Raw genomic sequence first — 103,220 nt, forward strand, 5'->3', positions numbered from 1 at the left:
CAGGGGAAAGTAAGATAGGTCTAGCTTGGAGTCATTAGCTGACCCTGCAAGAGTTCACTGACCATCCAGCTCAAGTTATTTCATTTTATGTAACTGTCCTTGTTAGGGAGGCAACAGTTAGACTGATTAGGTAGAGACAGTATCTCAGGCATCAGGCTAGCAGATATCTGTGTTCTCTGGGAATCTGACAAAGTTGAGTCTTACAAGAATGTGTACAAGAACTTACCGGCTCCACAGATTAGAGTACAACTCATGGATAGTAATAGATTCCAATTTGACATAGCATTGGAGTCTAAACATCAGATATATTTGTTGTTCTAGGTTAAAGGCCAGCTAAAGATTACCTAAAAGGGAAACCTACAGGAACTAGAGGGAAGACAGAAACATAAAAGGGACCAAAAGATGTTATCCTTCAGATTTCAATGTGTTCACATGTTGTATGCTGGCACTGTATCTCCTCGGCCGGGCTCAATAATCCATGCTGTGTTCATCAGTCTCTGAAACTTCTTCATCACACCTGAACCTGGCTCGCAATATTTCTTCAGCACCTTGTAATGGTGATTAGTTTTATGTAAAATCGTAGTAGTAGTAGGATAGCTGTCAGATAGTTAGAGTGGAGAAGGATTATTAGGAACACCTGTTCAATTTCTCATTAATGCAATTATCTAATCAACCAATCACATGGCAGTTGATTCAGTGCATTTAGGGGTGTGGTCTTGGTCAAGACAATCTCCTGAACTCCAAACTGAATGTCAGAATGGGAAAGAAAGGTGATTTAAGCAATTTTGAGCGTGGCATGGTTGTTGGTGCCAGACGGGCCGGTCTGAGTATTTCACAATCTGCTCAGTTACTGGGATTTTCACGCACAACCATTTCTAGGGTTTACAAAGAATGGTGTGAAAAGGGAAAAACATCCAGTATGCGGCAGTCCTGTGGGCGAAAATGCTTTGTTGATGCTAGAGGTCAGAGGAGAATGGGCCAACTGATTCAAGCTGATAGAAGAGCAACTTTGACTGAAATAACCACTCGTTACAACTGAGGTATGCAGCAAAGCATTTGTGAAGCCACAACACGCACAACCTTGAGGCAGATGGGCTACAACAGCAGAAGACCCCACCGGGTACCACTCATCTCCACTACAAATAGGAAAAAGAGGCTACAATTTGCAAGAGCTCACCAAAATTGGGATGTGGTGGAACGGGAGCTTCGTGCCCTGGATGTGCATCCCACAAATCTCCATCAACTGCAAGATGCTATCCTATCAATATGGGCCAACATTTCTAAAGAATGCTTTCAGCACCTTGTTGAATCAATGCAACGTAGAATTAAGGCAGTTCTGAAGGCGAAAGGGGGTCAAACACAGTATTAGTATGGTGTTCCTAATAATCCTTTAGGTGAGTGTAAATCATAGGTCATATGCTTAGTATCACAAAGGCCGAGTGCAACAGATGCAGTTAAAAAGGTTTATTATGATCAACAAAACAGGCTTATGTATGAGTACATGGTGAGAGTACAAACACAAGTGTAGTCCAAAAACACAGAGTAATCCAGTGCTCAGACAGAACACTCACAATCAACGATGACCCCACAAGGACTGAACACAACTGAGGGCAATATATACAGGGGCACACCACACACATAATCAGGCAGGGCAATTAAACACAAGTGAGACGCATTTGGAATCAAGATAGACAGGAAACAAAGCTAGACAAAAACACCAATCACCAAAATTACAAAATAAAACAGGAAGTAAAGCTGCAGACAATACACAAGGATATAAGTAACTAAATACAACAGAAAACAAGGAAGCAATCAATGCTCAGCTCTGTGTTCAGCCAACAAGAACACAGAGGTAATGGGTAAAACAAAAAGGACATTTAACAAAATAACAGAAAAACACCACACTCAAATCCAAGGTTGTGACACTTGTTACATTTCACCTCCTACATTATCATTGTTGACTGCTGTTTTTTTTGTTGTTGAATAAATTATAATACGACTTTATTGTCCACCTTGGTGGAAATTTGTCTTTGGCCCATGTGGCTGTTTAATGCAAAGACATCACATAAGAAGAACAGTGCCAGTGTGATTACTCAAAGAAATAATGTTATAATACACAAAATGACATTTGTTATAATTATAATACACCTTAAAAAGAAAAGATTAAACTGTATCATCCAGGCTGACTTAGAAATTAAACCCAACTGTTCAATTTTTCAGACTTGTCTGCTATCAGCCTGAGGAGTCCAGGGCTACACTGTCAGCTCAGCATGCTTCAAAAGAGCACCACGTGGTTGTCCACACCGTGTTTGTGGAGCCCTTCAACCCAATAATTGGGGCCCAGTACTTAGTTCTGGGTGAGGTAGAAAATGCTCAGGGTAAGGAAAGACTTTCTTTATTTGGAATTTCAAACAGCAGTTTCCTATTATTCTTGGATCCACTTATCAACGAGAAATTGACTGGCTATCTGAAAGTAGTATCACCAGATGTGAAATTGTATATGATATATATTATATGAATATGATTAGTATATAAATAGATTTTTATAAGCTGTCAAGTTGAAATAGAACTTAACTTACCTTTTTAATATCATTGTTTGTGTGCCTCAATTTCACCCACATTAATTAAATTAAATCTTGAATCACTGGACCCATTTAAGAAACATCCAGGACTCTTTGCCTCTGTCGCCTTCTTTTATCTGTATCTTCTCGTCTTACAGGGGTTGGCGTGATGGTCCGTGCCCGTGTGCTAAACTGTGTTGATGGTGTAAACATTGCTCTTCTACAGAAAGCCATCAATGAGCAAAGGAGCTTCTTTGGGGAGAGGGAGCGTACACCGAGTGATGCTGCACAACCTGCACATACAACGTGATCAGGGTCTTCATTCATCAAGTTTCCCAGGGTGCTCATTGAGTATCAGGACTACCAGTGCTGCCAAGGTTCACTGGAGTGCTGTTGTGTGAAAAGTGTAAAAGACATAGATGTACTGACTAAATGACTATCATGTCTACCTCTGATCATAACAGCTTTCGGCACTGTATCAGTCCTGGGGTTGCTATTTGATAATTACAGCCCCAAATGAATGGCTTGACATTAGGGTTGCATGTGTGTTCAACAAAGTATTACTAGCAGATGCTTTGGGCCATGACATGAATATGGTACATTTTGTTAGCCATGTTGAGCTGTCTGATAACAATAGGTTTTTCAATGCTGCAAATTTTAATAGTGGGAGTTTCCAGTCTTAACATCCTCGATGTAACTTTGTGGTCTGATATCTTTCAAATGCTTTAAAATCGTTACAATAGATGTGTCATGTATGGGTCACGTAATATAGATAAAAAAAAAAACCTGAATGGATATATTCCACTCACATTAAAATGGGGTTTCAAAATTCAAACACTCCTATCAAACACTTACTACTGATCAGACAGCTGAAAAGATATTTATTAGATACAATTTAGCAGCTAGGTGTAGCCTGGACTATTATATAGGCAAGGACTTGCACTGAAGCTCCACTAGCAGAATAAAAATCTTACTGGTTCCCAACCTTTTAGCTTGTGATCCTTCTTAATGTGAACTAAGGCTTAAATGATTAGTTTATTAATCTGTTAGTCCATTCACAAAGAACAATTTTGATAGTTGATTGCTGTCATGTTTCATACATAAATGCCATATATTTTTTTAATTCCTGCTGGGCCAATAGGAAGATTGGCTGCTTTTCTGTCTTTTCCTTAATGGCATGGTTTTGGACTCTTGGTTAGACAAATTCAACAATAGGAGGATGTCTGATTATTTGTAGTTTGGGAAATTGTTATGGCCATTATCTTCTGAAATTTCGTAGACCAATTATTAGATGACAATAAAAACCACTGCAGCCCATGTGTGTCTGCCCGATCTCTTACATTTTCATTTGAAAGACTGTTAGAGGCCTAAAGAGATGAAAGCATCCAGTATCTGAGAAGGAAAAAAAAAAACCCGATCCCGACCTCAGGTTGGGAACCACTTTATTAAAGGATTACTATGCCTTTGAAATTACATATAGTGTTTAATGACCAGCATGTTCATGTACGGAGAGCATACCTGCGGTCTACACGGAGAAATGGCCCGGGGTTTCAACGCGGCTGTCCCTCACCGGCTGTCCTTTCTCCTCCGGACTCCAGGAAGCGGGGGCTTCTCCCGATCCAACCCGGAGCTGTCATCGCTGTGGACCAGCTGCGCGCAACGGCGGAGGAGTACCTATGTTCCCTGGCGTCCTCGAGCAGCCAAGCGCGGCGTGGATCCAATGAATCTCCGGTCACTGGCTCGAGCCAAATCTTCGCGCACGGAGGATACTGTTCTTCAGTTGGCACTGATCAATGTTAGATCCTTGACTAACAAGACTTATGTTAAATGACCTCTTTTTGTCCCGGGAGCTTGACTGCATGCTTCTTTTGGAGACGTGGCTTCAACCCGGTGAGTGCTTCCCCTTCTCAGAGCTTCTTCCTCCGGCATGCTCTTTCTTTAGCTCTCCTCGAACCACAGGAAAAGGCGGAGGGCTAGCGACAGTTTTTAAAACCAGTCTTGACTGTAGAAAAACCACATGTGAACAATACAAGAGCTTTGAGCTGCAACTCTTCGAAATTAACCTTACTTAACGGTGTTATGCGCGCTCATTTACCGCCCTCCTAAATTTAACAAGGATTTTATTAAGGACTTTTCGGCGTTCGTGGCGGACATTGCTCTTAATTATGATCATTTTTTAATTGTTGGTGATTTTAATATTCACGTTTTTTGTGCTTCTTCTAAGCCTTTGGTCAAGGACTTTTTTAAACATTTTAGATTCTTTTAACCTTACTCAGTCTGTGAACTGCCCGACCCATAACAAGGGACATTTTTTGGACCTGGTCTTGTCCCATGGCCTAAATCTGTCCATAAAGGACATTTCTGATGCAGGTATTTCTGACCACATGCCTGTCTTGTTTTCTGTTTCTTTGCCGTTCCCTCAAAGCAAAGCGTGCATCCCCATGCGTCAGCGGCGCGCAATTAATCCATCTACCGCTTCCCTTTTAGCTGCAGCGTTCGACACCTCTCCTTTAATGTCCCTGGATGCCTCCTTTTCAAATTTGGACATTGATGAGCTGAGTTGGAGTTGACTCCACGTGCATAGAAATCCTTGACTCAATAGCACTGTTTATGCACAGGAGCTCAAACTCAAATGGAGAGCCATGGTACAATGACACTACTCGTGCTTTCAGAAGGAAATGTCGCCATGCTGAGAGTAAATGGAAAAAAGACAAACTTCATGTGTCTCTGGGGATTTTAAGAGACTGTTTGTCTAACTACCAGGACGCTGTCAAAGCTGCAAAGACTCAGTATATGTCAAACCTTGTGCAAAACAACTGTCACAAAGCTCATGTCCTTTTTAATGTTTTAAATAGGATAATCAATCCCCCTGAACATCCTGGCATTATTCCTAGTGCCCTTCTGTGTGACAGATTTTGTAAATTCTTCACTGATAAGATGTCCAGTATCCGGGCCTTAACCCTTTGTGTTGCGCCAGTTCCCAGTATTATACCTTTATGTTCAGCTGTTTTTGAAGATTTTTTGTCAATACCTTTGTCTGACTTGTCAAAGACGGTCCAAAATTTAAGACCCTCAGTCTCCTCATTAGACAGCCTTCCAGCCAAACTTTTTAAAGATGTTTTTGACTCTGTTGGGCCTTGTATTTTAAATTTGATAAAGATCCATCCATCGTCAACCGCTTATCCTGCATACAGGGGGGCTGGAGCCAATCCCAGCTTGCATCGGGCTAAAGACGGGGTACACCCTGGATAGGTCGCCAGTCCATCACAGTGCCACACATAGACGAACAACCACTCACGCTCACATTTAAGGACAATTTAGGGTCACCAATTAACCTAGTCCGCATGTCTTTGGATGGTGGGAGGAAGCCGGAGCACCCTGAGAGAACCCATGCAGACACAGGGAGAACATGCAAACTCCACACAGAAAGGCCTCCTGAAAAAGCACAATTTGGACCCCTCTGCTTTGTCCAACTACAGGCCAGTTTCTAAGCTTCCTTTTTTATCTAAAGTTCTAGAAAAAGTGGTATATGCCCAACTTCAATTGCACCTTAATTCAAACAACATCTTTGAAAAATTCCAGTCTGGTTTTAAATCTTGTCACAGTACAGAAACTGCTCTTTTAAAAGTTTTTAATGATCTTCTTTTAATTTCTGATTCTGGTAGCTCTGCTGTGCTAGTTCTTTTAGATTTGACTGCAGCGTTCGATACGGTTGACCACAAGCTTTTATTGTCCAGACTCGAGTCCTGTGCAGGCATTAAAGGCACAGCTCTGAAGTGGTTTCAGTCATATCTGACAGACAGGTCTTTTTCTGTAAATCTCGGGCCTTTTTACTCAAACAAAGCCCCGATTGACAGCAGGGTGCCTCAAGGCTCAATTTTAGGCCGAGTCTTGTTCTCGCTGTATATGCTGCCCCTGGGATCAATCTTCCAAAAATACATTTCCTTTCACTGCTTTGCAGATGACGTCCAAATTTACCTACCTTTGAATACCAAAACAAACTCAGTTGAAGCACTGAGAAAATGTCTACATGAAGTAAAAGACTGGATGTCACTGAATTTTTTTAACTTAAGTGACAAAAAAACTGAAGTTGTAATTTTTGGGGAGCCCGATGTCTTTGGTTTTAACAATGCTCTTGGCCCAATATCCTCAAACTGCTGCCCATTTGTAAAAAGTCTTGGTGTTTTTATTGACAGATCTTTTAAACTCGATAAACAGATTAGCTCAGTGGTAGAAACAAACTTCTTTCAGCTCAGACTTCTTGGGAAGGTCAAGCCTTACCTGCCCCCTAGCCAACTGGAAAAAGTAGTGCATGCCCTTATCACAAATCACCTGTACTATTGTAACTCATTGTACTATGACCTTGATCAGTCTTCAGGGACCATCGTATTTATCTGATATGCTTATTTTGCACACTCCAGTCAGAGCACTTAGGTCTACTGACCAGTTGCTTTTAGACTGTCCAAGGTCCAGACTGAAAACCAGAGGGGACAGAGCTTTTTCAGTAGCAGGTCCTAAGCTCTGGAACTCTCTTCCTCTCAACATTAGAGCAGCTACCTCTATTGAGAGCTTTAAATCACTTTTAAAAACACATGCTGAGCTGTGACATTTTATTGTTGTTATTGCTTTAAGTATAGTTTTTATCTGTTGTCTGTTTTTGGCATATTCTGTTTTAGAAGGGTTTTATTCGGCTATTTATTATGCTTTTTATCTTATGCTGTTCTCTGTATCTGTACAGCACTTTGGGACAGTAGTGACTGTTTGTAAACATGCTATATAAATAAACTTTGACCTTGACCTAAAGTAAGGTCTAAACTGGTATGACTTTCTTGAAAGTAAATGTTGAAAATGTGTTTTGTTTAAAAAGACTAAACAGCACTGAAAGGGAGTTCATGCTCTTTAACCATTATAATTTAAATTTATTGATATTTGTATCAAAGTATCAAACAAGATTGAGTTTAAAGTGTCAAGGATAACCCATGAGTAATACAGAATCAAATCAATCTTGGTAAATAGCATTGCACCATGTCCCAGTATCCCTTATAACACAATAATATCAAAGATAAACTATATTCTCTTTTTTTAAATTAAATCAAAAAAAATCTCATCAAACATGTTTGATAAACAAAGGCAACTCAGCAGCAACCATTTTGGCAAGACAGATAGTTTTGCAGTAGAAGACTTTTCCTGAGTCAAAATGTACATTGTAATTAATGTAAGCATTTCATATGGATTTACCATAATCTAATAGTACATTATAACCACATCACTCCACAGACATACAGACCGATAACTCCAAGTAGTTTGTAAACATATCTAGAATCTTGCATATTTAGAAGAGTTGTACACTGGAGTTTGACCAGCCTCTTTGGATGACGCAGGCAGCATTGGTAAGCCTGACATTGGGTCTTTCTTGCAGCGACCCAGAGCTTGTTTGTAGCTGATCTTCGCCTTTGTGATTGGGTCTACAATATCTTTGATGTAGGTCGACTCGGCCTGCAGCTCCCTCAGTATTGTGCTGTCAATCATTTTGGTCCCAATGGCATCCATGATGCTTACTCTACGGCCAGTGTTGGGATTGACCAGCCCTCCAGTCAGGTGCTGTGTCTCCATGTAGCGTAAGGCGGTGTCCTTTGGCATCCAGCCTTTCTGAGCAGCTTCTCCTACAGACAAACACTCTCTGGTCATGGGGTCTTCAACACCAGTGAAGGCCCTTTGTGCATTGAGTAGTCTCTGGATTTGACTGTCTTCAATGAGGCCTTTCATTGCTGCCTTGTGAACTGTGTATCTCTCTTTGCTGTTGATGTCAATGATGCCTCCTGTTGATGCCTGTGCTTCTAGCAGTTTTTGGGCAGTGGTTGGGTCGATCAGTTTACGCATGGTGGCGCTGCGTATTGTATAGCAGGTGTTGGTGTTTGTATCCATTATCCCAGCAACTGGGTAGATTTCTTTAGCAGTGGAGAGGTCTGGGGGGGCAGAATTCACTGTTGTGGTGGACTTTGGGATGATTGTGTTCAACTGGGGTAGCTTTTTATTGTCACCTGCAACCAGCAAGGCAAACTCTGATATGGGAATCTTGCCTTGTTTGTATTGTTGTAGGTTATACTCCGTCAGCCTGCCTGCCTTCAGGGCATCTTTGATGGAGTACTGCTTTCCACTCTTGCGATCCTGCAGTACAGATGTCTCCCCATCAGGTCCCAAGGAAGTAATCTCCTCCCAGTCACACTCCAGCTCCTGCAGGTGAATGTACTGTTGACGATCAATCATGCCCTGCAGGAAGGCATCATAAGGAGACATGTCTTTGCCTGTATCTGGATCCAGAATGGTGATTTTAGTGGAGACATTGGTCTCTTTGGTCCTTGTCTCTGCCTGCTCCTCTTTCTGCAGGGTCATCAGAAGCTCCCGGATGGTGCTGTCTCGCAGATGGATCTTGTCTTTTTCATCCAGGATCTCCCTCTCCAGACGGTGCGTTTCAGACTCCATCTTAAGACTCCTGTCCCTGCTCAGCTGTGTTCTCTCACTCACTAGCCTGCTCTGCTGCTTGAAAGACAGGCTGATGTCGTGTCTCGTGGTCTCCAGCGTCCTGAGCTCCCTTGTGAGGTTGTCCCTCTCCCTCTGTAAGGCATCTCTGTTCGAAATCAGGGTAGTTTCCTCTCTCGAAGAGCCTGATGTGCTGATCAGAATGTTCATTTTCTCATTGAGACGTCTGATTTCATCTTCCAGGTCGCGTCTTGTAAATTTATACTGAGACACCTGTTCCCTCAGGTGATCCCTCTCTGCTTCGACAGCCTGGTCTTTCTCAACACGGACAACCTCTTTGTACACCGTCTTCTGACTAGACTTCTCCTTCTGCAGGATCTCAAGCTTTAGAGTGATGCTTTGGATGTCTCTCTGGAGACGCAGGATATTGCTGGTTTCCCGGTCCATGTCTGACCGAAGACTGTTGGTCAGCCTGTCCAGTTTTGGGTCTCTTTCGACCTTCAGTACCTCCTCAACAACAATACTTTCCTCAACAGGAGGTGGGGCATTTTCCAGCTGTATGATGCGCAGTCGGAGCTCTCTGAGTTCAGACTCGGCTTGATTCCTCTTTTGGCGCTCATCACTCTCTCTGAGGATCCTTTCTAGATCTTCTACCTTTGATCTTAGCTGCTGCAGCTCTAGCTCCAGCTGACGCCGAGCTGTTACTTGTTCATCCAGGTTCCTGCTGAGCCTCTCATGCTCAGCTAACTGCCTTGGGTCCTTCTGTAAACGCACAACTTCTTGCACAACCACTTTCTCCTCAGGCTTCTGTCTCTCCAACAGGATGTATTTGTTTTGCAGATCAAACACCATCTCTTCAATGCTGCGCCGCAGCTGTGCCTCCTCCCGCACATTTTTTCTCATGCGGTCAGCTTCCTTCTCCAACAGAGGATCAGGTTCATACTTGATGACTTCTCTGGTGACAAGTTTGGTCTCTACTTTGGACTTTTCGGCCTTCCATTCATCTCTCTCTTTCCTGAGAAGTAGTACCTGGTCCTGGATGGAGTTGTAAGTGGAGTGTAAATGGTTCACCTGATCATTGAGCCTCTGAATCTCTCTCTCATTTTCAGGGCTTCTTTCCTCCTTAATCACCTCTTGGAGAACTTCCTTCAGCTCCACTTTGGGCTTCTCAGAACGAAGGGCGCTCAGATTAGACGTGACCTGGGTGATCTCCTTCTCCAGATCAGAGCGCTGCTTGCTGGTGTCTTGTATGTCTTTCCTGAGACGCATTATCTCCATCTCTGTGCTTGGGTCTATCCGGAATATCTCATTGACAATTTCCTTCACCTCGACTTTTGGTCTCCAGTCTTGAACTTCTCGGTAGCGGCTCTGGAGCTCCATGAGTTCTTTGGACAAAGAGTTGTTTTCAATCCTCTCTTCATCCACGCTTACTCGAATCCTCTTAGATTCAGTGATGAGTTCAGGATCTTGTTCAATCTTTTTCACTTCCTTAGTGATGACCTTCGGCTGGATGTTAGGAATCAGTCTCTCAAGTGCATTAATCTGGCTTCTTGTCTGGAAGATTTCATCATTGATGAGCTTGGCCTTGTTGGTCTCATCAGAAATTTCTGTCTTAAATACTTTCACTGCTCTCAACATCTCCGGGTTCTGTTCCACTTTCACTACTTCCTTTTTAACCACCCTCTCTTTGATGGTTGGTCTCTTCTGCTGAAGAATTGTGACTTCTGTCTTCATCTGAATATGCTCCCCATCTCTCACTCGAATTTCATCTCTTATCCCTGCTATTTCGTCTCTTATTTTAGTGGCTTCTTTGTCCAGCTGAGGATCTCTCTCAAACTCTGTCACTTCTTTGGTCACCAGTTTGGGTGTAGCGGTTTTGAGGGTTTCCTCCAGAATGGTTATTTTCTTGCTAAACACCTCAACCTGACTCTGGGTGGTGCTACGTCTCAGGCTCTCTTCATGCAGTGTGTTCTGCAGAGCAGCCAAATCACTTTCCAGTTTGGGGTCACGGTAGTACTGCAGAACTTCTTTCTCCTCAACACGCTCCACTCCTCTACGACTCTTCAACGACATCATCCTTTCTTTAAAGGTTTTCAGGTTTGTCTCTACATGCATTCTCCTCTCCCTCTCTTCATCCAGTTCTTTGGACAGACTGTTTAGCTCAGAATAACTCCTTTGCTGGCTTTGACTCTGCACTTGTTGCTGTGCCACCATTTGGACTTTCTCTTCCTTCTGTAGCAAGAGAAGAAAATTAATTGTACAGCAATAAGTTGTCAAGTGATTTGTTTTGTGACTTAGCTAGTTAGTTTTATGTAGAACATTTTATAGTAAAGAGTTAATGCAAAGCATAGAAAACAGTTTTCTTACTTGTGAAATGAGATTCTTAGCCAAGCCCATCTGTTTTTGTTGTTGAGCGTTTTCAGCTGTTAATTTAGCATAACGGTTGACCAGATCCTTTTCCTGTAATAAACAAGAGACACAGCAAACCATCAGCCACCTTGATCTTTTAATAAATGTAACAGTATATTAAAACATATGAGTTTAAATGTTACCTGTTTCTGAAGAGCATCAGCCAGTGTAAGCACAGAAGATTTCTTTGCAACAGGGGCTCCAGCATTCTCAAGTGTACTGTTGTATTTGTCAACATTGACCTCGTATTCCTGTACAGATTTGAAGAATTAGGCTATACTTACTGGTTTGAGCATAAGGTAATTTATTCAGTTTATGAAGTATGCTTGCATTAAAAGATGCGGACTATTTGTAAATAATTTTTTGAATAGAAACCGTGATTTAAAACTTTTGTAAAATGATGTCATTTCTGATGGTAGCGATTTTTTCCTTTATTTAGTTTTGATACAATGCCTACAATCACCAATACATTCTCTTTATAATGTTCAATAGCATTGTATCATAATCCATTTGAGTCTTACATTCATTAGAATCTGCAGTTCTTGAGACAGGTCAGATGCTCTGCCTATGTCGTCTCCCTTCCTCTTCAGGTCCTCCATAACCCTCTATGGTGAAAAGTAAGTATATGTTAATCACTGTAAGTTATTAATACAATCTATCATTTAATAATAGCAGATACTTAAACATTTACATATTTATGTATAAATAAATCACTGACAGATGTAACGATTTATAGAGGAGTGGATAAAAAGAGACAAGCACCCTCCACTATTCTCCACCTGACACTTACTGTACTGTCAGGAGACAGTCTCACCTGTTGGGAGCTCTGCTTAGCAGCGATCTGAGACAGATCATCATCGAGGTTAATCTGGTTTGTTGGCAGGTTTTCCAGGTAGGAGTTCGTGGATTTGCGTATGCTCTGGAACTCCTGGTTCTTGGTTGCAGCTTTTTGTAAGATGTTTTCTCTGAGAGAATTCATCAATATGACAGAAAATGTAACAACTGACTTTGTAAAAGCTCTGCATTATGGTACCCTGAAGTTACATATTCAGGGTTATACATAATAAGTCCAATTTCACATAAAACAAAAATATGTATGCCTGTTCTTTCTTCTTCTTTTATATCCTTTTATTCATCTTGGACCCTCAGATTTATCCTGTGACACCCAGGTTGGAACCAGTCTTATAGTGGATTTCAAACTGAAGTCCGCTGTATGATTCTCACCTCTCATTCAGCTGGTTGGCCACGTTTGTGTAGCGGGCCTGCAGCTGCTTGACCTCTGTTTTCTGGCGCTGGATGTCAGGGCAGTACTCCTGGTAGCCCTGCTGCAGAGAGCTGCACATCTTTTCTGTGGTCTCCAGATCCTGACTCAGCTTCTTCATGTCGTCCTGAGCTGCTGCCACAGACTTACGCTTCAGCTGGATACAGCAAAGGATACTTGCATTTTACAAGCTGTCAAATCTAGGTTGAGTCCATGAGAAAGAGAATCACCTTGTATGAGGTAAGATGTTACAGAAACGTGGAAGTGCATATTTCCTCACCTGAATGTCCCCAGCGCGGGTTTGGATCGCGTTGGGCACATCAAGGATTGGTCCATCTTCACTCAGATTCTTCTCAAACCCGGAAACAAGGCCATCTACCTTCCTGATCTGCCGCTCCAGGTTGAGAGATGCATTCGCTCTGAAAAAAATAAAATAAATGTTCTGATAAGTGTACTGAGATTATTTAGTTAAGCAGCAGAGCTCAGCAAAGCACAACCAATGCACACCTGTACAACTATGACAGAAGGAGGAAGAGTTTTCCAAACCCTTCACCACTTCCCAGACAAAGCATACACTTACTTCTTGGAGTAGAGGTCAGCAAGCTCTGCAATGCTGTTGTGCTTGTTGTTGGCAGCACTCAGTTTGAGTGGCAGTGCAGAAGGAGTACTATTGGGATCTTTGGAGAGCAGGGGCTGCAGGTCAGACTGAGCTGCCAGCTTCTGCTGCTCCAGAGACTTCAGAGCCTTGGTAGTTTGCTGTAAGGGACAAATGTAGATACTTTAGATTATTGCATTAATATACTGTATCATCAAATATCAAATCATCTAGTGTTCAAGATGTAACCTCAAGCTAGAATTACATTCATGTCTGTCAAGACACATATGATATGTGTAGTGAATAATTGGATAAAAGGTATAACATTTTTTTGGCTGAATGGAAGCTATCAATATATTGGTGATACATATGTATGATTCCAGTGAATATACCTTGTTGAATTGATTAATGAAGGACTATTAGAGATGCATTAACTAAACTTGTTTACTATAGTGTATGTCGAGTGTAACTTGTCGAGTATAACTACATAACTTCTGGCATTTCTTCTAGCCTCTTGATGAGCTGTAGGTGAAACTCACTCACAGGATCACGACTCTAGACTCATGAGAAATTACATCGACCCACATAGATTTAACATTATGTATTTAAATATGAAATAAGTTCTTATGTGTCCACCAGGTCAATTTTTGTCCTTATTTTATAGCTTTTTGTACGCTTGGCCTCGTACTCCACAGGAGGCCACTTGCTCTCGCAATTTCCCCTGAAGGTGACAGGATTCAGGGTGTACTGTAAACAAACGTCGAATATGCTAAGAAACAGTCTAAATGAGACTGGCGTGAAAACACGCCAACAGGAGCAACCTTAGCTCCAATGAACTGAGATGAAATGAAACAACACAGTTGCCAGTGTTGATCTCTGTCTGGGACTTCATTCCTCTCACCTCCTGTTCCATTAGCCTTTTGGCCAGATCTCCGGCCGGGTCGCTGCGGCTCAGTGGTGCTCGCATGCGACTCATCATGCCCTCTTCAGCCTTGGTCAGTTCTTTGTCCAGCTTGTCCAGCTGCTGAGACAATGCTGCTGCTTTGGGGTCCAGTGGGGCAGAAGACACTGGGGCTACATGAGGAAACAGGGAAGTTTATTGATTGGCCTAATCTGATTATAACCTTAAGATAAAAAAGACAAACTATGTGTGCAACTGGTAAACAATTCAGTTTATAGAACTGATAATGCCACGTAATTATGTAAGGATTAATTTATAGAGACTGACCTGATTGTTGGGACCTAGAGATCTCTGATTTTTGATTCTTCAGAGAGCTCGCCAGAGCAGCTCTTCTCTTTTTGATGTCTGCAAGTTCACCACCCAACCTAATAAATGAAGGAGGAAGGTAGAAATAGGAACAGTATCACTGACATATTCTTGCATTGTTTGTTGCAGCTGCACAATAATAGAGCCTTGCATTACTTACAGGTCCACTTTGTCAATGGCCTCTGGATCAGGTGGTGCGATCTGGAAGCACACTCCTGGGAAAGTTTTTGTTTTCCCATCAGTGGAGATAACATCCCAGTTCTTTATGTCTGAGTTAGATTTCAGGGTGAACTTGTCCCCTCTTGAAAGAGAAGCCTAGATGATAATAAATAAAACACATGGACAATGAATAAGAAAGGCAGTTGACAGTCTTTGCCTTTTTTTTTTTTCTGTGAGTGCCTGATAAAAATGTATGGCTAAGAATTCCACCTTATCTGTCTCCCAGTCACACAGGGACTCCACTGTGATGGGTCTGTTGGGGTTGTTGCGTCGTAGCTTCAGAGGAGCAATGGTGGTGCTGCGTTTCCTCAGGTCTGCCAGCAGCTGTTCGCAGTTCTGTACTGACTTCTCCTCCGCCTGGAGGAAAACAGACACAGACAAGATACCTTAGAAATACTCATCTTGTGGTAGAACAACAAATCCTCATCTGACACATTATCTTAGTATGAAGACTAAATCAAAAGTACTTCAAACATTTATCTCTAATAATAGTTTAAAGGTTCAGTGTGTAGGTTTTAGTGGCATCTAGTGGTGAGGGTTGCAAATTGCAACCAGCAGCTCAAGGTGCATTCACATGCTCCTGGGATAGGCCCATTTCCTGAGTTGTGAAGTCATTCTTCCGACTTCAGTGTGTGTTCATGTGCTCTTAAGTCAGAATGTGGAATGAGCATGGACGCCACTACAAAGATGTGTTGGATTAGCATTATCAGAGCATTATCAGAGCATATAAACAACATGCAGACATCTAGTTCAATCTACATGGACAGTAAACTAACCGTTATAGCTATATTACAAATGACATGTTTGCAAAATATGTCAATGCAATATGTGATTTTAAACTAATCAAAGTACACTTTTTTTCATCCGCTCACCCCTCCCATTCCAAATGGGCAGGAGAAGCTTATTGACTATTACTACTAACATGCTTGTTCTTCTTCGTACGTATTCAACGTAGTGACGTAACATGTTCTGAAGAGCCATTTGTCCATTCGGGCTACTGTAGAAACATGGTGGTGCAACATGGCTAAGTCAATGTAAGGGGACACCACTGAAACATATTTATGTATCTTATATTGCATTTCTGTCAATAGATCCTTCTAAATATTACACACTGAACCTTTAATGGAATTTTATTTGCTGGGAATGTCCAAAACACTCAATGAAATAATGTAACTATTTCTGTTTCCCCCTGTATTTGAACTTTAGGAAACCTGATAGATAGTTATGTTAGAATGAACTGTGGGAGCTGGATTTCCTTTAATTATTAAACCCTTTTAAATTGAGGAGAAGTTGTGAGAAATTAGTAAAAGAAAGACTGTGGCATTATTTATCTGTGGGGGTGTACTATTTAGTGCATATTAATTGTGCTGTGTATATGAATCTTGCTCTATATTACAACTAAGAAACACCATGTCACTTCTTTTTATAACTATTTACAATAAGACAAGTAGGTGCTACAGTGTCATTCATTATTTCATATCGTCTCCTTTTGAATATTCGGGTCCTCCTTTCGGCCTCTCGTTACCCTCTTTTTCCTCTTCTTCTTCTGCAAGTTGTTTTTATTTGCATCGACTTGCAGCTCTTGATTCTGCCTCTGTAATATGTAATGTGTTGTAAGGACCATAACAAAAGCTCCACTGTACCTCAAGCTGCATCAGTGTCTCTGCGTTGCTCTTCTTGCTGATGGACTTGGGATCCAGGCCGTTGTTGAGTTTGGTCAGTGTCTCTGACAGTTGCTCAGTTTCCAATTGGTACTGAAAATCACACAAAAAATTATTATAACAGTTCACGCTACAGAGAGATGACAAAGAGACAAAATGTGCATATCTTCCCACACATATGTGACTCAAATGGTGGTGCATGATGCACCATATTTACCCTTTTGAATTCCTCCACATTGTCCAGGTGTGTCTCTTGACAAATGCAGAGATTGAGGAATTTCTGCCACTCGTTTCGTACGGTATCTTTCTGAGCCTGTAAATGTGATGTAATGTTATGAGTTAACCTAACATGGGTTTAAATGGCATTGAAATGAGTTTAACTAATGAAGACTTTTTTTGTTGAAAGAAGTGTATTCTGGTTAATGACAGGTACCTGTATTGTGGCACTGGCAGGGTGCTTCAGGTCAATGAGTTTGTCTCCATCGTCCTGGAGTCTGTTCACTTCGCTCTCGTGCGACAGCAGGCTGTTGTTCTTGAAGTTCTGATTGAGATCAAATCAAAATGGGGTTATTTATGTCGTTAACGCCATCTCATTATTTGGACTCATAAGTTGCCAGGAATTGTATCTTTCACTGTTTTAACAACTTGTCAGTCCCGACCTCATACTGCCTGCGGACGTCAGGTGGGTCCACCATGCGGTCACTCCAGTCCTGCCTTTTTATCTTGTCTTGTTCTTCTCCCAGGAAGGCCACTTCTTTGTTGCAACCATGCATGTATTCGTACAGACTGTTCAGGTAGTGGCGACGCCACTTGGAGTTGTCCTGCGGAGAGAATAAATGAAACTGATTCAAACCTGAAAGTACAAATAATTTATATCAAAGACATTTGAGAGCTTTAGGCTTTCTCAATTTTATGTTGTTGAAAAAGAACCAATAGCGTACCGGTTAGGGAGCAAAGGAGGAAAAGCTCACATTTTGTTTTTGATTTGGATATTTATGATTTATTTGCTAAGACACTATAACAAATAATCCGTTGTGATGCATGACCAGCAGAAAATAAAACTTGTGTCCTTAACTTTTAATGTGAAATAATTACTAATGACTATTAATAACAAATAAAAGTCAAAGAGTAAATATTAATGTTGAAATAAAGTGATGAGATATGTCTCAAAGATCTCCCATTGAATGTTCACTCAATGACTTTATAGGCTTTTCATCATAAAACTCAAAAATAAATGATGCTGTACTACATGTGATCAACTCAGCTCACCAGTAGATTGTTGTACTGTTTCTGCAGGTCTGTGTATTTCTCCTGAAAGACAAGAAAGCAACATGTTTTTCATTAAGATTAAAGAAGACAAGCAGGAAGTTAACAGGCTGAGTGCTCAAAGTGTCACTTGTATCTCAAGTTAAGATGCTCAGAGTATCCTGTGAATGTGTTTTCATTTAAACACGTTTGTTCACCTTGCTGCCGGCTGAGCTGATGCAGAGCTGCGACTTGTAGGTCTCAACTTCTTTGTGCAGAATGTTGTGAGCGGCAACCTGCTTCTCCAGGTCTGCCATGGTTGGGCCATAGTCCTCTGAGTTCACCTGTTTCTGAGAGCGCAAACACCGGAAGAACACAGTTAATGGTATGTAGAAACAAAATAACGTGAAAGGGTGAGTCTTACAGGTGTTTTAACTCGCTCAACTCTGGTTAATGTGTTTTTGCAGGGTAGTGAAAGCCTTTATGGACTGGAAACATGCACAAGCAGGATCATTGATGGTTTTGGTCTTTTCGTGGGATTTGTTGACAATAAAAAATATTAAAAAAACTGCCATCGTTATTCTTCTCAAAGAATGACACCAATCCACACAAAAAGTTTTTAAGCAGACTGACCAAAATGTTCAGAAAATGTTATTACACTTACTTGCTTCTCGTTGAAAAGAGGCCCCCAGTCGATTCTGGGCATCAGCGACACGTCATCAATCTGCTCGTAGATTTCTCTGTAGAAGGCACAGTCCTTCAACCAGCGCTCATGGAGTCGGAAGACGCTGGGGAGGAGATGCAAAGAACTTCGTATTTATTGAGAACCAAAGCGTGCAATACGTTTTGAAATAAACATACAATTAAATGCAGCCTAAATATTTAGTGTGAAGAATTTAATACTATGATCAGAGTTTTTCATCTGCTTCTTTTCACAATTCATTGAAAGTCATTATTATTTAATTCCAATTGTTTTCATGTCCAAATGTCCTTTTTCCAAAGTCTGTTTGCTTTTTCATGGCCCTGTTTGTCTTGATTGACAGACAAAGAAAAGTGGCCTTGTAAATAATTATTGGTTTTAATTGTATATACTTTGGGCCTCCATGAAAATTGGCATTCGCTTCAGGGTGGAGACTCGATGATGTATTGGCAATCACTCAAAGGATCACAAAAGATACTTTGTCTCGTTTAACTTATTGTGTTTATTATTCTAATGGTAAACCACCCTGTGTTTTCTGCAACAACTTACTCGCCCTCTATCTCTCTGGCCTGTGGGTGACTGAGCTTCTTGGTTTTGTCAACGTCCAGGAAAAGGTCCTTCAGGAGGCCCTCAGCCTCGCCCAGCTTGTCTGATATCTCATCCTTATGCTTGAAGGGCAGCTCATTCTTGTCATTTTCAGCATCCTGGTGGAAGTAGACGACAGTTAGGGGGATTTTCCTGTCAAGGTGATGTATCATTAGTGCATAAGTTTGTGTTTGTTTTTCAGTAGGTGCTTTTGTGTTCTCACCACAGCCAGCAGCTCCTCAGACCGGAGGATGTCCTTCTCAACCTGGTCGGCATTCTTTTGCATCTGAGCGACCAGCAAGGCCAGGCTGCTGGCGGGGCTCCTGCAGCATGAGGAGGAAGGTCATAGGTTAAGCCACAAGCACAGATCTGAACATGTAGCTCAGTTCAGTCTTCCCCTCTCATGCTCCGTGATCCCCCTCACAACCCCACGTCCTCTGTATCAGGACCGACACTCAGCAGTAGAGGTGGCGAAGTTTGTTTCATTCAGGGACTCTCAATGATGTACAGTTATCTCACTGATCATGATCTAATTATTGACTGCAAAACACTTTAAAAGACAAGCTAACTTTTAGGGAATCTTTACTTTTATGTTTTTCTTGTTGAAAAAAGACAAAGAAGAGTAGGGACATTTTAATTACACTTTCTCATACCATGAAGGATTCATTTTCAAGAACAGAAAATAAAATTGGTGTATATTTTTGGACAAGCTTCATATCAGTAGTTTTTTACATTAACCAAAGAGCCCAGACATGTTGTAAGCGTTTCTTTAAATGCTAATCATTCCACAGTGACTGACTGTGACTGTCACTCCCTCTGTCACTGTTTGTGTTGCTCTCCTGTCGATGCCACTCAGTGTTCGGCTGAGAAATGGTCAGACAGACAAAAGGAGGAGGAGATTCTACTGGCTGGCAATGAGAGAGGAACAACATCCATTAAACGTTTATTTGGAGTCAAAAAACAAAAGATTGTGGAGCTTGGGATTTGGATAAAGGAAACAAAGGATGATGTTGCAATCTATATCTATTTTTTGTGTAAGAGGCTTCGTGGTGACTAAATCTTCTGAGTTTGTCTGCGAGTTAGTGATAAATTATACATAAATTAAATTTTGTAAATTGTGGTGAACTTTGTAGTAAAATGGAAACTATACAGTCACCAGAGCTGTTTTCACCATCTTCTCATTCACAGGTAAAGTTTTCTTCCACCGCTGCAGAAAAGCATCTCATTAGAAGAGAAACTTGCACTTGAATTTCTTGCATGTAGCCTATTTGTACTTTGCGTGTCAAAACATCCAAAGTAGTGTGTATATAGATGAAAATCCAGTTTCTACACCATTTCCTCACACACTCATTCACCTGTAAAATTTCTGTTTAATACCAGGTGTGGAAAATTATTTTCTTTTGTAATACTAAGAAACATCCTCACAATTTGCAGCATTTACTCTGTAAAATCAGTCACTGCTGCATAATGGGAGACAGTTGTTCTTTTTGGGGGGTTTGTTCAAAAATCTGAACAACCTGCCCACTGACGCCATCCATCCATCCATCGCTTATCCTTCATACAGGGTCACGGGGGGCTGGAGCCAATCCCAGCGCGACATCGGGCGTAAGGCGAGGTACACTCTGGACAGGTCGCCTGTCCATCACAGGGCTACACATACAGTGGGAGGAAGCCGGAGCACCCGGAGAGAACCCAAGCAAACACGGGGAGAACATGCAAACTCCACACAGAAAGGCCTGGGTTTGAACCCATGACTTTCCTGCTGTGAGGGGACAGTGCTAACCACTGCACCACCGACATCATAAGAAATAATTTCACATGTTAAACTCTTGTTAAACTCACTGTCTTCTCGCTGAGAGTTTATGCTACAAGGCTGATTTACAACCTGAGAACCACCTCAGAGCTACAAAGTCATCTCCCCCCAGAGAGAAAACAAACGAATGACATTTAAGATAGATTTACAACAATGACCTGAATGCAGTTTCACACAGCTCTTTAATGATGGTAACGATGGAGCGACAGAGGAATGCAGAGAACTCGTTGCTCCTCCTGATCTGTACTGTGCTCCTCCTGATCTGGTTCTGCTGCCACTCTGACAATGGCCTCCCTATTCCTGCTCACTCAGCAGGAGAGACAGGTATCTGTCAGTTTGCATTAGTGCTGAGACAATAAGTTGATTAATCTGTTCATCAATGGATAGAATATGAATCAGTGACTGATTATTGATTCATTATTAAAGTTAAAATTTTGAAGTCAAAATTTAAGTAAAAATGTGAAATATTTGCTGGTTTCAGTGTCCGCAATGTGAGGATTAGATGCTTCTCTCTGTTTTCTATCATTTCTATTGACATAATATTTAATGAATTTAATAATACAGAAAATATGGAAGTTGTCAGACAAAACAAAAAACTTGAAAACTGTAATTGTGATCTGGATTTGCTGACAATTCATAGACTAGACGATCAATCGCTAAATCTAAAGATTCACCAATTATGAAAATAATCATTACTTGCAGCAAGTTTCTTATCAGCCAAATGAACTGAGCAATATGTCCTGTGTCACAACATAAAGTACAGTTGGGAACCAACGCCCACGAGAGAGACAGAAACCAGCAGCGCAGTATAGACTACCCTGCCCTCAAACTGTCCAGGGCAGGGGAAAGGTGAAACCACAGGCTGGTCATAACTATTCATTAGTTTGGCAGCCAGCTGTATCCCCAGATTCAGTTATGCTCCTGTCACAGATCATGTGTTTAAAAGCGGATTTAAAGTCATTAGTATGTCAATTAAATCACTTTAAGTCAAACATGTCCTGGTGACCACAAATACAACCTGTCCTCATCACTCCTCATTACTACGAGTTAAATCAATTCATCATCACCTCTTTACCTGCAGTAAGATCAGAAACCCGAGAGATTTCTTTTCATATTTAGCAAATTTGAGGCGGATACACTGACTGATCATTTGGCTCCGCACTGTGTTTAATGCATGAAAAAGGAGTGAACATTTCACATATTACACATCCAATAAAGCTTTTTCAGAACATTTAAAATCTTATGTTTCTTCTTAATCGAGTTGCAAGCAGCCTTCTACCTCCAGATGAAGTACTATTTTGGAACATGTTCTGTATTAGTGACACATATTTCCTCAACAGCAGCCGGGCCAGACGGGACACAGGACATCCTGGGTAAATCCCAGCTGTCGGATCATCTCCTGACACTGAAATTATCACGCAAAGGTTTTTCTTTCCAAACAGCAATGTTGTGCTAGCCATCAAAAGTCTAAATCTTGGCTCAGGTTTGAGGAAAACTGGCACATAAAGTCAACTTTTAGCAGGTTTAGGTGCCTGAGAAGCATGTTGGAAAGAACTGATGTTTTTCCTTTGTGTGACTTTGACTTCTTGTCAAAAACGCATTTCCACTAGTTCCACCTGTAGCCTCAAAGCACGCTTTCCTCACCTCATGTTTACAAAGTAAACCGGACCTCTTGGCCCTGTTAACAGGCTGGCAAACATCTCACAAAGCGTTCACCATCCCTGAGGACTAACTTTGACATAACTCAGTGAACAAATATCCTGAGCAAGCTTGCCTTAAACATTTTTTTCTACCCCAACCATCATGTAACTGGAGGTGAAAAACAACAGAGAAAAAGAGGACAACAGCACGCACATGAAACATGACACAGTTCTCGACTCGGGGAAGAACAGGAAGGGGGGGACATGGCCGAGATAGTGTCACCATACGCATACATTCATAAAGTCCTCGGGGAACCAAAAACTCACGTGCTGCTCTTGCTCGTGCCTTTGAGCGTACTATCCTTTTTCTTAAACATCCTGGAGGTCGTGGAGGGGAGGTCACGTAGAGATCCCACAAAAATCTCACTCTGTGCTCTCTACTCCTTCTTCGTCTCAGTCTTCCTCACCCTGTGGCTCCCACTCTGTCTCTCCTCTCCCTTTGGCTCCTCTCAAACACACTCAAACACACACACACACACACACTCACGTCAGCAGCTCCTCCCAGACAGGTTAACCGGTGTGTCACCGCCCAGTCATCCACCTTGTAGAGGAAGACCGGACCGACCTGTTCCCCGCATTCGCCTTTCCTTCCACCTTCGGCCTTGTCCTTCCTTTTCATTGGGGACGCAACACACTGTCAAATCTCTCACAGCGAGCGAGGGACCATTGAATTAAAGTGGATGCATAATTCATGGTTCTGGAGGGACAATGAATATCCTGCAGGGAGTTGTGATGCCAAATCTGCTTTGTTGCATGTCCACATCTCAGCTACTTTCCTGTCATGTCACTACTGTGATAAAGGCAGAAATTATTATTTAAAAAAGCGCTGCACAATTAAACAATTTAAAGACAGGTACATTATAATACCTGTCATTTCACTGTGTAGGGGACTGATTAGAAAACCAATTTTTACTTCCATCAAGGAGGTAAGCAATACACTGTATCTCCGAAATTAACCGATGAATTTGTATGATATTTCATACACAGTTAGAATGTGAGTAAAAAGCTGGTTTAATTTTTTAAAATCTTTTTATAAAAATACAACCAGACAATCATGCTTTCCTCCTATGAACTGCATCAAAGAAGAAGACTGTGAAGGATCCTCTCTCAAATTTTCTCAAATTATCACTTTTTACGTGTACAACTAAATTAAAAACAGGGGTGGTTTTGTTTCTGTAGATGAACACCCCTTGCAACGTACACCATTATATGAGCACACAGTCTCCCCAGAAAGAATGTCTGATGTTCTGCAAAATCCCAATCCTAATCCACCCAACACTTGTGTGTTACTTTTTCCCTATCCCATACTTATTTTAATATTGAATTACAACTTAGAGATTTTCAAGATTTAAAACTAGGAGGTTCCTTTTATTTTGACTTTCTCTGTTCACACCCGACACTGTGTCCAGATTAACTCTATGATTAACTCTATTATCTCTGTCTTAACCTGTAGACCAGAGAAGAAGTGATTTACATGAAACCTTTATATTAGAGGCACTTGTCATGACGTTAACGATTAAAGCAGGCTCCATATGTTGCAGAGTATCATAACATCTACAGACATGCGAGTTATTCAGGATCCGGGCGTCTCTCTGCAGCATATCAACAAAAGGGAATGATGGTGAGGAATGCAGCTGGGTAGCTTTCTTTGCAGCAGAGTAGGGAACAGCACAGAGAAAGCATGTTTTTGATCAGTCCAGTCATACAGTCTTAACTGTGTGGGTGCGTCCACCTGTTTGGATAAACAGATACTCTTTCTGTTGCTCAGAGATAGATGTGGTTTCATTCATAGCTCCTCAAAACGACACTGTTTTAATATTTTAACCTTCAATTTCTAAATTGATCAACCCCACTGTGAACAAGCAAATGTTGTGATGATGCATTTTCCATTTCAAGGTGAAATATTTTGGGCAAGACCTGGGAGAAGCTGCTTTGTATGGATCCTGTTTTAAGGCCAAAAATAACGTTAAAATGACTGACCAAAAAATCTCACCACAAGGTCAAAAACACATGAACTAACCCTTCCTTGGTAGAGGGAATTTGCCCAGTTAAATTTCCATTTTTCTGAGCACTTTATGAGAAAGTTGAGATCCAATCTCAATGATAAAAAAAATGTTATAGCTCCAGAACAGCTACCTAATGGACTTTGTGGTTAGATTACTTCATCAACTGCGGTTTCCAGAGCAAAAAATAAACCTTTAATCTTAATGTTCAAGCCAAACTGGTCAAAAAGTAAAGTGCTCAGAAAAATGGAAACTTGACAACTTGGCAAAGTTCTTACCATCCTGCCATACAATTGAAAGTTCCCAAACAGCTATGAAAATTACTTTGTGGTAAGATTGTTTGATTAAATATTGTTTCCAAGGTCAAGAATGACCTTTCATCTCATTCATCTCAACTTTAAAATGGTTTGGTGGTAATAAATTACCGACTACATATGCTTTCTTTTGTGGGGTCTTCCTCTTCTGGATCTAAAATATACTGGTTCAAATTCCTGGAGCAATGTGTCCAAATATCCAGGAATTAGGGAAAAAAAGAGGGAATGAGAAATGCTTCAATTATGTCAAAAGAAATCAGAACAACTTTATTCATCACAAGCCAATGGAAATTTACATTGGCTAAATGCTACCATCAGCATGCTAGCGTGCATGCACACCTGAGGCTGATGGGGAATTAGTTTAGGTATTTGGTCGTAAAGAGGTCAGTTATTACAATTCTTCCTCAGGGGAACATGAATTTCACGTTCATGGAAATCTGTCCAATAGTTGTCGAGACATTTTACTGAAAAAATAAAATGTTAACCTTTGGTGGCCATAGATTAGGACTTGTCCTCTCAGGACTATGAACATCTGTACAAAAGTTCATGGCAATCCTTCTGTTAGTTATTGTGATATTTGTCCGGACCAAAGTAGGCCGACTGACAGACCAAGATTGCTATCCATGGAGCCAAGCTGCTAACATGGCTCAGAAAGGATAGACAGAAAGAAAGAGAAAACAGGAGTGACTACACAGAAACGGCTGTAAATCAAGATCTAATGCTGCACTCTGGTCCCTCTGGGTGTTAAAGATCAGAGATATTACTGGAGGTCAAACCCTCCTGTGACTGAAAAGCCATCAGTAACACTTATTTTTTATTCCTTGCAGGGCAACATAGACATGGCAGGGCTTTTGTCTGCATGCCTGCCATTCCTGACAGTTGAACTGAGGAACCAACAAAAGGTGGAAACAGCAAGGGTGTGTCACTTTTCTTCACTAAACTACACACAGCAGACAAACAGCATGGTTGTCTGCTTCACATCTGATGTCTTACAAAGCTTTGATGCTGTTACTGTACCTTGGAACTTTTCTCTTCTCACTTGTACGGTGCAGTACCAAAACAAAGATATCTGCATGTATTAAATATGTATTTTTGTATCCTCCACATCTTTAATCTCTTTATCTGCAAAATAAAAGTGACATAATGCAAATAAACACATTTATAGAAATTTGAAAACAGCAAGCACAATTAGCCAAACTGTGTCTTATCTTTGGCTCCTTCCTGCAGATAAGCATTTATCTCCACCTCATCAAGGAACATTTGTCCACTTCACTTCAGTCCATCCAGGCAGAGCACAGGCCTGTGTGCTCCTGGAGTGACAAAGGAATGTGAGTAGAGGAGAGTGAGGGGACGCGGCAGATATGATTTCAGGCAGAAATGTGCAAGGGGGAATGAGCGGTCAATTCAGCCACCTGTTTACTGGTTTCCACTTATTTATTCACCATTCTCTATTTCAGTGCTGTTCATACTGTCATATTGTATATCCTGTATACCAATACACCTACCTCAGGTCATAGGTCTTATTTATTTTTTCCAGCATCCTTTGCACTATGCTCCATCACACTGTGTACATGTACATGCATGCATGTATGTGTACCTGTATATCATCTCCACCTTCAACATGTACATAATGAGAATAGTTTACTCTTGCATCCTTTGCACTCTGATCACTGCACTATTTGAATTATATATTTCAATATGTCTATATTGTTTTGTTCAGTGTGTATATTAGTGTTGTCTATTCTGTAGTTTGTCTGATTTTATTTTATTATTATGTTGTGGTATTATTGTACAAGTAAGCACATCATGAGCATTGTACAATCCTGAGTCAAATAACTTGTATGTGTACACATACCTGGCAATAAAAACTGAACTGATTAATTCAAATAAATATACATGTGACTAATGTTAAAATGTAGGGGAAAAGTTTGCAAGGCCAGATGTGTTTGAGGAACAAACACACCTATGTAATTATTTGTGAAAATGGGCATACACAAACGGAACCTAAACACATTCACACCCTGCTAAGGCATCCTACGCACCCCTGACACACCCAAAACAATACAATCACACACCTTTCGTTCGTTCAGAATTTTACCTTTTACTTACTTTAAAACACGAGGGGTTTGAGTTTATAGTAATTCTAAAGGTTACATAACAATAATACCCAATCACAGGAATCTTTGAATCAGTTTAAATTAATGTCACAGGATTTTCCACAGAAAAAGAAAACAGCGTTTGGTTCAAACATATTTAATTATAGGCCTGGAAATTAAATCAAATTATACATTCTCATTTCATTTTCTCTCTCTCTCTCTCTCTCTCTCTGTTGATTTTTCCAACTATTACTGATCAGGACTAATGGTTTTCCAGGCTAATCAAGGTAAAGTGCTGGGGCTATTCCAGCACATCCATCTTAATTCTTTAACATGAAATATTGAAGAGCAAATGAAAAAAAGACAAATTAAAAACAAAAAGACATGGATAAAAATTATTGAGCAAAACAGTTAAATATACGAGAAGGTGGGTGACACAGACATCAGGTATCACAGGCAAACCAGGTCCCTTAAGGATCAGAGGAAAGGAGCGGCTTTGGTGTGGACATTATGACTGGTAAACAGCAGCTGATAAAAGATTTTTTTTAGCATTACAGTTACACGTCACCGGTGATGAAAACATTTTAGTCCAGCTCATGATGGACAATCACGTGTGGTGGTATGATGAATGAAAGGTGCTAAAAACTCTTAAGTCCTTAGTGGCTACTGCTATCTGACTTTGATTTGAAAAATTAAACAAAATTGTTAATAAAAAACATTACAGGAATTAATTAGTCTCATTAGCTGCACTTGCAATTATTTCCCACCTCAGGATTGCGCTTCCATCTAGACGAGCTGACGCTGTTGGACTCGTCTCCATCGTGATGGTAAGTGTAGTGCCAAACTTCATATGCGGCAACATATGCAATATGACCTGTGTAGATTGCAGCTGACACAGACTTATGCACCTAAAACTTTCAAGCTGTATCTCGATTCTTAATTCAGCCTTCCTTCATTCGGTTACATCCCTGTTCACATAACTTGTACACATCACAAGCCACTTACAAAAGACGGGCAACAAAAAGGTTTAATGCAGTTTTATGCTGCGTTGCCTGCAAGGCCTTATGGGTGCAGTGGTGGCCTGATCGGTCAACATGTGAAGTTCTGAATTGGTGTCTTAATACACAGTCAATTGGAGGAACAACCAGAGCAAAGGTTACTGCAAGAAATGGGACAGAGCTTACATCTTTTTTTACGATGATTGATCGAACAGCTTCAGTTTGTTCGACTATAGGTGACAGGAAATTTGTGGTATCGGATGAGCACCACTTAGCTTTTTTAAGTCAAAGAAGTTGTCAAAACAAAACTGCACTTTGTAAATTTTATGTTTTAGAAACGATCCTGAAAACATTTGTCAAGGCGCTTATATAACACTAAAATAAAAATTACTAACTACTACTGGTGCTAAGTGGCTACTCTCACAGGATAGAGAGATTGACAACTTGGCTGTACTTAAGACCATAGCATTGTAACCTGCAAAACTTGAAAGACACCGCCAAAGCTCAAACCCATGCAAACGGGTGATTACTAAAAGGTGGCAGGTCGACTTGGGTCATATTGCTACTTGAAATGGATTCAATTGATTGACTCTTTATAGTCTTCCATGGAAGATTAGACTCCAACTGGCTTCCTCAGAACTGCAAACATATCCATCTTGCACTTAGGCACTAAAAACCAAAACAAAAAAGCAACTGAAATTATTCTAATTAACAACCGACCCAAGCCTGGTTTTTCGTGGTAAACCCGGGGCCTCGTGGCTACCCTGTGGAGACCAAAAGCCTGTGGACCGATTTAGCTGCCAAAGCCAAAGATGCCCTTGATATAGCCGGTAAGACCGCCCTTGCCCTTCTGCTCCACCTTGTCATCCAGCGGCGGGAAGGCCACATGGTTGAGAGCAAGGTCAAAGAACAGGGGTTTGCAGGGGATTGGCTGGAAGTCAGGAGGGAACTGGACCAGATTGGGCTGCTTTCCCACGAGGGCGGGGTCAAGGCGGAAGGTCTCCAGGCGGTTGCAGAGGGGCTACATGAGGAAGAAATTAAAAAAGTGAGCATTATTTAATCACAGATTACTGCATGTTTACAATAACTCCATCCAGTTTAAGAGTTGTTTTCTCTGTAAGCTGACTCACCGTGTTGTCTTTCACCTGCTGCTGAGAAGGAACTTCAGCGGTCTCGTCAGTGTCTGAAACACAAAACATTTGCTAAGGGTTGAACCCAGATCCAGGCAGAACAGAACAAAATGGGACTAAATGGGTTCTTGAGCTGGCTAGAAAGCAGTCAGTTCAAAAAGGGCTCTCACCTAAAATGGCAGCAGCTTGAAGAGAATATTTTTCAGCGTTGACCTCAGCAATGAGTTCCTGAACGTCAGGGAGATCCTGCAGAAACAGGACACACAACAGTGATGTACCGATGTTAGTAAACTGTCAAAAAGACGACTGACTGCAAAATCATTCAGGGCTACTCTTACTGATACTCTGAATCAGATGCTTTTCATTAATAAATAAAAATGTTTTTTAGAAAAAGAATAAATTCTGAACAGGAGTAGAACTGAATATTTTAAAAATAACTAAATGTTGTTTCAGACAGATGAATTTTAACTTCCCATAATGAAGAATACACGGAAGTCACTTTAATATTTGGCCAAACAAAAGTGAAATAAATTTTATTTATTTAATATTATCTGTGATAAATCCACATAGACTAATGAATTTTCCAATCTGTGATCCATTAGCAGCAAAGTATCTCAGTAGTTGCTGGGCCTTCATTATTCTTTAGTGTATGGATAATATTGCTGTGTAAAATTGAAAGCAAACAGAAAAAAATATTTTCTGCATTTCTAACAATGCACGCAAGATTCCCTTGGCAATGCATCGCATACTGTTTGCGCTACTGTAATTACACGGCTTAGTTAAGTGAAAAATCTACAGTTGCAGGAAAAAGTATGTGAATCCTTTGGAATTACCTGCGTTTATGCATAAATTGGTCGTAAAATGTTATCTGATTTTTATCTAAGTCACAACAATAGACAAACACAGTCGGCTTACAACTAATACTACACAAACAATTATATGTTTTAATGTTTTTATTGAACACACCGAGTAAGTATGTTAACCTCAAGGCTACTGACTTCTCCAAAAACTAACTGGTCAGAAGTCCAATCAATGAGACAAGATTAGAGGTGTTGGTTAGATATATAAAAAAAAGCATCAATCTTAATTTTGCTATTCCCATGAAGCATTGCCTGATGTGAACCATGCCTCGAACAAAAGAGCTTCCAGAAGACCTAGGATTAAGCATTGTTGACTTGCATGAAGCTGGAAAGGGTTACAAAAGTATCTCTAAAAGCCTTGATGTCCATCAGTCCACAGTAAGAAAAACGTCTATAAAATCGAAAAAGTTAAGCACTGTTGCTACTCTCCCTATGAGTGGCTGTCCTGCAAAGATGACTGCACCAGCACAGAGCAGAATACTCAATGGAGGTTGATGAGGCAAAACCTCACCCCAACTGTGAGGTATGGTGGAGGGTAATCATGGTTTGGGGCTTCTTTGCTGCTTGGAAGCTTCTTTAGTGTAGTTAAGTCCTGGAAGGGTTGCAATCATTGATGGAAAAATGAATTCCAAAATTTATCAAGACATTTTGCAGGAGATTGTAAGGCCATCTGTCCATTAATTGAAGCTCCACAGAAGATGGGTGATGCAACAGGATGACGACACAAACACAGAAGTAAATGAACAGAATGGCTTCAGAAGAAGAAAATACACCTTCTGGAGTGGCAATAAAATAAAATTCTATAAAACATAATTGTGTGGTATTAGTTTAAGCAGACTGTCTATTGTTGTGACTTAGAAGAAAATCAAGTCACTTTTTATGACCAATTTATGCAGAAATGCAGGTAATTCTAAGGGTTCACATAGTTTTTCCTGCGACTGTATATTGCTCAGAATTAGTGCTTTTTAAACCTAATTTGATTTAAACCCCAAAACTCTGCACATAAGCTCCTCTGGAGCAGGTTAGGTGCGCACCATGGCGATCTAGCCAGATTAACAGAAAGCCACCTTTGTGAAATTAAAATATCTGGCTTTAGGCTCAAACATACTTCGCTAGGTCATTAATCTTCCTTTGTAGTACAGCCCCCTCTGGTCAGATGCTGCAGTGTGATATTACCCCAAAACGAGAGTACAGAGAACTGGTAACGTCGGACCTTATCCACACCATGGCCTTAAATAATTTAGCCCCAGGGTCCATTTAATACCGGGTTTAGGTACCCCTCCCTACTCTATGGAGTGCATTTCCTTTTTGTTGCTCAACATGTGTGTAAGGAGACCTTTTCATGATGGATTGTACATTAAATCTTTGTGTTACTGAGAGATTCCAGCCCCAAGTAGTCAATTTATTAATTAATTTTTTTGTTGTGACCAACCTTGAGAATGTTGTTGAGGCTCTTGGCCTTAGACTGGACCTCCTTGGCGTATTTCAGCACCCTCTCATACAGCACCAGCGCCTCACTCCACTTCTTCACCAGCACATAAGACTGGGCTATGAAGAAACACCTGAGGAGCACAGAGGGAAAGATAAGCGTGTGCGTTTATGTATAAAAAAATAAATGTATTCATGAAACTGTTTTTATTATTAGAAATAAGACATGAAGACACTGTTTTCAGATAAGTCTAAAGTCAGCAACTGAAAGAGCGAATACACTTGATGTCATGCTATCAATATGGCAGTGTTGAACATTGGCAAATATATCCAGAAGACACTTTTTGAATTTACAACACTGTATTTAAAAAGGTTGGCTGGCATCAAATTCAAAATGGGAATATAAGTCTCAAACAACAATTGCATTTCTCAGTTTCAACTTTTTCTAAGTTGGATTTTTGAGTAGGAGGTGCAGGTAAAGCATTTAAACCAAAGACGTCTGACCTGTAGGCCTTGTAGACCAACGTCTTGAGGGACACCTCCTTCTGGAAAGTGTGGTCGTCCTCCAGACCCTGCAGGGTGGAGAGCTCAGCCAGACTCTAAAGAACAGAGGGAGGATAGGGAGGTGATGGGAGAGACAGATGGCGAACTGCACTGTGAGAAGGAAGTGACAGTCCAATAAGGCCAAGAACACATCCCTTCACTTATGACAACACATAACAAACATCACACAGCTTCAGTGAGTAAAAACTAAGAACTGATTTAATTGATTACACCAACTGAAATACATGCTGCTATTATGGACAATTCTTTATAGGAAAATAAAGCAGTGACCTTTGCTTTATCATGATTTGAGCTTAGAAAACATTTCCATCAACAACCCCTCCACACATACGGAACCTTACGATTAAAAAGATATATTTGATGTTAAAACATTTACCTGCAGGATGATGTCGTAGAGGCGGATAAGGTCCTGTGGACGGGGTCCCCTCTTGTTCTCGTCGGCTTCGGGTTCCTTCAGTTTAGCCTGCAGAGTGTCGGCCATGCTCTCATTCCTCTTCACCAGTGTGCACAGCTTGATGTAGGTCAGGTAACTGGGGGAGGAACAGCACATTTTTTTCACAATGTAAAATTTCAGCTTCTAACTGTGGGGATTTGTGGCTTTTCTTTGTAAAATATGATACTTGGTCGGAACAAACAACAAGGAATCTGAAGAGGCCACCTCGGCTCTGGGAAATCAATTTTTCTGATAACTTACAGACAAAACAAGAAAATAATTGACGGGAAAAAAATCAATAATGAAAACACTCATTAGTTGCAGCCACAGATAATGACAGTCTAATCTGACACATAAAGAGAAAGATATGTTACGTCTGATTCAGGCATTTACAAGCACAAGTAACTGTCTTGACTGTTTCTTTTACCTGTGCAGGAACTGCATGTTTGACACCTTGCCATTGTCGCCATCAGAGCTCCTGTCTCGTTGCTTCTACAAAGACAAGCAATATTTAACAGAAATGTTTTCACATTCCTGTTTTAACGTCACACACACTCTTAGTAAGAAAGCTGTAACTTCAAGTGATGACAGACCCAATACCAAACATCTAGGTCATAAATAACTAGGTTTACTGCCCTGCTGCTGTATGTCTGTCAAGTTGTAGTTTACATCCATGTTTATCCAGACTCATAATTAGGGATGTGTATCGCTACTCAATACCTTTATGATATCAACAGAAACAGCCCAGTATCGAGTAGAATCGAAACGTCTCCAGTCAAAACAAGACTTCATTTGATATTTTGTAGCCAGATTGCGACAAAAATAAATAAATAAAATGTATGGTTTTTCTTACAGCCAAACACGCAAGCTACACACCGAAAGAAAGAAGATCACGCCTTTTTTCCCCCTCTTCTACGCCAGCACCATAGACTGTATTAAAAAAAATAAAAAATAAAAACAAAAGCCTGCATGCACCGTGTCCATGCGTTCGTCACTGTTGCAAGTTTACCACCACGAGCTTGTCTTTCCGTTGGTTTCTTTTTCTGGTATCATTCAACACTTCTCTGTACATTTTTTGCTATTTACATCACTTGTCACTGATCGATCGCTGCGTTCCATTACAGCGCTTTTGTGGCACAGCAGCGATCAGCTGATTTACTCAGGGAGCCTCCGGCTGCAGCTGCTTCAGGTGTTGTTGGTTTGATCGGCTGGACGTGCTCCGTTTTCCTCTGTTTGCTTCTTTAGTGTAGTTAAGTGACTTGTTTAAACAGACTCCTTACTCGTTTTATACTTTATAATTTTTGGAGGTTTACGACTCACCCATAAAGGAAAAAGCACTCGGAGATCTTTCACTTCAGTTTATTGATCGAAAGTTAAAATAATTTTCTGTTGTTTACTTTCAACACGTATCAAAAAATACTTTAAATTCTTCTTATTTGGTCACTAAACTATTTCACTCCTCTCTCATTCAAATATAAAAAAAAATCGCAAGCTGTAGTCTTATACCTGTGAGGATGAATCAATTAGGTTGAGGAGCGATCTCATACAATTTCCAATTTTATGTAACAGTTATTTGAAACAATAAAAAAATAAAACAGATAACCTTGCTTGTCCATAACATCAATAAAAATAATAATAGGCAACCAATCAACTACTATGGCTTCCACAGGTGCCATTTTATGCAAGGTATCAAATGAAGTACTCTATTGGTATCGGATGACTTTAAGGGTACTGGTTTTAGTACTGGTGTTGTAAATTTTAAACGATACCCAACCCTACTCATAATACATGCAGCAAATAAAACACTATACTGATGATGAATGATTCCAGTGAATATATACTGTTGAACTGATTAATGAAGGATTATCATAGGTGCATTGGCTAAACAGGTAGACATGTACTTCATTACTTAAGATACATTCTTATAGAGTATAGTTACACCAAATGTGGTGCTTCTGTTTTCTCCTGGTATTTTCAGAAGCAAAGCCTCTCTATGAGCTGTAGGCGATACTCACTCACAATTAGCTATGCACTCTGACACATTGTTTGCAGTGAAGCGATTCCGATGAAACTTGAAATTCTGATGAAGCTCAAAAATCAGAACCTATTTTCACAAAGACCTTTGAATCCAATGTGTCACCTTTTCAGTGTTCGAAAAGCTGTGTAATATGATCATCAGTTCTTAAGTTATGGCTATAAATGTGGTTTGTGACCAAATTCTAATCAGTTCATCCTTGAGTCCAAGTGGATGTTTGTGCCACATTTGAAGAAATTCTCTCAAGGCATTCCTGAGGTACTGCATTCTACTGTGCGACGGACAACACAAAAAGCTTCCGGCCTTGGCAAAACTCACTTTGTTCTCCTTCACCGACATGTGTGAACTTTTTAAAACCAGTCATATCTTACCGCCTCACTCTTGAGTTCCTCTCTGACAGCCTGGATGGTGTCTCTGCACTCGGCCAGCAGGGTTTCATACAGATGCTCTTTGGTCTCCTCGTTTGATGCCTGCACAATAAAAAACACTAATTAAGATCTACAGAGGGACACAGTGACTATTTCGAACTGCAACATTTACCAGTAGCACTGAGCTTTTAACTTGAAACATCAGTCTGCGTTAGCCACTAACCATGAATGTCACTGTTAACACTTAATAGTAAAAGGACGATATTGCCTGTACACTAAAAAGTATCCATTATGAAGCACATGCAGGAAGTAATGGTGTAGTATCAGCAGTAAAAGTTGGTTTATGCACCAGCAGTAGATACAGCAAACAAACTAAGCAGAACAGAAAACTGTAGGTCTGTATCATCACGGATACTAATCCACATGTGGTCTAATAAAATGTATGGTAAAATTAGTGCCCTATTTTTCATCTACTTGGAATTATAGCACAGATATAAAACGATAATAGGGGAAGAAAGCTTAAAGGAAGAAAACTTAATCTTGAAACTATGTCAAAGGGCTTGACAAAGAGGAATTTGGAAGGGGAAGACTTGAGTTGAGAGCTCGTTGTAAACTTGGAAAACCTGAGCTGTAGCCTGTACAAATTTGGTTTGTACACCCCTATTGTGAACTATCTTTAAAAAGAACATAAAACTACAAAGAAAACAAAATGTAGAAACACTGGCTTCCACATCCAAACTCAGACACATACAGTCCACCAAATTAAAAGCTACAGTTGCACTTACAAAGCTCAATCATGCGAACACAAAAATGTAATAACTTTGTTACAAAGAGTAACAGTTTGAGAATAGACGTGACTGTGACAAACTGGGGGCGAGGTGAAGGTATGTGGCACAGCAAGATGCGGATGCATTCCTGCACACAACTCATCAGCAATCTGACACTGTGGAGTTTCACGGTCCAAATCTTTGTGAATGACAGGATTGTTCTCCACCTCACCTATCCGTCATCGACACACTCATCCAATAGGTATGCGTTACTACAATATACTCTATAATAATAATAATATATAGGTCTACGGGACACATTATGTTCATATTTAAAGAAAGAGGCCGTGCTTGATTACTATAAGCGGCAAAGTGTAAGCGATTAACAGCAGAAGAAACGTTGATACAGTGTGTTTTGTTTTACACTCCTTTGAGGACGTCACATCTTCACCTTTAAAAAAGGGGGGAAAAAACCCTTAATAAGCGACACAGTGGAGAAATGTTAGTAACTACTGAGAATAAACAGCTCACACACCCACAAGACTGATGTTATTTTGTGACACACGTGTGCCAACACTGTGGCAACGCCTAGCACGACTGGCTCAACCTGTCGAGCATCTTTCTGTTGTTCAAAGGGAGGGCTGCACCGATAAACTGATTAGAGGAGGAATCAGTTCTTCTACTAGCACTATGAATGGATGCCCCAATACAGTGTTTCCTGTCCCCAGAGGCCAAGAGCTGAGAACAGGTGTACTGTAACACACAGGAAATATTAAGGTGTTGGTGCGACATACTCCGACTCTCTGAGTACTCACTGAAAGGTGTTTAGATATGATAATACTCATCTGTCCACAGTGCCCTGCAGGGTGTAGTCCTGTGTTCATGTGTGGGCTGAAATGCACAGAATGCAGTTGTACGATGACAGAGGCTGCATGCCAGATACCAGAGTGGCTGTGACAGGTGTGTCTGCAGGGTGTGCTAAGCCTTCTGGCTTTCTTGGGCATCAAAAAGCAGGAGGAATGAGATGTGGTGGCTGTGCAGGGACATGCAACACTGTAAAGAGGACAGTGCAACCTACCGGAAGTTTAAAGAACTGCATAGACTTTCGTAAGGAAGATTTGCTTTTCTCAAACTTAGGCCATATGGCCATTTTGACTGTTTTCATCTGATTCACTCTTGCAGAGTGTAAGTGACACCTAATGTCAGAAAGGTACACACACACACACACACACGTAGAGTAGCTAAGGACATGGGGTAGCACATGGAGCTGTGATGAACTGAGGAACAAGTGCCTTAATCACTCGAATATACTTCAAAGTGGACACGTACAAGGACCGCTGCGTACACATCAGATGCAAACTACTTCTGTTTATACTATATTCTGGTGTCAGCTTGGCGGACTCGTTCCACGCGCAGTGGATCAGTTGGTACCCTGTTTGAGTAGTGAACTTGTCCACACAGTCACAAAAAAGAGGAGGCACACGCAGAGCCTAGGCGTACACCCTCTGATGACCCCCCCCCCCCAGTTACACAGACGCTAGCGGCCCCAGACAGGAAATGTGACCAGAGGGGTGAGAGCGAGTGACATGCAACAACTGAACCGGGGCGGTTGCGATTACACGGATGTTCAGGCACAGAGGGGAAGCGTACAGGTCCTCTTTATACTAAACTGGGTGTCTGTATTGACGGACGTGTTCACACGTGTGGTCTGCACAGTCACGTGTTTTGGGCAGCATGTGGAGAGAAAGACCACTAGGCAACAGGGACACCAAGCGCTGGCTCTTAACGCTTTTAAGAGCAGCTAACAACAACGGCGGTGAAGTTTGTTTTTATCTGTTACAGAGCAGAAACTGACAAAATATTGACCTGAGCGATCGCGGCCTCATTGTCTGCCAAACCCAACAGGAAGATGCGGGCCTTGTCGATCTTGACGGGCACAGTCCGTCCTCGCCACTCTACCTCACTCATGGTGGCTGCCTGCTTCGTTCTTGCCTGAGTGATCAGGGCCTAAGGAGAAAAAAAAATTGTTAATTTCCTGATGAGCAAAGACATTTTCGGATTTCATTTTAGGATGCAAGCATATAAACGAATGTCTAACTCCTATATGTTCACCTCAAGTTTCTCAGCCATCATGCCTCCACCTCCACCAGTCAGTCTCATCTGCATCAAGTCATTAATGGCGTTCTGGTCGCCTGCAATCACATTTGGGAGGTGGGGGGTGGGGGTGCAGTTTGAGAACAATATGTCAGGATGCCTACACGGGTCTAAGATGGCTGTCAATTATGTTGAAGGGAACGGTTTTCCCTCACGTGTATGTGTGCGTGCTACTCACCAATGTTGTAAGCACAGTAGCGGATGTTTGGTGATATCTCGTCCACACGCTGGCGATACAGAACTGCTAGCTCTTCAGTGAACGCACTGGCCAGCTTCTCATAGATGGTCCTTACAGGACAAAAATCGTTTAATATTTCCCAACGTTTATAAAAATGCTTCCACTTATTGTGCCAATGTATTAAGAAACTGCAGTGATGTTAAAACTCACTTGCACTTGTTGAAGGCCTCCATGGCAAGCTTCCACTCCTGCAGTTCGAACTCCACCATACCAGTCAGGTATGCAGTGTAGGCCTGAAATAAAAACACATTGATTAAAAGCTGTTGTTAAAAGAAGAATAAATCATATTTGTGTTCCTCGTGACACAACTTTAAATAATAAATTCTGTATCAACAATGTGAGTTATTTTGGTTGACATGTGGTAACAAGCAACCATCAACAAATGGTACAGAGTTGAGGGACAATGTGAGTAAGGTTCAGAACAAATTTTGGACATTTGAGGTTGCAATCTCATTGTACATGATACCCCTTAAGTGCAATTTATACTTCTGAGTCAAATCGACAGCGTAGGCTACGGGGCTACGCAGAGGCTACGGTCAGTCAGTCGCCTGACGTGCACCTCCTCAAAAATGTAACTACACGTCGAGTCGACGTGGACCGTAAGCTCTGTGATTGGTCGGCTGGGTAGCCTCGCAATGCCTCCAAGCCGACCGGAAGTATCCCGCGCATTGAAGTAACATTTACTAGCGTCCAAAACGGCGGCTGTAACACAGTGAATCAATATATTTGACCGTCGCAACCCAAGCTATCAGAATGTGATCCATTCGGTCAGTAACATTGGAAAAGGCTACACCAGCCGCACGTATACATTTTACCCCCATTTATGTTAGCGGAGGGCTAAACCGGAAGTTAGCCTGCTCGGCCGGCAAAGGTCAACACAGTGGACGCTGTAGCGCTACTGCCGACTAGCGTTTGGGGGTGTAATTGCAGAATGACGGACACACCTATGCACAAGTATAAAGGCACGGCTACGTGCGTAGTCTACGGCGTAGGTATGCACATAGACCCTACGCAGGAGTATAAATGGGCCTTTATTCTCTACACCCGCATTGCGGCACTAAAAGCAGGCTGAAGGTCACTCTGGTCTGCGTACCTGCGCCTCAAGTTTGGTCTTGGCGTCGACACGGGGGCTCTCGCACAGCTTCTCCAGCTTCTCGCTATGCTTGGCAGCCTTGCGGAGTCGTGCCAGCAGGTGGAAGCGCTTACGTGGCTCTGTATTGGCCTCCTGCTTCAGCTGCATGGCGTAGCTCCATGCACGCTCTGCCTCCATCAAAACCAGCAACAGATACCTGAAGAGGGGGAGGTCATTGCATCAGTTGTTTGGTTGCATATTTTCACTATTTTTAGAGGACACATTTAATAATTTAATTCCTATCCAAAGTCGACACAGTCAGGAATTATCTTTGAAGATCTGTTTTTGATTGTGTGGTTTAGCAGTGACGTGACCAAAACCATTTGCAGTCTCATGTCTGACGTAGAGAACACCACACCTCAAACTCCTCTTTGATGTGTTTATTATTCTGAATCAAACACAGCGTTTGTGTGATCAACTGGTATTTGCTGCATATATAGGTCTTCTGTAACATTGGCCAGTTCACTGCACATTAATGTCCGGCTCAGACGATCCGTTTCTCACCTGCTGTCTGAAAGCATTTCGACAGTTATTTTCTTCCCAATGAACTTGTGTCGGTTGCCCATCCTGAAGCCAAGAGTCTTGCGCAGGCGACGCAGTCTGCGGGAGCAGTAGCCCCTAATCACAGTTACACAGAGATAGTTACATTGCAGCAAATGAGTAACGCTTAGATGTACATTTTCATCTTGGTTTCTCTCTGACAACCACACAGTCAAGTCATTTCCAGCATAACACCACACATGTAAAAAAATAAATACTCGTCATAAGTTGTCTAAGGAACATCTGTTATCCTCCTTTTAGTTTTGTTATTTGAGCCACTTTTGAGATCAGTGAAGTAGTGACAATGATGTGTGTAAAACATACTGGGAGGCCATTTTTTCTCTCATGTATGTCAATGGGGTGAACAAAACTGAGGCTTATAAGTCTCTTTAGGGTAAAATTTATGGCAAATGTGTTGTATTTGATTGCATTACATTGTTCAAGTGTGCCTACTAAAGTATTTCACCCTCCAAAGCTCAAAGCGTTATTTGTACACCAGCTCAGTCTCATGTGAACCATATGGCATCAGACGTTTCCATGCCTACAGCTTCTTCTCAATGTATAAAACAATTTGGTGTCCAAAATAAATAATCAGAAATCAGTATCTGAAATACTTTGATACCCGAGCGGAAATTCTGTAAGTACTGTAATAGTACATTACAGTAAATACTTTAGGAATGTGGAAATAAACGTCACATTTATAAGTTCAATGTCAATTTCCACAAATAGGTTACAGTTACTCCTCATGGACACCTAGAAACACAGTCCAACATCACTCATCTCTGCAGCTATGGTGCAGTTTTACAGGACACAGCTCACCTGTATCTCTGGTAGTCTCCGTGCCTGAGGCCATGCTGCTGCTGGGACTCCTTTATTATTTGCAAAACTGCGACTCAGTGTTAAGGGACAAACGTATTTACACCATCACAAACATGGTAGTCCAGGAAAATATTTGTCATTCATATAATTCAAGCATGAATACGTCAGTCACGTTAGCAGTGGATGCAACTTTACTGACCCAGAAGGTCTGAACTGTAGAGCTGGGAAAATAGCTGCAAAACAAGATGTCTACATCAACACATATTTACTGACAGTCTTAGTTGATTTAACTTCCTTAGACTTGAAAACATAGTGTGTGACAAGCCATTAAATCTTTTCACGGTAACGAGTGACAGCCTGCTAGAGTATGACACGTAGCCTAATAACGCTAACGTTATCCTTTAACCGAGCTGAGCTAGCAGGCTAACGGTAGCTTCTGAGCCTGACACAGATTCACTGGGTCAAAGACAAAACCGCTACTACACATTTTAATGCTGTGAAGGATACTTTCCAGTCCGAGTCCTCCATCCGGTGAATTTTCTTTATTTTCGTCCATGACAGAAACTTTAGCTTCGTTTTGCTTGTCTGCGGCCATCTGTAAATGCTAACAGCTAAGCGACACACATGCTCAGTCCGAAGTACAGTTAGGGACCAATGACGGCGCAGGGAGAGGCTACATGCAATCCTCGCGAGATTTAGCTCATAGGTTCTCGTTTCCACTGAACTGTGCAGGAAAATCTCTCATACAATTCCCGCTGAGAAATACATTACTTGTAATTAACTGCGATCGACTGAACAAAACCCACAAAAAGCTTTATATTACAGTCCACTATAAATCAATAATAAGCCCATATGCAGGATTATATATTCCGAATATTACTATGGGAACCATGTCTGGTCTATTGCAACTACAAATGCATATTTTACCTGATTTCCCTCCAATACAAAATCCCTGTTGTATACAGTTAAGATATATATGTGAAATATGATGGAAATGGCCTAATGGAGGTAAACTCATTTTCTCACATGTTTTTCCATAGTCAAGAATATTTTTTATTTATTATTTATATTTTACTTATTCACACATGTCATTAGTAGTCAACTAATCTATGACAACTTACATGGAGCACAAGGCTCACCGTGACTAAAACAATGGAGACTGTATATTTTAATAGAACCTGAGACAGAAATCATTTACTAAACATTTATCCCAATCCTCCTCCAATGTAAATACCACCAGGTTAAATCACAAGCACTAAAAACACGTTATCCACCTCTTTGCTTTGGAAGTACTGAGAGGAGGCTATAGGATGAGCGAGAGTCTTTAAGTGCACATAAACCTTATGCACATCTGCTTCCCAAATATTGACAAGTACTTTCTTAGCCTTTAAGACGACACATAAAAGATCCAATTATTAATAATGTCACATTCAGCCAAAAGTCATTCAGGAAAAGATCAATTTCCATGAAATGCTCTGTTCAAGAAATTTTCCTTAAAAGGAAGTCCATGACTTGTAGATGTATAGTAGTTTTGTATCTGGAAGGGATGCAAAACTGAGACAGCACAACAGGCAGACTGTCCTTTTTAGTTCCCCAACCAAAAAGTCCATTCAGATGTTGTCTGCAGCAGAAACGTATCTGGAGAGAAAGTTCTTGATCTCAGAGATGTGCATTGTCTCATTGATGGTGGTGTCTCTGCTGCGGACTTGAAGGAGGCCGCTCTCCAGCGTCTTCTCACTGATCACCACAGTGAAAAGCACTCCCATTTCATCATACCTACAATTCATCGACACAGACACACATCAGTCCACAGCATGAGAAACACTACTAATGTGCGCCCAATGAGCAATTCTGCTTCCCAATACAAAGACATATCACAGAATTGCGCTTTACTTTTCATTCATTGATGTTTGCGCAGTTTCGAGATATCCAGGCCAAGCAGAGATCTTAGACTCCATGAACTCCTGCAGCAGCCCTTCACAAACCTACAAAATATTTATATACTCATTAATCTACTGTGACGAATGCCTACACAAGTTAAATACTGTAGTGCTGATCCTATCACAGTCACATGAAAGATCCTTTCTACACAGCACTTGACTTTAGATGTGTATTCATACAGATTTAATAGGGGGGGGATTAATCATTGATGTGTACTGTTAATACATGTCTTTCTTACCTGCTTCAGCTCCATGGTGGCTCCTCTGCCAATGTCTAAAGCCACTTTGACTGGAGCCAACACTGGATGTAACTTCAGAACCTGAAATCAACGATGAACCAGAAAATAAAAATCAAGTCATAACCCTCCTGATGACAGTTTGTTCTTTACTTTACAGCTGTGGGTCATCACCTTTCTCTGCTGCAGCTTCTGCTTGCCGTTGTCTTTGTTGAGCTGCTGAAGCGAGTTGGACAGAAAGGCCATCATACCACGGTCCATGTTCCCAATCACAGAAACAACGTGAGGAACTGCCTTATGGCCATCTTGACACTGAAGCATGTTTAGAAAGACAATTAACACTGAAGAAAGGCAACAATAGTAGTGAATAGCTGCTTATGTTTCTCATCATATATCTCATCCTGCACAACAGCAGAGCCATGGATGTGGCAAAACTAAATGGGATGCAGCCATTATTTATGTTCACTTCTGACCAGATTTTATTTATTCACATTTAACACATGCAGTTTCTCTTAAAGTGTCATCATGATGCTGTCAAGCAAGATTTTTTATTACCACTGCAATGCTTCTATACCCTCTGTGAGATTTTTCAGCAATGGCAGTTTCACAAAGAAGAAACTGGAAGCAGACAGAAAGCACACATCCGAAAACAGCCACATTAAGACACTACATAAAAGCAGCAGGCTGACCTGTATTTTGGAATGGACTCCGTGTGTTTGTAGCAGCTCGGCGTCTCCTCTGCTCCACAGCGTCTCCAGGGGCTCCTGTCCCCACGGGAAGCTGTAGATGATCCTCACTCCACGAGACGCCGCCTCCTCGAGTTCCTCCTCTGGAACGTCACTACTGCTGAAGTTGGATGGAGACAGGGCGAACTGGAAAGACATGGGTTCACTTGATTTCATGTAACTGAAGTTATCTTAATGTAGTAATAGTTTAAAGATACACTCTTTGACTTTGTCATTGCACCAAACACCCAAATCACCTCCCACCTCAGATGTTGATTTTTGAAACTTAAGTCTTAAATTTCAAAACATCAGCCGCTTTCTGGTGGGAAATGTGGTGTTGGGTGGCCTTGAAGGAAGTTCAGGGAGTGTAGCTTTAAGTAACAAAAATACGCCTCTTCAACTATGCCAGTTCACCTAAAGCAGTAGCTAAAAATATGTACAAGGAAACTCTTTGCTGAGGTGTTATTACTGCAGCAACAAAAACATGTTGTGAGGGAGACACTGTCTCAAATACTCACTTTCCTCCACCACTTTAGTCTCTGTCGTGTCCAGTGATCCAGCCACTGGGAGGAGGTCCGAGGAGAGCAGAACCACACCAGAGATGTCTGGGTGACCTCGGCCGGGCTGGCAGAAAATAACCTTTACATTATAATTACAGCAGCACCACACATACTTGTTTTAGATGTTAACTGTAGTTGTAGTATAGTATAGTACTACGCTGTTGTGAAATACAGCCACTCTTTTTACCCCTCAGAAAAAGTGGGATACTTTGCCCTCTAGTGGTCAAATAATGAACAGTGTGCAGAAACAAAAATGCAACAATTATTGAAATCAATAATTATATGATAGCAAGGGCTTGTTTGGTTGACTGTAGGCTATGTGCTGCTGTCAAATCTCTAAAGTGAAATGTTTACCAAGTGCAATAAGAAACATAAATTTAAACACTCTTCAGTTTGAGCCGTCTACTCTGCCCTGCATTGTACCTGGATTATTTTACAAGGCACTGTTTTTGGAAATAGCTAGAATAACTAAAACAATGAGTCTAATCTATCGATACTCATTACACATTCATATTAATATTGATTGAGATGTACATATTGCTAGCGTTGCAACAGTGTGTGTAAAACATTTAACAAATTTATTAAAGATACCGAATTTTTCCTAACAAGGACATAAGTTACTCTGATTACATCAACACACTCGTCTTCATATAACATACAAGTGGTATTAACATAAACTCACAAAACATTATTATATAAAAGTATAAAGGAACAGAAAATCCGTAGTGCAAAAATGAACTTCTTCACATCTGTATCTATACCCCCACCGACAGACAGCAGATGAAGCCTCACCAACCAGAGCCATCTGAGTGCTGGAAACACAGACCCATCTCAGCCAGGCCGAAGGGCAGTTTCCTGTTCACCAGCTCCAACAAGGGGACAAACTGCTCCAAGGCACCTGAGAACAACCCAGACTTCATTGCTGTTGTTTTTGTAATCAAGTAATTTTGCCCTCCAACACAGATGGGTGGAAAACATATGATTTACATTTTAATTTAATGGTTTTGTTGTTGAGGATAGACGTTGTGTTTCCAAGAGTGATGCGCTATGCTTTTGTCCCTTTACAGAATTTGACTGGTGCAATATTAGCTTCTAATGACTGGTTTAGGTACTGATATCATCTGAACTAATATTTATTTTTTCCACCACAGGATGGGGAGGACTTTCACGCCTTCCTCTGAGGATGGGTACAAATCCTAACCATAACGACCATGACTGTAAATCTAAACCTAATATTTGAATGGTTGACTTGTACTGGGCTCAACCAAGGCCAAGAAAGTCCTTTTAAACTACCAGTTATCACTCCAGTATTCTGCAGAGCTGAAAAGGATTTGCGCAGTGTCATTTCACTGAAGCACTGCTATGGTTTGCTGGGCCAAGGATGGTCTATCTTGCCATCACCTTGCTATAAATAATCAGTACACAGCATATACTAATATAATTATTACTTGCCAAATCATACCAATAATAACTATCAAACTGTGAGTCTGTCTGGAATATGTTAGCTCTCTACCTTGAAGGAAGTTTCCTCTCACTGATGGGGACTTCTGAAGGAGTGTCTGCACCTTCTGGATGAGCTGCTCCTTGCTCAGTTCTTGCCATTCAAGAATTTGTTTTAAATTTTCAGACTCAACAATCCTCAAGTGTCCCCATCCATCTGCTGCTGCGCCCCTGCTGCTGCTCAGAGTGTTTATCCCAAACACCTGAGCCGTACACCTGGTCACAGAGTGCCACCACTGCTCCAGCAGGTTTCTTCTCAGCTCCATGCCCAGAGGTCCATAACTGCAGCTCACCCCCCGCTGAAACAGCTCTACGTTAGTCTGACCAGGTGAAATATAGTATCTGTCCACACAGAGCTGCAGCAGAGCCCTGACCTGATCCAAATCCTGACTCGGTGATGCACTGCAGCGTCCTTTGGTGCGTTGCAGGGCCAGCGTTGGACTGTACTCTGAGGTTTTCAGTATGGACAGAGGCCTTGATTGGACGGTTCTGACACAGTAAGATAACATGATGAATGACGCCTCACAGAAGAAGTGGTCCAAATGTCGGTAAATCCAAAGATTGTCTATTTAAATGATGAATCGTCATGTGTTAAACAGATCTGACCTCATTTTAACAGTTGAAAAACCTTACATGCAAATGTAAAATACATTATTTAAGTTAAAAGATAAGATAGGCCTTTATCTAGCAAGTAACAGAGCAAAAAAGTGAGTTAACGTTAAGTGTTTCAAAAATACAGGTTCAGTGAGAGGTGACTGATAGCATCCTTTAGCTAGCTGACCGCAATAACTACATATCGCACACGCGCTCACCTGACACGTGTTCATTTACGTTACTGTTTTCGCACAATTAACGTTCAATAACCGCTGGACGAAAACAGTTTCAGGTTCGCTGCATCTACGCGTGATTGCCTAAATGATCCGGAACTGATAGCTTCACATCCGGGTTTAAAAAAAGAAGGCGTGACTTTACGTCACCGCTGGTGACTTTTTTTTTTTTTTATATATACAGTCTATGCTTTTTATATTCTTTGGGTGCCACACGTGAAAGGCTCTACTGCTCTAGTGCACTGCTGGTGAACCAATCCATACCAATGGAGAGGGGCGACTTTTTCCATAATGCTTTTTAGAAATACAGGCAGAACTATACTTATATTATATATACTTTCTTCAGTCTCCCTCCTCAGTGTGGCTGAATCACAAGTTGGAAAAATGTATTTCTCTCAACATCCTCGAAATAAGAACATTTGTGCCTTGTTTCAGAAAGAAACATGTTAAATCATATTGGAACCGATTAGTAAATAACATTGACTGGAAAAAAGTTTGAATGATTCCTCAAAAATACCTGATTGTAAACAAGGTGAAGGAAGTGTCATTTAGAATAATTAAGATATTTCCCTGTTAATCACTACATGGTTAAATTTAAGAGACATCAATACAAACTGTTCGGTGAAGACCACTCAGAAACTGTTTTGCACCTCTTTTGGCATTGTTTACACACCAGAAAATTGTGCCAAAACTTCAGCAGATTCATCATTGACCATATTTAGAGATTTTGCACATGCTTTTTCTCCATGAGGCTGTGCATAATGTCAAATAGCTTTCGGGCTAATTCTTGTATATTTACATTGCAAGCTAGGATGTCCATTAATATGCACTAAATAAAAATAAAACTGAATTCTAATTCCAACAACAAAAAGGTTGCAAAAACTTCCTCTTTTAATATATATATATTTTGTATACTGTTATGTATACCTCTCTATGTCCCATGCAAAAGAAAGTTCTTACTGCACTTAGTGGAGTGGTTTACTTAATTCTTTGTTGGCTTTTAAAAGTAGTCATATTTAAAGATATCAACTCAGCCTACAAAATATCCAATGGGTATTTTTAAATTGTGAACTCCTGAAAATGCTAGAAGACATACAGGATATGACCTCTGTGGGAACTACAGCCCTAACCAAAACTTAACGAGCAACAGAAAGTTCAGTTGGGCTGAATAAGGTAGTGGCTCCAAAAATGTGGCACAGGGACCTCAAGGAGTTGCAAACATCCATGATGCATGTGCAGTTTTAATTTACGTGCATAATTTTTTCCCCATGGAAATCAGCTCGATATTAGTATATCAATGTCAAGTGAGTCTTCCTTCTTTCTTTTCATCGTGTCTTCAAACATACTCACTTTGTAACCTCTACGTGAAAAACGTGTTCAGGCCTGTGGTTTATAATCAGCATTCCTGATATTGTAAGACACACATGTGGTTCAGGATCTATGTCCAGTTTTAATAATTCATCCAACTCAAATAATACAACACCAAAGTCCCATTTTCTTATTTTTTTTTTTTATTTGAAAGGGTCACACGCACCCTTTCTATTATGATCTTCGTAACATCACTTTAAACATACCACAAACTGAAAACACTGCATTACCTAGTAAAAATAAATTACTGAGGAATGTAACAAAAAACAGTCAAGGAAAAGTGCAGCGATCATAGTTGCACTATAGGAGACATGTCTATGACTCCATTTAATGCTCTGGGTTTACTGAATAATTCCAACCCTGCTGTAAGCAAAACAAATGTTAAACAGTACAAAGGATAATAATAATAAAAATAATAATAATAATCATACTGCAAGATTTCAAGACTAAACCAAAAATCATGTTGGTTCCATATATTGTGCGTATATCATATCTACTGTGGGAAGGGTGGTGGCATGGGGTAGGGCACCATTGGTGGTGGGGGTGGTGGCTGTTGGGCCTGTGGTGGGGGCGGCTGGGAGTTGAATGGGAATGGCGGGTGGTTCATGCCATTCTGAGCGGCCCTCTGCATGGCCCCAAACTGAGGGGGGCCCTGAAAGCTTTGGTTACCAAAGGCACCCACCTGGTTTGCCGGAGCACCAAAATTACCCTGTCCATTGCTGTTGTTGTAATTGTTGCTGCCATAGCTACCACTAGAGTTGCCACTGTTGCCTCCATAGCTGCCACCATTTTGGGCCTTATTGCCACCAAAGGCACTCTTCGGCCCATTTCCAAACCCCCTGTCACTGTCCCTGTCCCTGTAACTACTCCCACCAAAGCTGCTCCTCCCACCCCCAGAATACCTATCCCGACGGTCATCCTTGTAGCCGCCTCTTCCACCTCTTCCACGACCTGGATGAGATAATGACAAGAGAGGGACGAAAGAGGAGAGTGGAGTGGGTTCAGACTATCAATACAAGGAACCTACAACATGGTAGCAAAACAAACAAAAAAAAAAAAAAAAAAGCCCTTCTCAGACATGGAATGCGCCACATTGTTGGCTTCCTCGATCTGTTAAAGTGATACAGATGTGATTTTTAAAAAATGATTTTGGCTCTGAAGCCTTAACAACCAACCTGAGTGCTATGGATGCTGGCCCCTGCTTTTACCAACAAATCTCCAAATAAATATCCTCATCAGGTTCATAATTCATTAGATAACTCTGCTGCCCGTTTTAAATTTTCCAAATATTGAATGAGAAGTTGTTAAGTTTGGAATCTCCTTTCATTCTTCCTCTATGCAGTTGGCATAATTGAGAATGAAAAGTAAGTGGTAGGAGTGCTGCCTTGATCATTATTGTGACTAAAGTAGAGTTTCTTTCTTTTACTAGGCACTGCGAGGGACCCCAAAAAACATTAAACACATAAAAAACATCTTTGACGAGTCTGAGTCTCCTCAACAGCTTAAAAAAGTGACTCAATCCGCGTGTCCTGGTTTACTTATCAATGTGCATGAGAGATAATAAGTGATAGATTTATCATAGTGCTTATAAGAACGTAGGCGGACAAAGATATGGTGTTAATCTGACATCATGCTATTTAGTCTGCTGCTGTGTTGAAAGTGATGAGGACTGGAGCTTTTCAATGTATTGAGATGCGAGACCAACGTGTTGAATTGCGGTCACATTTACGCTACAAGGTGCATGTCTGAAAGGGGCTTTTAAGACAATGACAAAGATTACACTATTCTGTCCAAACCATCTAAGATACAAGTTTCTAACAAGAGATGTAGAATATGAATCACTGAAATAAAACAGACAAATAATTAAAATTAACTCATGAAGCCGAGCCTCAGAATGAATTCTCATATCTACTAAAAGATCATAATCAAACACTTTACACATACACTGCATCTTCCTTGAAAATCCTTATTATTGCAAACAAGTTCACATTTTACCTCCTCTGTCCTCTGCCATCTGGATCAGCTTGGGGTTAATGGCCTGGTTGGCCTCGCGGAGCACAGAGATCAGGTCACTGGCTTGTTTCATGTTGTTGGGGGTGAAGAAGGTGTAGGCCGTGCCCGTTTTTTGACTTCGGGCTGTGCGTCCAATGCGGTGGATATAATCCTCGGAGGAGTTAGGGTAGTCATAATTGATGACAAATTTCACATCCTCCACATCTGTGAAAGTGTTGCAGTGTGGCAAAACAAAACATGGGGGCCACACAGGATTTTGCACACCACAACAGCCAGATCAAAGGGAAAAGTTAGCAACTCTGAAGGCTGGGGAAGAAAATGGTCATTAGGGCTGTGGAGAAAATGTGTTAAAAAACAACACAAGATTGTGTACATATCTACTCCATGGGAATACTACTGTGGGAAGAGAGAAACGATGCACCCTCCATTTGCTTACCATAATAAAAAAAAAAAGGACATTCACTCTCCCTTTTGTTAACCAAGGGAGAAAAGGAAATGGATTTAAGTCTTACCATAAAGGAGTATGCATTCACTAGTCCTTTCCCAATGCAGCGAAATCCCCCACAAATTGTCAAGTGACATCCAGGAGCTTCTACGCAGTTGGGCCACGATATGCACTGGGGCCTCCTCATGAGCCAATATAGGACCATTCAGTGGTACATTTTTGCAGGTCCATTTTTCCCAGTACACTCTCAAAAGAAGCTTGATATTAAAGGGCCACACTGCATGTCTTGCCAAGACAAAATAGATCAAGTACTAATTTGAACAGGGGCCCCGTTCAAAAAAAATGAAAAAGGCCCAAGCCTTGATCCCTGTGGGACCCCTCTCCGAGCACAGAATGATTCCCCCCCCCACTCCCTTCATCAGTCTCATCAAGGCAAGATCTTCCAAGAAGCCAGTGTTCACTTGAGAAAATGTCTCTCGTTGGCAGGTCTCGACATGACTATAAAACGCAGGCGAGGGAGGAACTTTGGTTTGAGCTGTCTCACTCTCTTTCTCCTCTCACTAGATGTTCCCACTACCCCCTAAACACATGTGCCAGGTCTCATCAATTTTCAGAGACAAAAGATTTCAAATTACTCTCTCCATTTCAGGAAATCCAGCACTTTGACGGGAAAAGAAAACAAAAGCTTAGACAGGCTCACAAGCACCCATGCCATGTGATACAAGCTCCGAAAGGTAACAAATGTTCCAAATCTCAAACAAGTGACTTGCAATACAGCGCTCTCTAACACAACAGCATGCAAGGCAAAAGTCACAACATCAAGCATATCTTTTTTTTTTTTTTTTTTTAACGTTTGAGTTGGAAACAGCTGGATGGCATTTGTCAGGTGAAATCCATGGACAGAGAACAGATGTGTGTGTATTTCAACCACATATCAGAGACAAAGGCTTAGCCACACAGCCTTTTGAAGATCACTGGCACACAAGAGCTTCACCTCTCTAGGCCCACTGGGTGGCAAGCCAGTGGAGCACTTCCAATATGTCATCCTTCTCCCTCTCGAGGCCTGGGACTGTCATGCCTAGCGCCTGCCACAAAGACTCCACCTTAAGGTGAGAAAAACTCAGAAAATGCATAGAAAAGTTAAAGAAAGCAAAACCACTTTCTTTAAAGTAAGTGTAACACTGATAAGAAAGTGATGATACTCAATGGCATACTGACCTAAGCCACGGGAGGCCACATCTGTAGCGATGAGGATTGGAGCTTTGCCATATCTGAACTCTGAAGGGAGAGAGGCAGTATTTAATTCAATTACAGGGCAGGCTGTGACACGGATTTTTGTTTACCAGTAACTTGCAATGTTATTTAGTAAATCTCACCATTAAGGACCCAGTCCCTCTCCTGCTGGCTCTTGTCTCCATGAATTCCCATTGCTGGCCACCTGGGACAGACAGAGTGAACATTAAACACTGATGCAACAAGTAGTTATCATCTGGCATAGGCTAAATATTAACTTTTCAGATGAACAGAATAATTAAAATAAGGAAGAAAGAAGAGGAGATCCATACCCATCTCTTCTCATCCTCCTGGTGAGCTCGTCACAACGCCTTTTGGTCTCCACAAAAATAATGGTCTTGTTCTCCTTTTCGCTCATTATCTCCTCCAGCAAGCGGATCAGTCTGACAGAAAAGAGACAAAACTTAAAATTTAGTCTGTCACTACAACAGACATTATGTTTCTACTGACTCTACCCTGACATAAGTGCAGTAATAGACTGGTTTAAGATAATCCAATGACTGACTGATGCAAATGAAGAGTCTACTCACTTGTCCTCCTTCTCCATGTCATTGCAAACATCAACTATCTGCAGGATGTTGTGGTTGGCACTGAGCTGTAGCGCACCGATATTGATCTGGACGTAGTCCTTCAGGAAGTCCTCAGCCAGCTGGCGAACTTCCTTAGGCCAGGTCGCACTCCACATCAGGGTCTGACGGTCTGGCTGTTAAAGACAAAAAGGAGGAGTTCAACATGATTTTGCAGCTTCAAAGTAAATTTAACACTCAGATTTAAAGTTGAATCTCTAGTAGCAGCTATTGGTTGAAGTTTGCATTTTGTATCTTGCCAGCCAAGCTTTTATGTCATTTGTGTGCTGAGCAAAATGTTATAAACAAAAGCAGCTGGGTAGTAATCATGTTGTGGTGTGACAGTTTATTTTATAAATAATGTCACCCATCAGTTGTGAAAGAAAACTTAACTAACCCGAATTTGTTCCACTATCTTGCGGATCTGAGGTTCAAATCCCATGTCCAGCATGCGGTCAGCTTCATCCAGCACCAGATAAGTGCAACGACGCAAATTAGTCTTACCACACTCCAGGAAGTCAATGAGACGACCTGGGGTAGCAATGCAAATCTCAACACCTTAAAAAAACACACAAAAAAAACCCACAACAACATACATTTAAAATCAATCAAACCTTAATCATAAAACACATGCCTAACAGCAAAGAAGTTGATTATGTTCAATAATATTAACATAGTGAGAGTAACAAAGTAAGCATACCCCTCTCAAGGTCCCTGATTTGAGGTCCTTTGGGCGCCCCACCGTAGATGCAGGTGCTCTTGAGACGGGAGGCCCTGCCATATTCAGCAGCCACTTGTTGCACCTGCTGAGCCAGCTCACGGGTTGGTGCCAGCACTAAGCACTAAAGAAAGATTGATACAGTACAGATTTAACAAATTGTATTGATTTGCTTATTGAACATCAAATAAACATGATAAACAATAATAAACACATTTTGACTGTTCCTTTAGGTCTGGAGAATAGGATTTGTAGGCTGGGGCGTCTCTGTAGCACCACAATGCTTCATTTAAAAAAAACAAACAAACAAACAAAAAAAAAATTAAATAAAAAAAAAAAAGAAATTTAACTCCTGCAGTTTGGATAGTGCACTTGGCCACATTGCAATTTTGATACTGTTTTGATTAATTGTTTAACACTAATCCCTGCAGACCAGTGGCCTGTACTACGAAGGGAGTTCAGCCTACTCAGAGTTAACTCGGGGTTATCAGTCAAACTCAGGGTTGACAAACTCTGAGCGCCTTTCACTGGAGTTAAACAGTACTACGATGGTGGATTAGATGTTTGTTAGTTGAGTCCGTGTTAACTTAATTGTTGAGTTGGTGTGTATTTGCATAAAAGGGGCGTGTTCGGCTGTGCAGGCAAAGTTTTTTCACCACAGCGCATGCTCCGTATTTCTCCAGAGGAATGCACATTGATAGTGTCAAGAAATTATGAATATGAAGACAAGTTAACAGCTAAATCTAATATTGTGGCGGCCGACAAAGCCAGGGCGGCTTGTTGGCATCGCATTGACTAAATTTCTAGCCCAATTATAAAAAAAAACAAAACAAACACACAGTGTTCTCATTATAGTTCAAATCTCTTATGTATTTTATGGGCTCTTCTTTAATGTGTAATATGATTAAGATGTAAAGTACGACTGCACATAAGGTCCATTGTATTAGAAAAAAAAAAACAAATTAATTATTGTCTCTGATTATTAAGATTAATCTACAAGTAAAAAAACTTGAATATTCTCTCACATTATGGTCACACATTTATGAGAGAAACTTCACTTTGCAAGGCTGCAACATCGCGCGCACACACACACACGTCTGCCGTGTATTATGCACGCACTGGAAAGTTATATTAAACTTTGCAATCAGATTTAGCAGTGAGGAAATACTCCTGAGTTTAGCTCACAATCACTATCATGCACCTTAGAGACTTTGCCTTGGATTGGGCGTATTCAAAAGAAAAGACCGGAGTGATTTTTGATTTTTTACGACATTAATTTCAGGGAATTTACAATTTTTCTTATTGTAAATTTCACACTTTAATCTAGGAGGATTCAATTATAGCCCAGAGATGGGCTACATCTAAGAAACTATCCCGTCAATTAATTAAGATTTCTCTCTAAAATCACAGAGGCTGCAGGGCTCGCTGTCTGAACGTAATGCTGTTGTGTTCAGAACTTCATTGCAACCGCAGTGGAACAAATCAGGATGAAATGGTGTGTAATAATATCCTACTTCTTATCATTAACACTAAGTACAGATGTGGTGTGTAGTCCACTTGCAGGATCACCTCGAGTTAACCATGAACAAAACCTGCTCGGAGCAGTTTAGAGATGCAGCGTAAACTGCCATAGAAACAGACCTCGGTTAACACCTATCAACCTTTCATAGTACGGGTTAATCAGGAAGTTACACCTGGCATCACGAAGTTACTGCTGAAGTTACCTGGATAAGCCAGTTATCTCGCTTTGTAGTACAGGCCACAGCACCACGACTGCCCCAAAACGGGCTCAGTATAGGATAGGATTTAGTTGTGCCATGGCAGGCGAAGCAGTAATTGTAAACAATTAATCTGCCACCTAAAAGCTGATAGCATAATATTATGGTACTGCTTGGAGAGCTTTGTCATCAAAGAGTAAATTATTCAAGCAACCATGTTAAAAACAAAAGATGTACAAACTTAACACACAAAAAGATAGTAGCCTTGCTGGTTTCTTAATTGTTTGGCACACCAAGTACAGCAAAAAGTGCATATTCAGTCATATGCGAAGCAACACATCGATCAGTATGATTGGAAGACTAAGCATCTTCTGGGTAATGTTAACATATTATTATTATTATTATTATTATTATTATTGTGATGGCTTAAAAATAATTTCCTGTTCTTCAAAAATATAACAAAAATTGCCAATATCTTTTTGAGCTAACAAAGACAGAATCACACATCTAATACAATGAAATTTTAGGTGTACTTACTATAGGTCCATCTCCATGCTCCAAGAATGGCTGATGTTGGATGTGCACAATTGCAGGCAGAAGGTACTAAAAAAAACAAACCAAACATACCACATTATAAAAAAATCCTGATTTATTAAGGACACACACACGGTCCAAAAGACATGCAATGAAAAACTTAACAGACAAACACTAAAGTAGACAAAGGAAAAAAAAACATACATAGTCCACAATATTAACATTGTTTCAAGTTATTGTTTTAACATCTTATCTTAAATGGCTATTTTTATATTTAATTAATTTTTTTCAATCTTGAGCCAATCACTCTGGGCAACAGTATAATGAACCAACTAAGCGGTTAAGATTACTTCTGTAATAAGTAAGTAAAGTAAGTAAATTGTTATAACGAATCTGAATAACTGAATGAACAATATAGAATAAATAAATTGGCTAAATGTACAGCACATTGCCAGAATTGCGATGCACCACGTTTACAGTATCTAGCTGGCTCTTCTTCTCAATTAGGTAGCAACAGATATATCTAATAAGGCTGCTGAGCAGAAAGGGTCTGAATCAGAATTGCAGAATATTTCACTTACTGCAAGGGTTTTCCCAGACCCAGTTTGAGCGATGCCAACCATGTCTTTGCCACTAAGGGCAACGGGCCACCCCTGAGCCTGAATTGGAGTTGGTTCAGTCCAGTTCAGTTTGCCAATAACATCCATGACATAGCCTGAAGTAGAAAGATATGCATGTTAAATTGCTTAATGTAAAAGCTTCTGATAATGACGCAGTATGCTGAAATAATTAACATATTTCAGCAAAGAGGCAAAGGACTGTTCAGGATTATTTGTGTGGTGGAGTATGAATTTCTACTCACTTGGAAATGCAGCTTCATGGAATTTTGCAATAGGTTTGGGGCAATCTCTGCCTTTGACCGTAACTTCTTTGCTTCTTCGGTACTGTTCAACCTCTTGCTGTAATTAAATTAGAAGAAGAGGAAATTTTAAAATAAAAATAAACCATTGTCATTACACATATATACACAAACGCCTGCATGAAACAGCAGGAAAACACATTAAATCTGTAAGTGGGAATGTTTGTTTTGGGTGTTAGACCTTTTCCCTTTTGTTTTACTTAACTGTAATTTTGTGTTAATGTGAAAATTAAAACGTAGAAAAGCGCAGCTCTTACAAGTGGTCTGCGAGTGGCATCTGGATGTTCCTGGTAGAAGTTCTTTTGAAACTTTGGAAGCTCGTCGAGGTTCCAGTGCTTCTTACGCAGCCTCTCTCCGGGGTTGCCAAACTTTCCTGGAGGAGGTCCGCCCCTATTGCCGCCTCCGCCACCACCAAAACGAGGGGGTCCTCCACCATACCTTAAATAAAAGAGAGGGACACATAACAGAAAGTACGGCCAGAAAAGGGGCACCCATAAAAAAGTCAATGAAGTAGTTCTGATTAGTACTACTCAGCCAGTAGAGGAAACTGTTAAGTTTAACAAATACCCCTGATGACACATGATGATATCATCTTGGCCATCTCAGGTTGGACTTGGTGGGGTTTGAAAAACTATTACTTGTATAATATGAAGTCTAAGGTTCTGCGTTTTTGTCTCTTGACTTGTACTAGGTAAAAGTGAGAATATCTCAGCCACTGCATACTGATTTTGACTTTTCCTTTGTACAGTCTGTCAGTTGTCAGCCCCCAACTTTATTGACATGAAGTACTAAATCACTCGTCATCCTATGCACTCCACTATAAATAAATAACATGGAACTGTATGTAATTTTTGTGTGTATCAGTACTTGTAACTGTATATGTATTGTTTTATTTTACTCTTTTTAATTTAAATATATGTTAAACATTCAATGTGTGTAGCATGAAGGAGCTACAACTTGCATTTTGCAACCCTGTGTTGTAAAATAACAAACAAGTGAACCATGTCCCCTTAACACTGCCTTGCAAACTTTTCTGGACTAAAATCCTCTCTTTCCTGTTTTATATTTGAAAGCACAATATAAATAAACTACACAAAAGGAACAGTGGCTTTACATTTGTAAACAGCAGTAAAAATTCTTAAATCAACATTTGTGAAGGAAGACACAATCTTCCACACAGAGAAAGTTTATAACCTAGAGGCAAAACGTGGAAATGAATTTGTGGACTTATTTGCTTTACAAACACTGAGCATATCTGGCGTTTTTCCACAACAACTCACACAGTCAATAGTTTTCTACAAATTGTTAGTTAACAACCCAAAACAAACACTTAGACCGAGTCAAATTTAAATGTCTAGCACTTGGAAATTGCCGTACTAATACATAGATACTGACCTGTCATGTTGCAAAGTAACGTTAACATTAAACTGTCAGAGTTAGAGAGTGTCTAGGTCACAATACTAATGGAAAATGAGTCATTTAAAAGAAATTGGGTCACTGCGACACAAATCCTCGTCTCAGATGTGCATCCACAACAGGAGACACCACTGCGTCACATGATCAGATAACAAGTGCAAACTGCTCAGCCAGCAGAGCCGTCGTTAGCTGCCATTTTACCTCTATTCGGCAGGGGAACGGAAAAAAATACAAACATGTCAACGCAGGGCCGCTAGAGCGTGTAATAACACGACTTTTCACAATTTAATAGAGACATGTAGCTAGATACCAACAAGTGGCGACATAAACTAACGTTACAAGTGTCTTGTTTTGAGAATCCAGCCATGACAGCTCTGCCGTTAGCAACCGTATGCTAAGCCGTTCGTCTTGGCTAACGTCAAGAAACCCGGACACTCGACTTACCCTCTATCTCTGCCACGATCTCTGTCTGAAAATCCAGGCATTGTGTAGCAGACTACTGCGGTGAAAGAGGACTTCGTGTAAATCCGGTCTGCCGGTCAACAAAACTGAAGATCAATCCAAGTCAGCACAGTGAAAACAAAAAGAAAATGCCGGCAGTCAGAAGTCTGTTTGCAGAGACGGAAATGAGGTTAGACGACGCGGATAACGTTGTATCAATGCGCACCCCGGTGGCACTATTTAATCTCCGCACATATGGTAATTCTGACAGCCAGTTAAAAGCCTCATGTGTGTTTAATGTGTACACATTTCAAACGTTTCACGTTTCAAGTTGTATAAAGATAATAATGATACACAATATGGACAGGTCAAGAAAGAGTTAAAACAAATAAAAGGGAAATTAGGCTTTTGTATTAAATCCTGAGAATAATACATAACAGATTAAGATGATTTTTTTTTACAATAGTTTTATTAAATTTTTTTTTCTTTAAATCATATTCAATTTACTTGCACTTACAGAAAGGGATTCTAAAATGTATAACTTCCAGTCAACTCTTTTCTGTCTGCTCACTTGTTTCTCTGTCAGTTAAAGAAAAGTGATATGGATGAGACTGACAGATTTTTAAGATATTATATATTTTTTAATATCCCATACTTTGGCCCTGTAATTGGTTGCCAGATTCTTCTAGAACACCAAAAAAAAAAAAAAAAAAAATTAAACAAATTATGATCACCACTGTGAAATCCTGCAAAAGTGGTTCAACAGAAACTCAGTTTAAATGGCCATAACTCTGTGACCATGTGAATTTAAACTGTTTAGAATTCTGTCTTGCACAAATTGTATTAATAAATTATATATTACTGTATATACTATATATAGCTAGTATTAGCTACTTTCCAAAAATCATGGGGAGAGGAGCATCTGCTGAAACTGTTTTTTGTTTTGTGGTTGCCGCAAAACCATATTCTGACAAAAGCTGTGCACTAACATTCATTGAGCCTTTTCACAAACTTTCACTGACAACCCACTGCTTCAACAAACACAATGTACAATTAACATAGAAATATAATACTATTGCTGAGATGAGGGAACAAAACATCACTTCGAAATAAGTCCAGTTGGGCAAGCAGTCACAAGATCAGGTAGTAACCAGGGTACACAATATTCTGTTGTATTCGGTAAATTCTTCTGGCACAAAATGTTTAAACTTCCCAATGATCTCCATCTTCAACTTGTGGCTTTTATATCACAACACAGTCTTCATTTGGTTGATGTAAAACATGTGTGACACTCTTGAACCCACACAGACAGAAAAAAGTGCATTTCATTTCACACAACTAAAATGACAAAAACATTTAACAAAAAGATTAAATAAAACATGCAAGCAGTTTGAGATCCTCCAAAAATAAAATCCATTTATTTTACAAAGCAGGCCATTAATCTAGTCGTCTTTTGTAAATGGTACTGTTCTTGTGTAATAGCAAAAAACACCATGACTAAAATGAGGACACATAGCCAGAGGGAACATATTTATACAGTAAGCTATGCAGAATTTGATAAAACATGTGCAATGCGTGAAACATTACCTCCTGTGCACCTGATGGAGAAAATGTAAAAATAAGTTGAATCACCGTTCCATACACAGTGACAGAGGAATGAAAATGTTCAGTCAGGACATCTTCCATCAGAGAAGCTGATATTTACTCTGTAATTAGTTATGTTTGGCGGTATGGCTCTGTTCTGGGATCTCCCTGCCCTTCTACGTGCCTACATGGAAAGCCATGGGGCAGAGAGAGCAGCAGCAAAGACTGCCTGGAGTACAGACCAGAGCAGGATCAATAATAACAGAAACTGATTAATCAGACACAGCCTGGAAGGAGGCGCTGGAGTGGTGGCGGGTTACAAGCTGCTTGCAGAGGAAGCAACTAGAGTAGGCAGGCTAAAGCATCTGAAATAAGGCGCCTTGTACGGAATTTGCTGATGAATGCTAAGAGGGGAATCTGCTGAGCTGTCAGCTGCTTTGAGATGGGCTGCCATCAGCTAATGTGCTATGATTGTAGGTGAAGCTTGACTTTGTTGCCTGCCTGAACTAACACTGTGCTCAATGAATGGTTATTTTTAAAAGGATTTAGGTATAACCCAAGATCCTTAAGAATCCCCTATTTTGATCTTTTGTGTACTTTATAATACATGAATTTATGTCTACGATGTACATGCATTTTATAAAAGTTACTTTTCTGCTTGTGTTGCTGTGATTTAAACATATGTTCTTTTTAACTCTGTTCAGCACTTTGAGATGCATTTGTTGAATGACTTGTCCTTTATAAATAAAGTTTGATTGATCTGAAAGCGTCAGTCAGTGCATGCTTGTTTACTGTCCAATGTCATCAAAAGTCCTTCATTCAGGATGCCTGCTCTGACGTGATACAGTCCAGCAAAAGAAATCCTTCGAAAAATATCCTCGAATAATGTTTCCAACACGTACTGCTCCGTGGTCAGCGGTGTCCTGTCCACCCATTCCCAGATCTTTATCAGGGACATTCAGATCGGACCTGGTCTTTACATTTCCCATGCTTCAGATCTGTGTTTCAAAGGGAGAGACAGCCCTTTTACAAAGCAGAAATTCTTGCTAGGTACTACAGTATTTTACAATTGCTTTGGCTCACTTTTCATAAGAGTTTCCCAAACTGCTAAATTGTTACCTTTAAAAACAAAAATACATACTTACAAACAAAAACAACACTGAACTACAATAACTGAATAAGTGAAACATTTGTTTCTCTTTATTTCAACAACTTTATCTTGGTGAGCAGCATTGCAACATTATTGCGAATCACTTCACACTGCAGTACATGTCAGGTGTGCAGCAGTAGTGGAAAGAGTCTGCACTTTGTTTTAGACAGAAACAGCTGTGTTTTGTTTCTGTTTGGAGATACACATGTGCACACAGAGTGAACGTGTCTTCCTGGCTCATTGTCTCACATTATTTCAGAAACAACAGAGGCAAATGCAGTCTATTGTGACAGATCCTTGACACACAGGTGGAACTACACGTTAGCAGTGTGACCACCAGAGAGCAATGAGCACACCTCGCCCTACTTCCTGCTTCGACCAGTATCACAGACATCCATTTAGGATTAACAATGATACAAATAGTTTGCATCCTGCTGTTGGAAATGTTTTCTGTGTTGTTATATTAAACATTGTGCTTTGCATCTTAAGGCCACCACATATCACAATGTATAATAAAATAAAATAATAACAGAAACATAGAGGATCTTGTGTGATAATTGATTGTAGACACAGCATCTCATCAATGAATAAAGATGATACAATAGAAGTGGTAATATTTCACTTACCACAACACTCATTGAATTCACTGTAACTGGCTTTTAACTGGTCGATGATTTTGCTGAGATTGGCGATTTCTGCCAATAATTGGGTTTTCTCTGTACTCCAAGTGGCTTCGTCTTTTTTCACTATTGCAGCAAGAGGAACAACAAAACAGCAACTAAATATTCCCATGTAATATCAGAATATTACAATCTTTATGTAATCAACTATTTTCTTTACACCAAACTGAATTAGGAAAAACTCACTTTGGACCTCGAGACAAATGAGGACCAGGATCCCAGCCAGGAGGAGAACACACAACACTCGCAGAAACATTAAAGAAGTTCTGACATGATTCCTCCGCCCACTGACCACAGACACTTAAATAAATAATCAACATCAGGCTCAGAACTTTTAGGATACTGACATCTATGAAAATACACTAAATGCATGAAATACTATGTATAGCTGTAGATAACTCTAAGTGTCTATTCAAAAAACACAAGGACATTAAATGTAAACACGTGTTCAGAGGCAACAAAATAACACTACCAAACCACACAGAAAAATCCACAAACTGAAGCTTGGTGCTGGTCATGTCCATACCTGTGTGCTGAGCCCCTGTAGGTGCTGGTATATTTGGTGACATGCCCTCCACCCAGGGGTTGTCATACACTCTCAGGCTTTCTGCACTCACATAGATGTCCACTACACTCTCCTTGTCATACTCCCTTGTCATGATGATGCCAGGCTTAGCGTACAGGTCATCCGACGACATTTCAGACATCAAAGACCCAACTTAAGAATTGCTTTCACTGCTGTACTCCCAGTATAACAAAGTTTGTTTTTAATCCTGATATAATAGTTGTGTCTTTCTTCTGAAAGAGGCTGGACCTCCATGTTGGCATATAAAAAAAGGGAAGAGCTGAAAAAATAGGAAGTCATAAATACTTATTGTTTGGGCTTCTGCTTGTTCCTTTTAAATTTGCATGATAGCTACTTTTTGATATTTGATTTGCAGTCAACTACAAAAAATTATCACGATTGAGTGACCACTTATTGTTAACTGAAAATGCAACTGTAGGGAAGCTGAAACAAAGGACATGATAAATATAGATTTAAAACAACACCGTTTAGATAAATTAAATGAACAGTGCTTTACAAACCTCTTCCTCTTCCACAGAGAAAACTATATTTGAAGGTTTCTCTTCAAAAGTCATGTTTGGTGGATTTATTGGCATACTTTGTAGTACATTTCCTCTCATATATTACTCCAACATTAAAGCCCTGCACATCCATAGTCCATATATACAAGTGTTTTCACTTGTATATCACTCTTGATGCCTCAGTTTAACCGTAGCTTCTGAAGATACAGCAAAGGAGTTTAAGTGATCAGGTGACTTTGACCCAGACAACACAGGTTTGTCCTAAATCTTAAACTGCAGCAATAAAAAGCACCTATGACTTTGGTATTGATGCATATGAGCTAGCAATTAAAAAGACGCACTGTGATATGCAGCTGAAATAATCATTTCCTCAACAGTGGATAAAACTGGATTCAACTGATAATAATTCACTTTTTAATATGGATAATGAATACATTAAACTTTTCTCTTTAACTCAAAATTTGAACTCTTCATGCATAATTTTACACCAGAAGTGTAGTAAATTTTGTTGTGGTTCCTTACGTGGGCTTTTTAAATCCCTGGGACTTATAGATTTGGCTCAGCGCCCTTAAAAAGGACAAGAGTGACAGCCAAGTCCTCCATTGGAAGCCATTATAAATTTGTGTCAAAATTTCTGGAGCAGAGCAGAACGTACCAGTTTTTTAACTCGCAGAAGAGCTCACTTTTTTTTACTTTATCCACACAAAAAACATATCACATTGTTCACAAATGCCTTCTGCTGCTGCTGGTCGGGTAAATTTGCCAATACAACCTATAGTTTTGCCACAGTGGAGGTTTGTTTGACAGAAAGTCTCTATCTGTCTCTATTGTGTCTATTTTTCTATCTGTCTCTATTGAAGAGATGGTTACCTTGGTGACGTAAGTTAGTTGATTAAAGATCACAGGACTGGGTCCTCTGTTCTGAAGTTAAGCTATTTTCTGAACACCTGTTTGTGTCCTCTTCACTGAACACACACACACCCACACACACACACACACACACACACACACATTAAAGGAGACTTATTAGGCTTCTTATATTTTCTGTCTTATCTATAATGTTACAATGTCAGATGTTTATGTTAAACGTGGCCAAAGCTCTACTCTTGGCTCTTACTGATGTCATACAGAGCTCGTTTTCCATATATGGTAATAGGCCTGCAGCCTCAATAACAACTGGCAGCTCCTATGCTTAGTTTGTCTCTACCGCTGAGCGGCATAATCATCCTGCTTCAGGATCTTGGCCAATCAGAACACAGTGGGCTTTTTTTTTTGGGGGGGGGATTAGCAAGTTTAGCAATCCAGTTTAGCATCAGCCTTCAACAGCCAGCCTTCAACAGCCAGCATTCACACCGCAATTTCTCCAGAAAGAAATACAATGGTTGTTACAAAATAAAGGAAACAACCCATTTTATTACTCACCCAAAAATTTGTATTTTACAGCCTTCTGACCCAAATCAAGATTCTGTATTTTAATGAAAGAAAATGTGTAAAACAAAGCGTCTGATTTGTTATTTGCAGCCACATATTTGATTGGAAATGAGCAAGCTAATGCGTCTCAGCTACATACATTCACAATACTAAAGTAAATATCAAATTGATTGATATACCTTTCATCAGGGTGAATTTTTCAAAATTATAAATGATGTATATCAGCATTTTTATCGGTTAGTCAATCTTGATAGTGGTAATGTTGTATGTAATAAATCACTCAGTCATACAATTAGAATAAGGTCTTAAGAGAAAAATGCATTTATTTTGTGGTTTGTTTTTTATTACATCACAAACACAACAAATCATTAATTAATATAATATCAATCAAGTACAGAAGTTTATTTATGCATAGAGAAGGAGGAGAATGTGCAGTATGTTATTGGTATTTTGCACGGGTGAAAGCAAAACAGATATGGAAATGGAAAGAGTGTACCATAATTATTTTATTTTATATTTTTTTTAAAAAAAAGCGTTGTCTCACAGATAAAGAATAATGATTTGGTGCAACTTAAATCATTCCAGTTTTTTAAATCTTGTTGTATGGAAATCTCAGCACAGTTTTCACTTGTTTTTTCTCCTTTATTATCCGGCTGTCCAGTTCTCCAGTACCTGGGGATGAACAACAAGTTTAACCATTGCTAAAAATTAGACATCAAAACTGTTGAACATTGAATGGAAACAACCACAGAAAGCTCAGGTGTCTGCACAATATGCTCAATATCACACAGTTTCACTGTGGGCAGAACTTGCATACACATCAATTCTTCGTTGTCAGTATATAAAACACAGATCTAATATCTTCATCATCTGTGTTCTTTAATCTTTGAATTCAGACTTTGTCTCCTGAGCCGTTGTTGGGAACTGTGGGCTTTATTGTAAATTGATCAATTAATTAAGAAGGCGCATTTTGAATATAACACAGAGACAGTCAATAAATCAGATTTTACAAAATGTCTTACGTTTCGGTGACTCTTGTTCCATTTACCCATTTCCAATCTCCTTCGGTCTCTTCATCAGTCAGACCAATCCAGGTCTCCAGGCCAAATGAGCTCATAAATCTCTACATTTCAAAGAGACATTTGTGGCAGTTATAGTCAGTTATATCTCACTTTTTCTTTTCTGTCCTTTCAAAGAGATTAGGTACACCAAAAGAGCCCCCCCAACCCTTCGGACATGTCACAGGAAAAAAACACAGGTGTAAATAATGAAATGAATGATGGCTGCTTCAGTTTTAGGGTCCTAGTATTGATCATGCTGGCTCACTGTCACACTTTCTCGGCTTATTTGCTCACTTGTTTCCTACAATAACCCAACAGGAATTCCGCCATTTTGGGGTTAGTAGGTGCAATTGTAGGCCATTTTTCCGCCATTTATAGGCTCTGTATTTTAACAATCTCCTCCTTGAGAATTATTTGGATTGACTTTCACAGAAAACACTGATGAAAATGCATGCTAACTGTGAGTTTTTTGAGGGCAGTGTCCATGGCGCTGAATTTTGATGTTTTGCCATGAAACAGGAAATTGTTGTAACTAGAGTGTACATGGAGATGTTCATGCTGTGGTCCACACTTGACATACTGGTACTGGTAACTGCACCACGGATACGGCACATCACAAAGTCGGCCTCGTTCATTACTGCTTGCTGTTTTCATTTTCCTCTTCCATGTTTTCAATTTTTTTCAACCATGTTTAAAATCACAGGAACTGAACATATGTTTCTTAATCCATTATTGAAAAAATAGGTTTACTTTACTCCTGTGTTTGAAAACATGTCTGAAGATATTAAAATAGTAGGCTACTCAGTCAACAACAATTGGTTCAAGAGATAGAAAAAAAAATTGTCCACTCACCTGTTCCTCAATACTGGATATGATCACCAGTTCTGCATTAACATTTTTACAGATCTTTCTGCTGTCATTCCAGTTTTTCGTTTCGGTGGAAATTAGATAACAACTATTTCCAAACTTTTCCCAGTTGTTAGGACAGCATGGAGTCTCTGTTTAATGACACAAAATGGCATATATCCCCATGACAACATAAAAGACACAACACAATCCAGAACATCAAGCAGAAATACCACTTGTAGCCTATATGCTGTAGGCTACTCGATGTTGCAGACCAGCGCGTCTTTCCAAATTAGTTAAAAAAACTCTCAATATCTAAACAGCAGCTTAAAAGAAAAACCTGGGAAATATGCTGATTGACTTTAATTCTGAGAGTTAGATGATAGGTTGTGCAAAAGTCCAAGAGTAAAAATGTCAGCCGTTTTAGGGAAGCTATGGTTGCCTAGCAACTGCTCCCAGTCAAGAAATAGTGCATTACATAACACCTCAATTTACAATTTGATTTTTGTACAAATCAAACAAACGCTATTGTATTTAAATTAGTGAGCTTAAGCGTTACTCAGAGACGGGCTAGCTGTTTCCCCAGTTCTGGGCTTTCCAGTTTCCAGTGATAAGCTATCCAGCACAGCTATATATTTACTGTACATCCATGAGAGTGGCATCGATCCTCTCACCTCATTCTTAATTCTAAAAAGTGAATAAGTGTAATTTCCAAAATGTCTATTCTTTTAATTAAACATCAGATTTCATCCTGTCACTCACCAAGCTTTGTTTGTAATTCAGCTCTCTCTTTGGTGAGGTTGGTGTTAATGGCCTGCAGAAGCTTTTTCTCATTCTCTAACTGGCTTATATTTTGGGTCAGGAAGTGATTAAGACTTTCCATTTCACTGTAACGCCGCTGTAGTTTGTGTCTTTCGCTTGTCAGGTTGGCATTGTCCATCCACAGTTGATTTCTCTCCATGTTCCAGTTGCTTTTGTCTTGAATCACTGCCACATAATCAAACATGAAAGCTCAAAGGTCACTTGTATCACATACTGTATATAATCTCTATGAATTTGGAAGACTTACATTGGACCATCAGGACAATCACTGCAATCTGGAGGAGAAGACACAGCAGCAGCAGAAACACTGCAACAGCTCTGAAAAGATTCCTTTGTCCTGAACTTACATTGACTGAAGTGGCTGAGGACACAAATAAACACTGCTGATTTAATAGAGTTAATAAAAATAAAAGTTCTGCTTCATTAAAAGTATGCTACATTCTATTAACATTTGCATTTGACTTAAAGCAGTCTGTGATTGTACATTCACAGTTTTGATGTAACAAATATGAATATGATGACAATGTCTGATTTTTTAAAATTGTAATTCATACGAAAACAAAAAGCCTCTATGTAAAATGTAATGTAATGTTTTCCCCAACATATATAAGTAATCTTAAATACAGTATCCCGTCTATGTAGGACATATAGGACATATGAGACAGGCAGATAGACGCAGACAGACAGACTTTTCTGTTGGTTCCCGGTAGTGTTGTCCTGTGATTCCAGCGGCGTACTGCCCTCTGCCCAGTTGTTGTGATTAATCCTCACATTACTGCTGTTATCATAGAGTTCTGTGTTTCTGTCTTCCTTCTCACCTGTCTGAAATCTAACTTTTCTGATGAGGTCTGGCTTGGTATAGAGATCCTCAGCCATACTGCTTTCTTACTTTACCTAATTGTTCTCTGTCCTCTGTTTTGCTTGGATCACAGTATGTTGGCATTTATATCAGCAAACTGCAGCCCTAGGGAATAGGGAAGTAATTAGAGGTCACTTTGCATCAGGTTTAAATAAAAAGGGAAGAAAATAGAGGAGGAAGAAAATAACTGAAGTAAACTTGGAAGAGAAGATGCCCTGTCATAAATCATCGTAATTTAAAGCCCCATAGTTTCACCAGATTTACACTTATATTTACTCTAACTACTACTTATATTGTGGTAGTACATTTCTTAGTCAGTATCCATCTATCTATGAGTAATGCATCATTATCTATACTGTGAAGGTTGTTTCCTTTTCTGTTTTATTTGTGCAGTACTGTTACAACAGAAACTGCATGTGGTCATTCAATTTACACAGGACAATGATAAACTTGACACAAAAACTTGAAGTACCTGTCTTTTTTCTTTCTTTCTTGCTATTCTACCACCACTACATGTATTTCTGTATTAATTTATTCATTCTGAGCAATGACAGCTGAAGTATAAGATTTCAGAGATTTTGCCACTCTAAACAAAATGGAAAGCACAATCATGCAGCTGCAGCGAATAAAATAATTAATCCCACAGTTTCCTGTTGAATAGAGAATCACATGTGAACAATGTGCTGTGCTCTGTTTTACAATGGTTGTTAGTTTATTGTTTGATAGTACCTGAAAATTATAAAGTAAGACTATTGATGGCTGCCAACTTCCTCACACCTAAACGACAAAATGGGTAGATTTTCAAGTATCCCAAAAAGACCATTGTCCATTGGAAAGTGTGAACAAGACCTCTGTGGATCTGCTGGTTCTGAAAGTAAAATGGTGATGGGCTGGATGGCTGGGATGTTGTTCTTTATGTGCTAAAGAACCACTTTCTCAAAGCACTTCAGAATAGAGGTGAGAGCCACAGGGCAGTAGTTGTTCAGACTAGACACTGCAGACTTTTTAGACTTTTGGAACCTGCTGTATATTTATGTGTGCACACGTTTGAGCAGTAATGAGTTTACAGAACTAACCAAAATGGAAAGCACCTCCATACACATGCAACAAAAGGCTGGAAAGGTCATCTCATCAGCTCAGTTTCCTTTTAAGTACAGTCACATGTGTGAATGTACTGCTGTCTTCCTGCCACTGTCTATTTAGGACAGTCCAGAACTAGTAGTCTATCATTTCAGAAGCACACTCTCCAGACTTAGGACCAAACTGAACTGTCAGTACAGCTGAACATCATGGATCAACTGGATATCTATGCTAATGTAGAGAGACCATCAGGAAATCCTGGCAAAAAGAAGAGTTTGGAAATTTTTTCAGAAAGTATTTATTCAAATAAAGACAACATCCACACTCAGCCAAACAGAACTGGACCTGCAATCTCAGGTAATGAACACATACAAACAGGTTAACATGTGTACACACTATAATAGCATGTTGACTGCAGGTACATGAAAATATGTAAATAATCTTTATACTTCAGCACACACAAACAATAGACTATTTTCTAAAATAACTTTTCTACAGAAAAACAAAGACTTAAATGGCTTGTGTGGGTAAAGAAGGTAGAGTGCAAAGACGTTAAGGGATAATTTCTGTATTTAAATTTAATTAATAAAAATTTTAATTATTAATTATTATTTTAATTTACATGAAAATATTTTCATGTAAATTGGTGTCAAATTAAATGACTTGTAGGTACAAAACATGTTTGGCCATGAAACAGGCTTCAACTTGCAGCTGCGAACCAACTGCACTGGCTGCAATATATTCCATCAGGTTAATTGTGTCTGTCAAAATTAAGTCCACAAAACGTGCTTCTTTTTGCCGTTGACAGGCTTAGACTGTTATGTGAGGAGTCTGACATCATAGAAAGAATCCATATGAGTGATTCCTGATGACACCCTTTGTTTAGTTTTTAACAAGAAACTAGTCTCAATTCTCACTCCTGGGAGAGGCAAGTTGCTGCAGGAAGATGCCGTGTGGAAACGAACGAGCAAAGTTTGTTGTGTACATAGAGGAACTGCTACCAAGACTTTTTGCCCTAATGTTACTCCAACACAACAGACTCCTCTCTCCAACTCTGACGCACGTTTCCACCGTTGTCTTCCTGCAATTCGCCTCTCACGAGATTTCAGCAGATTTTTTGTTGGGTTTGTTTCTGCTGTGCAACTTTATTGTTTCTATTGTACATTGCTGTGTTTGTATGAACAAGGATCTGGAGCTTTGAACACCGACTTTTAGAAACATAACGTAACACTTCTTTTTTGTTGGACATTATTCAGTTGGCTTTTGAGGACATTTGACTTTACTGTTGGTGACTGCACATAACTCTTAATGAGAAATTAAATACAAAAAAGTTGTGTTAAGCAAGTTTTATACTTTCCGTGTCATCAGAGGGGTTACTTATGCGTCAAATCGATGGTATAGCCTCTGTGTAGGGTTAAAATTGCACTTAACCCCCTACCCTACGCCGTAACCTACGGCAAAGCCTGACATGCACCTCCTCAAAAATGTAACTACACGTCGAAGCAATGCGGACCGTAAGCACTGTGATTGGTCGGCTGGGAAGCCTCGCAATGCCTCAGAGCCGACAGGAAGTGTCCCGCACTTTGAAGTAACTTTTACTAGCGGCCAAAACAGCGGCTGTAACACGGTGGATCAATACATTTGACTGTCACAACCTGAGCGGAATGACTCGTTTCACTATCAGAATGTGATCCAGTCGGTCGATAAAAGATAAAAAGGCTATACCAGCCGCACATTTACAATTTTCCCCTCATTCACGTTAGCGGAGGGCTAAACCGGAAGTTAGCCTGCTCTGCGTTTGGGGGTGTAATTGCAGAATGACGGACACACCGACGCACAAGTATAAATGCATACGTGCGTAGGCTACGGCGTAGCTACACACGTAGACCGTACGCAGGAGTATAAATCAAGCTTTATGCGTAGGCTCTGAGTGGACATCCGCGTGCCTCCCATTGTTTGTAATCCTGCCGACTTGTTCCACTACGCTACAAGGGCAACAAACAAAGTACTGCGCATGTGTGGAACAGGTCCACCAAGCTGCCTCCAGAAAGTAGTATAAATAACCGTAGTCCATGTCCACGAATATGCGAAGTACGGCTAGGGTCTGTGTTACAAAAAAATCGTCATCAGAGGGTGTACGCGCAGGATCTGTGCAGATATCCGCATGCCTCCCGATTTTTCCGCTGACATAAGGTAGTATAAACAGAAGTAGTCCTCATCCGTGGTGTCCGCAGATGTTTAATAATGATCGTGGTTACAAGAATGGGAGGATTTTCTGGCCTTAACACAGCACAATACGGAAAACTCTGTTTAGTGAGCACCTAATAAGGAGGACTACATTATCTCTGTTAAAGTTTTAGCTCTGCATGTTAAATCACCAAACGAATCACTATATGAAACCATGTACTGCACGTTATTGAGGCAATTAAGTAGGGCTAGTTCACAGTGGTGGCTCCTGCAAAATCTCTCAGGGGGTCAATTGTTGCGATGATGGCTAAGGTGACCAATTCAATGGTCCAAGTCTGCTATAAGACAAGGATTGTTCCTTAGGCTACATACTGAAGTTCATTGTCAATATCTACAATGAATGAACTGTTCTCAGTTAAGATCAACAGATCTTTAGACCTTTGGATGTACTGTAAAGGCAACTACTGTACTTTAGCATTAATGAAAAAAAGGATGACTCACAATCATCTGATTTATCTGTGACAAACCTTTTATTTAGGAACAACAAATCAAGAATAAAGCGCAGTATTTACACATAAACAACAAGGCATGTAAGGGGAAATATAAAAGGTATATTCTATTGTTTTTGGTTTATTTTCTGTATTGCTTTCCTACTTATAATAATAATAATAATAATAATATTTATTTGTAGAGCACTTTTCAAAAACAAATTACAAAGTGCTTTAAAATAAAAGGGATAAAATAAAGTAAAATAAAATCGGGAAAGGTTCTCCTATAAAAGTATGTTTTAAGAAGGGACTTAAAAGAGTTCACTGACTCAGCCGACCTGATTTCCTCGGCAAGGCTGTTCCAGAGCCTCGGGGCCCTGACAGCAAACGCGCTGTCCCCTTTAGTTTTCTGTCGAGACTCTGGAACAGACAACAGACCTCTGTCCGAGGATCTCAAGGTACGTGCTGGTGTGTATGGGACTAAAAGGTCAGAAATTTAACAAGGTGAGAGGCCATGAAGAGCTTTAAAAGTGATCAATATAATTCAAAACTCAATTCTAAAACATACTGGGAGCCAATGTAATGAAGCTAAAAGAGGGGTGATGTGGTCATATTTCTTTGTTCTGGACGGTCTAAATAAAAGATATATAAAAAATGTAACGTAAAAGTGTGGATTAAAACTGAATAAGAGTCAGGTTTAAGATGGAGCTTCCGACAGCTAGCTACTTCTCCTTCTTCTTTTTACCCTCCTCTGACAAGATGCCAGTGATGGCCACATCATGCTACCTCCTCTTTCTTCTTCGGTTTCTGGCAATAAAAGAAAAAAACAACACATCAAATAATTGTTGCAGGTTAAGTGCAAATAACTTTAAATTGACTCACCAACACATATAAAACATGGCTTAATAACAATCACATTTAACATAATCATAAAATTTGGCTTAATAATAACTATCAAGATTATTAGCTTAGCCTATGGCATTTTACTGAGCATAAATTAGCCTAGTGGCTAGCGGACTTTTCCTCTCCTCATAGCTTAACAAATTACATGTATTATTTAAAATGTCTTACTCCCTGCTGTTAAAGTCGCTGCATCTCCCGACACCACGGTTGAATTTTCAGCCTGAACGTTCGTTTTGTACAGAAACTGGTTGTAGTGAGAGCAACAAGCTGGAGGACTGCCGAGTCCTTTTCAGGTAGCAGAAGTGTAGCTCTGCTGCTGGGCTCATGACGTAAACACGTTAGTGTGAGCCATCCCAGAACCCATATAGATTGCATTGCAACGGCCGCAGATTGAAAAAACTGCCTTTACATGATATGAGAGAGATCTGGGCGATATTCAGAGCCTAACTGTCTGTCAAAAACAGTCACAGCTAACTACTAGTGTGGTAGAAAGTGGTAGAAAAATATCCCCTGCCTTTGCCGCCATGGCGGTGTGTCCCAGTTGCCCTAATGAACAAGCGCCCCTGCTAGTTCGTCAAGGTTTTCAGACAGTAACGTTAAACAGGATGGTGTATCGGTCAGGACACAGGAATGAAGACGAGGAGATTTAATTTCTTCCTTTAACTGTATTGAGCTCCAGCAGTACTCATCAGAACATTCCAATATCCAGCAAAAAACCATTGCTATGCCCCTTTAAACATAAATCTACAATTACATAAATGAGGATATTACTCTTTGGAAATATAAGGAGCCTCACATATCTAACTAACCAGTTTACATCATAGACTGCATTAAAAGGGGTTTACATAAGGAGGAATGGCGACACCCTCTGGCTAGCCGAGGCTACTACAGAACATAGACTGTATATAAAAATGGATGCAGCGTCCGTGGCGTCACCCATTGGTTTCTGAAGAGCTGTTATGAAGCTCAAAATTAGTGGAGCTCTCCGGCGCCATCTTGGCAGCGCGTCACAGCGCGTCACTCCCAGATAACCAAAAATGGGCAAAGAGGCGGGTCGTAGGTGGAGCTGAGATGACTTTTTGCTGAAACCACTCCCGCCTGGCTCGACGTGACCGAGTTAGCTCATGCTAAGGAGCTAATGCTACATGCTACTCTGCGGTGCTGTACGGTGGAGGTTGGAACCTGCGGCTGTGTTGATACCAGTTTACCGACATTACCAGCTACAGTCAAGGTAAGACCGGAGAATATTAAAATAACTCACATATCTGTTATTGACATTATACTTCACAAGGTTTTAAATGCTTTTTAATATATAATTGTGGTAACGTTATTTTGCAACACTAAAGTTGGATTTTGTTGAGACCAACGTTAACAGTTAACTATGAATCAGTTATTAATTATCTTAAGTTTACTTAACGTTAATGTTACAACTCAAACGAACAATTTCAAGCAAATCAATTGACATACCGTTGGTTACGAGCGGTTACGAGTCGTTTATTTGGACGTCACCTCAGTATGTTACTTGTAATAAACGTAATAAGCTAGTGGTAGAGTCCTCAGTTACATGATGAAAGCTATATATCTTGTAAAACGTTAGCCATGGCTGCTATCACGTTAATTAATTCCCCACACCGCTATTTTGAGTAACGTTGCTGCTGTCGGCAGGGCTGTGTGGGATTATTATCTGGAATAGGACATTTGTGAGAGAAAGGTACTTTTTATATTTAAGGGGATATTTTTCTACCACTTTCTACCACACTATTAGTTAGCTGTGACTGTTTTTGACAGACAGTTTGGCTTCCATCAAGATTCTTGTTGAGGTTCTGATGCCTCCACATCTGCTACTCAAGGCGTAAACTTTGAGTCTAAAATAATGTTGCTAGTCTTGGCTACTGGACATTTGACAGCTGATATAAAATTGTCTTAAAAGGACAACATAAAAACGTTTAAAGAGTCTCCTTTGTTCCATTTTCTCTCACGTATGTGACATAATAGTGCTGTCAACATTAAAACACTGAGGCATCTTTTAGAGGACCATCTCAAAAAATTAGAATACTGAGGAAAAGTTCATTGTGAGCATCAGAACCAGACTGAGAGAGTTAATTAGCTGATTAGAGAGCTCTTCTCCAGTGATTTCTGTATAATTTGTAATACAGAAATGTATTTTTATTCTAAAATGTTTATACATTTTGAGATAGTGGAGTTTTTATTTCCAATGAGCTGTAAAACATAATCATCAAGATGAAAGCAAAAAGGATTTGAAATGCTTCACTTTGTGTAATGAATCTAAAATATATGAAAGATTCACTTTTTGAATTAAATTACGTTAGAAAATTAACTTCACCACACTATTCTATTTATTAAAGAATCACCTGAAGAATTTATTACACATTTTCCTCCCAGAGCCACACTGTGGATCAGATGTCCCACCTGGTGCCAGAGAGCTGCAGCGACCTGGAGTCCTCATTGTGCTGATGGGGTGGACTGACGTGGAAAGGCCTTCTCTCCGGTTCTCTCTTTCTGTTTACTTTGACTTTTAAATACTGTCCATATTTGTACCATAGATCCATTTAAAAAAAGATATGGTTTATGGTTCACTTGTAATAAATTCTATATATATTAGCACTCCCTGTCTTTACTACTTACTGAAAAGCTAATCGTATACCACAGATAAAACATGAAACATTAAAGCTGAACTCTTGCTAAAGAACACCAGTCTAGTATAAGTTAAAAAGTGAAAATACTCCCAACATGTTTCACATGAAATGTTGATAAGTAATTATGCAGTGTATTTCTGTGTGTGCAGGAGTATTTTTACTTTCTACCTTATACTTTAAGATAGATAAGGAGACTTACACCCGGTACCCATAGACTGTTTAACAGAGCCTGAAGTTCCTGTAGAGCAGAGGTCACTAATAGGCGGACCGCGGTCCGGATCCGGACCCAGCCGCCGTCCTCTCCGGACCGCCGACCTACAGCCCATTTATTATTGAGACTTACTACCTCGTGACGGAGCGTTTCTATTTTAACCCGCACAGCTTTTCTAGCATTTACTGTACTGGTTTAGAGGACCAGGAAACTCACAGACCAATCGCATGTGCTCCAATCGTCTCATGTGACGCTGCTCAGCCAATCAAATCTGTGCATACCGATGCTTGCGAGTCCAGTCCGCGAGATTCACCAGAGACGTTTTGGAAACACACCCGAATTGAGGAGACGAAAGATAAAAGAGATTTCACATGACTTTTAATCAAGAAGGTACAGATTTTTACATGTACATTCCTCCCACGGGCAGTTCAAAACCAGAATATCTCATAGATCTCCAATATGCTAGCTGGAGCTCACGTTTCTCACTGAACAACAGAAAGTAGGAAAGTGGTAGCTCTGTAAGAGGAAATGAAAGAGAAGGGGAGGCATTACAGCTGTTCATTTGTTATGATGTGTTGAGTGTTTATTATAAAATTGGTTAAGACTACACTTCATCACTTCAAGCTACACTTTTTATTACATGTTTTCTAAAAATTAGGCACTTTAATTTAGTTTACTTAAATTTAGAATTTATTATTTGAATAGTTATTATTTATTATTCTTCCAGTTTGATGTGAAAACTGACTGAAATATTATTTGATTTGACAGTCCGTTGTTGACTAAAAACATGTGTTGATACAACTATAGGTTATAGTACTGAATGATAACGCAAGTTCGTCGTTTTTATGTTCCGGACCTTTGCTTCAGGAAATTTTCTCTAACTAGACCTCTTTGAAATCTAATTGAATACCCCTGCTGTAGAGCCTTGTTTGTGGCTCTGATATAAGTCTAGTTTAAACACAGAATAATGTGGGCACATCCAAACCATCCTGTGGATAAGTGCTAAAACAAAGAATGATCTGCACAGAGTAATTGTGAATCCCACTAGGTGTTCTTTTATTGTGACCTTGCAAACTCTGAGGTCTCAGAGCTGACCGAATGCACATGTAGTAAATAGGTGAGTCTATACAATGTAAACTACACAAGACGTTCTCAGGTCGCAATAAATGACACCTCCTACAGGGCTTCAAAACTATTCAGTGTGCAGATAATTCTTTGTTTTTCACTACAGAGTAACTTCTCAGTCAATGTCACATTTGTCTCTTAAAGAAATGTCAAAATAAAACAGTATACAACATCAACCTTTCATTTTTTACTTGCTACTAACAAATATGCAAAATGTTAGCCTATAAATAACATCTTAATATTTTCATTTACAGCTGTTAACTATAATATATTAAGTTTAGATCACACTATTTAAAATTAAAATATGAAACTGATGATGAATGAAGAATGATTTTATTATGTATAATTAGTTTGATACACTTAATAACAAAGTATTCCTAATACAAAAGCAATAGTTGAATAAATTAGACTCTTGTCTTGCATTCATGAAAACATCAATATTAAAAGGTTACAAATTTAAAAGTAGTTTTGTATGACTTGAAATGTGTTGAGTTATTATAATGATAGAATCTGTTGATAAGAACCCAGTGTCATAATTTCACATCAGTAGTGTTCAGGTGTTGTGAGTAAAAAGAAAAGCAGGAGCTGTAGAGATAGAAGCTGGAGCTGTTCTCTCCTGAAGAGCTGGACACAGCTAATCACATCTGGAGGGTTCTGCAATCAGCTCCTCTGGCAAAGACAACAATGGGTAGACAGTTGAGCAGCTTCTTCCAAAGTTCCATAAAGCTATGGAACTCTGAAATCGCCTCAGCATGATAACCTCTCTGGCATGTGACAGTAATTGGGGGTGGCAATGTGAAATACACCGTTTCCTCATATGTGCAATATACAAGTTTCTGCTGGACACTGTGCAACAATAACTACTGAAGTCCAATCTTATTTTATATTTCTTATTGACCTCTACTACCTTTTTAGGCAAATTCTAACCCACCAAACAAACTCAGAGGCGGCTCTCACACACCTAAATTCACGCCTTAACTAAATCATTGCCCTAGTTACAGCCCAACCCAGCTGTCTGCAGGCATAACGCGACAAAAAAGGTGGATGAAAATCTCTGCAGGTAGCCTACAACAGCTGTTCGGCCGAATTATGCATCCACATCTTAAGCTTATCAGAAACGTCGCTGATCAAACGCAGTTATCACCTCAGATTTTTTTCTGAATCTCAAGAATGTGTAATAACTTATTGATGACTCTAAACTGCATTTAATATGTACTTAGAATCAATCATCCCCACTGATTAACCCCACAAAGAATAGTATAACGTTATCGTTTTTAAACAGTAACGTTACACTTGGAGGTGCACGGCTCTTCTCGGGAGAGACAGCTAGCTCAAATAGTGGCATCAGTGCTCATCGGTGTGACAGTTTCAGGCAGAACTCCGCAGCCACTCCTCCCTCGGCTCTCTGCCTTTAAACCCTTTGTGTCCATCGGGATCAGGTGCAGCCACTTATAATAGTATCTGACTAGTATCTAACTGATTAATGATTCCGTTACAGGACGTAGCTAAATCTCACATCGTTAGTAAAAGTTACCGTTGACATAACGTCAGCTAACTGAGAGCTGAGCCTTTACTCACTTCACACAGACGCCTTTTCTTCAAAGCATCACAAACTAAGGTTAATCTAATAATGTTACATTTTGGCTTCTCTCTTCTTGCTGACTTGTCTTTGACTCATTAAAAGCTGCGGTTAGAACACACTAACTTACTTACTTACACTAACTTAGCAGCTTGGGGCTGCTCGTATCTGGCTAATTAGCGTAACGAGCTAACGTTAAGCTAACAAGCTATATGCCGACAGCGATACCTGTTAAATGTTAACACATAAATAAAATACAGGAATTTGACTCACCAAGTAGAACACGGATTTCCTGGAGGTTCTCTCTCCAATGAACTGTACAGCCTGCCATTATTCGTCCGGTATCTGCATGAAGAAATGTCCAAAAGGCTCCGACAGGCTGAGCCTCATGGCTCAGTGTAGATGAGTGAGGCTAACAGACGGCGGACCGAGCGCCCAAGTTTTACGTGGGTCAAGGATTTTAGTCATCCGACATGGATTTTAAGCTAGATGACCGTAAAAACACCATCAACGCTACTGACCACAACAAAGCTCCGGCGGCTATGCTAGACGACATAACTCTGCCCCATGAGGACTGCAAACTCCTTAGGAAAGCGAAAAAAAGATTGCTGACCTTATGGAAGACATCCGACGATTTTCAGAGGAACTCAAACAGAAAGATTCCCTGCTGACTGGCTTTATGGATGTGGCTTCAGTACAAGCCAAACAGATTGTGTCCCTTAGCACAACCGCTAACATCCAGGACACCGTGTAATGGGACCCCTCTCGCCTTCCCAGGCTTTCCTCCTGCTTGACTCCGAAGCATCGGTCAACCTGGTCTGAAGTGGTGGTCCGTGGCTGTAAGAGAAGCTTGGATGGGGCTGCCTCTCCTCCGCACATCAGCCTCTCCAACTGCTATGCAACCCTGTCTGACGACACTCCGGTCCATCCAGAGGATGCACCTGCAGCTTCGAGTCTCCCTGATACGGATCTCTTTCCGCGGACAGTGCCTGCCGACACTGTTGCATCTCCTTCACCAGCTACATCTCCTGCACTGGCGGCAAACGGTAATCAACTGGGCCGCCGGTCTGCCACTGGGCCTGATCGGCAGCCATCATCCCGGTCAAAAACCTCCGCTTCCCGACGTAGGATCCTGAAGGAGGCTGTGCTCAGACGCTCCGGAGGCCGTCTCTACCCTGCACCGTCGGGTAGCCCTTCTCTCAGGTATGTTACTGCTACTCCAACACAACACTCGGCAGCTCACACACTCCATCCTCAGTCCGCACGCAGTGTTGAAGCAGATTCTGCTCAGTCCTGCTCTGGAACCCCACAACCGGCATCTCATTCGTCCTCTTTTCTCCCCAACCACACTAATAATTGGTGACTCCATAACCAGAAACATCCGTTTCTTCAACGCTACCACTCACTGCTTCCCCGGTGCCACCACGGCTGACATTTTAAAAAAACTCCAGGACCTAATGCCATCGCTCCCGTCCTCCATCACAAGAGTGATAGTCCATGTGGGAACAAATGACACAGCTCTTCAGCAGTCTGGACTGACAAAATCAGATTTTAACCATCTTTTTAACTTTTTTAAGCAGTGTGGAAAGTCCGTTTTTTTCTTTGTCCCATTCCCACTGTTGGTCGCGGTGCTGGCCGCTTCAGTAGACTCCTTGGCCTCCACGATTGGCTCCAGTCCGCCTGCAAGGCTCACCGTGTGTCTTATGTGGATAATTTTAATATTTTCTGGCAAAGAATGTCTCTTTTTAAGACAGACGGACTTCACCCAAATAAACGGGGCTCAGAAATGTTAGCTGCTCACATACAGCATGTGGTGCGGTCCAGACATGACTTACGCGAATGACTAATCGTTCATGCAGCACACCTGGACACACCACCGGTCACTGAACAGATCTCTGCCTCACTGCCACAAACAACTGTCTCCACCTGCTGGCATGTAAAGATGTCTGCTCCCAGCACTGTTCCAAAGACTTATATTCCTGTCATCATCACGCATAGACCAGTAAACCGAAATGTGCACATCCCACACAGAAATAATAGTAATCTCTTAAGGATTAGGACAACTGCACCAACTCCAGCACCCAGAACAAACTCATTTAAAATGGCTCTCTTCAATGTGAGATCTCTATCAAGTAAGACTTTTATCTTAAATGATTTTATCTTGTCTGCAAATCTAGATTTTATGTTTTTAACTGAATCCTGTTTGCAGATGAATGACTATAGCCAGCTAGCTGAAATATGTCCGCCTCAATATGATTGTTTTAGTCAACCGAGGGTCAGTGGTCGTGGTGGTGGGCTAGTGAGCATGTATAGGAAATACTTAAAATGTCATCAAGTACGCTGTGATGAATTTAACTCCTTTGAAGTTCTCACTCTTAAAGTTGGAGGGCTGCAACCTATCATATTTGTCGCCCCCCAAAACTGCCTGGAGGATTTTTATCAGAACTTCCTGAATTTTTATCTACTCTGGTTTTAAATTATGACAGAATTGTTCTTTGTGGCGATTTTAATATTCATGTTGATGACCCCACCAATGTTAATGCAACTGACTTTTTAAATATGGCCACTTCTTTTAACTTCAAACAACATGTCAAAGGGCAAACACATAACCATGGTCATACACTGGACTTGGTTTTTACCCTGGGTGTCAGCATTTCCTCTGTGGAATTAGTGGTCATGACCATATCTGACCACAGATGTATTGTTTTTAGCTGCGATTCGCCTGTTACTCATGCCGCCTCACCAAGCTCCGTGTGTTCTCGTATTTTTAATTAACAAAGTGTTTAAAGTTTTGCGCATTCTTTCAGAGCCAAAGCCAACACCTGTCTGATTCCAACACCAACAATCTGGTCGATCACTTCAATCATATCTGCTTGTCACTAAATATTACTGCTCCTCTAAAGGTTAGGCCTACATCTAAAGCTATTAAGCAACCCTGGATAAATGACAGCATTCGCAGCCTAAAAAGGGAATGCAGGAAAGCAGAGCGCAGATGGAAAAAATCCAGTCTCCAAGTCCATTACCTCAGTCTGGAGGATTTATTAATTAACTACAATAACATGGTTAAGGATGCGAGAACACACTATGTTTCTGAAGTCATTACTACACATAAACACAATCCCAGGTTTCTGTTTAAGACTGTGGATCAGCTGGTAAACCCAACCCCTCCTTGTGCCTCAGCTGGAAGTAATGATGACTGAATTGTTTTTATCTTATTTTACCAATAAGGTGGTGTTAATCAGAGCCTCTATTACCCCCGCGGCCTCTTACTCAGAGGTTCCTCACCAGCAACAAGAGAGTTTTAACTAGTTTTATCCCATCGACTTCTCTGAGCTTTTAAAAACAGTGTCACAAATGAGAGTGTCCTCCAGCCCACTTGATGTAATAGCTACAAGTTTTTACTGAAAGTAATAGATTCTGTTGGGCCCCATTTGATCTCTGTTTTCAACAGCTCCCTATCTACTGGCTGTGTCCCTGATTATTTTAAAACGGCTTGCGTGAACCCACTTTTAAAGAAACCTGATTTAGATCCCTCCTTTCCACATAATTTTAGACCAATTTCAAAATTGCCTTTTATTGCAAAGATTCTAGAAAGAATTGTGTCCAAACAGCTGCTCACTGTACTGGAAAATAACAAAATATTTGAAAAGTTTTAATCTGGTTTTAGGAAGTACACAGCACACAGCACTGAGACTGCCCTGCTTAAAGTCACCAATGACCTTTTAATGTCTGCTGATGAAGGTATGTGCTCAGTCCTGGTACTCCTGGACCTTAGCGCTGCTTCTGACACCATTGATCACAACATAATGTTAGACAGACTGAGGCACTGGGTGGGGATCTCTGGTACTGCCCTAGAATGGTTTTCATCCTACCTGTCAAATAGGAAGTTTTGGATGTCAAATAATTTCCTCTAGCTGAACTCAGACAAAACAGAAATCCTGGTCATCGGATCCCAGCAGATGCCTAAACAAATACTGCCATCTGCTGGTTCCCTAGTAAATCACATTAAGCCTGTTGCAAAGAACCTTGGTGTTTGGTTTGATAGTAATTTAAATTTCGAGCAGCACACCACAAAACTTGTTCAGTCATGTTTTTATCAACTTAGAAATACAGCAAAAATTCGATCTATGTTAACTTTTAAGGACACCGAGACCATTTTACACGCCTTCATCTCATCATGCCTCGATTATTGCAACAGCCTTTTCACCTGTTTAACCCAAAAATCTATTGATCGACTCCAGACCGTCCAGAACTCAGCTGCCAGGCTTTTAACCAGAACAAAGAAATATGACCACATTACTCCTATTTTAGCTTCACTACACTGGCTCCCAGTTTGTTTTAGAATTGACTTTAAAATTGTATTGATCACTTTTAAAGCTCTTCATGGCCTCTCACCTTGTTATATTTCTGAACTTTTAGTCCCATACACACCAGCACGTACCTTGAGATCCTCGGGCAGAGGTCTGTTGTCTGTTCCAGAGTCTCGACTGAAAACTAAAGGGGACAGAGCGTTTGCTGTCAGGGCCCCGAGGCTCTGGAACAGCCTGCCCAAGGAAATCAGGTCGGCTGAGTCAGTGAATTCTTTTAAGTCCCTTCTTGAAACATACTTTTATAGGAGAGCCTTTCCCGATCTTATTTGACTTTATTTTATCCCTTTTATTTTATTGTATTTTACTAATTTTATATTTATCTTAAACGTGTATTTTAGTCTTTTCAATGTTTTCTTGCTTTTATCTTGTATAGTTTTTGTATTATTGTCTTTTGGGTATTATTGTCTTTACACTTGTAAAAGCACTTTGTAACTTGTTTTTGAAAAGAGCTCTACAAATAAAGATTATTATTATTATTATTATTATAGTTGTCACGAAGGGCAAAATTAGCGATTTGCACTAAAACCATTTTTTGAACCAGGCTGTAAACATGTTTTATTCTGCTGTAAAGTTGGGAATTTTAACATGGGGGTCAATGGAGATTGACTCCCTTTTGCAGCCAGCCTCAAGTGGCCACTCGATGAATTGCAGTTTGCAACGGAAAGTAAACGAAAATCCTACGGTGCACAGGTGTGGTTTTTAACCACCCGACATGCAGTTCTGATGAATCATACTGTCCCCTTTAGACCTTGGGAGACTCAATGTTTAATGTCTTTGATCTTCTCCTCTGGAACTTCCTGTCAGAGGAGGAATCCAAAAAACAAAAACTGTATGACTTACCTCTTCAGCTTAGTGTTTAAATACAGTACAAATATTTTCTCCTAATTTCAGGTGCTGGAGGTAAAAGAGTAAATAAGAGTTCCTGCAGTGCTGCTGCAGTGTTTCTGGGTCTGCTGTGTCTTCTCCTCCTGACTGGACTCATAACTCTGGTTTTCCTGTGTGAGTACTTTGTTAGCATGCTGATGAAGCACTGAGACAGTGATGTTGGTGAACAGTGTTTGTTCATTCATTATTCATGTGCCAAACAGTCACCAAAGGCAAGTCTGAGTGGGAAATGGAGATGGTCCTGTTACACACCAGTTACAACAACTTGACCAAAGAACTAGACCAGCTTCAGACCAGTTACAACAACCTGACTAAAGAGCAAGACCGCCTCCAACAAAGAGTTGAAAACATAACCATGGAGACAAATGATCTTCAGAAAAATCTTCAAGGTAATTATTTCTTTCTTTATTCTGGCTGACTATAATCACTCAAAGTAATATTTAAATTCACCATTTTAGCACTTCATTATCATTTTTACATACTTAGTAGTGTGTCTCCTAACACATTGTGTACACCACGGTAAGGCTTTTGTGAATGTGGAAACTGTTTTTGTAAAACATTACATTCCTCTGTGGTGTGCAATATATGTGCATTTGACTCATAACAGTTCAAAATAGCACTGTAGCAGCAGGACAGAGGGTCAGTGACCTAAGGGGAGAGCAGTGATTGGTGGTTATGTAGGGACTGAACCCTTCTATAGAATTTGACCTCTAACCCCTTGTTTTGTTACCTCAGAATAGTACTGTAGCCTTCTATGGGTTTGAGCGTTATTTTGCAGACTCAAACCCTTCTATGGTACCAGTACAGATATACAGGTATCTTTACCAGTACCTGGTACAGATACCTAAACACATCCTATATAAGCTATGTTTGATGTACAGAGAGACAGAGTGGCCATTGGGCTGGGTCACTCTCCAAGCTGCTGCAGAGCTTGTAATTGATGCTGAACTCCTTGATTTAATAAACTTTTATGATCAAGAACAGTGTCAAGCGGGTTTCCTCTCAACACATCATCGCAGCATTATTGTTCGGACACCACACCTCAAAGAGCTAACTCCTCACGTGAGGCTAAGGCTAAGTTCAAGAAGCCACTTTTCTAAAACGTGTTGCTTGTGTACACTGTGGTGATTCTTTTGTGAATGTAAAACTGTATTTATTAAAACACATTACATTCCTCAAAGAGCTAACTCCCCACCAACAACACCTTCACATCAAAGCTAGCTTTGTTGCGTCCGGCACTAGTGTTGTGTCGTTCAAAGAACGTTTCGTTCATTTGACCTAATCTTGTATGTGACTCAGCAGGAATGGGTTGTCTCAGTGAGTAATTCGTTCATTTTTACACATGCGTGAATAGTCTTGGACTTTTACGTTCACTCGTTACACAGCAGCTATAAGGTCTCCGTCAGCACAGGAAACAGAATTGATTAGTTCATGACTCTCAACTGTGGGTCTCTGGGTTTGAGTCATTCATTTGTCCCGTGACAGCTTGGCTACAGGGCTGTGGTAAGCAGGCAGCACAGGAAACAGAATTGATTAGTTCAGGACTCAACTGTGGGTCTCTGGGTTTGAGTCGCTCCTTTGTCACGTGACATCTCAACTACTGTGGAGCAGGAATGAACTAATCGTTCAGCGCTTCAATGGGTCCTCCTCGGAGTCTGTCTTCACTCGGCAGGCTGACTTACTGCCAGCACTGGGGAATGAGAGGCAATTCTGTTGTCAGGTAACAGTCACTGGACTGACATATATCTAATATCTATTTTGATAATTTTGTGACATTTAATAAAGCATAACGTTATTACAGCGCAGTTATGTTGTGCTAAGTTATAGTTTTAACACAGCCGTACCGTAACTTTAGTCCTGCTAGTGTTGACAAATACTGCAGTGATCAGAGTGCAAAGGATGCAAGAGTAAACTATTATTCTCATTATGTACATGTAGAAGGTGGATATGATATACAGGTACACATACATGTACACATGTACACAGTGTGATGGAGCATAGTGCAAAGGATGCTGGAAAAAATAAATAAGACCTATGACCTTATGACCTGAGGTAGGTGTTTTGGTATATAGTATATACAATATGACATAGTATGAACAACACTGAAATAGAGAATGGTGAATAAATAAATAATAAGTGGTAACCAGTAAACAGGTGGCTGATTAGAGACAGAGTTACTGGGTTATTGCACAGGAATTGTTCCTGACACTGTGAGTCAGAATCAGCTGTTCATCAGAGTGATGGCTTGTGGGAAGAAACTGCTTCTGTGTCTGTTGGTTTTGGCCTACCAGAGGGGAGGAGCTGGAACAGGTTGTGTCCGGGGTGAGATGGATCTGCAGCAATGTTTCCTGCCCGTTTCCTGACTCTGGAAATGTCCTGAATGGAGGGCAGGTTGGCACCGATGATCTTTTCTGCAGTCCTGACTGTCCGTTGTAGTCTGCTCTTGTCCTTTTTGGTGGCAGATCCAAACCAGACAGTGATGGAGGCGCAGAGAACAGACTGGATGATGGCTGTGTAGAACTGGATCAGCAGGTCCTTAGGCAGTTTGAGCTTCCTGAGCTGACGCAGGAAGTACATCCTCTGCTGGGCCTTCTTGATGATGGTGTCCGTGTTGAGCTCTCACTTTAGGTCCTGGAGCCGGTTGCACCAACAGGGCTTTACTAAGCCTGGTCCTAACTGCTAAGTAAGTCTTAGTTAAGACCAGTCTTTAGAGTTGACCTAACGTCGGTAGCACCAACCAAACTTAAGCCTAGGCTTAACGTTCATGTGAATGGCCACAGAACTATAGCGGTTGCCTAGCAGCGTGCGTTGTTGGGTTACACTGTAAACTATCTTCCGCTGTTTTGTTAACTTGTAGCTGTCTCAATGGAGGGTCAAAGAAAAAGGAAAGGAAATTTCACCGACATTGTTATACGAAAGTTAATTGAGCTGTACAGTCAGCACAGACACACACTGACTCCCAAGCAATCAAACTCAATAACGAACAAGAAGAAACAAACAACATGGAAACAGATAACGGAGGGGATTAACGATTGCTCTGACTCCGGCTGCCTTCGGACAGAGAGCAATTTGAGGAAAAAGTGGAAAGACCTCCTGAGCAAAGCCAAAAAAAGATTTGTCTTCAAAAAAACACCACCCGTCCGGCGGGGGTCCTCCCCTAAAAACTTCCGTGTACAGTACCATAATTGTGGATATCTTTGGAGAGGATTCCCCAGCTTTTATTGGTTTGGTCGGTGCGGAAAGTGGCGGTACCGACCTGGAAGAAACTGCTGTCTCTCCAGAGATGGATGTCGACCACTCAAGCGAGAGTGTGAATTTTGAAGGTGTGTAGCCTATATATTAGAGTAGCCTACAATAATTAGTAGTTGTCACATAACAGTAGGACTATGACAGTTTCTCTGTATTTTCAGACTCGATGGAGGCCCAAGTCACTCCACAAAATTCTCATGAAGGCAGCAGCGGTGCACCGCCGGTGAAATGGAGGAGGAGGCTGGATGATCTGCAGCAGACACTTCTTGAGAAGGAAATTGTTAGAGTAGAGGCTGAAACAAAGAAATTACAGGCCGAGCAGGAAAAGCTGGAACTTGAAAAACTAAAAATATTGTTAGAAATACAGTTGCTGCAACAACAGGTCATCTTCACCTATTTCTGAAGAGGATGGGCGGTCTTTTGTAATTCTGTAAATAAGCCTAATGGAAAATTGTGTGCAATGAATCAATGACAATTATATGTAAATTAAAAAAGAGTTTATTATAGACCTACCCTTTCTTTGTGGCTTATTTTTTATGGTTTACAACCTGGAGATAATTAGCAGAATTATTTTAAGTGAAGCAGTAGTTTATAACATTTATAAAGCATTAATAATGCGTGTACAGACTAGTCGTCCACCGACATCTTCATGCCCTGCATGGTCCACAGGGTCGGCACCTTCCTCCGGCACCAGCTGATGGTGTTGCCTAGGGAGAGGGATCCTCTTGGTGACACAGATGTTGTGGAGGACAGTGCACACTGCTATTACGGTGCAGACTCGCTCAGGGTGCATCCGCATCTCTCAATGAAGACAATGAAACCTAGAAAAATGAATTAATGATTACTGTAAAACCTAAATGTGTCACTTTTGGCGAGTTTTATATAGCCTATGCCTTGTCTATTTATATAGTTTTCAGTGATCTAGTGACCACACTATATCAGCACCATGGATAGTGGCACAGACACTGCGAAAAGAATTTTACCTGCGCTTGAGGACTCCGATGCACCGCTCAACGAGTGACCTAGTGGTGGTGTGGATGGTGTTAAACTGTCGTTCTTGCTCAGTCCTCGGAGCAATTATAGGCGTCATCAGCCAGTGTTTCAGTGGGTATCCACTGTCGCAGAGAAGCAGCCTGTTCACTCTTCCAGCCTCGAAATACTGGTATAACGCACTCTCTCAGAGGATGCGTGCGTCATGGGTAGATCCAGGCCATCTTGCCACCAAATTAAAGATGTTATAATTGGCCCCACAAGCAATCTGCAGTCGGTGTTTCATCACTGCAGACTCGGCCTCAGTGGGGAGGTGAGCAGATCGCGGAAGGCAAAGGCTCAGTGCCAGTGACACTCTGCGGATGCCCCGACATGCGGTGGATTTGTGGACATTAATCATGTCTCCAACAGTGTTTTGAAACGCACCATTTGCATAAAAACGTATCGCTATTAACAGCTGTAATGCGGGTGTCAATGCTGCGTTGTGATCCGACACAAACTGTAAGTCGGGTGACAGCTCTTCAATAAGTTCATATATATCTCTCCGACAGAATCGAAACCTCTGAATCAGCTCCTCATCATTGTAAATGTCCAATGGATTGCTTCTGTCCCCAATAACTCTCTCCCGTCTAAAAGCCCGCTCATTGTAAAGTCTGTGTATAAGGCGCGGCATGTCTTTACTGCTGAGTAATCAAGTGGTTACTATAGAAACTTGCCTAGATTTTGACTTTACGCCTGTTACTGACTAGGCATAAGATTTGTGCCCCCGGTCTTAGTGAGAAGAGGACTTAAGCCTGGATGGTGCAACTGTCGTAACTATTAGGTCGGACTTAGAATGCTGAGTTAAGACCTACTTACCGTAAGCCCCGTTATGGAACCCAGGTACCTGAAGGATTCCACAGCAGACACAGGGCTGTTGAGTATGGTGATGGGGGTCAGAGTGGCAGTGGGTAAAGCACACACCCCTGGGGGGGGGGGCGCCAGTGCTGATAGTCCGGGTGCTGGATGTGATGTTTCCCAGCCTCACCTTCTGACTCCTGTCAGTCCGGAAGTCTGTGATCCACTGACAGGTGGAGGCTGGCACAGTGAGCTGGGTGAGTTTCTTGCTGAGGATGTCCGGGATGATGGTATTGAACGCCGAGCTGAAGTCCACGAACAGGGTCCTTGCATATGTCCCTGGGGAGTCGAGGTGTTGCAGGATGTAATGCAGACCCAAGTTGACAGCATCATCCACAGACCTGCTAGCCCTGTAGGTAAACTGCAGGGGGTCCAGCAGGGGGCCTGTAATGTCCTTCAGGTGGGCCAACACCAGTCTTTCAAAGGACTACAGATGTCAGGGCGACAAGCCTGTAGTCATTCAGATGATGGAGGGTTTTTTGGGGACCGGGATGACCTTGGAGCGTTTGAAGCAGGAGGGAACTTCACACAGCTCCAGTGATCTGTTGAAAATCTGAGTGAAGATAGGGGCCAGCTGGTCTACACAGATTGTCAGGCACGATGGTGAGACACTGTCAGGTCCAGGAGCCTTCCTGATCTTCTGCCTTTGGAAGAGGTGGCTCACGTCCTCTTCACAGATCTTGAGTACAGGTGAGAGGTCAGAGAGGGAAGGTGACTGTTTGAAGATGGTGTTGGAGTGGGGGAAAGGTCCGACTCTGGGCTTTTCAAACCTACAGTAGAAACCATTCAGCTCGTCTGCCAGTTGTTGAATACCAGCAGTGTTGGGGGATGGTCTCTTGTAGTTTGTTCCTAAGAACATAAGGAGCATGTTCAGGTCTAGGACAATAAATCTGTATGCCTTCTACCCCTCACCCCAAGCTGGTCAATATGTGAAGTAATCAACTACCTGCAGTTTTACTTTCTTTTTACTGTGATCATCCACATTTATACTGCTGATCTTATCTTCTTCTTAACCTTTATTTAACTAGGAAAGTCACATTGAGGTTAAAACCTCTTTTACAAGTGAGACCTAGTCAAGACAGGGTCAGATAGCAGGATCACACAAATAACCAAGCAACAATAAGAAACCAATCACAACAACATCATTAGGTACAAGAGAAAACACAGCAAAACAAGTCTCCACAAAAACATTTTGTACAACGCCAAGACACAGCACAACAACACAAACATTTAGGTATTACATAATACCCTACATAGTACTGTTCACAAAAAAACAATATTAGATCATAGATTTAATAAGGAGTTAAGTGGTAATAGAATTGGCAAAGCAGTTGCAGTTAGCAGTGACCACCTCCTTTATTCTAGTTTCATATTTCAAATCATTTAGAGAGATGAGTGATTGAAGTTTGAGCTTGGTCTGCACATCATTCCAAGACATAATAGAACAGGCTTAGCTTTCCAGCCTCTGTTCTGATAGCAGGCGCTTTGAACTGTAGCCACTTATGTGGCCTGAGATTATGACGGCTTTGAAAAGTTAAAAATTACCTGTTTAAATAATTTGGAAGTTTACCTAAAATTATCTTTTAAAAAAATTTAAATATAGCAATGTTCAAGCCTGCACAAGTAAAGAGAAGACCATCCTACCAATCTGTACAGTATACAATGATGCGTCCTAAAACTAGAGTTAGTGACATATCTGAGAGCGGAGTGATAAAGGGGATCAAGTTTGGACAAAGTGGACAGAGAGGCAAACCTGTAGATAGTATCCCCATAGTCAAGCGGTGACAGAAAAAGGCCAGCAACTAAGCATTTTCATGAAGCCATGGAGAAACAGGACTTTAGCCTGTATAGAATACCCAATGTGAATTTTAATTTCTTTGCAAGATAATCAACATATTATTTAAAATTTAGGTTTTTGTCCAACCAGATTCCCAGATATTTGTAATTGTCAACAGACTGGATACAGACTCCATCCAGGGTTGTGATGGAGAGGGGTGGTAGCTTTGTTCACCCAGTGGCAAAAACCATAAATTTAGTTTTATGTGGGTTTAACAGCAGCTTCAAATCTAATAGAGCATGTTGCAGGGTATCAAAATCTGCCTGCACATTTGAAAAGGCCAACTCAGCTGTGGGGGCACAGGAGTACAGAACTGTGTCATCTGCATACAGATGATACTTACAAAATTTAAATGTAAACTAGGAAAAGCAAGGGTCCCAAAACTGAACCTTGTGGAGCACCCCTGGTGACAAGGACTGGGTTTGACATGTCATTGCCATGTTTGACCATTTGTAAACGATTGGTCCAATAGCTATTGGATAGCCAATAGCCAATTGACCGCATTGCATCCAATGCCAGCTCTCAACAGGGTATTAACAAGTAATGGATGATCCACAGTATCAAACGCCTTTGTGAGGTCTATAAACAGAGAAACACAGGTAAATTTCTTATCTATAGCCTCTTTCTTTAAAGGTCATCCATAACTTTTAAAGTGGCGGTTACTGTACTGTGCCCTGACCGGAAACCGGATTGCATTTCATTTAAAATATTATGCAAGTGCAAATATGATTTAAGTTGGGTAGCAACTAATGATTCCAGTATTTTTGAAAGAGGGAGATATTGGCCTAAAATTGTTCATGTCATATCGATCGCCAGCTTTGAATAGGGGTGTAATGTAAGAGCCTGGTTAAAACTAATTGACATGTTAAAAATGTGCAGCCACCTTTAACAGAAAGGGATCCACACCATCAGGTCCAGGCGCCTTTTTGGGGTCTATTGAATTCAGTGATTGCAGAACATCTTGAAATTTTAGGGCTTCAAAATCAAATGAGAACGCAGAGGTCGAGGATGTACTAGGTAGCAAAAAACATGTTGAAAGATCAACTGAAATTGATGGGAGCTGCTGATCAAATAAATGACCTGCCTTCTCAAAATGACCGTTGAAGGCATTTGAAGTGTACAAACAGTGTGGATTTGTGCATTTTATATCAAATAAATTTGGACTACTCCAAATTCTTCCTCTCTCCCTGGGAGAAAGAAAAGGAGGGGGTGAGATAACAACCCTCGACAGACGGCTGAAGAGACCCCAAAGGAGGGGGGTTGAAAGGTTGCTTTCCCCAAGTGCTATTTCTGGGCAGTTGATCGTAAAACTGGCCACCTTTGGCAGCAGCCGAGATAAGCCTCGGTGCCTGACTGTTAAAATGACAAAGAAACACTCACCAGAGATTAGCTTTCTCCTGAACAGCCGGAACTCTTCGTAAGAGAGGGCAGGAAACCCTAAACTGCCCCCCACACACGTAACCATGGCAACCTTCCTCTTTGTTTAATTACCTCACATCAAAGGATATTCTACTCTTCACGCCCAGGCGTGAGAAACTCCAGGACACCAGAGACACTGCCCTGAACTTCTTTGTGTAAACAAAGAGTTCTGTCTCCTCACAACAAAGCATTACCTGGTTTAATCAAATCTTTTAGTTACTTGACTAGGTCTCCCCATTCCATTTGTGTATTTATCTTACCATGTTGGTGTTATTTGTTGTTGAAAAGAATCTAAATAAGTTAATTTTGCAGTGTTTTAATTTTCAGCAAGGATCCCTGACCTTTATTCATTTCATGTTGTAACCAATGCTTTGTTCCCAACACTTTATGACACTTCCTTTAGAAAGGATATGATAAAGAAATGTCATCCTATACTACTCAAGCAATTTTCCAGCTCGAATTAAAGGTTAAATAACAAAATTTCACAGCTCCTGAGCAGAAGATTGTTTTAAGGTCAATCAAAGCTATCTTCATGTAACCTGAGCTCCCACAAGTGGACAAAATAAGTATGACATGCCATCGTCTGAAATGCCATTTAATGTATAAATGTCACTCTGTATTTATCTTGTCCATAATCTGATGCCATTCGTGTATCTTGCTTATATTCTCTAAGAACGTGGAACAGCCAATATATCCAGAAAGCTAGTTAAGTTCCTCTCATCTGATGTGATTCCTAGGAAATGCTGACGTCAAAGTTTTAACTAACAATTGTTTTCCCTTTTATCAAAAGCTTAAAACTAAGAACGGTATACCCGTTTGATAATTAAGGTTTGATTGTGGGAAGATATTTGATTACAATACGCGCAAATAGATTTTTTTGATTAGACATATTAAAATTAAAGAAAAGACAAGCCCTCCCTCAGGGGAACAAAGGACTGCCCTCTGGGAACCACCCCCCAACAGACAAAAACAGCGACACACGCTGTCTTGGTCTCTCTTGTTCGCTCTTGTCTGGCTCTCCAACTGCACTTCGTCACGTGCCCAGTGCGCTCTCTCTCCCGGCAACGCCCTAAGAAGTTCGACTCGGCACAGCGAAGGATTTTGTTCATTTTCCAGCCACACATGCGAAGCGCCGCGACCTCAGCTTTCCCTCGTTCCCAGCAACTTTACTTGCTTTTTATAGGGTTCATACCGCGTAGCGGTAGAACCCTTCTATGTTTGTGTGTTTTAGTTACTAGGGTTCATACCGCGTAGCGGTAGAACCCTTCTATGTTTGCATGTTTTAGTTATTATTATTATTATTATTATTTGTTGTCTGCTGCGCCGGAAGTCCAATTGACTTGAAATTTCTCACACAGGTGCAGCTCAATGTGCTCTACAAAAAAGCCTCAAGGGCTATTAAGGTCCGCCTATAAAATTTTTCCGCCATTTTGAATTTTTTGAAAAATACATTTTTTACATCTCCTACACCGTTGCTCCGATTGCCACCAAACTTTCTCTGGATCATCACTGGACTTGACACATATAAAGTTTTATAAAGCTTGTTGATAGCTCCTTTTGTTTTCAAGATATTGATCAATAACCATGTAAAGGGGCTTGGTTTAGGACATAAATAGACAAAACTCCGCAACCGTTGGTCCAAGGACGACCAAACCTCTGACCCAGACCAGGGTTGGAAAGGCCCCCACTGCGAGTTTCTTCAGTAAGCCGACAAAAGACGAACCTCCGGAGCAATTCCCTGGCAGAGAAAGCGACTGGCCGATGGCTTTAAGCTGTCCTAACCGAGAACGCACGGAACTCCGCCAGCGTGAGGCCGCCTAATGTTACCAGCGACCCGGCTGGGAGAAGTGACAAGCAGTAAGACCAAAACCCTGCATTCTGCGTTCAGTGATGTCCAATAGTCTGTTAATCCATTATCTTTAGTCCTTAAACTCGCACAGCCTGTTTGTCTCTCTCTCTTTCAACATTTTGCAATACTGAAGAGGCTAATGGCTAAAAATAGCAACAAAACACCAACAAAAAGGTACGTATACAAGGACAAATAATTATGATTAGGTGATAACTATGAAACCTTAATCTACAGCTAGTCTCACAGTGACATCGAGTGGTAAAACCGTTAACTACAACATAGACGTAATTTAACGGTGCCCGTAACGAACGGTAAAGTATAATGGGCAGATGAAATTGTAACATTATACCTTATATACACGTAGGAGCCATTATCCCCCTCATATTTCAAAATCTATGTTTTGTCCCCCCCCCCACACTTTTTTCCAGCGATTTCGGAGTTGGCTAGGCAAGAAGGTTTACTATGAGTGGCTAGTCAATCAATCACTCCACATCAGATATAATTAAACGGTTGAAACGTGGACAAAAATCATGTAAGTTAGGCCTATAGAAAACATCCGACACAACGTAAAGGAGATGCTGAAAAGTTACGGGATTAAAAATACGAGTTTGCTGGAGGCAGGTTCAGCTAAGTGCCTCAATATTACAGACTTTTCCTCTGTGCTGCTGTTATTACAACCTACCTGAAGACAGCAGTGAGGGCGCCTGCAGCAGGGTGGGTAGTAACTTGTTACAAGTAACGCAAATTTGCAAAATAAATAAATAAAAATAAGTCATTGCCTTTTCACGTTCCTTTATTATTTATATTTTTACTCTTTAATCCAATATTTTCTTTGGGCTAGTAATCTACTCTTAATTTCGCTACATTTTTAATTCATAACTTAATCAGTCTGTGATCTGTATTTTGCTTCATTAACCCGAAATGAGCTGTCATCCAGGCTGTGTGTGCTCGTTTACGCAGAAGAGCCAGGTATAATTTGCTCCTCCTGATCCCAGTCACCCCCCCCTTTCAAAATGATGCGCCATGACAACACACTTGACTATTTTATGGAGGACTTTACACCTATTAAGGACTAGGTGTAAGATTTAAGTTGTAACTTATGTCTACGTTGGACGTATTTCAGCTGGTGCAACCCTTAAAACGTTAGTAGCACGTAAACTCCGACTTAAGCTAGAAATTACGTTCAAACTAGGCTAATTTTGAATTGGTTGGTTCAACTCAGTGCTGGACAAATTTAATCGAGTTAGTATCATCTAACTACTTTCATTAGTTCTCTTCCGCCGTATGAGTCAAATCCTCCCCACAATAGAACCCCACATTCTCAGCCATTGTTTATTTCTTTGATGTATATTTGACCGCATTTTTATATTCACCTTAATAAATTTCACTGTAATCAAAGGAATTGTGTGTATGTTGCCTAACTCCAAGTCCCTGCCACGAGAATTTATCCCTTCAATATGAGACTGACTGATTTAAGATAATTGAGCGATTATTAACTAACTGATCACTAGTGAATAATTGTATAATTATTAAAAACGCTACCCAGAGGTCCGGAGACTCTGGGTGAATTAAATCTCCGGTGGTGCCCCGCGAAACGAGAACTATATGAATGAATATTCTCTGAATATTAAAATTCATAATTTTGTATTAATTCTCATAAATTTTAATAGATCAAAGTAGTCATGCTACACATTTAATATATCACTTTTATCTGTGAAAGTTACATTTCCAATATTGAATTGCTGCTGCCTTTTTATTCTGTAATAATTTGATTGTTTTCCAGAATTTGAATGGATTGTTAAAATTATCATTAGCTGAGGTAAGGTAATAATTTGATTTAGAGGTCCGAATGGCAGAAGTACATTGATTTCTCAAAGTTCTGAAGTGTTGCCAGTCTACAGTACTTTTGGTCCTCCTTGCAAGGGACCACTGTTTATTTCTTGATTGAATTAACTGGGCTAGTTCCTGAGAAAACCAAGGATTATCTCTATTCTTTGTTCTGAGCTTTTTGAAAGGGGCATGTTTATTTGCAATCGATAGAAACTGTTGCTGAAAAAAAGCTACAGCTTCGTCTACAGTAGGAATCAATGCAACACAATCCCAATTTAGTCTTGCCAATAAAAAGGCCTGCTCTGAGTTTAAAATAGCGTCTTGAAACAGTGAGACCCGTAAGTTTAGGTATTTTAGTGTTTCTCACACATCCAATTACACAATGGTCGCTCAAGTTATTCGTGAACACACTATTGCTGTGTACTTATGAGCCCTGTTGGTGAGAATGACATCTAACAGGGTGTCACTGTTAAGCTTAGATGGATTGAGTCTGGTGGGGCTGTCAATAAGTTATTGAATTACAAGCCATCTTGAAATTCTCTGATTTGTCACTGAACCAATCCCAATTTAAATCACCAAATAAAATAATTTCCAAATTATTTAATTTAGACAACACTTCGACAATGTTTCATTAACAGTAGAGGGGGGCCTGTAGCAACAAATAATTGTAAATGGAGCATTTGCAACCTTAATGTCTAAGGCAATAAGTTCAAACTGTCTTGGGATTGACTGAGAAAGTAAAACAGACAACAGATAGGAAATTTTTGAGATACATAAATAACTACACCACCTGCATGCCCTTTCCAATCTGTTCTGTAAACATTGTAACCACCAACACCTATAACATCATCAGGGACAGAGGGTTTAAGCCAAGTTTCAGAAATCACAACAGTATCTGGATTAGCTGACATGAACCACGTTTTCAATAAATCCAGTTTGGGTAATAAACTTCTAGCGTTGATATGTAGAAAACCAATTCCATGTCTATTAGCAAATTCAGTAGGCGTTGAGAGATGATGTAAGTTTACTGAATCAGACAGGGGGCCCGGGTTTACATTAACATTGCCAAAGACAAATAAAATAATATAATATAAAATCAATGTTCGTGAAAGGGACTTTTTAACATTAAAAGAAGATTTGTGATGGGAGGAAGTCCTTGGGCAGCCGTAAGAAATAGCTGTTTCAAACACCAGCAAGGCATGAGGGAAGACGGTCTTAATATGATCAATTATTAGCACATTGAGAAGTTGATCTGTGGTGAAGTTAGTCAGGATTTGCCCACGATGGAAGATCACAGACTCCCATTGCAAATGAACGGTGTATGCAGCAATACTGGCATGACAGCGGCATAAACGCGAGGTAAACAAATAAAGTCAGCATGATCGTGAAATTGTCATTGTTAAAATCAAAAATGTCACATCCAGTGTCCAGAGGGACGGAAAAAGGAAAAGCCGGACACAGATTTATATCCAGTGATATGCCTCCACTCAGCTCGCGTTGTCACCTTGTAAATTAACTACAATTAGAATTAAACTAGCTATTATCTTTCAATAAACATTAACTAAAAGGTGGCTACATAAAATATCACTATTGACTAGATTCAAGAAAGGTCAGCTAATGCATTAAAATGTCACCAAATAATCAGCATACCATTTTTTTTTAGAAAGGTTAAAATTTTTTCAAAAGGAGCCAGTTGAGGTGGTTTGGGCATCTGATCCAGATGTTGCCTGGGCGTCCTCCTTTGGAGGTTTTCCGGGCTCATCCAACTGGTAGAATACCACAGGGTAGACCCAGAGCACCTGGAGAGATTTTAGATCTTACCTGGCTCAGGAATGCCTCAGGATCGTCCTGGGGGAGCTGGAAATCCTTGCTGGGGAGATGGATGTCTGGACCACCTGCTTAGCCTGCTGCCACCATGATCCGGCCCCGTATAAGGCGAAGAAAATGGATGGATGGATGGATGGATGGAGATAAACATGGGGATTATCTCTGCCCTTTGTTGTCCTAAGAGAAATTATTTTGGAGGTTTTAAGATTATTGTTTTTTTTTTTTTTTTATTTGACACAGATTGTGACCAACTAGGATGGGTGTATTTCAACAGGAGTTTCTATTACATTTCTTTACTGAAGAAGTCCTGGCAAGACAGTAGAGATGACTGTCTGCAAAGAGGGGCAGACCTGGTGATTATCAACAGCAAAGAAGAACAGGTATGTGTCTGTCTGCGCGTGCGTGCGTGTTTGTCTGTGTGAGAGAGAGAGAGAGTGAAAAACTGAATGAATATGTCATGAATTGATGACTGTTTCTCTCTGTCAACAAGAATTTTACAAGTCAATTCAAGAGGCTCACATGGATTGGACTGACCAACAAAGTTAAAGAGGTGACATGGAAATGGGTGGATGGGACTTCGCCGACCACAAGGTTCACACATTACTTTGATTTTCTCTGTCAGTGCACCTTCTTATTTTTTTACCAGTGTTTTTATTGACTGGACAGTTGTTATTGACTGTGAAAGTTTACAACTGTGCACTCACACATGTTGGATGTCATTACCATGAGATACACAGAGCAGGACTGTGAATGTTTACCATATAGTTAAAACCATTTGTGCTGATACAGATACTCTTGCTGTCACTATGGCATTTTGTTAAATTTTCCACAAGGAGTTAATTAAACTGGAAAATTGTTGCCTTTTAGTTCTGCCACTTCAAAACACAACCTGTCCAGGCCAATGGCTCATTTCCAGCTCAATACAGTAAAACTGTGTCTGTCTCTAAAATATCTTGATGTTTTAAACCTTGATGAAATTGCTTTACAAAGGGATTTTTCTAACTGGAACAATAATTATTTAAAATATTTATAGAAATGTTTTTGCATATTTGCTCATTCCAAAAACACAAAATTCACTGACATTAACTAGCATTGTCTTAAGAGAACCAAACAGCACACTGATGTTTTTCAATCACGGTACAAAAAAGCATGATGCATAATGTCGTTATAATGAAATCAAACATTGTGCTTTGTGTTAGATTAATGACATTAGTTAAATCTTGTGTTCATTTGTGTAATAATAACCCACTAACCTCTCAATATAACATTTTGGGACCCCTTTGAAAACAAGATGACACAAGGGCCTAATCGTGATTTAATGACATCTGACTATATAGTTTTACTGATAAACACCCTAAGACTTATAGCTTCTTTCAGTCAAATTACACACCTGATTAGACCATATATATATATTTTTATAGATAAATATATCAATCTGTAAAATTGAAACATTTTTATTTTGTGTTGATGTTGGGTTGAAATGTAAAAGTGTTGCTGTCTATGAAATGCTTCCTGGTGTGTAAATTTCTTGGTTTGGGGTTTCAGCTTCTGGGCCAAAGGTCAGCCAGGTGGTGGAAAAGATAGAAACTGCACAAAAATAATAAGCTCCAATTTGGACAACAACTGGAATGATGAATTGTGTAATCTTCAAAACTTCTGGATCTGTGAGAAGAGACTGCCTGTATAACTCAGCATCCAAACCTACAAGACAATGATATCAATGACAAGGAGATACTTTGTTGTATTTCCAGATTCAGCTAACAACACTAACATAATGCTAAGCAAGCTGCTGTATAAACAAAGTGTCTCATTAACAAACATAACTGTAGAAATATTCAGCTTGGTTCACTGCTTTGAATGTAAAAACTGATATGTATTTGTGTTGCTGGCTGAGCTAGACTCACCTTATTGTGACCCTGTGACCTTACCATGATCTGCAACCTTTTCATCACAAGCCTATGAGCTGCTGCTGAAGTTACATCCAATTGGACCCTTCTGCAGTAAACAATTAATATCCAATGCCAATATCTAGTGCCAATGCAGAAAACATTGTGCTCTTTAGATAGTGAGGTGTAAAGTGAGTGTATGTGGGAAGGTCGGGGTGGTGGATGGGTTGTAACGCGTCTGACATTCATGCTGGTGACCAGAGTCCTGTCCCGTCACAGGCACTCAATTAATGTTCACTAAAAAACTAATCACCAACTTGTTTCATAACATTAACCTTGCCTCCCTGATGTACTGACAAACATCTGCTTAATGCTTTTCTTTGTTACAATCAAACATAAAGTATGATAGTATAAATATAAAGTGTTTTCTATAACTGTGTGAGTATTTCTGTAAATAGTCCATCTTGTCACATTTTATTCTTTATTTCCCAAATTCATATTCAATTTTAACTCTGTATTTTAGATTTTTCTGTGATTAACTGCTTTCAGTTCATTTATGTCAGTTACGCAACAGTCTTAGTTTTGTTTTTTAGAGATGTTTTGATGAATCTTGTCTGCTCATTAAAGGAACTTGGAAAATAATATATCTTATTTTGATGTCAAAATTTATCTCTACAATAACTAATCCTCAGTTTCACTGCTCATGCCTACAGCTAGCTAACAATTAGATAAAATATGACATTTTATAGTGACTGAATGAAATTACTTTCAGCTAGCCAACATCAGATAGCTCATTTTAAGTTTGAGAAAGGCTATTTAAGAAACTCTGAAGGTAGGAACGTTTAGTGTATTAAAGATGCTAGATAGCTAACTACTGACATTAAACCACACGTTTTTATTACAGTATGTTGAAATAATTACCATATTTCAGCAAAGAGGCAAAGGACTGTTCAGGATTATTTGTGTGGTGGAGTATAAATTTCTACTCACTTGGAAATGCAGCTTCATGGAATTTTGCAATTGGTTTGGGGCAGTCTCTGCCTTTGAGACTTAACTTCTCTGCTTCTTCGGTACTGTTCAACCTCTTGCTGTAATTAGAAGAGGAAATTTTAAAATACAAAATGGACCATTGTCAATTCACATATACACACACACACACACACACACACACACACACACACACACACACGCCTGCATGAAACAGCAGGAAAACACATTGAATGTGTACGTTGGGATGTTTGAGGTGTTAGACCTTTTGTTTTTCCCCCTTTTGTTTAACTTAACTGTAATTCTGTGTTAATGTGAGGATTAAAAGAAACAAAAAATAATAGCAGCTCTTACAAGAGGTATGCGATTATGAAGGTATTGTGTGTTTTTAATGCAAGCAAAAATAAAAAGGTTTTGAGAGCATATTAATTGCACTGAAATCAATATTCAAGTTTGTAATTAAAAACAAATAGGCCTTTTTTATGTCACAGTATTAATTGCTAACTTGTCCTCTTTGATCGCAAGTAGTGTTGTGTCGTTCAAAGAACGTTTCGTTCCTAATCTTGTATGTGACTCAGGAGGAACGAGTATAGTCTTGGACTCTTACGTTTACCCATCACACGGCAGCAGCATGGGCTCCGTCAGCACAGGAAACAGTATTGATTAGTTCATGACTCTCATCTGTGCGTGTCTGGGTTTGAGTCGTTCATTTGTCACGTGACAGATTGGCTACAGGGCTGTGGTTAACAGGCAGCAAAGGAAACAGAATTCACGACCAAGCGGCAACCTCCGGCTCTCACTTCCGATACCAATGCGTAAGTATCTGAAACTGCAATTCATCAAGTGGCCACTTGAGGCTGGCTGCAGAAGGGAGTCAATCTCCATTGACCCCCATGTTAAAAAGCCCAAATTTACAGCAGAATAAAACATGTTTACAGCCTGGTTCAAAAAATGGTTTTAGTGCATATTGCTAAGTTTGCCCTTCGTGACAACTGTGAGGGGGGTGAATTTTTTTATAACTCACCTGTTTAAATTATATTAAGCCTTCAAGTTCTGCATTATTAGGGGCGTGACCGCTTTGATTGACAGGCGCCATTAGCCGCTGCCACTGTTAGCACTCGGAATAATGGCAGGCTGTGCAGTTCATTGGAGAGAGAACCTCCAGGAAATCTGTATCCTACTTGGTGAGTCAAATTCCTGTATTTTATTTATGTGTTAACATTTAACAGGTATCACTGTCGGCATATAGCTTGTTAGCTTAACATTAGCTCGTTACACTAATTAGCCATTAGTGTAAGCAACGTTAAGTAAGTTAGTGTGTTCTAACCGCAGCTTTTAATGAGTCAAAGACAAGTCAGCAAGAAGGGAGAAGCCAAAATGCATTAGATTAACTTTAGTGTTAGACATTAGGGTGATAATGCTTTGAAGAAAAGAAAAGAAAAAGAAAAGTTGTAATTAAAGGCTCAGCTCTCAGTTAGCTGCCGTTACATTAACGGTAACTTTTACTGATGGGCGATGTGAGATTTAGCTACATCCTGTAACGGAATCATTTATCAATTAGATACTAGTCAGATACTATTATAAGTGGCTGCACCTGATCCCGATGGACACAAAGGGTTTAAAGGCAGAGAGACCAGGGGGGAGCGGCTGCGGAGTTCTGCCTGAAACTGTCACACTGAGGAGCACCAATGCCACTATTTGAGCTAGCTGTCTCTCGAGGAGAGCCGTGCACCTCCCTGTGTAACATTACTGTTTAAAAACGATAACGTTATACTATTCTTTGCGGGGTTCGTCAGTGGGGATGATTTCTAAGTACATATTAAAGGCAGTCATCAATAAGTTATTACACTTAGTAGATGTAGCATTCCTTGAGATTCAGCAAACAATCTGATGTGATAATTGCGTTTGATCAGCGATGTTTCTGATAAGGATCTTAAGAGGTGGATACATAATTCGGCAGAACAGCTGTTGTAGGCTACCTGCAGAGATTTACATCCACCTTTTTTACCAGCATATAATACGCGTTATGCCTGCAGACAGGTAGCTGGGCTGTAACTAGGGCGATGGTTTAGTTAAGGCGAGAAATTAGGTGTGTGAGAGCCGCACAGTTTGTTGTTGAGTTTGTTTGGTGGGTTAGAATTTACCAAAAAAGGTAATACAGTTCAATAATAAATATAAAATAAGATCCTTACAATAAACATTCAATAAGATCTGACTTGAGTAGTGCACAGTGATATTGCACATATTAGGAAACGGTGTATTTCACATTGCCACCCCTAATTACTGCCACATGCCAGAGAGGTTTTCATGCTGAGGCAGTCTCAGAGTTCAGTAGCTTTATGGCTCTTTGGAAGAAGCTGCTCAACTGTCTACCCATTGTTGTCTTTACAGGTACCAGAGGAGCTGATTGCAGAACCCTCCAGATGTGAACAGCTCCAGCTTCCAGCTCTTCAGCTCCTGCATTTCTTTTTCCTCACAACACCTGAACACTACTGATGTGAAATTATGACAAAACTACTTTTACATTTGTAGCCTTTTAATATTGATGTTTTCATGAATGCAAGACCACTGACGGGGCTGGTGTCGATCGATCCGCCAAGAGAGCACGAGGAGCAGGGGTAGGCCGGACCACCGACAGGGCTGAAGCCGGATGATTCGCCAACAGGGTACGAGGTGCGTGGGTCGGCCGGACCACCGGCGGGGCTGAAGCTGGTCGATCTGCCAACAAGATACGAGGTGAGGGGGTCGGCTGAGGGTTAGCGGCACTTGCAGGCCGGGGATCACAAGGGACAGGCTGGTGGCCAGCTGCGCCAGCAGGTTGGGGATCAGGAGGGATAGGCTGGAGGCTAGCGGCGCTTGCAGGCCAAGGGACAAGCTGGGGGCTAGCGGCGCTAGCCGGCTGGGGATCGGGGCCGAACTGGGGGCTAACCAGCTGGGGATCAGGGACAGGCTGGGGGCTAGCGGCGCAAGCAGGCCGAGGAACAGACTGGGGGCCTGCGGCGCTAGCAGGCATGGGTCCAGGCTGGGGGCTAGCGGCAGGGGCCTGACAGGACACTCCCCAGCCTGTAACTAGCCGGTCGGAAAGGAGTCCACCGGGGGCTAGAGGCACTAGCGGGGAGGTGGAAAAACCTGGCCAGCCACTCAGGTATGGAGTCTCTCAGCCACGGCCTCTGGGAGACTTTCACCTGGCCAAATGTCAGAAGCGCCAGCTTGTAGCCCACGTGACTTGAGCCCCTCCACTTTTCCTCCAACTCCAACAGCTACCTGCAAAGCTGACTAGCTGATTCCTGGAAGGCGGTTGCTGGGTCCATAGTTGGCTTGATCGTTCTGTTATAGGTGGTGTGGTGTGTGGACAGAGTGGACCCAAATGCAACGTTCAGCTTGACAGGTTTTATTGGGAAAAGGGGGTGAGGGACTGGAGTCGAGGGAGAGGTGGATGCCGGGGAAACACAGGCATGGGGAACCGAGGAGACTGGGACCAGAGGGCCAGGGAAAACTGGGGCCAAGGGAGAACAGGGAGGACGCCCTGGGGGAAGTCCGAGGAGGAGAGGACCGGGGGATGAGCCCAGCCGACTGAACGGAGGACGAGAGTGAGTGAACCCGGGTATGGAGCAACAACGATCAAGCAAGAATGGTGTGGAGAACCGGGGCTGAAATACAGGCAGGGATGAGGTTGACTACTGGCAGGTGTGGCAGGCTGACGAGGTGGCTGATGAGGTGCAGGTGCAGGTTGTAGGCTGGGCTCAGGAGCGGAGGGAGAGAGAGAGAGCACACACAGGGGAGGAGACACAGGGAGGCAGGCAGAGAACAGAGAAAACCAAGGAAAAAGCAGAATAACTGATGAAAAGGAG

General features: G+C 40.7%; 7 protein-coding genes across 10 annotated transcripts in view; 2 read left to right on the forward strand and 5 right to left on the reverse strand.

The window, feature by feature from the left end:
- Positions 1 to 3,878, forward strand: part of ten1 (TEN1 subunit of CST complex) — an 8,241-nt gene extending 4,363 nt beyond the window's left edge. The window contains exons 2-3 of the mRNA XM_046047683.1: positions 2,221 to 2,378; positions 2,720 to 3,878. Of these exons, the coding sequence (XP_045903639.1) occupies positions 2,221 to 2,378; positions 2,720 to 2,871 (310 nt within the window). The 3' untranslated portion in view covers positions 2,872 to 3,878. The remainder of the gene's footprint in view (positions 1 to 2,220; positions 2,379 to 2,719) is intronic.
- A 3,579-nt stretch (positions 3,879 to 7,457) lies between these two features.
- evpla (envoplakin a) lies at positions 7,458 to 22,887 on the reverse strand. Its single transcript, XM_046047680.1, has 22 exons — positions 22,764 to 22,887; positions 19,207 to 19,306; positions 18,948 to 19,102; positions 18,363 to 18,486; positions 17,917 to 18,048; positions 17,723 to 17,764; positions 17,113 to 17,274; positions 16,887 to 16,994; positions 16,671 to 16,766; positions 16,436 to 16,546; positions 15,003 to 15,149; positions 14,734 to 14,888; positions 14,535 to 14,632; positions 14,208 to 14,380; positions 13,292 to 13,467; positions 12,992 to 13,130; positions 12,675 to 12,868; positions 12,265 to 12,415; positions 11,972 to 12,055; positions 11,594 to 11,701; positions 11,409 to 11,501; positions 7,458 to 11,273 (listed from the first exon to the last, which is right to left on the reverse strand). The coding sequence occupies exons 1-22, from the start codon at positions 22,811 to 22,813 to the stop codon at positions 7,878 to 7,880; spliced, it is 5,994 nt and encodes a 1,997-aa protein (XP_045903636.1). The 5' UTR covers positions 22,814 to 22,887; the 3' UTR covers positions 7,458 to 7,877.
- Positions 22,888 to 26,984: 4,097 nt separating this feature from the next.
- Positions 26,985 to 41,268, reverse strand: srp68 (signal recognition particle 68). The gene is made up of 16 exons (XM_046046827.1): positions 40,883 to 41,268; positions 40,376 to 40,442; positions 39,521 to 39,634; positions 38,978 to 39,173; positions 38,035 to 38,117; positions 37,825 to 37,934; positions 37,605 to 37,684; positions 37,359 to 37,499; positions 34,729 to 34,827; positions 32,750 to 32,814; positions 32,266 to 32,419; positions 31,830 to 31,924; positions 31,330 to 31,459; positions 29,208 to 29,283; positions 29,038 to 29,090; positions 26,985 to 28,928 (listed from the first exon to the last, which is right to left on the reverse strand). The coding sequence occupies exons 1-16, from the start codon at positions 40,968 to 40,970 to the stop codon at positions 28,701 to 28,703; spliced, it is 1,779 nt and encodes a 592-aa protein (XP_045902783.1). The 5' UTR covers positions 40,971 to 41,268; the 3' UTR covers positions 26,985 to 28,700.
- A 136-nt stretch (positions 41,269 to 41,404) lies between these two features.
- On the reverse strand, positions 41,405 to 46,305 carry polg2 (polymerase (DNA directed), gamma 2, accessory subunit). Of its 2 annotated transcripts, none has more exons than XM_046046828.1 (9): positions 46,149 to 46,305; positions 45,350 to 45,901; positions 44,629 to 44,734; positions 43,795 to 43,900; positions 43,241 to 43,423; positions 42,726 to 42,863; positions 42,555 to 42,635; positions 42,269 to 42,360; positions 41,405 to 42,151 (listed from the first exon to the last, which is right to left on the reverse strand). In XM_046046828.1, exons 2-9 carry the CDS (start codon positions 45,843 to 45,845, stop codon positions 41,986 to 41,988), a joined length of 1,368 nt encoding a protein of 455 aa, XP_045902784.1. In that variant the 5' UTR covers positions 45,846 to 45,901; positions 46,149 to 46,305; the 3' UTR covers positions 41,405 to 41,985. The 2 variants fall into 2 exon arrangements, with proteins under 2 accessions (XP_045902784.1, XP_045902785.1); XM_046046829.1 differs by having other exon boundaries at positions 45,350 to 45,825; positions 46,149 to 46,304.
- Positions 46,306 to 47,593: 1,288 nt separating this feature from the next.
- On the reverse strand, positions 47,594 to 57,778 carry LOC123969562 (probable ATP-dependent RNA helicase DDX5). The gene is made up of 13 exons (XM_046047077.1): positions 57,598 to 57,778; positions 55,995 to 56,175; positions 55,681 to 55,777; positions 55,400 to 55,533; positions 54,822 to 54,887; positions 52,549 to 52,690; positions 52,246 to 52,406; positions 51,813 to 51,985; positions 51,555 to 51,665; positions 51,366 to 51,427; positions 51,208 to 51,267; positions 49,527 to 49,748; positions 47,594 to 48,482 (listed from the first exon to the last, which is right to left on the reverse strand). Exons 1-13 carry the CDS (start codon positions 57,636 to 57,638, stop codon positions 48,025 to 48,027), a joined length of 1,908 nt encoding a protein of 635 aa, XP_045903033.1. The 5' UTR covers positions 57,639 to 57,778; the 3' UTR covers positions 47,594 to 48,024.
- Positions 57,779 to 63,930: 6,152 nt separating this feature from the next.
- LOC123969894 (asialoglycoprotein receptor 1-like) lies at positions 63,931 to 67,898 on the reverse strand. Of its 3 annotated transcripts, none has more exons than XM_046047666.1 (7): positions 67,843 to 67,898; positions 66,944 to 67,218; positions 66,502 to 66,615; positions 66,195 to 66,419; positions 65,439 to 65,584; positions 64,548 to 64,648; positions 63,931 to 64,197 (listed from the first exon to the last, which is right to left on the reverse strand). In XM_046047666.1, exons 2-7 carry the CDS (start codon positions 67,128 to 67,130, stop codon positions 64,032 to 64,034), a joined length of 939 nt encoding a protein of 312 aa, XP_045903622.1. In that variant the 5' UTR covers positions 67,131 to 67,218; positions 67,843 to 67,898; the 3' UTR covers positions 63,931 to 64,031. The 3 variants fall into 3 exon arrangements, with proteins under 3 accessions (XP_045903622.1, XP_045903621.1, XP_045903623.1); XM_046047665.1 differs by lacking the exon at positions 67,843 to 67,898 and adding an exon at positions 67,586 to 67,668; XM_046047667.1 differs by lacking the exon at positions 67,843 to 67,898 and adding an exon at positions 67,586 to 67,661 and having other exon boundaries at positions 66,944 to 67,210.
- Positions 67,899 to 67,991: 93 nt separating this feature from the next.
- On the forward strand, positions 67,992 to 98,968 carry LOC123969897 (CD209 antigen-like). The gene is made up of 6 exons (XM_046047669.1): positions 67,992 to 68,070; positions 82,605 to 82,712; positions 82,802 to 82,987; positions 96,737 to 96,876; positions 96,987 to 97,087; positions 98,042 to 98,968. The coding sequence occupies exons 3-6, from the start codon at positions 82,828 to 82,830 to the stop codon at positions 98,181 to 98,183; spliced, it is 543 nt and encodes a 180-aa protein (XP_045903625.1). The 5' UTR covers positions 67,992 to 68,070; positions 82,605 to 82,712; positions 82,802 to 82,827; the 3' UTR covers positions 98,184 to 98,968.
- Positions 98,969 to 103,220: the final 4,252 nt, after the last annotated feature.

Source organism: Micropterus dolomieu, linkage group LG04, assembly GCF_021292245.1.
Source record: "Micropterus dolomieu isolate WLL.071019.BEF.003 ecotype Adirondacks linkage group LG04, ASM2129224v1, whole genome shotgun sequence".
Classification (NCBI taxonomy): domain Eukaryota; kingdom Metazoa; phylum Chordata; class Actinopteri; order Centrarchiformes; family Centrarchidae; genus Micropterus; species Micropterus dolomieu.

What these genes read in the sequence shown, in the direction of transcription:
- evpla (XM_046047680.1), bottom strand. Translation starts at nt 22,813, where the DNA reads ATGTTTAAGAAAAAGGATAGTACGCTCAAAGGCACGAGCAAGAGCAGC. An exon ending in AACTGCAGATTCTAATGAAT is followed by an intron (nt 11,702 to 11,971) that starts GTAAGACTCAAA and finishes AAATCTGTACAG; the next exon opens with GAATACGAGGTCAATGTTGA. An exon ending in CTGATGCTCTTCAGAAACAG is followed by an intron (nt 11,502 to 11,593) that starts GTAACATTTAAA and finishes TGTTTATTACAG; the next exon opens with GAAAAGGATCTGGTCAACCG.
- srp68 (XM_046046827.1), bottom strand. Translation starts at nt 40,970, where the DNA reads ATGGCCGCAGACAAGCAAAACGAAGCTAAAGTTTCTGTCATGGACGAA. An exon ending in GCCTCAACAACATTCTCAAG is followed by an intron (nt 29,284 to 31,329) that starts GTTGGTCACAAC and finishes CTGTTTCTGCAG; the next exon opens with GATCTCCCTGACGTTCAGGA. An exon ending in AGCAGGTGAAAGACAACACG is followed by an intron (nt 28,929 to 29,037) that starts GTGAGTCAGCTT and finishes TTCCTCATGTAG; the next exon opens with CCCCTCTGCAACCGCCTGGA.
- polg2 (XM_046046828.1), bottom strand. Translation starts at nt 45,845, where the DNA reads ATGTTATCTTACTGTGTCAGAACCGTCCAATCAAGGCCTCTGTCCATA. An exon ending in GAGAGGAAACTTCCTTCAAG is followed by an intron (nt 44,735 to 45,349) that starts GTAGAGAGCTAA and finishes GGTTGTTCTCAG; the next exon opens with GTGCCTTGGAGCAGTTTGTC. An exon ending in CAAACATCAATGAATGAAAA is followed by an intron (nt 42,152 to 42,268) that starts GTAAAGCGCAAT and finishes GATGAATTGTAG; the next exon opens with GTATGATGAAATGGGAGTGC.
- LOC123969562 (XM_046047077.1), bottom strand. Translation starts at nt 57,638, where the DNA reads ATGCCTGGATTTTCAGACAGAGATCGTGGCAGAGATAGAGG. An exon ending in GACATGGAGAAGGAGGACAA is followed by an intron (nt 51,666 to 51,812) that starts GTGAGTAGACTC and finishes CTTTTCTGTCAG; the next exon opens with ACTGATCCGCTTGCTGGAGG. An exon ending in GAGGGACTGGGTCCTTAATG is followed by an intron (nt 51,268 to 51,365) that starts GTGAGATTTACT and finishes CTCTCCCTTCAG; the next exon opens with AGTTCAGATATGGCAAAGCT.
- LOC123969894 (XM_046047666.1), bottom strand. Translation starts at nt 67,130, where the DNA reads ATGGCTGAGGATCTCTATACCAAGCCAGACCTCATCAGAAAAGTTAGA. An exon ending in TACCGGGAACCAACAGAAAA is followed by an intron (nt 66,616 to 66,943) that starts GTCTGTCTGTCT and finishes TTGTGTCCTCAG; the next exon opens with CCACTTCAGTCAATGTAAGT. An exon ending in GATTGTCCTGATGGTCCAAT is followed by an intron (nt 66,420 to 66,501) that starts GTAAGTCTTCCA and finishes ATTATGTGGCAG; the next exon opens with TGATTCAAGACAAAAGCAAC.
- LOC123969897 (XM_046047669.1), top strand. Translation starts at nt 82,828, where the DNA reads ATGGAGATGGTCCTGTTACACACCAGTTACAACAACTTGACCAAAGAA. An exon ending in TCTTCAGAAAAATCTTCAAG is followed by an intron (nt 82,988 to 96,736) that starts GTAATTATTTCT and finishes TATTTGACACAG; the next exon opens with ATTGTGACCAACTAGGATGG. An exon ending in TCAACAGCAAAGAAGAACAG is followed by an intron (nt 96,877 to 96,986) that starts GTATGTGTCTGT and finishes TCTGTCAACAAG; the next exon opens with AATTTTACAAGTCAATTCAA.